The sequence below is a fragment of the Solea senegalensis genome, linkage group LG13 (genome assembly GCF_019176455.1).
Source record: "Solea senegalensis isolate Sse05_10M linkage group LG13, IFAPA_SoseM_1, whole genome shotgun sequence".
NCBI classification, from domain to species: domain Eukaryota; kingdom Metazoa; phylum Chordata; class Actinopteri; order Pleuronectiformes; family Soleidae; genus Solea; species Solea senegalensis.
Window position 1 is genome coordinate 8,899,493 of NC_058033.1, and position 113,208 is coordinate 9,012,700.

Consider the following 113,208-nt stretch of genomic DNA (forward strand, 5'->3'; position numbering starts at 1 on the left):
TCATCAGAGAACGTTACTTTGGACCACTCAGCAGCAGTCCAGTCCTTTTTGTCTTTATCCCAGGCGAGATGCTTCTGACGCTGTCTCTTGTTCAAGAGTGGTTTGACACAAGGAATGCGACAGCCCATGTCTTTCATACGTCTGTGCGTGGTGGTTCTTGAAGCACTGACTCCTGCTGCAGTCCACTCTTTGTGAATCTCCGCCACATTTTTGAATGGGTTTTGTTTCACAATCCTCTCCAGGGTGTGGTTATCCCTATTGCTTGTACACTTTTTTCTACCACATCTTTCCCTTCCCTTCAACTCTCTATTAATTTGCTTGGACACAGAGCTCTGTGAACAGCCAGCCTCTTTAGCAATGACCTTTTGTGTCTTGCCCTCCTTGTGCAAGGTGTCAATGGTCTATCAAGTCAGCAGTCTTCTCCATGATTGTGTAGCCTACAGAACTAGACTGAGAGACCATTTACAGGCCTTTTTAGGTGTTTTGAGTTAATTAGCTGATTAGAGTGAGGCACCAGGTGTCTTCAATATTGAACCTTTTCACAATATTCTAATTTTCTGAGATACTGAATTTGGGGTTTTCATTAGTTGTCAGCTAAATCATCAAAATTAAAAGCAATAAACACTTGAGATATATCAGTCTGAGTGGAATGAATGTATACATTATGCAAGTTTCACTTTTTGAATGGAATTACTGACATAAATCAACTTTTTGATGATATTCTAATTATATGACCAGCACCTGTATAGTATTTTCAGGACTAAAATGTGTCAATTTAGGATTGAATGACAATGAACTTTTCTTTTTTTAAAGGGAATCAGTTTACAGTATGTGCCGTAATTGATGTATTTAGGTTTTGCAAAGATCGTGAAAAACCTCCCAGGATGTGAGAGGATATTGTGCTTGTGCTACTTGAGGACTCATGTCCAGGTAGTGTCTACAAAAAGTCTTATTATATGTAGTCTTATTCGCTCCTGAAAGGATTTCCTTTTACATTGTCTATTGTTTCTTCTGCCTTAAGGGACAGTGAAAGAAAAATGGAAGAGATGGTTCTGTTGTGAACCACACCCAGGTTACCTATAACCAGCACACCATCAAATACTGGTGATTTGACAAACAGCACGAGCAACATCTGTCCACCTTTAAAGAGCAGCCACAGTTAATCGTTACTTGTGACAAACATCATGCACGTGTAATTTGATCTGATAATCGGTGTCATCATACAACACAGAAGAAGGCCATCACAAATCCTGAACAAATAAAGAGAAAAACAGATACTGCCTTTGTGTAAAGTTTAAATTTTTTAAATTAGACTGACAGCAATCGAATGACTTTATTCGCAGCAGATGATTTATCCATAACTTTATGTCGAGTGCATGATCACATGACAACAAGCAAAACACCAAAGCAACATTCTCCAGGTAGTGCTGCAGCATAGTTTTAAGACTCCTTATTACACGTTTTAAAATTAAAGTACATTTAGACATTCTCCAGGGAGTCACGACTCTTGACTACAAACCCGGTCATGCCTCACAGCTCCACAGCAGGTGCTAAAAGCAGGCAAAACGCATTTGCTGCTAAATAAAATGACACACCACGCAGCGAAGGATGAGGACAGAGCCGGAAACGCCATTCCCACTCCGGTCGGATTCAGTAATCACGGGGGGGGAAGAGGTGTCTAGCTGTTCCTCTTGGTGTGGATGAGGAGGTCCTTCTGCAGGTTCACTTCAAGACCCCCGACTGTTTTATTTCCAGGCAGGTCAGTGACCAGAGTCAGTTTGTTAAACACGCCTCGACCAAAGTAGTCGGCCACCACGGAGAAACCGTCGTTGGAGCTGCGTAACTGGAAACCACAGAAAGTACAAAACACATTTGACATACTGTATAGCATCAAGGGAAAGATGAAGTGAAGAACATCAGGGCAAGAGCAACACCAGAAAATAATGGCTCTCTAGGGAGCGTCGAAGCATCGAATGCTTGTATCGCACATATATGTTAGTTACGGAGGTCTACTTACATATATTAACTTTTTTTTTATGGTTAAAAACCTACTAGTTGTCAAAATATCTCCTCACTGACACTCGTCAGCCGTGCTGTTTCAGACCAAAACCACACCTCCAGAACGTGGACTGTGTTGTGATTGGCCAGCCAACGAGAGCTTTCCCACTGTCCTGTGATTGGCCAGGTACCTGGAAGTGACGTAATAGATAGGCCAGCTCTCAGATACACAGCTCCCCCTCTGGTACGGTGGATGCTCTGCATCTCAGCAGCTACAACGAGAGTAGTTCTTCTTCTTCTGCGGTTGAATGTACGCAACCGGATGTGCCCGGACTAGTGCTTGCACCAGGAGGCGCTACGGTGGTGAGAGGAGTGGTGAGGTATACTGATGACAACATCAACATACGGAAGTGCCGATCTGAAGAGCCCAGGAAAACAATGAAACCCTATTTTCTCAGTAGTGGCTGAACTGTTTGTTCTGTTTGTTTCATAAATGAGGTAATGACGCAGATACACACACAAACACAGCGTTAATTGGAGCTTCTGGCCTATGTCGCCTTTAAACTAGAGCTGCAACTAACGTTGTCATTTTCATAATCAATTAATCTGTCGATTATTTTCTCAATTAATCGTTTGGTCCACAAAATATCAGAAAACCTTACAAAATGTTGATCGGTGTTAAACCGATTAACCGATTCTCAAAATAGTCGTCGTTCATCGTTTCAGCTCCAGTTTAAACTTCTTTCTCTACTCACAGTGGGATTATAGTTACCTGTCTGTTGAAGTGGTCGTGCAGGTCTCGTTTCTGGTCCTGCGCACGCAGCATGTCCATGACCTTCCTGTTGTCTGGCGTGCACGTCGGACATTCGGCCTCACTCTCTGCATAGCTTTCGAAGCAGTGCTGGTGGAAGGAGTGGCTGCACAGGAAATGAACCGAGGGTAGCTCCAGGGGACTGTTGCACATGTTGCACTTTGTCTTCTGGAAGATTTTGGCGCTGTGTGGGAAGATTTGGTCAAAGCGGTTACACTCAATCTGTGATATGATTTTTACAGACCTGTAGCTCTTCCACACAGACCCGTTCTTGGAGTAACCAACCTTGTTTTGAGCTCCTGGATCTCGGAGCGGAGGTGAGCCGTGTCCTCGCGGTACTGGCGGATTTTGCGTTCGTCGTCCTCTATCTGTTGACTCTCCCTCTGCAGCTTGTTAATGAGGTAGTCCTTGATGACGGAGAGCGTGGCCGTCGAGTTGTGTGCCAGTGTTTGCACCACTGTGGCAAAAAGAACATGTATTTTCAATCTTCAACTTCAATTCTAATATGACACAGAGAATGAAAACCCTGCACCGAGAATGAAGTCAAATGTTCTCCAGCTCACCGAGTAATGGGGGCATCAGGTTGTTTTGGTCGATATGATGTAGAACCTCACTGATGTAAGCCTTGCAGTCCTCTTCTTTTCTGGCAAAGTATCCCAGCGCCTGCTCCCACAGACAGCCCTCCTGGTCCCCATAGCGTTTGCAGGCCTCGACCACTTTTCCATACTCCTCATTCTGCATGTGGTAGTGCATAATCTGCTGATACCTGCACACAGACACACATAGTAGTAGTTTTGTCTTCCTTCCATTTAAACTTCAGATTACATGGTTAACGTGACTCTTGGATCTCTGTGTTCATCTGGTCAATTTAAAACCTACCTATTAGTTCAGTTTATTCAGATTATGGTAGATTTGAACGTGTGCTCAATTCAGTTTATAACGAAACAAATAAAGTTGTCTCGCTGCCAAAATGTCACGCTTTGAGCTACTCGATGTTGCAGTATGCCATCACTTACAGTTTGCCCTTCTCATAAAGGTAGAGAACGCCTTCTTTGAAGTTGTGCATCTGGCAGAGGACCAGGGCCTTGTCAAACACGGTGTTGTCACTCCTCAGCAGTGACACCGCTTCTCCCTGCAGGACCTTCTTCCTCTGTTGCAAAAGTCAAACAAATTCATCAACTGTTCATGTAAAAATTGTGCAAAGATATGAGTGTGTGTAAGATGAATGAAACCATGGTGACTGTGGATATTAGGAAAAACACTCATTGTTTAAAAGGGGCTATATGCAAATAAAATATGAAAAGCCAAAATGGGTACCGCACTCATCTAAGTTATTGTATGACTTCATACAATACATTACAACCACATTTCAAAAAACCTTGAACTATCTCTTTCATTTACAAGGATGAGTCTCGAGTTTGCAGCTTTCAAACTGACCTCTGGAGCCTGTTCGTGGGCCCAGTCTTGCAGCCGGAGCTCCAGCAGCGTGTCATACACTCCCTGAGGAGAACGGGGATCCACCTCAATCATGTGCTCCAGGAAGGCTTTCAGCTCCCGAGGGTTGTTTGCAAAGATTGGGATGAACTCCTCGGAGTTCGCCTTAAAACCCCCCCCAAAAAAATCAACAAACACTTACATGAATGATTATTAGGTTGTTAAATGTACACACAGAAAGAGGAAAAACATCACCACAAATGTACCTTATTGATCCGCCTCCTTTCCTCGCTCTCTTTGTCACCACCGTCTCCGCTTGATTGGTAGTTGGTGCACAGGCCCTTCAGGAGCAACGTGGTGCCCTCAGGGACATGGTGCATCAGTGTCTTGCCGTAATGCTTCATGGTGCTCTCAGCTTGTTCAAAAGGCAGACGTCCAATGTAGCGCAGTCCTTCCTGGTAGTTCTGGGTGTTGGGAGGGGACGACATAGTGAGATGACCGAGTGACGACGAAGCCATTTCCGCTTCTTAGATTGGTAACACAAAGCTTATATTTGTATAGTATTAAAACAGGGTGTGGACCTACAAGTGTTTTTAACAGCTTAATTTTATGTGTTAATCGGTTTACACTGCATTGAGTCAGAGCCTCAGCGAAAGGTACACAAACTAGAGTGTGGAGAGATAAGATCTCACCTGCCACACACACGTGGATACAGGTGCTTGGACGGTAATAAAAAGTGCAAAGATGCAACAGCGTAACAGCACACATGCAAATGAGCATGTAAAGGAAAATGCTGTACAAAAACCTACAACAATGCAACGCAGCAGGAAATATAAACTAATTAAGTGCTAACAGTGAAGCTATTCATGAATCAGGAGGTGTTGACAGTGGGATAAATTGCTCCAATCCATTCTGCACGGTGCCCTTTAAAATCTAGAGGCTGTGTATGTAAAGGCTGAAGAGGAGGCACAGACGAAATGTAAAGTGTCCAGGATAAAACGAAATAGAACTGGAAATGCTACAGCTCACTGGATCATAACGCATCAAGGAAAACTGCATTGCTGTAGGAGCAGGTTCAGCAAAATGTAATGTTGGTTTCAAGTTTTATGGGTAGACATGAAAAAAAGCTGATGGCAACAATCTGAAAAGGTCACTTTGCTCTTTTCTCTGCACTTTTGAGTCAGTCCCTTACTTTTACTAGATTTATACACGTCGGTCCTCAAAATATACAACAAATATCCAGATGTCCGTGCGGTCAGAAAAGTGTTTCATGCAGAACATGATGATCTTTTTGACAACCTGGCAATAAAAAGGTAATCACGTCATCAGTTTATCCTGTTAGACATTTGTGTGAAGAGTCATATTTGGCCTGATGAATTCTCAAGGCAAAATAAAAAAAGAACTGGGTAATATTGACAAAAATGTCAGTAAAAATGTCTATAGCAGTTGAGCGAGTGAATAAGAGTGAGTTAGTACTTAAATGATGTATCTGACTTCAATTTACCGTCCCATCTCTAAGCTTCACCTTTATTTCTGAAAAAGCGGTTCTGTCACAGCTGACTACCTTTCTGGCCACCCACAATATTCTAGAACCTGTCTGTCTTGAAGACATCAAAAGTTGGATGGCCAACAACTTCCTCCAGCTGAATAGTGACAAGACAGAAATCATAATTTTTGGTCCTCCCAAGGCAAGATGCACTGTAGAGCAAAACCTAGGTCATCTCACCCCATCTGTCAAATCCCATGCCAGGAACCTGGGGGTCATCCTTGATTCTGAACTCTGCCTTGACAAATAGATCAGCACTGTTGTCAAAAATAGTTTTTACCAGCTCAGAATGATCTCCCGCCTCAAATCCTTCCTATCTCATAATGACCTTGAGAATCCACGCCTTTATTACAGCACAGCTGGATTGCTGCAACTCCCTTTACCTTGGCCTCCCCAATCCTCACTCAGACGCCTGCAGTTGGTCCAAAATTCAGCTGCGCGCCTTCTAACTGGCACCAGGAGGCGTGAGCACATCATAGCCTCCTTACACTGGCTCCCAGTTCATTTTAGGGTCCAGTTTCAAGTTTTACTATTTGTTTTTAAGGCACTTAATGGGCTGGCCCCAGCATACATCACCAACCTTGTCCAGCTTCACTCTACCCAAAAGGTACTCCTACATGTGCCCCGCTCACGGCTCAAACAGCGGGGTGACAGAGCCTTTGCTGTTGCTGCTCCACGTCTGTGGAACCAGCTCCCCCTGGATATTAGATCCGCCCCATCCATTTCTGCCTTCAAATCCAGGCTAAAAACCCACCTGTACTACCTGGCCTTTCTTGTTCCCTTATCCTGTATTGCTTTTCTCCATATTTTCTGTGTTGTGTGCCCTGTCTTAAATGTTACTTATTTCACTATTCATGTTTTATTTAATGATGACTATTGGTCAAATGTTTTTTGTATTACTTTGTATTATTGCGTCTTTTTAGTCTTTCACTGTACAGCACATTGGTCAGCTTATGCTGTGTGTGCTTTATAAATTAAATTTACTTACTTACTTACTAATTTAATCCTAGGAAGATTCATTATTTACCACATTTATGTCACAAAACAAAAACCATCTCACGTCATTTCTCTTTTTAGTCACATGTCTCACGAAAAGTATGCGTTTTTGCTCTAGTGAATAGCTATAGACATTTTTATCAATATAACCCAGTTCTTTTTTATTTTGCCTTTGTACCAGCAAAGCTGAGGGGAGTGACCTTGTGTTTGGATCATCTGTCCATCTCTCACAGGTGCCCAGAGGCACCAATGTTCAGAATTTCACTGTGACCTTTGACCGCTCGTGAGCTATACATTGAGAATTCATCAGACCAAATATGACTCTTCACACAAATGTCTAACAGGATACACTGATGACGTGATTACCTTTTATTGCCAGGTTGTCAAAATATCATCATGTTCCGCATGAGACACTTTTCTGACCGCATGGACATCTGGATATTTGTTGTGTATTCTGAGGACCAACATGTATAAATCTGTGAAGTAAGGGACTGACTCAAAAGTGCAAAGAAATAAGCAAAGTCAGCTTTTTTTCATGTCTACCCATAAAACTTAAAACCAACATTACATTTCTCTGAACCTGCTTCTACAGCAATGCAATTAAAAACTGATCTGTAGTTGATGGTTTGTAATCCAGTTAGCTGTTATTGCCTGTTTAACGCCAAAGCATTTCTAGTTGTTTTTTAATCCTGGGCACTTTACTTAATTTAATTTTAAAGAGCATCATGCAGACTGGCTTGGAGCAATTTATCCCATCTCACATCATTTCTCTATTTAGTCACATGTCTCACGAAAAGCATGCGTTTTTGCTTTTTTTGAACCTTAAAGCCCACATAGACCGGAAGCTCCAATTAACACTGCGTTTGTGTGTGTATCTGTGTCATTACCCTAAAGTTTCAGAACAAACAGTTCAGCCACTGCTGAGAAAATAGTGTCGTATTGTTTTCCTGGGCTCTGCGAAGTGGATCGGCAGTTCCTTAATTTGATGTCGTCATCAAAAATCCTCACCACTCCTCTCACCACCGTAGCGCCTCCTGGTGCAGGCACTAGTCCGGGCACATCCGGTTGCGTACATTCAACCGCAGAAGAAGAAGAACTACTCTAGTTGTAGCTGCTGAGATGCAGAGCATCCACCGTGCCAGAAGGGGGAGCTGTGTATCTGAGAGCTGGCCTATCTATTTCGTCACTTCCAGGTACCTGGCCAATCACAGGACAGTGGGAAAGCTCTCCTTGGCTGGCCAGAGTATTTGATTATGAATTTTGATTTACTTTTGTTCCTTTTTAATTTTATTGATTTATTTGAATTTGCCCATGGACACTTAACGCCTGATTTTTTTTCCTCCCTCAAGCCTGAATAAAACTTTATGTCCATATTTTCACTCTGCCTCTGATTTTTCCTGGCCAAACCCACACCCACTCGATAGCGCACCCTTGGCTACCATCACACATACGTGCTTCTTGTTTTCTTTTTCTTTTTTTTTACCTTAAGGTCTTCCAGCTGGATCTTCAGGTACCATTCGTGGTGCATGTGTTTCTCAGCCAGGAAGACGGCGTAATTGTGGTAGCCAGCCTGCCTGAGAACCTTGATGGCGATCTCAACATCAAAGTGCACTTCACTTTCACTACTCTGTTGAAATACAGCAGAAGAATACAGTGAGGTCACCTCATAATAAATCGTTGCTTATTCATTTGCCATTAAAAAGCAACAAAATGATACAGAAATATATGGTCCTCCCTATTTGTGAGACACAATCGCGCCAAAGATTGATATATACACACATATATATATATATATATATATATATACATATATATATATACATATACATATATATATATATATACACATATACACACACATACATACATATATATACATACGTACATATATACACACATATATATATACATACATACATACATACATACATATATATACATATATACATATATACACATACATATATACACATATACATATACATATATACATATACACATATATATATCGACTTGTAACAAATTTGACTCAACAGCATCACTACTTCATGACTCCACTTGTCATGGAACTGAGGAATAATATAATGTGAACAGGAGGAAACGAGTTTGGGAAAAGGATAATGGTGGGTCATGTTTAGGGGTATTCTGTTGTTTTTCAGTAAGACGGTGACATGTTCACCATGATTTTCTAGTAATATACCGTATATCGATGTATCGTGATATTATCATTAACATCGTCCATATATTGCGTGGTTTTTGCACCATTTTCTGCGTTCACAGACACCAGACACGCACCTTAATAAACTCCTCCAGCTTGGAGCTGTCCTTCAGTTTAGTGTAACAGTTGAGGAGCAGTGTAGTATGGTCAGCATTAGCCAGCGACTGCCTGTGCAAGGCTTGCAGATATGCCGTCAGATTGTGGATCCTCTGCGCGTCCAGGAATTTCCTAATCACATATGATGGCTCCAATTTTCCAATGGTGCTGTGAGAAAACACAGCGATGTTTTTAACAGCGTTTTTTATCAATTTGAAGCCTGGTTGGCAGTTCATCCTTCACAAGCTGGGCGGTTAAGTGCATCTGTAAAATGTCTACATTTATGGTGGAGATTAGTCCAACACAGTCTAATCTATGAAAACAACAACACCCACAGCAGCTGGAAAATGTTTAGTGGTGCAGTTACCGAATGTACTGCTGTATGGCACCATCGTGGTCCCCTTTAAGGTAGAGGTGGTCACCATACTGCCTGAAGATCTCCGACAGTCCGTCACTGTCCAGGTGCTGGCTCTTAGCCAGGTTTATGGCCATCACAAATAGGTTCTTTTTAAAGAGCATCTTTAAAACAGAAACAAGGTGGAAACAAGCTTGAGGAAAAAGGGATTCAACTTTATTTATAACATTATTAAAAGGCCTCTGGACTCACCTCAAGTTTGGTCTGCGTGTCTTTCTCTTGCAGAATGAACATTTTTCCATCTCGGGTCAGGATGTAGAAGGAGCCCCACTCGGCCACAACATCAACGACATCATCAAAAGAGGCACTGTAGGCAATGAACTTGTTGTCCAGGTCATAGATGGTGAGAAGCTGTTTGTCAGATGGAGAGCTCTCTCTGCTACCAAACCCACTCCTGAGCAAAAACAATAGTCACAGGAAAGGAAGCATGTGTTACTTAAGTCATCTTTAGTCACAGCTGCAATGACTTCACTTGCATTTGGATAACTTCACACAAACAGACGTCCAGGCCATCCTGTCTATGTGCAGCTCACTGGCACAAACTTTAAGGAACAGTTCCGTTTTTGTGTGGTCGTAGGAGGTACTGACGCATAAGTAGCACAGAATGACTGCAGTAGCAGTTGACCAGCAGCTCCCTTGTCCCTGCAAGACTGTCTATGGACTTTGAATGAGTGCTTTACAAACTTAAGTTTTCAGTTGAAAAAGGCTGCATCAGAGCAAGATAAAGCAGAAAGCTTTATCTTGCGTCATTTGCTTCCGGACATGCCCACTGACAGTGAACCTGCCATTCTTGTGCTGCATGGAGCATGCAGGGTGCACACCCAGTGCAGGAAGTGCCATATAGAACCACAAGTTAGTAAACCTCAAATATCACATGGTGGCTAAGAGACTAAAATGAGGCTGCATATGCTTTTATATAACTTTAAACAAAAAAATCAGCTCAAAAAAAACAGTCAACGAACTCACTCAATCACCCTTTCACCACAACAATCAATACGCCAAAATATTTATTCAATATCGTCCTTACTTGTTGGGTGACTTTGCATCCCTGATGAGTAAAAAAAGATATCCACGGTGCCAGTGGGCAAAAAGCTTGTGTCCATCAAAGGCAAAGCAGGGACCTCGCTCATCAGGCTGATACAAGTAGACGCACTCATCACCAGCGACAATAAACTGGGAATCCTGGGAGGGATCTGCCAGGGAAGAGCAGCGCAGTGCACAGCCGTGTGTATCCAGCTCTACTTTAGGGTACTCTTTGATGGACAGCGTGTAGCACTGAGCAAGGTGAGACAAGAAGGGAGATGACAAGAGGTCAGAATGGAGTCTGTAAATTCTGTTTCAAACTTACAATAATAAACAGATAGACTGAGCTGAAAGTAGAGCTCTCGGGAAGCTGCAAGAAGCTAAGTAGGTTCTCCAAGTTCTAGTGCAGCCTAATATCCTGAGAGTGACCAGACTTACATGGACCTTCTCCAGAGTGGCTACAAACAGATGTGTGACCTTTGCCATTTGGCGGAAGGCGAGGCCAGTGACTGGGCTGCTTCCCTCATGCAGAGTCAAAGTTTTACTGTGACGATCCCTGGTGATGTCACCTTTGGTCAGAACCACACTGCCATCTGTGAAGCCTATCGGGAAAAAACACAACAGCCATTATAATGTGAGAAGAGGAGAAAAATGGATGCGACTAGGACAGAACTTTTCTTTGTGTCTTACCAATTGCCATGAAGTTGAGATTCTCGTGCACACTGAGGCAAGACACTTCAGTAGGTTTGTTACCGGGAATTGCAGGAAAAATCCTTGTGCAGGGAGGATTTCCACTGTCTCTTTTATCAAGGTTCCAGACTTTTACCTGAGAAATGCAAACACTTTACATTAAATCACTGGTGCAGTACAGCTCTAACATTTGAGCCTCTCTGCAAAACTGCAAACTTACTAAAGGATTTATTCCTTGTTCATCCTGCCCCACTGTCACAAGGATGCTATGCTGCTTCAGCTGGTAAAGGTGTGTAACACGCAACTTATAAGCCTGGAAAAACGTCAGCTGCAGGGAGCGTGTCATGAGCCAGATCTTGCCATCCATATGTAACGTCAAGAATGTTAAGGACAATCATACAGAGCTGTTGCAAGAGATGCAGTAAGCCGGGCAAGCAAATGTTTACAAACGCTATGCAGGCACAACTGGAATCAACCCCAAATACCTGCACCAAGGAGGTTATGTATCTGCTGTGTTTGTTCGTCTGTGAGAAGCATAATTTCAGAAAGTTCTGCAGCCTCACTTAAGTCATTCTGAGGGGCTATTGACACTTGATATTATTTAACAACAGAAGTTACACACTGGAGCTTAATGTTGGCTTCCCAAGAGTCACTTTTGAAAAACTCAGCATGAAGACCATCCAAAAACGTCTCATATTAAACTGGGCCATTCTGTTCACCCGACTGAATAGCAGTGAGCTTTATAAGACAATGTTATTCAAGAGGAAAATGTTTGTTGTTGTCATCATTTGCCCAGCATTCTGTTGACTAATGACTCGACAGTATATGTGAAGCCATTTCCAAACGCGTGTGTTACAACATGTCTAGGTTAAACAGTTGAGTCTTTAACTCAGCGCTCCTGTGTGTTCTTAGCACGTACGTTATTTTTTTGACAGTAATAAACAACCAGTTTATCAAATGCAGCCTCAGCTGTCAAGTAAGCTAGCATAACATTAGCCGAGTTAGCTGCTCGGTGCTTTTAAAAGGATATCACCGAGGACAATGTGTCCGCGGCCGGAGTCGCAGGCCGAGATTCCGTTTGGAAGAACAAAGTTTTTCCCATTATCCACCGGGTCCTTGGCCGTGTCCTTGTCAAAAAATACGAATTTCCTCCACTGTAGGAAGGCTGCCATTGTGTTAGCGTTAGCCAAGTAGCTCGACAGGGCGTTGTCATGTGACACAAAAGTCACGTGAGCAAGTAGACTTCTTATTTTTTGCTGTTGATGCTCATTGGTCGATCCACACATAAGTTAAAATGGTATAATTTAATGATTTTTAAAGGTACGTCAACATTTTTGAAAAAGGTGTTCAAAAACTCTAATTTTAATACTTTTGTTAATAAATATTGCTGGTTGTATAATCACAATCATGGGCAAAACACTTAAGAATGTTTTTTAAAATAAAATACCAAAAATCCTAACTATATACTGAATACTGTATTTTGATACATTAGCTTACCCATTAGTTGAGCACAGCACACAGAACCTTTGTACTACTAGGATATATACATGCATACATATATATATGTATATATATATATATATATATACATATATCTTTTTTAATATTTATTATTTTTCTGTATCTTTATATACTTTTTTTAAATACTATTTCTTGTTTACTTTTTGCTGGTATTTTTGAGTGGACACTGGGCAGCAAAGTAAGAATTTCATTGTACAAGTCAACGTGTTTCTTTACTGTGCATATGACAATAAACACTTTGAATCTTGAATCTTGAACCGAACCCTTCCCCTCGATGGCGGTTTACATGGCTCATCCACTGTGGCACCCCCTAGAGAGGGAGAAGCAGAAAGCAACCCCCAAAAAAGTGTTGTACGATAACAACTTTGAGAAACTATTGAGCTAACAAGAAGCTAACAGTGAGAGTCAGCAGCTAACATTCATGGGTTAAACAACCTAGCTTCTACAAAGAATAGCTAACATTAAATGTGTTACTAGAAGAAACATTAGACAATGTAAAAGGAAATCCTTCCAGGAGTAAATAAGACTGCATATAATAATAAAAAAACGTTTTTTAGACACTACCTGGACAAGTGACTACAATATCCACTTAGATCCTGAGAAGCGTTTCACTATCTCTGCAAAAACTAATCTCACCTGGGCCATACATTACAGTAAATAAATGGACAAGTACTCTACAACACTGTCACATCTACTTAACAGAGCAAATTTACCAAGTAAAAAGGTCCAGTGTAGGGTTGAACGATTTCAATAAATATCCAATTGTGATTATTTTGAGTTGCGATTGTGGTATAATTTGCGATATCAAAGGGAAGGGTTTTTACATCATTCTTCAAATGAAAAAATTAGTGAAATCTAATGGTGAGTCTGCAGATTGTAACAAAGGAACGACCCTCTCTTCTCACCCATCCATTTGCCAAGTGCATACGGAAGATACTGTGTGTAGTGTGCCATTGTTTGTGTAATAAGCCCCACTAGAATACATGAAAGTAGTACTCTGGCTGGTTTGTCAGTTCGGGCTGCCGTAGAATCATTTAAGCCCAAAATGGAGGCCTCTGTAAAGCAAGACCCTTTCCTTAATTTCTTGCAAGGCTACAAAAACCAAACTATTACTTCAAAACAGTTATCAGTTATGCTATCATACTAATTCAGTAAATCCTCCTAAATGTTACACACTAAAGACTACAATAATGTGACAGTGAAATGTTACATCATCTCTAGACAAAGCGAGTGAATGCACAACTAAACCCACTAACCCATTCAGCTCATTTTAAACAGGCACATGTTTTACTGAGACTTTACCTGGAAATGTCGTCATTCCAATCAACGCCCACTCTCTTGACGTGGACCAATTGGGTGAAGCCAGAAAAGGTTTTCCGACGCCACTCACCTCACGTGGACCAATCGCAGAGCAGTGCGTGGAGCGAGGTGGGCAGGCTCTGGGACGCTGGGTCAGTGTTTGCTGTTGCAGCCTGGTTGCGGCGCGCTCGTAAAAAATTCCACAGTGAATTACCGGAAGCAAACGACGACTCCTTTTAAAATAAAAGCACAAACGGCGGAGTATTTTTTTTATTTACAGCAATTGCCTGAGACTGTATGATAGGTTATTTCTCACTAGTGTTTATATGTGACATTAAGTAGTATTTTATCGGTCGGACTTTTTTTTTTTCACTTTCAATGCCTGCTATTTCAGCACTTCTTAGCGGCGCCCCGTTCCACTAGGTGTTTTATTATGAGGTGTAAACCGGATGCAGTATGTTTGGTTATAGTTCGCTTGATGTCAATTTCTTTCTCTACCGGCAGCAGCTCGAGTGGATCCAATGAGGTGACGCCGCGTTCCGGGCCCGACTGCTGAGAGCGAGCCGGCGGCGATAAGGGGGAAGTAAAAAAAACTACCACAGCGTGAAAACAAAGAGGCTGTGAATCAAAGGCAAACACAGGAACAGTAATCCGCGAGTCCGTACGGTCCTGCTGTTTGCCCCGTCACTCTTTGGTCTGTCTGTGCCGCCTGAGGGTAGGTGAGTTCCGGCTTCCTTAGCACTGTATCAGTCATGCTTTCTTATTATTTGCGGCATTGACAGTGCAGTGTGCTAGCTAGCAGTAACTGTCAACTTCTCCCAGTGCAGTGTGTGTGTGTTCTACCGGCATTTAAGTGCTGCTAGCTTCGTGTGTGTGGAAACCTCTCATTGATGCTGCTCCTTCCCCCCGTTTATGGAGGAACGGAGTTGTTACTAGTGAACATTGAGCCGCTAAGCAGTGCTTGGTTTTTACCTAATAGCACAGCAGTAACTCACCCTGTGAGTAGCCCACTTCAATCCTTGGATGTCTAGAACACGCTCGGTTTAAATCGTGGTTTGACTTAAGCGTCAGTGTTACATCCATGCGTCACTGCCTGGAAGTTTCTATGCAAACTCCTCTCTTCCTGAACTTGAGACACTTACAGTGTTGGTCGCATTTTAAGATCTGGCCCCAGTTTGCTTCTGCACTCATGTTGAGAATCGTGTACATTGAGCGCACTAGCATAATTGTACATACTTATTCATCTGTAAGTCAGCAGCAAGAGCTTGACATCGGTTAATGCCACGTGTTTAGAAAAATGTCCTCACCTGTGTGGCTGGGATCAGGTGCATTCGATGCTCTTGCTAATGACATGGCGACACTTGGCAAAAGTTTATCACAGTAGATCCGTGAGGAAACCACGAGGACCCAAATGTTAAGTGACTGGACTGTTTTTTCAGCAGACTGGAGTAAGATGATGACGATGCTGCTGCTGTGGTTAATATGCTCAGCAACCAGTCACTTGATAATAATACTCGGTATTTTTATGGAACTGACCCGAATTATGTTGCTACCACAGAGTTACAATCAGGTGTCAAATGTCGGTACCTGAATGCCTGGTGGGTCTAAATAATACTTTGTATAAATGTGTATTTATTGTTCACAATGTAAAGGTGAGACTGCTAATTGTAGGTAGGGTTGCAACAATTACTCCATTACTAAATTAATCGTCAACTATTTTTTATTTTTTTCCTCCAATAATTAAAACAGGCTTTCTGGCTCTTTTTTTTCCAGCTTCTTAAATGTGAACATTTTCTGGTTTCTTTGCTCAATATAACAAGTAAAGTAATTGGACTGAATGATTTAGGTTTGTGGACAAACCAAAGACATTCAAGAACATCATCACTTTCAATATTTTCTGACATTTTATGGACCAAACGAGTGTTCGATTAATCAAGAAAATAATCGACAGACTCACGCCCACCACTACCCCTATGCCCATGCAGATCAGGGAACTAAGGTGCTGTAGAAACATGGTGGCGCAAGATAGCAGCTTCAGAAAAGTACATGCCTAAAGTACATGTAAAAAGTTTATTTCATTTAGTGTACTTAATTGCACTTTTTATATTACATTTTTGTTATTATAGAGATATTAAAAAAATGTACTATGCAACGTACTGTGCAAGTGTGTGTCTGCAGGTGGGTGATCATTTTGCACTTCCCACCACAATAGTGAGAAAAGCCATCAGTGCAGAGCAGATGGATTACAAGTAATAAGTAATGTAATTCAGCAGGAAGTGTCTCACCAATCTACATAGAAAAAACATTTAAAAAATGACCTGAATTAATTCAAAATGATGATGCTTCTCAATATCAATCAGTTCTAACCAATAATGAAAATTCTAAATTGTATATTTTTCTCCATAGTGTGCAATCAGTCAACTCAACTCGGCATGCACTACACAGAATTTGCACCCTGAACCAAACAATACACAACACAAACGCTGTAATTTGAGACTCATGTTTCGTAGCACAGCTAATAATGGCAGTATTTTAAAAAAGTAACTTGTTGAAACCCAATAAGAGAGATGTTTTATGACGTTTGTATAAATTTTTCTTTAGGTTTACGCAGCCCATCATGGGGGTGAGGAAGCTCCCTCTGGTCGCTCTCTTCTGCCTTGTTTTGGCAATGTTGCCCTCTTACACAGGTAAAAACAACCCATCAACATACACCATGCACATACAATTCTACCTGGTGATAGTGGCGACTCGTTTGAACACGTGCGTATTTACTATTATGACATAGTCTCACTCGCTTCATGTAACGTGTGTTTGTGTTTGCAGTGTCTGTAGCTGTAATGTCGGTGGACCTGGGCAGTGAATGGATGAAAGTGGCGATAGTAAAACCTGGCGTGCCAATGGAGATTGTTCTCAACAAGTGAGTATAACTCCTAATGGCACAGTGTGTGTGTACTTTCCAGGTACAGAGGGGAATGCCAAAGAAAAACAAAAATGTTGTTGTTCACTGTGTTTATTGTCTTTGTTTTTAAGGGAGTCACGGAGGAAAACACCCATAGCTGTATGTCTAAAAGAAAATGAAAGACTCTTTGGAGACAATGCACTTGGAGTGGTATGAAACTCTTGAATGCACAAAATGCAAATAAAATAAAATAAAAAATAAAAGTTGACACTCTTATCATCATTTATGAATAGAGATCTGTTCCTTGTATGCTATTTATGTGCATGTCATGTGCTGTGTACATTTCAGTCCGTGAAGAACCCCAAAACCGTTTATCGACACCTCCAAAGCCTGCTGGGCAAAAAGCATGAGAACCTACAGGTGGCGCTCTACCAGAAACGCTTTCCCGAGCACCAGCTACAGAAAGACCCAGTCAGAGGCACGACTTACTTTAAAAACTCAGAGTGAGTCTTCGTGTGTTCCCTGCCGCACATTCATCATATCATCATACAAGACATGCATCCATGAGTTTCTTTTACCCATGCATTTATAAATGCAGACTCACGAGTACGGAGATATTCAGCAGAGCAGTGTCTGTCTGTCATACATGACTGTAGTCGCTGTCTGATATGGCCGACTCTGCTAGAGTTGCTGATTTTGCTGAATCAAAAGAGATGTGATGTCCCAGTTGTTCTTTAATTTATGCTTTGTACAAACAATGCATAAAAAAACAAAATTTACTTTACAAAATTTGAGGTAACACTTGTTACCAAAAGTTTCACCACAGATGTAAAATATCTCAGTGATTAACAGACGTGTCCATTAAAAACATTTAAAACGATCTGCTGGTGCCTGTGTTGTACTCAGGTTGTGTGATATTAGCAGACTCCATTCCTGTGCAAAATGCCAACAACTTGCATGCAACTCACTGATTTTAACCTGAGACATTAACAGTGGAGCACATAACGTCACATTCTTTGGATTTTATTCAAAGTCAATCTACAGGCCATTGTAGCCAACTGCAGAGGTTACTGAAGGTCTCGTTTTCACCGTTATGATCTGTTCTTTGACTGGCATTGAAAACAATCCTTGCATGATAAATCTTCTGATTAGCCCCGTTCAACCTGAATGAGCGGTGTTTCAGTTGATGTCTCCGCCGTGCATGTGTGAGTCGGCCTAAAATAGATTGCATGTGTTCCTCTCCTGTATCAGGCTGTGCTGTGCCACAGTTTGGGTATTTTGATGAGATGCTTTTCATTACTGTCCATCCAGAGTGTTTCCTAATAACATGATTAATGATGTACACACCGACACACATTCTTTTTTTTCCCCCCCATTAGAGAGATACAGTTCTCCCCAGAGGAGCTCCTCGGAATGGTGCTCAATTATTCTTGTGGCCTTGCTCAAGATTTTGCAGGTCAGTTGGCTCAAGGAAGCGGACGTATCATTGTATGACATTTCTGAATTTCAAATTTTTAATTTAACTTTAATTTTTTAATCCTAATCTCGATTTTCAGAACAACCAATCAAAGATGCAGTGATCACCGTCCCGGCCTTTTTCAATCAGGCCGAGCGCAGGGCAGTCTTGCAGGCTGCACAGATGGCAGGTCTAAAGGTCCTTCAGCTCATCAATGACAACACAGCCGTGGCCTTGAACTACGGGGTCTTTAGGAGGAAAGATATAAATAACACAGCTAAGGTGCACATTCAGCGTTTCTCTTCAGTGCATGTCTAAGATTCAGTCTGGTGATCATTGTGTTTCTTGCGTTATTGTGTTATTCTATTCTATAGTCAACAAATCTCATATAAATTCATCCTTGTTTTTTTGTTTTATTTGAAATCGACTAATCACAGCCATAAATGGTCAACGTGAAGATCAAGAGCACATGCTTTTACATCTGTGTTTAAAAAACCTATAGTAAGAGTGTAAGAGTAAAAAATACACTATGAACACATAGTACACAGTAGGGCAGCAACTAATGATTCTTTTTTAGTATGTAGTAATCTGATTAATCGAGTATTCCTTTGTCCATAAAATGTAGGAAAATGTTGAAAAATGCCAATCAGTGTTAACCAAACCTGGAAATAATGATGTTCTCTAATGTCTTTTCAGTTTTAATGATTTTTTTTGTCAAATGGAGCAAAAAAAAAACCCAGAAAATATTCACATTTAGGAGGCTGGAAAAATGAGAACGCTTGTATTAATTGTTAAAAAAACAAAACAAACAAAAAAATCCCTCTGAAACCGATTATCTAAATATTTGACGATTGATTTAGTCATCAATTAACAATCAAATAATCGCTGCAGCCCTTCTCTGTATATTGTAATCCAGTCCCATTAACACCAAAATAATGCCCTCACTTTGACCGACTGTCTGATCTTGCTTCTTTCAGAATGTGATGTTTTATGACATGGGCTCAGGCAGCACCACAGCCACCATTGTCACCTATCAGACGGTCAAAACCAAGGATTCTGGCACCCAGCCCCAGCTACAGATCCGAGGTGTCGGGTAAGTCTGCTACTCACATATGTGGCAGCATCTGCATTAATATGATTTTGTTTACTTTGCTTTATTCACACCTGGAATCCACAATACTCTGGGGTTTTTAAGGACAGAATTGAGTGAAATCTACAAATTTAAGTTCCTACGATTGTTGATGTTTGTCCATAAAGGCAAAGCTCTCCTTGTTTCTGGCTTTAGGTTTGACCGTGGGTTGGGTGGATTTGAAATGGACCTGCGTCTCCGGGACCATCTGGCCAAACTGTTTAATGCCCAGAAGAAGAGCAAGAAAGACGTGATGGAGAATCACAGGGCCATGGCTAAACTCCTCAAGGAAGCCCAGAGGCTCAAGACTGTCCTCAGTGCAAATATGGAGTTCATGGCTCAGGTGAGTCTGTCTCTAATTCTGACGTGAATGCAGTAATTAAGTTTATAATGGGGGTGTAGTAAGGCCAGATGGAATCAAGCGATGCATTCGTGCGCACAGTGCATTTTGTGTGTCCAATGAAGCTAAACATGTTAAAACACAAGCTGCTTTCAGACATGCACTGAAGTGAAGACATTGGCATACTGTAGATAAGGAAATGTTACTTATTTGTGGTGTAAATGGCGGTTGACTTCTTTCCTGCTGCCAGTGAAGGCATTTACTTTTGTTCCTTCCAGTGAGTCGTGTGTGATTAAAACAAAAGAGTCATAAACTAGTGTTTTTTTTTCCAGGTGGAAGGTTTGATGGATGACATTGACTTCAAATCGAAGGTGACCAGGTCTGACTTTGAGGAGCTGTGTTCTGATCTTTTTGAAAGAGTGCCTCGTCCTGTGCAGGATGCGCTCGCTGTTGCAGAGATGAACCTGGTTAGTAATCTAATTGCTTTTTCCTGTTAAGTCTTTATCAATATCAGCCTGCTCATGTGTTCAAGGCATCACCTAGCTACGACACCGTGTTAGTGCTGTATGATGGAAGTCTGTCCTGTTTCCTGTGAGCTTGAGTTCTTGATACTTGTGTCAACAGGATGAAATAGAGCAGGTGATTTTAGTCGGCGGTGCCACCCGCGTCCCCAAAGTTCAGGAAGTGCTGCTCAAAGCTGTCGGGAAGTACGTGTAAAACCACACACACTGCACTGCTTTTCATTTAAATAACTTTTCATTTCAAAAACCGCTGCTACAGGTGTGATTGTGTGTATTCCTTCCTCGCAGAGAAGAGCTGGGGAAGAACATTAATGCTGATGAAGCTGCAGCCATGGGCGCTGTGTACCAGGCTGCTGCTCTCAGCAAGGCCTTCAAGGTCAAACCTTTCATTGTCCGAGATGCGGCTGTCTTCCCCATTCAGGTCAGTGCAGCTCATTCACAAGGCCGCTGATTGCAGACAAGTTGCCAGAAAAAAACAATTGTTTGACTATATTATTGTTTACCTGCCATACTTTGTTGCATACCCCCCTCTACTTTTTATGGGATTTTCCCCTCCTCAACTAAAAATAAAGTAAAGCCAAGTCACCTGCATTTGTTCCTTTAGATCGGTGTCATTTTTGCTCACACCCAAGTAGGGAAACTCACGGTCATCTGTTTATTATAGTGTTCCAAACCTCTAACCGGCATAAACATAAAATGATTTGACTCCATCAGGTGGAGTTCACCCGTGAGATGGAGGAGGACGGGGTCAAATCGTTGAAGCACAACAAACGTATCCTCTTCCAGAGGATGGCACCCTACCCCCAGCGCAAGGTCATAACATTCAACCGCTACAGTGATGACTTTTCTTTCTACATCAACTACGGCGACCTCAGCTTCCTGAGTCAGGAGGATCTCAGGTTTGATATGCACATGCTTTAGCACTTTTTTTTTACTTCCTGTAGCTCTTGAAGAACAGTTTTTCAGAACTGTTTCAGGCCTGATTTGTAGTAAAATGTCAAAGGAAACAAAATAAATTTAATTTATTTGAGGGAAATGTACTGTACTGTGGTGGCTTCTAAAGAAGGTTACATTCGTTTTCATTTGTGTCAGAGCTGTTCTCAACTGACCTTGTTGTTGTTGTCGTCATGTTCTGCAGTGTGTTTGGCTCTCCGAACCTGACCACGGTCAAACTGTCTGGAGTGGGCAGCAGCTTTCAGAAACATGTGGACGCCGAGTCCAAGGGCATCAAAGCGCATTTCAACATGGATGAAAGTGGTGTACTCCTGCTGGACCGGGTCAGTTCCGCCATTCTGTTGGTTCAATGACAGTTATTTTCTTATTTGGCCATTTTCTAATCCAAGCCCACTTATAGTATGGTTCATGTCACATGCCAATTATATAAAACTAATATAAAACTAATATCTAACACTGTTGATGCTAAATTGTAACTGTGTTTTACAGGTGGAGTCTGTCTTTGAAACAGTTGTGGAGGAGAAGGAGGAGGAATCAACTTTAACGAGTAGGTTTTTGCAAACGCATTTGGCTGTCGTTCCCCCAAAAACGTAGTTGTTGATGCAGCATTTTTGTTGATGCAGCATTTAAACCGAGGTTGTTTTGGTGGAACATACTGCAGATTACTGACTGACTGAAGTGAATGTTGATATAGTGCAACACCATGCTGCTGCTTCCTCTTAACCATATACACATTTCCCTGTGCACTGCTTCATTAGAACTTCAAATTCAGCCAGGAGGCATCAGATCACTTGTTGACGGAGCCAACGCTTTATCTTATCTTATTTGATCTTGTCTTTCAGAACTGGGTAACACAATTTCCACCTTGTTTGGAGGAGGATCCTCAGAACCAGCGCCAAATGTGACTGAACCTGTGCAGGTAAATGCAGCTTTAATCTTATTTTGGACTACTATGTAGACAAGTGACTTCAGAAACTGATTGTACATGCAAAAGAGTCGGGTGGTGTTGCCTCCTTATGCCTGACTTTGTTCCCTGATGCGACTCGCCTAGGACGAGGAGGAAGTGCCTCCAGAGTCGGGAAAGGACGACAAGAGCGAGGCCGATAAGGAGAAGCAGGGCGAGGAGGAGAAAACTGAAAAGACTGAAGAGAAAAGCAAGGAGCAGACGGATGAAGCAGACGCCAAGACTGATGCCAAAGTAAGCGATCCGGCACAAACCCGTCTCTGAGAAACTTTGTACAGGATTTAAGAAAGACAAGCCTCGACAAACTTGGCACTGAAAGTAAATGCATCCTTTTAATTTAAAGGAGGAAAAGGATGGAGAGAAATCTGAAAACACCGAGCCGGAAAAGGATGCAGAGAAGACGGAAAAGCCTCAGAAAAAATCTAAGATTTCCGAAGACATCACAGTGGACCTGATCATCAACGACATCTTCAATCCCACTCCAGATGACATCTCTTCCTCTAAAAAGAAGTAAAGCAGCGACTTCCACTTTTTCACCATTTGTGTTATTTGCTTCCCGTCTCTGTCGGCTGAACACGTCTCTTATCTTTTCAGGCTGCAGGATTTGACAGACAGAGACTTGGCCAAGCACGAAAGAGAAAAGGCGCTCAACACCCTGGAAGCTTTCATCTTCGAGACGCAGGTAAGCAACAAATCCCTTCTCTCACTTTTCCCTTTTTTTTATCGCATGTAATATCAAGACTTTAGTCACCAAAGCTTCTACCAAAACTTAGTTTCACAAAATCACCCCCCCAGGACAAGCTGTACCAGGACGATTACCAGGTTGTGGTGTCGGAGGAGGAGAAGGAGAAGATCTCGGATACGCTGAGGGAGGCGTCGGAGTGGATGGACGAGGAGGGTTACACGGCCACCACCAAGCAGCTGAGAGAGAGGCTGTCTCAGCTGAGGAGCCTGTGCAAGGACATGTTCTTCAGGGTGGAGGAGCGGGCTAAGTGGCCGGAGCGCCTGGCCGCTCTGGAGAGCATGCTCAACACCTCCAGCTTCTTCCTGAGGTGAGTGTTTTTTAAAGGAAAGAGTGATGAAGCAAGAAATGTGAGGACTTTCTGTTGACTGAGTGCACGTGTTCATTCAGCTGGTTAAATCTGTAAATGCATCGTATTTCATGGTCAATTCAGCGTCCAATTAACAAAATTAATAGTAAGTCGGACTTTATTCAATAATTACTAACACCTGTACATCTGTAGGTTTGATGAGCTCTTATCGGGGGAAAAAATATAAATCACTGTAATAAAACGACTGAAAAATGTGAATCAGTTTTTGGAAATAGGATACAGATTTTAATTCTCAATTTAAATATTTTCCTTAGTCATTTGAGGAATGTTGGCTGTGCTACGGAGTGAGGAAAAACAGACTTGTAGAGAAATTTCTTCACAACCGATGTTGACGCAACTTGGGGTCGCTGTCGTTGTTTTTGAAGGAGTGCGAAGCTGATTCCAGAGGATGACCAGATCTTCACGGAAGTTGAGCTGAATATGTTGGAGAAAGTCATCAATGAAACAATGGTAGGTGGTGAAAGGGATAATGCACTTGGACACAGTGCATTACAGTACACACTTCTTGTTGTTTCCTTTGCATTACACCCAATTCCATTCTCGGAGAGACTCAATACACCTGCTGAGCATAACCTGTACAGCTTGTTGTTAATGGTTTGTTTGAGAAATCGACTCAACCATGTATTTGTAGGTTTGATAGATACCAAAAAGGACTGACAGGAATATTTAAAACAAACATAGTGGCATAATTTATTTCTGTTTTGAAAGTTTCAATTAATCCTTCAAAAATTCTGTAAAAGAAAATACTTGTTTCAAATGGCTGTAAAGTAAACAGTGGGAGTTAGTTCGCAGAGATGAGCTGTAGGTGGCGCCAAAGTCTGTGCCACCACAGAAGGATAATGAGGCACAATTTGATGACATAAACAAAGCTCCAATATCTGAAGAGGATTGTTGTGGTTTCCCATAAGTCCACAAACTGATGCTGATACAAGTGTTTAAATATGTAATAGTACAGAGTTCAACAATACTTTTAGACCTTTGCTTGAGGAACATGTTCTCTATTTGGACCGTCTGAGTGTTTATCTACTACCTCTGCTTTAGAGCCTCCAAAATGTCTCCGATACATCTGTATTTTTTCAAGTTCAAGCTGAAATAAACTTGACGACATTAACGTCTGTTTGCTCCAGACGTGGAAGAACGAGACAGTCGCTGTGCAGGGGAAACGCTCTCCCAAGGAGCGACCGGTTTTGCTGTCCAAGGACATCGAGTCCAAGCTGGCGCTGCTGGACCGGGAGGTCAACTACTTGCTCAACAAGGCCAAGTTTGCAAAGCCCAAGGTTAAACCTAAGCCTAAGAACAGCACGAGCTCCGAGAAGAGCGGCAAGACCAACGACACCAAAGAAGAGAAAGTCATTCCTCCCACTGAGGAGAGCACGGACGCCAAGAGCGGTGGGTCAAACTGAGACAAAGACACCCACATGAATGTTTTATCTATTTCACATAGAATTTTAAATAAATAATATTTTTTTTCATGCAGAAACTGCAGAAGAGGTGCACCCAGGCGAGGCCCCGCCCACTGATGAGAGCGCAGCAGACGCAGACGCCGACAGCCAATCACAGCCCACAGAAGAAACCACAACCACAGGTCGGTCTGCAAAACCTGTCCCTGATAATGGCGGAGAACTTTAGGGGTGTGGACAAAAACAAACAAACAGACATTGAATATGGTCCAGTACAACTACAAGCTCAGAAGACTTTAACTGCACTGAATAACACTCAGTCACACACACTCAACACAAGTGGGACATTATTATCATCATCATTATTATTATTATTATAATAATAATACTGCAGGACTCTTGCAGTTGGTTTCATACTTTCAATACATAATTGTCACTCGGTCCAGTCATAGCAAGACAAGTCCATGTCTTGGTAAGGGTTGTGTTTTTCTATTTAAGATTAAAAAAAATTGAACAAACTAAGTTAATTATTATTAGTGTATGAACTCTCTCTCGGTGTGCACATGGAAGAAGTATTTTTTTAATATAAAGAATTGGTGTTGTAAAGAATTAAAATGTGGTCATAGAAGGTGAAATCTGTTGCCTTTTTTTGCTGAATAAACCCATAATATCTTGAAACTGAAATGTGACAATGTGGTAAGTTTGTTTCTTGATTTGATTCCTGCTGTTAAAACTCAAGTTGACGCAGTAAAGCTGATTATTTTCTTACTGAGTTTTTTTCAGTGAGAAAACTCTCCAGATTTATTCCAATTTCAGTTGAGTGCTTTTTTAGTAAATGGCCGTAGGGAGAATTTAATAGAGTGGGATGTAAACAGGATATAGCAGAATATTGACATGAGCAAAGCTGGCGTAGTTGACAATGAACCAGACAAGCAGATCTAGTAATAACGTCTGTCCTGAGTGATTTGATTACAAGTGTTTTTTCCTTCACATTTGAAAGCAAATGCGTCCTCGAGACATCCTGTGACTCGCTGCAGTTTCAGAGTGAACTCAAAGCTTCATTTCATGTCTGTCATTCATTCATGTCACTCTCGACTTCAGCTGCATCTCTAAAGTCGGACATTTTGTCATCATGAACACGATTGTGGGTCTGTGTGTATGTACATACAGTACATGGGACGTGGGATGTGATCAGATCACACAGGACAGATGGTCCTTTACCTCCAACTGAGGCTTATTTTTAAATCTCCCGCTCATTCCAGGCTTGTTGTGTTGGTGTTGTACTCTGCACTTGTAGTTGTGGACTGTACAGTGGTAGCTGATGTGATGTCACATACTTTCAGTATTCACTTTTCCCCTCTGTCCTCATTTTTACAGGAGAAGCACAGGAGAAGGCCCAACCAGAGAAACACATAGAGGATGAATTATAACAGCTGGAAACTGGGGGGAAAATCACTATATTTATTGACGGTGTATAAATGTTCAACTTCAAGATCATGTTGTTTTTCCTAATTTTTTTTTGTGTCCCTTTTTTTTTTTTTGTTTGAACTAAATGGATGATTACTGGAGACCGCGCTCATCTCTTTATCTCCTTCATCTCCTCGGTCTTTTAATGGATTCTGTACAGTGGATTCTTTACAGTGTAAAATAAAAATGAAACCCGCGGTTTGTGCATCCTGTGATGATGCACAGTCCTGACAGAGCTCCCCCTCACGGCCCGTGAAATGCTCTCCTCCCTCTTTGTGCAGAAGAGATGTCGGAGGATGAGTGCGCGGCTGTAACACATTTCACTTCCTGTCCCTGTACTGTATCCCCCTCCATTTTTTTGCGAGGTTAGCATTTTGTCCTGTCCTTACCCTTCACCCACTCTTACAGGCAACTGATAAAGTGCACTCGTGTCCTTTTGGAAACTCTCTCTCTCTTTTATTCAACCCCCCCCCCCAAAAAAAAATATTTTGACATAAATTATTTGGAAATTTGTAGAAAACGGACATAGTGGACACAAAAAATTTTTCAACACTGTATTGTAAGTAGAGTAGAAGTGGTTAATTTCAACGGAAAGTGTCGTTAATCAGATTAATCATGGCTCGATTCAGTATCCTTGGACTATCTCCTGACACAATAACGGTAATGTTACAGTCAGTTTATGCCTTTTATAAACAAAAACTGAGCCTTTAATAACCCACCTGGGTTGATCCATCACAATTTCAAAAACGTTGCGCTCTAATTTTCTAGCCCACAACTTGACTCTGTTAAAATGCTGCTGCTGCTTTTGTTTAGATGTTTTACAAATCAATTATAGCTGCTATTCTCGATCCAGCTGACAACATTTGCATCATAGTTAGGGTTTACATATTGTGTCAGATTACGATTATGACCAGTATCATCCTGATCCTGTCAAGCAATTCCTGGTAAAGCCCTGGTAAATCTAAGTAATAATTGAGGAGGCAGCATTGTAGTAAAATATAAGAATTGTAATTACTCAGTGGGCTGTTTGTGTCTGCAAAATTAGACTGAATTCTACTCAAACATGTTAACTGGAGAAGTGGGAGCTCTCGACATTGTATCTATAAAGCGAACAGAAGGTAGAATTACCTGGTTTATAAAGAGAAATACTGACTTTTTTGCCCTTCATAAAGAAGTCACTTTCATTTATTTCACTTGAGCTTAACTGGTGGGGGTTGCGTAACCTTTTCTTTTTTTTCCACTAATTATTGACTGTGGTGTCTCAAAAATAATGAAATACAATGCAGAAATGCCAAATAAGAATGATGTAGAAATTTAAAATTCACTTGGACAAACCAAAATAAGTTTTCCTCATAATGCCCGTTCAAATTTCTTGATAATGTCTTTCAATGACAGCAAACTTCTTTCATTCAAATGTCACTGACAACCAAACTTGACAGAAAAGGTGACGTCTCATTTACAGCTCTTTACCTCAACACACTCTGCACTTCGGGATCTCGCACCAGACGTTGGCGCCACGTTCTCCATCAGAACGGGACGTGTGGGTGGAGTGAGTGCGTCCGTTGTTTGCAGCACTCTGTATTGTTGAAATGGAAGACACACGGTGTGTTTCTCAACTGTTCATAATAATAAAAGAAAACTGTTTTTAATTCGATTGCCTTTTTGTTTCGTATAATAACATAAATACTTGGCAACAGAACACATTGATACTGCTTTGGTTGTTGCCTGACCTCATTGTCAGGAGGCTTAGCAGATATAAAGTGACTAGTGTTGAGTCTTGATATTTAAGTGAAGTTGTTCTTTCCTTTTTTTCCTCATTTCGGCGGCGAATAAGCGGAGACTCGACATTCGGCGGGACAGGGATGTGAATGAAGCACTCAGCCACTTTGATGCCAGTGTGTCTTCAAGTCTTGAGTGTCCTGCAGTAAGTGAGTCCCCCACAGAACATGTTGGACATCCCATACACACTGCCAGGAATGTAGTGCAGACTCATTCTCAAGAATTACTCCCAATCAGAATATTTTTGGAAAATGAAAGATAGTTTTAAAAGACTTAAAAGTGGAATAAAATATTAATATATATATATTATTTTTACAGCACTTTTTGGGAAGGTGACATTTTCTGCCACTAGGAACAAATTAAGTTTTTTTTTTTTTTAAATCTTGATACTGCAAAATTATGTAATTGTAAAAACTTGTGTGTAGACTGAACAAATGTACTTTTTCCAACGAGTCACCAAATGTCCCAATGATAGTGTTTGAAACAGCTGTGAGTGAAAAGGAAGCCAAAACATGCTTTTATTAGCATTATTCAAGTACAAAAGTACAGTTCCTGAGCAACTTATAGCTGTTTATTCATACAAAATACCAAACTAGCCAATCATTTTATAATAATACAGTTAAAATCCTGACTACACAGTAAGAGGTTTTTATACTCAAATGTTAATTTTAGGTTTAGAAACCACTTTAGGGGACTTTCATGTGTTCGGAAAACCCGCTCATTAAGTGCTTCTACATCCAGGAGGTTGGCTTTCTTCGCCCGTTCATACACAATTCCATTAAAATTCCGTGACCACCTCCAGTCAGCAGATGTGAACTGATTAGAGACGTACAAAGGGGTCAGCAGCATGAATAAAAAAAATCACAGAGGAAAGTCTCTTGAGTTTAACATCTACTCCTAAGATAATGACTGAGGCTCTTTGTGTTGTTCCTCACATGGTGCTCACTACACCAGCTTCTACCGGGATTGTGAGGAACATCCATGAAATCTTATCAAACATCTTTATTGGACAAGTACAAAACTAAAATCTGATGTAAAAAGTTAGAAAATACCCTGACTCGCAGTACCTTGCTTTTAGTAAGACAGTGGCGGCCCACAACCCCATTGTCCAAAACCAGAGATTTAAATAAAAGGTGAAGGCCTAAGGCAGTGTGCATGGTTGTGAATGCAGGACAGGTACTGTTGCTTCTTGGGAACTAGACTTCCTCCATTTAATAACAGAGTAAACCAACACGACTCCGGCTACTGTTTCACAAAGTTTACTTACAATATGTTTTTCACACAGGCTGAATGAAAGCATTAAGGTCAAAGAGACATGGAACCTTTTTCCCTTTTGTTCACTTATTTTAATATGGGAATAGAGCTGCTATGTATATATATATTCTTTCTTTTCTTTTTTTATTGGCGGGGTTTTTTAATTGATTAACTACCACAACCAAATTTAAAGATCAGTCATGAAAAATGCCATTGAGGGCACAATATAACATTTCTGACTATCTTTACTTTCATACCAAGTGCTATTTAATAAATCTTAAGTAAGAGGGGCAGGAAAACAAAATACAGCAAACATATTTGTGGTGATCCAGTCTTGAATGATGGTGTTATTCATTTAGTATGACGGATCATACCAAATGGACATGTGTCATTCTGGTGGGTACAGAATAGTCTTGCCTACGGCACTTTTTGCATTGTACGTCTTGAGAACGATGACGACAATGAGAGTGAGGCAAATGAGGCCGATGATGCCCGCTATGATTGAGACCACCACCACTGTATGATGACTTTCCTGAGGGTCTGGGGAGTAAAGGAACACCAAACAATTAGACCAAAGAGGAGCTGGTTCACCTGACCTTTCTAAACACTTAAAGTAATTGACAAATACAGATCCATCTATAGTTGGCAGCCTAACCTAAGTTATCCTATGTTCTCATATGACGGATCTCGTCTTTTAAAGGGTTAAGGAAAGGGTTATTTCAGGAATATTAATATTTGATGTGTATATTTCAGGCTGAAGTAGACTAACTCATTTAAAGTGGGGGAAAAATATTAATATATAATTTGACAGCAGTTTTTGGGAAGGTGACATTTTCTGCCTCTAGGAACAAATTAGTAAGTTTTTTTTAAAGGAACTCTTAAGGTTTAACACATTTTTGGCTCCTGTCCTTTGCTTCCAGCATTCCCCTCCCTACTCTCTATGTCACATCATGAAGGTGTTTGGTGAATATTCATATGATTATTCACTGACAATAAAACACAAAGCCTATCGAGCGGAGAGGTCCTTCTTTGTGGCGTTCTGACTCCTGATTGGATAAAGTGTGGGACCTAAAGTCATTTTCCAACATGAACATCAGCTAATATCCAGAGATACAACTATGCATTTTGTCAGTAGGTGAGAGCTACTTCTACTATGTGCTTCTACTACACCAATTTAATACAAATGGTATTAAATTGTTGGGAAAACCAAAGTGCCATTGTTGCCCGAAGTTCATTTGTTTTACTTGATGAAACAACAGCTATGTGTACAATACATACCTTCAGATCCCGACATATGTCCTGTGAAATGAACAAATGAAAAACCTGGTAAATTCAGACTGATGTGATGCAGCAAAATAAAACCACACCTTTATTGTTGTAGTACACATACAGGTTCTCACCTTTCTCTAACTTGGTATAAATGGGGCTTGAAGTGATGGTGGCCGAGTCGCTCACTGTAGTATCTTGGTTGTCGCCGACGCTGCGACGCCTCCTAGAGCTGGTGCAGTTCTGCTAATAAACAGTGATTGTCATTTTAGTTGCAAGACAGATTTTTAAATACAAATGAATCACAGTTCCCGGTTTCCCAAGTAGAGCATTGTGTGAATATACACAACCCGTGAGAGCATGGCTCACAATGTCTAGAAACGTTGTTGATTCAATCCTTAGCTTCTACTTGGTTTTTATGTGTGTGTGTAAAAGTTGGTGACACTTCAACAAATGGAGAACTACCTCCAGTCCTTTCCCAAGCACATCAGGGAACTACGGTGACCTTTGCATACCGGAAAGGGTATAGACACTCTTTCAAAACTCTCTACTTCTGCTCCACTAACATAGTCTTGAGATTCGCCTGCAACCAGGCACCGGATCACAGTGTGGCCACTGCTTTATTGCTTTATTGTCTATTTACCTCACATTGTTCACAGAATTGACATCATGTGCTATTGAAGAAGACCTGAAACTAGCGAAAGAAACAATTAATTCCTCAGGAAAATGTTGACTGAGTCATAAATCAAGTGTTATTTTGATTCAACCAGCAGAATGGTCATATTAAGTAGTAGTTGTGATGTGTGCTTTTTCTGACCTGGACGAGGGCAGGGCAGATGGAGTTCACACAGAGTCTGGTGGCACAGTGGACGTAGTAGGTGGAGATGATGTCATCTGAGCTTTGAATAAAGCGGAAAGCCTCAAAGGAGAAGCGGGCCTCCTGCTGATCTCCGTTAGTCATGACAATTGTCTGGATGTCCCGGTCACACCTTGAAGAGGAGGAGAGATGATGAAAGTCAGAAAAACATTAAAAAAATTGAATTTACCTTGTCAAATTTCATGTTTTTATGTACAGTATAGTCAGAGCTCCAAATGTAAACAAAGACATTGATGTCGCTGGATTCTCAAACCCTTTATCTCTTGTCTCTGGTCACTCACCCAACGAAGAGGTCGTGGAAGCTGGTGTCGATGATAAAAGGTGAGGCTGTAACATAACATCGATCCAGGAGCACGTTGAATCTGAAAAAGAATTCAACAGTTGTGGTATTGGCACATTTAAATATGACTCTTTTTGAAAATGACAGACATAACCTGCTAAAACACTACCTGTTGCTGAGGTTCGAGGCCCTCACTTCTACAAAGATCCTGGTCTTCAGCTCTAGACCTTCTTGAGGCATCAGCAGTGAGGAGGAGTAGCTGTTGTCCTTTACGCCCAACAAGACAACAAGACAAAAGAGGGAAGGATGGTTGTTTAGACTAATGATATGATCTTCCTTTCAAGATGAAACCATTCAAATAAATAGAAATGTTTTGGCTTCACTCTCCCTCCAGACCCAGCGGAGACGATGTCCAATGTTCACACTCCTCCCCCTATACGATCTAAGGTAAGCGGAGCAGTTTTGTTTTTCTAGTTCCTTGATTTAAAGAAGTGAGTTGTACATGGAAAGACATCTTGATGGCTGATGTGATGTGGTAGTTTGATTGTGATCTCAATGATCTCCACTCCACTGTGTTTATTTGATAAGTTAAAGTGCCAGTGATAGATAGATAGGTACTTTATTTATCTCACAGAGAAATTCACAAAAGTGCGTTACTAGTGGTGATTTTTGTTGTAGACCGTGTTATTATTCTGCCTCTGTTTGGTCTTTGTGAACCGAATCATCTGAAAATGGGCGCTGTCAAGCAAAGGGTGCCAAAAATTGGAACAGTTGGGGCCGGTTATTTTGGTACTATTCCTAATAAAAGGCCATTCCACTCAAGCATAATGTTGCTGTTGCCTCCAGCTGTCTAGACCTAAAACTAACCACTTCCTGTGTGACGCTAGATAAGAACACCCTGTATTGTGAGAAACGCAGAGCCAGTCGTGTTCACATAACATGTGACGATGGTTTGAATTTAAAAAGTTATAAAGAAGTATGTTGTACCAGAATCAGAAATACTTTGTTAATCTGAGATCGGGGAAATCAGGACGTCTGACAATTGATGAGAAATTGACCGAACAAGAGATGTGAAACAACACAATTTAACATCGTGTCTTAGTGTCGGTGGCACCGGTGGTGACGCCGTACTCACCGAGTACAGTCCCATGCTCAGTGTACTGATGAAACTTCCGTTGTTGTCTTTAATGACCAGATTGGCCCCAGATCTATTGGAGGAGGGGGAGAAAAGAAAGTTCTGTCAACAGCTGGAATTCATTACTTGAGACGTCGACAACCAGGTCATCATTCACTTGATACTTAAAAGAACAACACAGTGAGGTGAGAATCACGCCTGCCTGAAACTTAACACACAGGTAACACACACCTGAGAACACTGCTGCCCCATGAAGACTATAACTAAATAAGGTTATGTGATACTTTTTTATGTATAGACAGCGTATGTCATTCATCATTTGTTTCCTGGGAAGGTTTTAATAAAACCTTAAAAAAAAAAGAAAAACGATCCCACTCAATTCTCACAATCTAGAATTACATACATGTCCAATGTATTCGTATATTTATATATATAAAAAAGCTTTTCGATATGTGCCACAAGATTGCTGGTGTTAATATTAATATTCTTTATCGAGACAGTTATTTGACGTCACAGACAATTGTTTTGGAACTGTGGCGCCATCAGGGCTGAGATGTAGTTCTTTGAGATTTTATGCTCTTTACTGTCAAATCACCTCTTTGCCCACACCTGTTGATTGAACCGATGACTCAAAAACAGAGGAAGAAGCAGAAGTTTGAGTGTTCGTGAGGATGATACAACGCTTGATTGTTAAGCTTAACCTGCAGGTTATTAATGTCCTAACCTTTTGGGATGCCACTCTCTGCTCCTCTCATGAGATGAGCACAGACAAATGTACTTTGCATTAGCAATAATGTTTGTAGCAATCGTTACTCTCAAACTCTCTTTTAGACTCTTGTTTTTGACGTTTCTCTTTTTAGAGGTGGTGTAGTGGGACAAATGAAGGCCCATTTTTGTACTCTACGAAAAAAGGCAGAGACGGATGGAGCCTTTCGTACGTACTTTGCGTTATCGTCATGCGTCTGGCTGGGGAGCTTATGATGATGGAGGAAATACCACTGGAAATTGTGGGGGCAGTATGGAGTCAATAGTCCAATCAGTTAGGGAAACGATAAAGAAGCACCTTTACGCCATGCTGTGGTTTTATTTGAGGGGCTATCTGGCGAAGCAAGTTAGTAAGTCAAACGTTGCAGCTAGGGTTAGGGTTTTGAAAATAGGGTTAGGGTTTTGGAAATATTGAATAGTAACGTTCCCCATTAATGGGATGACTTACATTTAGTGGTCTTCACATTCCACCGCCACGGAATCCGTTTGTGTTTCAGTCTATTTCGAATGAAGCACAATAAAAATAACCCCTTTAATGGATCCTATGTTGACGCCAGTGACGGAGATATGTAGTGTAGTGCAGTGACGGAGATAACATTTGGGACGGATGGACGTAAAACGGACAAATGGAGTATAAATGGGCCTTAATAGGAGTACTCGCTGATCTGCTCTGTGATTGGTCAAAGTCTCCTGTGAGGTGCTAGGATCAACAAAGTCTGTAAACTGAAGTTAGAGGAAGTGTCACTCTCTCAAATCACTTTATTTACGTTAAGTCAAAAAGTTGACATTATAGTAAGTACTTACACGCTCATCTGAGTATTGTTGATGAAGTACTGCAGAGGGTAGCGGCAGGAGAACTTGTACATCACTTCTTGGTGATAGGTAATGGGATTTTTGGACGGGTCCTTGGAGCAGACCATGCCTGAGATGTTGATGTACTCAACGTGGGAGAATTCGGAGAACACTCCCGTTCCCACCTCCTGGGTGACCTTCAAGGAGGAAGAATAGTTGATGTTTGTTGAGTTTGTGAGCAAGATCATTAGTGGCAATGTGCTGAGAGAGTCGAGGCTTTAGGTCACTTACTGCCAGCGAGTTGTCACACTCGCTGATGCCCGTCTCTGTGATGGAGAAGTTGAACTTAACAATTGGCGGGTCCACGGCCCAGTCGGCCGTCCCTTTACATGCCTGTTTGGAGTGCTGCGAGTTGAGGGACATCAGGGACTCATTGTACCCTCTGAAGTAGATGGGGCACAGCAGGATGTGAAGCTTCAATGTCTGAGCGCCACAGAAGACCTCAATGTCCGAGTTTGCTGAACAGAGCCGGGATGAGACCGGAATCAGTTTTCAGGACTCTCCCTGAGAGACTAATGTAATAGCTTTTGTTGTAGCCTTTTAGTGACATCGTCCAGTTTAGTGTCTGTGGTATAACTGTGAGTGTGTTTATTTCATCGTGTGTCATGACTATTCATTGCAGTTTGCTCTCTCGTCATTAAGTGTAAATGCACAGGGGAACCAAATGAGGCGACAACAGCGACTTTGTCACTTCCCAACTTGCCCGTGGACTTTTTGTTTTTAAATTGAGTTTTAATTCGTTTTTAGAGCAGGTTTGCTGGTTTTATTAGTTTTAATTTTTTCTAAATTCTTAGTTTTAGTTCAGTTTTTAATATCTTGCTAGAAGCAAAAATGTCATAATAAGTATTGTGTGTCATTAAAACCCAACAACGACACATGAAAGAAGAAAGAAGCCTGAAGTGCAATATGTGCATAATACAGTTGGTATTATTAAATAGCCAACAAGACTAAAGACACACATGAACATAACATAGATAATAATAAATAACCCTCATGAGACACGTTTACGAACAACATAATGATCGTTATGTTGAACTTGCACAGCCTTATTTATGTCCCACATTGTAAACACAAACACATTGAAAACATTTTATGAGGAATGAAAACACAGCCTTTCAAAAATAAGTACACTTTGGTGGTACTTGGAGGACAATCAGAAATACTACTGTATAAACACCAGGGTATGTGATCAGAGTGGAGCTGAGGGGTTTTTGACCAGAGTGGTTAGGGTTAATCATATTTATAATTAATTATTTAATCCAATTTCACTATATTAGTGTGTGAAGTATATGTGAGGAAGAGGAGAGCAAATGATTGTATCTGCCTCGTGTGAAAAGTCTGTCACTGATTTTACTCAGCCTATTTACACCACTGTATTTTAACATAATAGTGTCAATATTTTCTCAGGTGGTCCTTGGAATTAAAAGGTTTGAGAACTTCTGATCGAAACAATTGATTTAAAGAGAGACTGAAGTAAAAGATGCAAAATAGTAACCACTGGCTTTGGTGATAGTGTAGCATTATTTTGGCTCCATGATGGGATAGTGTGACGTCAGCCACCAGAGCTCTGTAGGAATGTGTTAATCTCCCCTGATTAGTGGCTTGACTTGGGTATAATAATCCTGTTGCTTATTTTAGAGTGAATGAAACATTCCTGCTGGACCTTCAGGTTGTTGTTTTTTTTAACCATGTCTTGAAACGTTATATTATTCTGTACATATCTGTCACTCTTCCAGTGCTGTAACACAACTCACCTCACATATATAAAAAAAACACACTCCTCATATAGCCACTTTTCCACTGTGCCGACACTGATTAGGTTGCAGCAGAAATAAAAGGTGTGAAAGGGAGAGGCACGTGGGGAGGTGGGGGTGGAGTGATTGTGTGAGCACTGACCTGGACTTCTGAAGGTGGAGTGTCTATAGCAGGGGTTTTCAGCTCGGATGAGGAGGAGCGTGGCAAGTTGATACGTAAGAAGGACCAGCCACATTGTCCTTGAACTGCAAGGATACAAAATTACAGAAATGGACACCATCTCCTCCGTATATAAGCTAATGTAAAACAGTTGTATGCACTGGCCGACGTTATTTATTTATCTTTTGTGTCGCTAATAAATAAATTGGTGTATTTATTTATTTATTCGGTTTGAAGCTTTTTTCATAATTAAAACAAGATTTCTGGTTGTTTTAGCTTTTTAAGGGTGAATATTTTCTTTGTTTCTTTGCGCCACATAACAAAGAAATCATTAAAAGTGAATATTTTGGTTTGTGGAGAAAAATTAGACATTTTTTAACGTTTTCTGACATTTTATGAACTAAACGAGTACTTGATTAATCGTAAAAGCTGTAGTTGTCAGATAAATAATCATAATAAATAACTTGTTTACATGTGCTTTTTATCATCCGTGATCAAAAGCCAAATTGGAAGCAGTCACACTGTTTTTTTTATATTTTTATAGTGTGCGTATGAGATACTTTTCAGTATCAGTGATAATCTGAAAAATAGCCCAAGAGTAGAGTTGCCAGATAAATGTGAAGTAAAATATATATTAAATATTGATTGTGGAATGCTGTGAAATGTGAAATGGACGTTTGTAGTCCAGTATTTGTGGAAACACAAAATAGCATCAAACAGATATAATAAATAAGAAAAAATTAGCACACATGTTGATGTTGAAGTTTGGAAATGTGAACACGTTATTTCACATACAAAATTAAAACAGCAGAGTGTGTATGAGACAGAGAAATAGCAGCAGTGCAGATGTTTGAGAGGCCGACTGAGTCATAAATGAAATTATTAATAATAATTAAATCATTATAATCCATTCTCTGGTGACAAAAATGTAATATGTTAATTTTTATTATTATTAAAACACAAACTACTCTACACAATGTGGGATTAAGAGTTGTTGTCTTACCTTGTGTGGATGTTTTCCTTCCACTTTCTCTCAGTATGACGAGTGTGTGTGGTGTGTGTGTGTGTGTGCGCTCACTCCTCCATGGCCCACATTTATACTGGCCTCCTTTCAAGGAGATGATGGGAGAAGCCCACAGAGAAGACGGGGAAGGAACATCAAGAGCAATACAAGCTACAAGCAGATCATCTATCACTCATGCAACAATAAGAGGGACTGTTTTTTTTGGTCTTGTGGAAGGAAAACAATGTTAAGTGTCTATAAATTTAACATGTAATTTTTAGTAATAATGACCTCAGCTGCAGTCAATAACTGTATGTGCCTTAAATCACATCCCACCATCTAGTCAGGAAAATAATAATGGACTATAAACTGTGGTTATGTGTCACGTGTACATTAAAACAGAACGTACACAGCAGAGAAAAAAACTAAAAGAAGAAACCCCAAAAAACAAAAGAGACAGAAGACGTTAATATCACACTATGAATACCTTGTTTTTATCCAATAATGGCACCTAAAATGGGCCATTTTGTGAATTCTTTTCACTCTTATACTGTGTTTTGATAATAATTTTGCCAGGGGCGGCCAGTCTTTGTTGGGAAACGAGGGCTCCTGCCCGTCATCTCGGAGAAGGAGAGGAGGACACACCCTGCCACACAAAACCTCAACTACCACTGTCACCTGAACCACAAAACCCCCCATTAGATCCCCTGCAGGAACCCTGAAGCCAGCCCGGACAACAATGGACGGGAGATGATCTTACGCAGAGCTTAGCATTGAGTAGGTGTTGTAGTCATGCTTTTTCCCATTCAGCAGCCGTTGGTGTATCTGAGTGGGTCATTCACTTGACATTTGCATTTCCTTAATCCTGTTTACGAACACTAAAGGGGGCATGATGTTCACTCAGGGCTGTGGGTTCTCCAATGAGGTTCTCTGGCCACGTTAGGTCCATGGAAAGTTTCTAGAAGTAAGGGTGTGTACACTCACCGGCCACTTAATTAAGTACACCTGTTCCACTACTGCATGTTTTAGATGTTCTCCTGCTACACCACACACCTTTAATTATTATTTATAATATTTAAAGGTGAGGTGGGAGATGCTCAGAAGACAACACCAGAGCTTATGCTATGCTAGCTTGCTAAATCTAACGAGACAGTGGCAGCAACGTCATGTGGCAGGAAAGGTGACAACAACAGACTGTGTTTGGGGAAGCTATTGCCATGAAAAAGGCTGATGCAGAGCGATCCAAGACCAGCGTGAACATCGGCGCTGCTGCGGTTTGAACGGTGGCGACCACTGAAAGCCCAGAAAGTGCTGCAAAGTGCTGTTTCTACTGGACAGGTAGGTTTACTTTATGTTTAAGTATTTGTTGTTTTCCATCATCATGTTGAACTAACTAAGGGAAGTCTGAAGAAAGGGGTTTGGACTTTTGAATTCAAAACGTAGCCTGGTCAAACTTTTCTTCCAGGATCTCCAACCCTACTTCAAATAAGCCAAACACATGACAGCAATGCAGTGCATTTAGGCATGTACAGTCGACATGCAGTAGTTAATACAACCTGCTCAAGTTCAACCTGTTCAGCATTAAAAAAAGGGAGACAAGTCACTTAAGAGACTTTGAATGCGGCTTCTTCGTACCAGATCAGCAGAAGTATGAAGTACAGACTCTTTAGGGTTTATGGAGAATAGTCTGAGCTGCAGTGCTTTGGGCAAAGATGCTTTTGTTTATGTCAGAGGTCAGAGGAGAATAACAAGTCTGGTCGCACACGATAGAAAGTAACGCAAATAACCACTCGTTACAGCCAAGGTTTGCAGGAAACCGTCTCTGAACATGCAACCTGTTGAACCTTGAAGTGGCAGAAGACCACGCTTAATGCTAGTGACCAGAGAGTGTATATATAGACTTATATTTATTTCATATATACATGTCTCATCAAGGGAACTTTCTCCAGGTTCTCCAGTTTCCTCCCAGAGTCCAAAAACATGCAGAAGTTAAGTGGAAATGGACACTAAATTGGCCGTAGGTGTGAACGTGAGAGTGAGTGGTTGTCTATGTTTCACTGTATGTCAGCTGGGTTTGGCTCCAGCTCCATGTGACCCTTAGGTCACATGGAGAGGATAAAGCAGTAGAGAATACAATATATACTATATCCTCTCATGAATGAGTGCATACAAGCTTGCTGTATTCAGATCTATGTATTTCTGTCACATACTGACAATTTAATTGTTCCTGGAAAGCGACGTTATTGCCACCAGACATGAACTTGAACCTGGCTCCGTTTGTCTCCCGCACATCGGCTTCATGGATGTTCTATTTACCAGTGAACTCCTTTGATTCCTGTGTCCTCATTACCTCGGGGCACGGTTCACAGTAACTGGACCCGTCCATGTGTCACATGGATCCTCTTCTGCTTTTTGTCGTCTATTATATGCCAAAAAAATATCAATTAAAGTCACCCACGTGCTTGCTCACACGGCCAAGATGTACTGAATGCAATTAATACTTGAAATTGAACTCCGTCACATCATGCATCATCTAAAATGTGACATTACACTGATTGTACCTAAAAGTCACATGATTTTTATGAATGGCACACTTATCATTTTAAAAAACCACCATGTACAGACACACATAAAAAAAAAAAAAAGACATGAGTGAGTGATTTCAGTGCAGTATTTTTGTGTCAAGATAATAGTTTAAGTTCAAGGGTTTAATTATATTTAAGAGTGCAGGGTGGCCCCATCTAAAGAGCTTCATGTGCTCACTTTATTAGGTACACCTGTTATACTGCTGGTTATGGATCAAATATCTAATCAATCACTACATTGACAACAATTCAATGCATTTCCTAATGTGAATATGTCCCATGAGACCTGCTGGAGTTCACACCAAGCATCATCAGTACAAGAGTGACAATTAGACCCACATCACTCAATAGTAGTTAAGTTTATTTCCAATGTTTGTCAGAGTGACATCAGGTCATCTAGTAAGGTGCATTATACGGTGCAAAAACAAATCAAACGTCGATTCCAGTTTAAAAGCACCGATTGGTTTACATTCATTCTTAAAAATTGTTGACACAGCTCAGAAAAAAACACAGACACTGGGTTTTTAAAACAAAATGGCAGACTACAGTCCCAGTATATTCGGCGCAAGGCCTGGGTTCATTTGGCATTCGCTCTCTCTGAAGCAAAACATCACAGACGGAGCTTTGAAGACCATCTCAGCGGCAGACCATGTCGACACACTCTTATTTAGAGCTCGTATACTTGGTCACGGCCTTGGTGCCCTCGGACACGGCGTGCTTGGCCAGCTCGCCGGGCAGCAGCAGGCGCACGGCGGTCTGGATCTCCCTGGAGGTGATGGTGGAGCGCTTGTTGTAGTGCGCCAGGCGCGACGCTTCCCCAGCGATGCGCTCGAAGATGTCGTTGACAAACGAGTTCATGATGCCCATGGCCTTGGAGGAGATCCCCGTGTCTGGGTGCACCTGCTTCAGCACTTTGTACACATAGATGGCGTAGCTCTCCTTCCTGGTCTTGCGGCGCTTCTTGTCTCCCTTCTTCTGGGTTTTGGTCACAGCCTTTTTGGATCCCTTTTTGGGCGCAGGAGCTGATTTTGCAGGATCAGGCATTTCTCTTTCCCCCGTGCAGGTGTCAGTAACAGTGAAGGCAGGGAAACAGCTGAGGACGCCGCCTCATTCACACTTGCCGTATTTATAACATGGCTCTGCAAATAAGTGTGCGCCATTACTTCCTCGTGATTGGTGCGTCCTCCGCCGGAGGATACGCATTAAAGCACGACGCGCCGTGCCATTGGCTCGTGTGTCTCAGATTCGATCGACCAACCAGAGATGCGCAGGCGGTTTATATAGTTTCACCCTCCATTTTCATTACGTAGACGTCCACCTCTGCGTCATCTTTGTTGTTCACAACCAGCGACTTGTGCGCGCTAATCACACATACACACCATCATGTCTGGCCGAGGGAAAACCGGAGGCAAAGCGAGAGCGAAGGCCAAGTCTCGCTCTTCTCGTGCCGGACTCCAGTTTCCGGTGGGTCGAGTCCACAGGCTACTGCGCAAGGGCAATTATGCGGAGCGCGTCGGTGCCGGGGCTCCCGTCTACCTGGCGGCTGTGCTGGAGTATCTAACCGCTGAGATCCTGGAGCTGGCTGGCAACGCTGCCAGGGACAACAAGAAGACCAGGATCATCCCTCGGCATCTCCAGTTGGCCGTGCGTAACGACGAGGAGCTCAACAAGCTGCTGGGAGGAGTGACCATCGCTCAGGGCGGCGTGTTGCCCAACATCCAGGCTGTCCTCCTGCCGAAGAAGACGGAGAAACCTGCAAAGAGCAAGTAACCGGTGGCCCGTGTTCACTCGGGACAAGCTCAGGCTCCGCTCGGTGCCACTTTTTTCATACCAGTGTTTTTTGTTTTTGGATAAACCTTTGTAAAAGTGGGAGCGGTGTCTGGTTGAAATCACACTTGCTGCCCATCGGGACTCTTCATAGACTCTGTCTCCTCTGTTGTTGTTGTTTTGTGTGGAAAATGGAGGCGCGCTCGCTCTCCGGAGGCTGGGGAGGAAGAAGAAGGCCGCGGAGAAAAACCTGTTAATATGGACCAATTCTGGAAGGGGGAGGGACGCGGGTGTTTTTATTTTCGCAATGCTGCTACAAAGAAAACGTGCAAAATTGTTGTGTTCATGTCATGTTTCAATAAATGTCCCCGCAGCCTTTTGGCACAGGGCGAATTCATGTAGTCTGGATTTTTTGTTGTCATCCGGGAACTTGCCTTTGTCAGATCGAATGGCACAGGGCGCATGAATGGTTCTGCAGCCGATCTGGCGTTTTGTGTTTTTACTGCTACAGTTAAACATCAAGGTCTTTATCTGGACATTTATGTAAACCGTGCGTTCACTTTGCGCCAGTTTTGAAACTGTTCTGGTTTATAATGTGTCACTCATCACTGCTGCAGCTGATGGGAGTGTAGTGGAGGCAAAATGCATAGTTTTTTACATCTTGTCCCTATCATAATAATGCTATATCAGATACTTTTAATGATTTGAAACCAAATGCCCCAACCTCTACCTGTCATAATAAGTGGATTAATATTATTGGCAGCTGTTTTCATATTTTCATCATGGCTAATGCCAGCAGCATTTGAGAGATTGGAATGAAAAGATGCAACTGCCAAAGATGTTAATACTTTTTAGAAAGGACTGTGTGCTTGTGGGGAGGTCAGAGTGCAGGGACAATGAGGGATCACTGCAGCTAAATAATTCACAAGTTGTGTCGCAGTACAGTTACACTTGGCTGATTTGTACTGCATAAAACTGTACTTTTATTGACTGATTTATCTTCAACTTAAAAACTTAACTTAAAGAAACACCACAGCTGTAACAGGACTCTTATTTTTTAGGTGATGCACTAAGACATTTGAACATGATTACTGCTGTCACTGTAATATAATATGACACACTGGCTACTGCTTTAGTCATATCCATAAAATCCGTTTAGGTTATTTAACATTTATTTAGATCGTTTGTCACATAAGTTTTCACACTTTAAGTCTGATTATTTGTAAGGTATAAAACGCATGGCCATTTATTAATAATTGCAACTTGTACACGGCATTTAATGACCCAACGCGATGGTGTCCTCTTTTCCTGATGGAGAGCCAATCACTGCAGCACATCAGTAACTGCTCTGCCTCCATAATGACAAATAATGTGTCAGAGTAAAGACAGCTACAACTTTAATGACTTTTTTACTTGGAAATTAAAATGTGACTGTTGCAAACGTACTAAATATCTGATCATCTTCAAATCCTAAGAGAAAGGTCTAATTGTCGAGCAGTAATAAGTAGATGACACTAATCTCAGTGTAGTATGATGATCTAATTTTGAGAGAATCGTGAACTTGCCCTTGATCGCTAAAACATGGTAATAAGGTCAGACATATAACACATTAAGCTGTTAAATCGAGCCTCATTGTTACCGATATTAAGGCAGTGATCCTCATTAGAAACTATCCACTGAAAAGATATAAGTAATCTCATAATGTGCATAATCCAATCAGGTTTATTCCTTAAGCACATTTAACCAAAGTGCTGTACGTTAATGATGCAATAAAACACTGAGACAACACATCTCACATTCAAAGAAACAGAACAAATAGCACAAGAGGCATGCATCAGTCATTATTTATTACTCTTCGGGAGTACAGACCTGACACAGAACGCACAAAAGTTAGTTTGCTTGAGGCTCAGTACAATCGCTAATGACAGTAATGATTTTACACTGGCAATATTCATGCTTTTTCTTGTTTGTTTTTTTAAACTCAGCAATATACAGTATGCAAAAATTACAGGCACTTGATTAATCGACTTCCTCAATGGTTGGACCAGTGGATCCTGCGCCGGTAGAAGCACCTCCTCCTCCTCCTCCGGGGAAGCCGCCTGGCATGCCACCGGGCATTCCACCAGGCATTCCTCCAGTACTCTGGTACAGCTTGGTGATGATGGGGTTGCACACCTTCTCCAACTCCTGTTGTTGATGTTCATATTCCTCCTTCTCTGCAGTCTAGTAAAAGAAAAACACATGTTATTGTCCCGTTCAGCAGGAAATCACATGCTCCTTTGTTTAAGCTCTCGTGTACGCATGAAAAACACCAGTAAACATCAGACATCACGTCCTAGACATATTTAATTATGGTCTGCAATATTTAACATGTTTCATATCCTTTCAGATCACAGGGGCCCTAAACCTCTGGCCTGGTTATGTTGGCTGGTGTCAGCTGAAAGATTTCAGGGAAAACATCACCTTAACTGGTCTGCATCAATCCTCACCTGGTTCTTATCAAGCCAGCTGATGACCTCATTGCACTTGTTTGAGATCGTCTGCTTGTCGTCGTCGCTGATCTTGCCAGCCAGCTTCTCGTCCTCCACCGTGGACTTCATGTTGAAGGCGTACGACTCCAGGCCGTTCTTCGCGGACACCTTGTCGCGCTGCAGGTCGTCCTCTGCCTTGTATTGCTCCGCTTCCTGGACCATGCGTTCGATGTCATCCTTGCTGAGGCGACCTGTCACAAAACAGGAAAGATTATTATTTGATAACCTGGGATGAAGCTGCAAGTATATGTGGGTTCTTTTTTCTTCTTTCTACCTTTGTCATTAGTGATGGTGATCTTGTTCTCCTTTCCAGTGCTCTTGTCGGCAGCAGAAACATTCATGATGCCGTTGGCATCGATATCGAATGTCACCTCAATCTGAGGAACACCACGGGGAGCAGGAGGGATTCCGGTCAGCTCAAACTTACCCAGCAAGTTGTTGTCTTTGGTCATCGCACGCTCACCCTCATACACCTGTTGGATGTGAGAAGTGTTAACAGGCAATTTTCAAATTATGCTTGTCTACCATCCTGTCTTTTGCTCAGACCAAGGTCTGGATCCCCCATCTATCGGCATCCTCACCTGGATGAGCACACCAGGCTGGTTGTCAGAGTAGGTGGTGAAGGTCTGGGTCTGCTTTGTGGGAATGGTTGTGTTACGTTTGATCAGGACAGTCATAACACCTCCAGCGGTCTCAATGCCCAGGGACAGAGGGGTGACGTCCAGGAGCAGCAGGTCCTGCACATTCTCAGACTTGTCACCGCACAAGATGGCAGCCTGGACAGCTGTAAGTAAGGTTGAACTGATTAGAGTCATAAGGTAAGGCATGTGCTTCATCGAAAAGCAAGATACTTACCAGCTCCATAGGCCACAGCTTCATCTGGATTGATGCTCTTGTTGAGTTCCTTTCCGTTGAAGAAGTCCTGGAGAAGCTTCTGGATCTTGGGGATACGAGTGGAGCCACCAACCAGCACAATGTCATGAATCTGCGCCTTATCCATCTTAGCGTCACGGAGGGACTTCTCTACAGGGTCCAAGGTGCCACGGAAGAGGTCTGCGTTGAGCTCCTCAAAGCGAGCCCTGGTGATGGAGGTGTAAAAGTCAACTCCCTCATACAGGGAGTCGATTTCAATGCTGGCCTGGGTGCTGGAAGACAGTGTGCGCTTTGCTCTTTCACAAGCTGTGCGCAGACGACGGACAGCTCTCTTGTTGTCACTAATGTCCTTCTTGTACTTGCGCTTGAACTCTGCAATGAAGTGGTTCACCATGCGGTTGTCAAAGTCTTCACCCCCAAGATGAGTATCTCCAGCCGTGGATTTGACCTCAAAGATGCCATCCTCGATGGTCAGGATGGACACATCGAAGGTTCCACCACCAAGATCAAAGATGAGGACGTTCCTCTCTGCGCCAACCTGGGGAAAAAGAGAGTGTGAGCCTGTAACTGTACAGGTATAGGTGGACATGAATAATTGTTCTATTATTTACTATCTTACTTTATTACCTTCTTGTCCAAACCATAAGCAATAGCAGCTGCAGTGGGCTCATTAATGATTCTCAAGACATTCAGACCCGAGATTGTTCCAGCGTCTTTGGTCGCTTGACGCTGAGAGTCATTAAAGTATGCAGGTACTGTAATAACGGCATTTGACACGGCCTGAAATCAAAAACAAATAAGTGTTTAAAGCAGCAGATGACTACAAGTCAAGAAAAGCTAAAGGCCAAGAGAAGGAGAACTGGAAAGAGCTTCAGTGATATCGACTATCATGTCTGAACAATATCTCTGTAAATCAACAGTAAGAAAGCACTTAACGACAGAAACGGACGCCACTTTAAAAGATTGTGTTTCAGTTTTTTTGTTCAACATTTTGTGGACTCACCTTCCCAAGGTAGGCTTCAGCGATCTCCTTCATCTTCGTCAGCACCATGGAAGAGACCTCCTCTGGGTAGAAGGTTTTGGTTTCACCTTTGTATTCAACCTCCACTTTGGGCCGTCCGCTATCACTGATGATGTTGAATGGCCAGTGCTTCATGTCGGACTGAACCACCGGATCCTCAAATCGTCTGCCAATCAAACGCTTGGCATCTGTAAAAAAAAGTTTTTTCACAAATCTGTCAGTGGCAGCAGAAGAGGTTTGGAATAAACTGTTGTTTTCATCATCTCACCAAAGACTGTGTTGGTGGGGTTCATGGCAACCTGGTTCTTGGCTGCATCCCCAATTAGCCTCTCTGTGTCCGTGAAGGCCACGTAGCTGGGTGTGGTCCTGTTGCCCTGGTCGTTGGCAATGATTTCAACTTTGCCATGCTGGAACACTCCAACACAGGAGTAGGTGGTTCCAAGATCAATACCAACGGCTAATCCTTTGGACATGGCTGCTCTGAAAGAGTGGAAACAAGTCACTTTATATCTTATTGCAGGAGGGGGCAGTAACACTCAATTTAACTACCTTATGTCAGCGGGTGTCTTCTCCTTCTAATAATAAAAATATGTCTGACATGCTGTACACTGAGAGGTGAAATGCTGCCCTCTGCAGTTCAAAGTCACTTCGCAGTAGAAATCAGAATCAGGAATGTTTCACTCCTTACATTTTCTTTGGTCAAAACCATCAAAGGACTCTTGACACATCAAGTTTCCATGGCATCAAAGAAACCCGGATACAGACAGACATTCCTTGAATATATACAGACTTAATATCCAATCCATAGCAATTACAAATTTGGCGCATTTTCCAATCAACTAATTCATTACATTCCAACAGGACATTAGTTGGTTTCTGTACAGTGTGATTTAGTAATGACCCTTATTGTTCTTTTTCTGTAACATAATAACTACATTTGTATCAGATCTATACATGTTTCCCCATATTTAGAGGCAGTAGGTGATGTACGGAGCAACATAGCAATATAGAGATTTAATCTTGTATAGTATTGATTTTCATTGCATAATTTGATATAGTTTATGAGTAATTTCCAACACAATTTCTATCCATTTGTAGTGCATGGAAATACAATATATTCTGAATCGAGAACAAAGAGACTATAGTTAAAAGTTGTGTAGTTTACACTGGTTTGTATTTTCTATGTCTGTCTCCACACCACAGTGGATTCTGCAGCATCATAATAGAGTTCGAGTCAAACTGCTGATCCATGAAACCATGAGAGGGCGACACTTCCCCTTACAGCTGAGACAGTAGGTTGAAGTTTCTCTAATGCATTATCCACATCCATCCATTCATGCACCAATCGTTTTGATTGATAAGTGTTCTCGGAGTCATTTCATCACAGTTTATAAACACCTCTCATAGCTGCCGACATGTCATATATGTCATTAAAAGCAAGTTACTGTGGCATAAATTAAATGAAAATAAACATGAATGATGTCAATTGTGTAGGTCTGTGACATATGGCTGTAACACAACCACACATACAACGCTTCAGGGGTAGAAAAACATTCATGTCCTACCTGGATGGAGCTGTGGTTGCAGACTGTTGCAGTGACTCTCCTCCACCAGATCAACACAGGCAGAAGATTACAGCATCACTTGTGTATAAATCCTTCCCCGAGCCAATCAGCTTGCAGAACAGTCAGCTTCCAGTACATTCTGGCTCGTTCCATTTGAGCCTTCTGTCCTCTGATTGGCTAAAAAAAACCCAGAGATGCTGTTGAATAAAAAAAAAAAAAAAAGAGAGAGAGAAATAACAGGAATGTTCCAGGGATTTTCCTCAGAGGTTTCAGTGAATAAGTAGAGACAACAACTCAGTAAGTAACTGATTGTGATGAACAGTAATGTAGCTTAAATTCTCATCATCAGACAAACTCACAAGCAGGTCTCAAACTCATGGTTTGAGGGCCAGATGTGGCCACCCCTAATGGCCAGACCTGCTCTAGAGCAACAAGATATCACAAAATCATCATCATATTTATCATGGTGTGTTATAGATCACATCACAGTATAATCATCATATCAACACGCATTAGCTGTCAACACCTGTTCCACAAATAAATCATTCTACAAAATAATCAAGGTGGTTTTCTTCAGTAACTCTTCAAACCACAATGTGACCTATTTATGATCATTGTCAGTACAAGGTCACAGCTGCAGTACTGCATCATCATCATCATCATCATCATCATATTTCAGTCTTAACTCCTACCACTCCTATCATGCTCGTGAGTATTAAATGTATCTTAAAACCCATTTTTATTCTTTGTTTTTACTGGACAACTTGGTTATTTATTGTGTTCTCAATATGGTCTCTACTGTATTTTATTGTTTTGTTGTTTGTTTTAAGGTCGTATTTTTCTACATTTTATGTATCTTTTGTTCCAGCTGTTGTTGTTTTTAAAGTGCTTTATAAATCCATAAGATTTGATTGGAGTCAGAGATAAAGTGTATCGTGTAAGGTCTGTTTGTGGAAGTTTAGCAAAACTCAGGGGGGTCTTCATTAAATCGCTTTTTACTTACTATCCAATCCAGTCCAACTTTCTTGTGAAGCACTTTAAAGCAACCACAGTGGATCAAAGTGCTGTACGAATGATACATAAAAGACATAATTAATAAAAGGCACAAAAGCCAATAAATTAAAAAATGTGGATAAAAGTAGCCGCCAAAAATAAACCACAAACAAAAAACAACTGCGTGTGCCAGACAAATTCAGTGTGAGTTAAATACTTCTAGTGCATTTATGTCCACAACTAACTGATAATATACTGTCACTTTCCCTTCACTACTCTCACCCAGACAGTTCTCTATCTATACTCAGGAAACCAAAGACTTGTGCAGAGCATGTTTACCTCAGTGATGTGTGGTGCCGGTGAGAAAATCAAACAAATATTATGTTTAAAGGCAGTGAAATAAAACCAGAGAATGAAAATAACAACATAGAAATTGTTACTGCAATCAAAAATACTGACATATTTTTCATTAAATCTCTTAAACTATTGGTAAAATGATCAGTGGGATAAAGTTTCAGAAAGAGGAGAGTATACAATATATACTTATATAATATATACATGTATGACATGCAGTTTAACCTTTTACTTTCACTGTAAGGGTTTTGCCTGAGAATCCCTAAATAAAATAAAATGAGTGGAAACCACACAGCAGTGATGTCACGGAAGGTCCCTCCACACAGTACAAATACAATCAAGTGTTGAGGAAGCGCATCAGTGTGACCGTTAGTGAGTTAGAGTGTGAGATGGAAGTGAAGCTGCTTCTCACTGTTTTCATGCTCCTCGTACGGGGTGAGTAACTTACTTTCACTTTAATATTTTTGTGATAAAAAGCAGATGAAACTTAAACATGACTTGTTCATATGTCTAATTACAGCAGTCGTCTTGCGTCTGAGCGTCATACAAACACTTGTCTGGACAAATATTCATAAGAAACCTGCATGAAAATTTCAGTTTGCACAGCTGGATTAGTTGTCGGTGTTTTTTTTCGACCTATTTTTTGTCTGTGTGAGACCTACACGCTATTATCATAATCTAGCTGTGAACAACATTACAATATTGTCTTCTAACACAAAATGTTACATGTTTTCACTTATTTGGTTTTTGTTATGGCTCAATAACACATCTTTTGCTCTGCCAACATATAAGAAACAATGTAAAATGTCATTGAAACTCTGTTTTATGGATTTAGCACAAAGTGTTATTGATGTTAGCACATGTGTTGTCTTTTTTAAAATCCATTTAGTTGTGGTTTTGAGGGCAGGCTTATCACAGTTTCATGTTTCATGTGGAGGAGTTGTTCTCAGACTTTTTTATACAAAGTACCCGCTGAGAAAATATCGCCAACATTAAAATACAGTGGTGTAAATAGGCCGAGCAAAGTCAGCCACAGACTTTTCACACGAGGCAGATTTATTCTCAATAACATAATTTGCTCTCTTCTCATCCTCCTCTTCCTCACATATACTTTACACACTGTTATAGTGCCATTAGATTAAAAATGGCGCGAGCAATGTGGTGACTCTAATTATGATTATTTCATTTACTGTAATTTCTTTAGTTATATGTTTCATTTTCTACGCAATTCAGTCAAAATTACCACCAGCGGAAGTCTTCCGTACCGCTATTTGAGAACCAAGGATGTAAATTAATTTTTTGGATTTTTAAAATGTAAAAATCAACATTTTCTGATCACATAGGGCACTAAATGATTATGTTTTATCGATAAAGATGTACATATACATACAAGTATACATATATGACTTCCTTTTACATCTTAAAACTTAAAATCAGACATTCAGCAACTACTATGTATCCATTTAATTTAGTTGAATTTGTTACAGTCATTAGTTCTAACACAACCCACGCCTGAGAAAGGTCCTGACCCTTAGAGCCCACTGTCTTCTCCACTGGTGTCACCTTGTGCCCACAGATAATGTTTTCCAGACACTTCGTCATAGGAAACAAACAAAACAACAAGCCCCTATTTGAGCAACAGCCCACAGCCCAACTTAATATTTTCTCTCACTGTGACGGGTGACATTACTTCCCGTAGAAATGCATTAGATGTGGTACAAGGTTAGAGGGGGGCTGCTCTAACTTTTTTTCCACACCCCCTTTTACACTCATGTACTTTCACACTTGGTCACAGGCCTGTAGGAGTAGATGAGTCAAACATTGTGAAAAGCTGTGTTCGGACCTCAGACACCTCTTTGTCATGATACCTTATTTATTTCTGCTTAATCACAATCAGTTTCAAATATTAATTTCTGCTTTCTTGGTAAATTGCTGTGGGAATAACAATATATAATAAATAATATATGGACTTGGGTGTGTGTGTTTATAGGTCACATATTCAGGCTTTAAAAACATGCAGGTTTCTTGTTGTTTTATGTGTTGTTTTAAAGTTATGACTCACTTTATGACTTTTTTAGTTGTGATTTAAAATAGCAATAATTGTGCAGAAGTCACAAAATTAGACCCTTTCTCTTTGCTTCTTGTTCATAAAAATGAGCCAAGTGAACTTTGATTTCACAAATTCAATCCGATTTCAAACATTTTCAGTACTTTTGCTCAGGTGTGTTTAAATATTTGGTAAAATTTTTCTCTCAGAGTGTGGGTTGCAACTGTGATAACCTTCTCACCTCCTGTTTATCCGATTGCAGCTTCACTCTCAGTGTGGCAGCGTGTGACCGTGATGAAAGGTCATACTCTCCACTTGAGCTGCCCCATCACTAACCACAAGACCATGACGGAGTGGAGGAACCCAAAAGAAAACATTATGTTCTTTAATGGCCATAGAGGTGACGAAATCCTCTTCACAACATCTACTTAAATGAACTTTATTCTTCAGAATGACAAGAATGAAAAAACTCATAATTTCTCCTGCTCTTGTTCTCCAGTTTTAAAGAACAAGCGCTACAGGATCGACAGACTGTCCATGTCAGAGTTCTCCATCAGTATTTCCAACGTCACCTTCAAAGATGGAGGCATCTACACATGTTCCCACTACGGCGACAACACAATAGAGAAGAAAGTGGAGGTGACCGTGTTAGGTAATGTTGTCGCAGTTACATTATTACTTATTTCCAAGACGTTAACGTTACAAACTGGAGCTGTCAGCCGGATTCAGATTTCCTTAATGACGTCCTTGCTTTGGTGATTTATTTTTTTAAAGGTCTTCCTAAAATTAGCGTAACAAACCACGAGGGACAGTTGGTCGTGAAATGCACCGCTGAGGGGAACCACCATCCTCCACAGATCTCCTGGACACTGGACCATGGGCCTGAATTTCAGAGTGAGTTTTTCTTCCCTCCTCCTACATCATGACTGCTAAGGACTGAGCCACTTGACATTTAAATATGTACATGCAGTGAATGATCAGGACAGGTGAATGACGAGGACAGGTGAATGACGAGGACAGGTGAAAGATGAGGAGGGGAAAGATGAGGACAGGTGAATGATGAGGACAGGTGAAAGATGAGGACAGGTGAATGATGAGGACAGGTGAAAGATGAGGACAGGTGAATGACGAGGATAGGTGAATGATGAGGACAGGTGAATTGGCATTAATTAAGGTCCCTGAGTGAGTGAGATAGTATTCAAGCATTTGTGACATTTGACCCATTTTGACTGATACATTATGTGTTTAAATATTTTATTTTGTCAGCACTTTAATTTGTAAAGGTTTGCCTATTAACAAGCTTCTTTTTTACTTTAACTTGAGTACATTTTCAGATCAGTAAAATAGTGGTAGTTTAACTTAAGTAGAATATTGAAGTACTCTTTCCACCTCTGGAAACAAGTAGGGTCACTTTTCCAATCGACAAACATGAGGGATGAAACCATGGATGTGATCAATACAGTTCACTCTACAAATATTATATTGTTATTTTTTGAACATACACTGCTCTTCTGTAGGTGTCTTAAAGACAACTCAGCAACCATGTTATTTTTTGAACATACACTGCTCTTCTGTGGGTGTCTTAAAGACAATTCAGCAACCACACCAACTGTATTCACTGCCCACATTTGCTTTGTTGGTGGATGTTATTTCCAGGCCTGAAGTCTTAATCATAGTTTTCCTTTTTCAAACTTTAAAAATATAACTCTGTTGCTTTTCATGATTTTTGTGAGTCAGTGGGAAACATGTTTAAATTATAAATATAGAGTTCAATGACAGCTCTCAGACACGTATGACGATCGATCTTTTTTATTTGAGGCGGACAAAGTGTTAAAATCAGTCAATAAAAATTTAGTTGACCATATTCAAAATTAGCAATCACGACACTTTCTGTCCTTGAACTGCATTGAAAAGTGAAGCTCCTACTTTTGATGCACCTCAAACCTGGCTTCTCTCCATTGGAGTGAGACAAGTTAAAACCTCTGCCTCTAAGCTACATGCTGAATCTTTTATGGCCCTGCATGAAGCTCTTTGCTCAACTTTGGCTCAGAATCAGTTTAAAACCCAAATGACAGACATTCTCCTCATATGATGTCCATCTTTTTTATTTATCTTTGAATGTTTTGGTGCTTTTACACAATGCTGTCCTTCTTATCTTGACATGTGAATGGTTTGTATTTTGTGACTTTTGGTTTCATCTTCCTCTTTTTTCCCTGTCCATTTATATCTAAAATGTCAAAATTCCTATAGCAGCATAACTAATCACGTCTGTGTCGTCCCACAGCTCATGCCCAAGTCCATGTTGAAGAGGACAAATTTGTCTCCACGGGTTTGATTCATGTTCAGCCCGCGAGGAACGGAGTGACTGTGAAATGCCTCGCTCGTCATCCAGCCCTGCACTCGCCACCTCTGATGGACTTCAAAATTGTCAGACTTGGACGACAGCGTGAGTACAAAATGAAGTATTCTACTCACTGATATTGTAAAATTAGTGTAAACTTCATCATAGCCGACACTTGACAAAGGGAGATTTTTGAGGAACAGTGTGTCATGTCGTCACCAAACAGGGAATTTTTTTTTTTTGGACTCATGACTTTCTCCATGACACTGTGTTTTATTTCCTCTTTCTGTGTGTAGTAAATAATTTGGCTTCCTGCAATCTGATAAAAAAAACAAGGCCAATACTAATGTAAACCCCTCCCCATTCTCTGTGACAGCAACGAAACTCAACACCACAACTGTGTCCATCACTCATCCTCAAGGGTCAGCAGAGGTGCCGAGGACGACGAATGGTCACGGGTCCAGACATGAAGACACGACAACAGTGTCCCTCACAATCACAGACACGAATGAGCCTCCGTCGGCGGTCCCTGAGGCGTTATCGGCCACCCCCTCCACTAAGACGATCACAGCACCCACAAGGTTTCATGTGACCCCGGTGACATCGACAGGCTCGCATCTCAGCACGACGAGTGAGTGAAACTTACTTTCACTTGCATGTGATTTCCTTTTTGCGTGGGCTTTACGTACATATTGACATAGCAATGTACAGGATACAATACCTCACAGAAAATAACCTCACACTGTGTATAAATAATCATTAACTACTTTTAACTTTAACTCCTATTTATTGCCCCAAAAATACACAATATAATCTATTTTAATCCAATCAGTGCCAAAGGTGCACCCTTGGTAAATTGCTGTGGGAATAATACACTCCTTATATGGACATCCTGGGCATGTGTGTTTATAGGTCAAATATTCAGGCATTTTTATTAGTGGTTTAAAATAGCAATAATTGTGCAGAAGTGTCAAAATTAGACTTTTTAGAATTTTATTTTTTACGTGTAAAAACTAGCCAAGCGTCTTTCCAAGTTTCACAAATTCCATCCGATTTGAAACATTTGCAGTACTTTTTGCTCGGGCGTGTTTATATAGATGGTGAAAATTAAAACAATTTTGTGGTTGTGCTGAAAAAAGGATATATATATAAGACACTGCACGTTTTCACATAGTAGTGGGGAAAAGCAGGCTAAATACTCTGTGTTGAATATGTACTGTATATATTATCCATGACAAACTGTCGTCTTACTGGATGGAATTTTCTGATCACAAGTTTCACAGTGGGTTTTTTTCGACTGGTTGCTTAACCCACACTGTAGTTGTGTTTCCTGTGACGGAAAGTCTCTCACACTGTAGTGTGTGTGCATTCATACACTTCGAGGAGGAGGGAACAACTAAGCTTCATGACGGTTTATACAGAGTGATATGCAGAGTAGACAACTCCATTCAATCCAAACGTCAGTCGATCAGAAGTGAAGCAACGTTGAGTTGAAACTTATACTTTCTCTGAATAATATTAGGACACAGTGTACATGTGTTTTAAAACCGAAACTCTAAAAAATCTACCTTTTCTGCTGTTGGCTGAATTCCCCTCTTCGGCTTTGAAAAGCAAACAATGATTTGTGACTTTCTTAAATTATCTTCTTAAATAATGGATTAGTTTTTTGGTCAATAGCGTTTCAGACAACACCCTCACACTGTCCTTCTTGTTCACAAACCAAAGAAACCAGAACATATTCACATTGAAGAAGCTAAGAAATTAAATAATTTAACATTTTAAATCATGTTTAAAGACCCACATCTTTCCCTTGACTTTCACTTCAGGAGATAAGAATAGTCAACCCAAACATTACCACCTATATTTTTGCCCTTTTATTATTTAACTGTTTTACTTTTATGATTTTATTGATTTTATGTTTTATACCGTGTTGCTGTGCCTTTAATTCTGTAAAGCCTTGAATAGTAAATTATGAAAATAAGCTGGAAATCCATTTCGCTGTTTGATTAATAATAGTGTGTGTGTGTGTGTGTGTGTGTGTGCACTTGGCAAACGTCTCACTAATGCCATCTAGTGGTAATTCTGAACACCTACAATGCCCTTTGGAGGCCCAAAATGACTTGCAGCAGCTCAGTAGAGTCTGTGTTAATAACTGTATTTTCCTTCTTTATGATTCCTTGAAGACCGCACGTCTGTGTCTGAGACAACAGAGGAGATTGTGTCCTACAACGGCACAGAGAAAAACACAACAGGTAAAAGCTGATCTCGTATACACACGTAGTAAAAAATAAAAAGTGTGATGAGCTTTAATAACGATCAAGTTTTTTTTTAACCTTTCCCAGGAAGCATCGATGATCCACGTACACGAAGAGGAAATAGGGGAAATTCATCGTTGCTGATCTTCCTGGTGACGTGCCTGATTTTCTTTCTTCTGGTGGTGGTCATATTCTTTGCCATCAAGCTGAGGAGAGCACACAACGTCTGGAGGAAAGGTGAGCAGATCATTCACATCATTTTTTTCCTTATCACTGATACTGAAGCTGACGTCAGTCTGACCTTTAGTCAAGGCCTGGGCCATAAATGTGCGCAGCAAATCTTAAGTGCTTAATGTATGTTCAAAAATGTCATTTTTTTAATATGATGTTGTTAAAACAGTTTATATTGTTACAGAGAATGAGGAGTCTGATCCTTCAGAAGACAGCAGTAAATCCAAATCGAGTAATGAGGACAAGAACGGCAAAGGACAAAGACAAAGAGGTACATTTATGATTTTTTTTGGCTTGTTTTTACGATACACAGAAACACATTTTGTGACTTCTGACAATTATTGCTGCTTTATATCACTACTAAAAATGTGATATAAAATGAATCATAACTGTGACTCAACAACACATAAGAAGACGAAAAAACCCTGATTTTTTTTAAAGCCTGACTATATGACCTGTAAACACACACACCCAGGATGTCCATATAAGGAGTTCATACTACAATTTACCAAGGGTGCGCCTGCGCCACTGATCCGTGCCGTGTGAGCACTAAGGGTTAATTCTAGGCCACTTATGAGATTTTACTGCCCTCTACATTCAAGAAAATGAACAAGAGGGACACTGGTTTGGTAAATAACACAACTATAATTAATGCAATTTATATTGTTACATTTGAATTAAGAATAATCCAGCACAGGCTACCGGAGTTTAGAGCCTTATAAAAGCTTAGTTAAAACTCAAACCCAGAATTCCTCCCTTGATTAAAACACAGAATATGTACCAAAACGTTGTGCTACGGCTTGGAATTCTAGGTGTGAATTTTATTGATTGCAACATTTAACCCCAGGGAATAAAGTTCATAAAACATGGAGAGTGGAGAGTGTTTGTTTTTACTGGCAGCAGCCATGGGAAAATATGAGGAAGCAGAATATTTGAGGCCGATGAGAGATCCTGACTTTTCTTGCAACATTGCATTCTTTGAAAACAGGGAACTACTTTAACTATGCAGACATAGTTGGCTCACACGCCATCTCAAGCACTCTGTGGTGAATGGGAGGGAAGATGAGCTCTTTACTAAATTAATATTTAAAGAGGTAACAGACAATGTTGGTGTCCTTATGTTTGGTCTTTCCAGTTTTTCAACTGGACATTTGTTTCTCTTTCAGTACATGAAGTGAACACAACCAAGTCCTCCTGTTAATTCACAGATTCACCGTTTCACATGACAAACTTCCTGTTTCTGCAACCATTTCCAGACCATCTTTGTCTGACTCTCTTTTTTTTGTCTTCTCTCACAGGACTCTTCAACATAACACAAGCATTTACACAGTACGTCACTGAGGAACCAGTAGTGACACCGAACCCAGACACTATGACACAAACACACATTGTCGACATGGAGCAGACGTTACAGCCTCAGATTTCCAACAACATAAAGGAGACGGAGTTATGAATCCTGTAGAATAAATCGTCTATAAAATGTTTATAATTGAAGATCTGTTGTGTCCTGTATAAATGCTACTGTTTGTTTAGGTGTAAGAATAAATTATATTTTTTATAACTTCTGTAGAAAGATCAATGGTATTTTTTGCACATTATCTGTAGCTTTTTTGACTTTTTGCTGCTATTATCTTTTCTTAACCCTCAGGCGTCATTATTTCTTCTTGATCTGGCTTCATTTTGGCTGTGTAAGTGCATTTGGAACAATATTTTCAAAAACTGCTAAAAATAAATAGTAGATTCATTTTTCTTTCAGCTTTTTTGGGTTAATTTGCTGGATCAACTTCAGTCCTGAAAGTTCAAGTTATTGAATGATCTGAAGTTGTTCAATGCAGAAAAAATGATTAATCTGTAAAGATTTTATAGCCATTTTTTGTCCTTAATGACTTTGGAGGGTGGTAAATTAAACTGAAGCCTGAGGGTTAATCCAATTCATTAGACCCTTTGACACATTTATCTTAAATTAAGATAATATCGATTCTGTCAGTATAACCTTTCACATGTTTGTTGTAGTTTTTATGAAACAGAAAATTAGTGAAATACATGTTTAGAGCTATAGTCAGAGGGCATGTATAGACATGTTTATAACTGACGTAGTGAACTTTTGTTCATGCGTAAGAATAAATTATATTTTTCTCGAACATTCTTTTTTGACTGTGTAGTATTTTAACACTCACTAGTTCCAGGAACTAGGGACATGACCAAGAAGTAAAAGCCTGTACCTCTTGTGACCTTTTGTGTGGCCTCACATGGTTCGCCTTACAAATATTTCTAAGAGCCTTTGAAATATGTTCATTTTATTTTTAATCGAAAATAATAACATTGATTCTATCAGTACAATCAGTACTATCTCTCCAGATGCTTCCATTATTGTCACGTTTTGTTGGCTGGGTTTCTTAGAAACAGAAAGTGAATGAAATAACATGACAATGTGTCATTCAGTTCCAAGAATGAAACACAGGTTAAATATGGTAAAACCGGAAATTGACGATACTGACGTCATTCAGGTTTCATTGGTTGACCGTTGGAGAAAGAACAGAAGACTCGGCCTGTGATTGGCTGTCATCTCAGTCTTATATAAGGTTGTGTTTCCTTTTTTCCTTCCCTTTCCTTCTCATACCGGCAAGGACAAGCCAGCTCCACCACGTCGCTGTCCATCACCACACATTCAAATCATCCGCGGTCCAATTAATTTGGTAAGTTTCTCGTTGATGTGTTTTTGAATGAAGTACGTAGTTACGTTAAATACGCGCAAAAAAAGATTTTTCACTCTGTTGCCGCAGTGTCCTTTTGGCGTTTTGCTCTTTAATTGAAGATGGTCTCTGATAGGAAATGGTCACAATATAGTATGTTTGAGTTCAATTTAGTGTTTTGTCCGTCATTCGAACGCCAAGATTGCAAAACAAAGGATGCGGATTCTCTAGGCCCGGCGATGCTGAGCGCGTGCGTCAGCTGGCTATAGCGGCTTAGCAGAGGGGGAGGGGATGAGGCAAGATGTTCGAGAACGTTCTCGAACAAGGCAAGGCAGCAAAAGCCAACTGACTTCCGGTTACATTTAAGATTAAGAGTGGCGTTTAGAAAAATAATTTGTTAATTCGCGAAACGTTTCGACGTGTTTGTAGTATAGTAAAGCTGTGAAATCAATCGGCATCTTGTACTTATTGTGTAGTTCTCCTTTTTCTTAATTTTTGGCCAACTTCCGGTTTGGACGCTGTGAAAACTTGATGCCTCATTGTCACATGGGACTGACGAGGCGCCATGTTTCTGCAGTGCCCATTTTCCCAGACTCGCCGCAGTTAACTCCTGATAGCACAATAGAGGCTCATGTCGTGTTGGAATAAATTTAGATAACGCAGACAATTATTGAGGGTGAATGTTTTTCATCGTACTCGTTGTTACTGGAGTGGGTTAAAATGTAATTTAAATTGATTGTTCCTCTGCGACAAGATTTTTATTGATTTTTGCGCTGCCGACAATTTATCTGCAGTATCTTAAATTTTCTGTTGCTTATGTTGGCTGTTCACTATTTCAATTAAAATAATATCCTTAAGTTGTGTTAGTTTTGATTAATTAAATGCAGAATGGTTTTTTGTAGTTTCTCATTGTTGACAATTTCACATGCAGACAAGAATCTGCTGCATTATCTTTTGGAACAGGCATTTCTAGAAACTAATGCATAACTTCATGTGTAGTAATGTGTATTGTTTTTAAAAACATTTTTAAGGAATCATGTCTAAGGGACCAGCCGTTGGTATCGACCTTGGGACCACCTACTCCTGTGTTGGAGTGTTCCAGCATGGCAAAGTTGAAATCATCGCCAACGACCAGGGCAACAGGACCACACCCAGCTATGTGGCCTTCACAGACACAGAGAGGCTGATCGGAGATGCAGCCAAAAATCAGGTTGCCATGAACCCCACCAACACAGTCTTCGGTAAGATCCTAGTTAACTTATTGAACAGTGCTACGCTTATTTTTCAAGTCACTCTGAACCCGATGACATTATTTGAAGTGTCAATATGTGATTATGAAAAATTCACGGCAAGAATAAATAATTGAAATTGTCTAGTGGTTTTGAGTGACTCAATGAAAGAAATCACTGTGATGATGGTTTTTCCTGCCATTCGTAGTTTCCACCAGAGGTCGAAAGACCAAAGATGGCCCAAATCCTTCCTTGGATGTCTGAGTGGTTTCTTTCATTGAAGTCACATTCTGTCCCGTCTGTCTTGATGTTTATATTTAAAGAAACTATTTTCCTCTTAAGATGCCAAGAGACTGATTGGCCGCAGGTTTGATGACGCAGTCGTGCAGTCAGACATGAAGCACTGGCCATTTAACGTTGTCAATGACAGCACTCGCCCCAAGGTTGAAGTTGAGTACAAGGGTGAGACAAAGACCTTCTACCCAGAGGAGATCTCCTCCATGGTGCTGACCAAGATGAAGGAAATTGCTGAAGCCTACCTCGGAAAAGTAAGTTATCTGGCATGGCTCTGTAAGGAAAGTCCATGCTCTGTGTGCAATGTTCTGAAATGTGTTTTATTTCCTTTCAGACTGTCAATAATGCTGTAGTTACGGTGCCCGCCTACTTCAACGACTCCCAGCGACAAGCCACTAAGGATGCCGGCACGATCTCTGGTCTCAATGTTTTGCGTATCATCAACGAACCAACTGCTGCTGCCATTGCCTACGGTTTAGACAAGAAGGTAATGCAGCATCAGATTATTTTGCTTGAATAATAGTGGTGGATTTAAATGGTTGTGTTTTTGATTAGCTCACATTGATGTTTTTATTAGGTTGGTGCAGAGAGGAACGTCCTCATCTTCGATCTTGGTGGTGGAACCTTCGATGTGTCCATCCTGACCATCGAGGATGGCATCTTTGAGGTCAAATCCACGGCTGGAGATACTCATCTTGGGGGTGAAGACTTTGACAACCGCATGGTGAACCACTTCATCGCAGAGTTCAAGCGCAAGTTCAAGAAGGACATCAGCGACAACAAGAGAGCTGTCCGTCGTCTGCGCACAGCTTGTGAACGAGCAAAGCGCACACTGTCTTCCAGCACCCAGGCCAGCATTGAAATCGACTCCCTGTATGAGGGAGTTGACTTCTACACCTCCATCACCAGGGCTCGCTTTGAGGAGCTCAACGCAGACCTCTTCCGTGGCACCTTGGACCCTGTAGAGAAGTCCCTCCGTGACGCTAAGATGGATAAGGCACAGATTCATGACATTGTGCTGGTCGGTGGCTCCACTCGTATCCCCAAGATCCAGAAGCTTCTCCAGGACTTCTTCAACGGAAAGGAACTCAACAAGAGCATCAATCCAGATGAAGCTGTGGCCTATGGAGCTGGTAAGTGTCTTTAGCGTAATGAGCACTTTTATCTCCCGTACTGATCAAATGATTACGTCATTAGCAGCCGCCCATCACCTGGAGCCTAACATTGCTTTTGTTTCTGTAGCTGTCCAGGCTGCCATTCTGGCCGGAGACAAGTCTGAGAATGTGCAGGACCTTCTGCTTCTGGACGTCACCCCTCTGTCCCTGGGTATTGAGACCGCTGGAGGTGTCATGACTGTCCTGATCAAACGTAACACAACCATTCCCACTAAGCAGACCCAGACCTTCACCACCTACTCCGACAACCAGCCTGGTGTGCTCATCCAGGTAAGCACAATTAACTTTGTTCTAGCTACTTTTGATGCCATGTTTAACACAAGAAGTGGTTTTTAACGTTTCATGCTAACTCTTCCAACAGGTGTATGAGGGTGAGCGTGCTATGACCAAAGATAACAACTTGCTGGGCAAGTTTGAGCTGACTGGAATCCCTCCTGCTCCTCGTGGTGTTCCCCAGATTGAGGTGACGTTCGATATCGATGCCAACGGCATCATGAATGTTACTGCGGTCGACAAGAGCACTGGAAAGGAGAACAAAATCACCATCACCAATGACAAAGGTATAAAAATGAGAATTACCCAATTATAGCCGCAGTGTTCTTTCCCACAAAAATCAAATGTTAACATTCCTATTTCATGACAGGTCGTCTCAGCAAGGAGGACATTGAACGCATGGTCCATGAAGCAGAGAAATACAAGGAGGATGATGAGGTCCAGCGCGACAAGGTGTCTGCGAAGAACGGCCTGGAGTCGTATGCTTTCAACATGAAGTCCACTGTGGAGGACGAGAAACTGGCTGGCAAGATCAGTGACGACGACAAGCAGACCATCTTGACCAAGTGTAATGAGGTCATCAGCTGGCTTGACAAGAACCAGGTACTTTTTATTATTTTCTCTTCCTGCCTTACATTTCACAATTTCCTCAAAACTAAAGTATCTTTTTTGTTATTCAGACTGCCGAGAAGGATGAATATGAGCATCAACAGAAGGAGCTGGAAAAGGTGTGCAACCCCATCATCACAAAGCTTTACCAGAGCGCCGGTATGCCAGGTGGTATGCCCGAGGGCATGCCTGGTGGCTTCTCCGGTGCTGGTGGTGCTGCCCCTGGTGGCGGTGGATCCTCCGGGCCTACCATTGAGGAGGTCGACTAAAGATCCAACCGACGCTTAACATTTGCCACCTTAGCAGCTACCTCTTGGATGTTTTAAGAAAGTAACCCTCTTACAGCACACATTCCAACAGGCTTAAGAGTGTAATTTAAAATTGTAAAATCAGGGTTTGGGGAACATGTTGCATCATTTTCGGCACAAATAGGAACAACTTGCAGTTGGTTGAATGAGTGTTGATTCACATGTGTGTTAATGTTCTTAATGGTGGCACTGAAAATAAACTTGAAAACCCTCCTATTTGTCCTTTCTGCTCTGTGGTGTTTAACTTAGTAGCTGTTACAATCTGATCTACTGCAGAGGTTTAGTTCTCAGTCTTGGCTTTTATCATATGTACTGATGAACCCTGCTGTAAGGATAAATATAAGATTCTTGATTAGTGTCCATGACTTAATTATTCATTGATTTGGAGAGTCTTGTGGCATATGCTGTTCAACAGGTAACAGAAGGTGTCATTACAAATGTATGGGTCTTATGTCCCTGGTTGCCACCATGGCTCAGCTTAGGTTCATCCTCTAGTGTTGGTTTCACTTCTTTCAGTGTAAATCTGATAACTCATGTCTTTCAGGGATTACTTGCAAGAGAAGTGACTACTGTTCTGTCATGTTCATCTAATTCTAAACTCTGACTTGCCACAGAACTTTTGAGTTTTCTGGTATCCTTAATTGGTGGCTGTAGAGCAATATTTATGAAAACATTTTCTTTCAGTGAGTTTTGCTGATCCAGATCATGTAAAAAGTATAATTCCATACAAATATGTCACAATATATATTGCAATTATATCAATTTTTTTTACTAGGGCTGAACAATTTTGGGAAATAAACATTTTAGTTCCTTGTTCACTGTAATAAATCTAAATGGTGATGGAGCTTTACCACAAGGGATACCAGCATCCATTCTCAATCCCTGAGTCTATGGAGACTGAAAATGTCAAGATGGCCACACAAAACTGGGCTTTAAAGTGTAGGAGCCTGAAAGCAATGGAAAAGGTCCTTTCAGGAAATGCATGTCATTTCCACACATTACAGCATGTAACTGCTCTTAATTTACGTGTTGTTAAACCTAAGACTGGATAATTGAATGCTTGAAAGCTGATACGATTTATTTATTTCAAATGTGTGATTATGACTTTTCAAAACTCCATAAAAGGACTCAGAACGTCATGAACAAATACGGCAGTATTACGGCTACACCTTGTGGGAGAACACTGCAACTACAGGTACTGGGGAAAAAACCTTTATTCACACTGGGGATCACAAAATCAAGTCACAAATAAGCACATTTATTTTCTCTGCAGTGTATTTGAGACTAAACAGAAATGTTAATTAGAGTTTCTCCTTTTGTTCAAACTTAATAAGAGTAACAACAGTAACAGTGCGAACCAGGCCTGAGGAGTAAAGGGGAAGATGTATCTTGAAGAACTCAGAAATGTGACATAACTGCCATGTTCTTCTGGATTATTCCATCCACTGTATTCTTCTTCTTGTCAGACTGTACACTGAGAGGGGTGTAATGCAGTTCCGGATTCTTCCGTCACCAAACACAAGGTAAAGAGCTTCCCTTTCATGTGCAACAAGAAAGGAAAGTGTTGCTTTTATCGATCTTTATAATATCACTCCACAAAGGCAACATTGCCAGGGCTGTAAAACACCAAAGACGAAGGACACTGGCATGTGTAGCTCCTAAATAGTCAGTTTAATTCCTGTTTGGGTGCTTATGTTCTTAACTTTACAGCTATAATCTTATCAACAGAAATCATGCCTAGGGAACTAGCTATTGGTATTGATCTTGGGACCACCTACTCCTGTGTTGGAGTGTTCCAGCATGGCAAAGTTGAAATCATCGCCAATGACCAGGGCAACAGGACCACACCCAGCTATGTGGCCTTCACGGACACAGAGAGGCTGATCGGAGATGCAGCCAAGAATCAGGTTGCCATGAACCCCACCAACACAGTCTTTGGTGAGATAAGTTTAATTATGGAACAATAGCGAGCTTGTGTTCTTGCTGAAAGTCAGCACTTGATTATCACTGACAATAGATAATCTTAGCTGATGTATTGAGATGTTTAAAATCAAACTTCTTTCAGATGCCAAGAGGCTGATTGGCCGCAGGTTTGATGACGCAGTCGTGCAGTCAGACATGAAACACTGGCCATTTAACGTCGTCAATGACAGCGGTCGCCCCAAGGTTCAAGTTGAGCACATGGGTGAGACAAAGTCCTTCTATCCAGAGGAGATCTCCTCCATGGTGCTGACCAAGATGAAGGAGATTGCTGAAGCCTACCTCGGAAAAGTAATTTATCTGGCATGGCTCTGTAAGCAAACAACAAAAAAGTGCATGCTGTTTGAAATGTTCTGAAATGTGTTTTATTTCCTTTCAGACTGTCAACAGTGCTGTAGTTACGGTGCCCGCCTACTTCAACGACTCCCAGCGCCAGGCTACTAAGGATGCTGGCACGATCTCTGGCCTCAATGTTTTGCGTATCATCAATGAACCAACTGCTGCCGCGATTGCTTATGGTTTAGACAAGAAGGTAAATGCAGCATCAGATTATTTTACTTGAATAATAGTGGTGATTAAAATTGTGTTTTTTTTTTTTGATTAACTAACATTGATGTTTTTATTAGGTTGGCGCAGAGAGGAACGTCCTCATCTTTGATCTTGGTGGTGGAACCTTTGATGTGTCTATCCTGACGATCGACGATGGCATCTTTGAGGTCAAATCCACGGCTGGAGATACTCATCTTGGGGGTGAAGACTTTGACAACCGCATGGTGAACCACTTCATCACAGAGTTCAAGCGCAAGTACAAGAAGGACATCAGCGACAATAAGAGAGCTGTCCGTCGTCTGCGCACAGCTTGTGAAAGAGCAAAGCGCACACTGTCTTCCAGCACCCAGGCCAGCATTGAAATCGACTCCCTGTATGAGGGAGTTGACTTCTACACCTCCATCACCAGGGCTCGCTTTGAGGAGCTCAACGCTGACCTCTTCCGTGGCACCTTGGACCCTGTGGAAAAATCTCTCTGCGATGCTAAGATGGATAAGGCTCGGATTCATGACATAGTGCTGGTCGGTGGCTCCACTCGTATCCCCAAGATCCAGAAGCTTCTCCAGGACTTCTTCAATGGAAAGGAACTCAACAAGAGCATCAATCCAGATGAAGCTGTGGCCTATGGAGCAGGTAAGTGTCTTTAGCTGAACGAGAAGCAGAGTATCTTCTTTCCTGCTCAAATAATCAGATCTAATCATTTTTAAGTGCAAGTGCAAGGACAACTTGTGTCTCTGCAGCTGTCCAGGCCGCCATCCTGACTGGAGACAAGTCTGAGAATGTGCGGGACCTGCTGCTTCTGGACGTCACCCCTCTGTCCTTGGGTATTGAGACTGCTGGAGGTGTCATGACTGTCCTGATCAAACGTAACACCACCATTCCAACCAAGCAGACACAGATCTTCACCACCTACTCTGACAACCAGCCTGACGTGTTCATCCAGGTAAGCAGAATCATTTTTTTTTTAATCTAGCTACTTTTTCCCCCCTCATTTTAGTGTCCAAAGTAACTACTCCAATAGTTTCCCCCTTTGTCTTTCTCTTGGCAAAATATGTAGGTCTCTTTTTCAAAAAGTATGTATATAATTAACAATTCATATGGAAAGACCCAGAGTAGGGGGACCTCTCTTGCAGGCCACCAAAAATGATTATTAAGAGACAGGTATCTCCTTCGCATAGACTATCAGGAAGTGCCTGCTCACACTTCACACTTCCAACAGGTGTATGAGGGTGAGCGTGCTATGACCAGAGACAACAACTTGCTGGGTAAGTTTGAGCTGACCGGGATCCCTCCTGCTCCCCGCGGTGTTCCCCAGATTGAGGTGACATACGACATCGATGCCAATGGCATCATGAATGTTTCTGCTGCTGACAAGAGCACTGGAAAGGAGAACAAGATCACCATCACCAATGACAGTGGTATGAAAGAGAGAAAATTACCCAAATATAGCTGCAGTGTTCTCCCCACAAAGAATAATCAGATACTAATCTTTCTCAGGCCGTCTCAGCAAGAACGACATTGAACGCATGGTCCAGGAAGCTGAGCAATACAAGGCAGAGGACGACCTCCAGCGTGAGAAAGTGTCTGCTAAGAACAGTCTAGAGTCGTACGCTTTCAACATGAAATCCACGGTGGAGGATGAGAAGCTTGCTGGCAAGATCAGTGTTGGCGAAAAGCAGACGATCTTGAACAGGTGTAATGATGTCATCAGCTGGTTAGACCAGAACCAGGTGAATACAGTTTTGTCTTTTTTCTGTCCTGATGACATGACATTTGCCTGAAAACTAGAAAAAGTGTTCTTGTTTTGCAGACTGCCGAGAAGGACGAATATGAGCATAAGCAGAAGGAGCTGGAGAAGACGTGCAACCCAGTTATCAGAAAGCTGTACCAGAGCGCTGGCATGCCCACTGGCATGCCTGGTGGTACGCCTGGTGGTGATTGCTCTGAACCAAGCATTGAGGAGGTTGATTAAAACTGTGTTGGCTTTCACAAAGGTTTTTGTGAAAGCCAAACTGAATGAGTCAGATTTCCAAGCTCACATTTTACAACTACGGCTGCCCCTGTCCCATAAATATGTTTTGTCTAGTTTTGGCTTATTTAAATGTATGCATGAATATAAAGGAAATGGCTTAATATTGTGGTGAGTGTTTTGTGTCTGGTACACGCAGCATGCTTTAGGAAAATAACATTTACACTATGTCAGAGTTAACAATAAACAAACAACAATTAAAAAATGTAGCAAATGAATGTGAAGATGAAGCAAAAACGCGGTTCAGGGACATCATTTTTGACACAACTGGACATATAATTGGTTAAATGAGTGATGTTTCACATTTCTTCTTCTCTTTCTGCACCCTGACCCTGACTGCTTTTTTTTTTTACCCTACTTTGGAGTTGAACATTTGAGTTCTCCTTGTTGAGTTTAAAGCCCCAACAATCTGAGGTAAACTAAATGTGTGTTTTCACAGTTACCACACTTTCCATAGTGTTTTTGAGCTTATCTTACTGTATGTAGCAGTTTACCAGCCTTTTGTTTTCCCCTTGGCAATAATATTGGTACTGACTGATCACATAAAAACATAGGGCAGCATGTGTAACAGGGTAATATGATGTAAATTTGCCCTGAGAATCATCCATCATCCCCACAACTGAGTGAAAAGAAGTGTTAAAGTGTAAAAAGAGAAAGAAAAAAAGGGAAAACTATACATATAGAATCTTATGTCAGGTGAGATTTTAATGTCACATGACAGGAGGACGCTTTGCACTGCAACACCTGTGTTGTGTCAGAATCTGTTCCCTCGTCGAAATGTACTTCCCTTATTCAACATTTATTTATCACAGGCTCTGATTAATCCCCGATTTAAATAATAATACTAAAGGTAATAATAATAATAATAATCTAGTTATGACCGCTTACACGGTGTCACTGCAATGTATTCACCATGGCTGTGAGAAAACGTGTTTGTGATTAGCATGTGTGGTTTAACGTCGGAGCTTTTACGAGGAGCACCTGAAGGCAACATGGCTTAAAGACTCGTGTTCTACCGTGTTTTACCGAGCTAAATACCGGGCACCTGAACCTAGCTCACTTCTACACATTAATCAGTCGTCATTTCACGTGAACCAAGTCAAACCATAACCATAACCACAGGCTTCCTGCCTGCTCCCGGGTCTGCCCTCCCCACATTTATGTTTACGACTGCGTCACGTTTCCATGGTAACCGAGCTGTGCAGCGTAGACAGAGGGAAGAAGGTGAGTCTCTGAGCTTCGTCACCCACTTAAATTATAGTAACGTTTTGTTAATACGACACACATACGGATGTATTTTACTATACGAATCGATGGGACGCATCGTTGTGTGTGTTTGGCGCAAAATATTATGCTTAACGACACTAGCTTCGTGTCCATCGTGGCTATACGATACAGAGAACACAGTTCTTAGTTACAAACAACGCTTCTGATGCTTTCCTCTATAATTCGGGATCTTCTCTTGCTTTGAGGTCAGGCTGAGGTCAGCGAAGTGTCCATGCACTTCAAGAATACTGAAAGAAGATAGTCTCCAATTCAGGTTTACTGTTACAAACTAGGAGAAATTAGTGACATCTATATCTATTTCTTTAATGGATATTTATCAACACATGTTTATGTTTTTTTAAATATGAAGCATAACTCTATGGTTTTGTCAAGCGTCTGGAAACAAAACAAACACCATTGCAGTAACAAAATAACTAAAGATCAACTCCCAACCAACAGATCTGAGGGAAAACATTCACAGCAGTTACAACATTATATCAATATACACTGACCCTTTGTAACTGATATTAAGTAAAATTATATTGGGATATATATTATTATTGAATTATTGCCCAGGCTTTGAGGTTTCATCTCAACATGAAATCATATCAAATCAATTCTTCAGATTAGGACTGAAAGGTTTTGGTGATTTATCTGACAATGGCAGTTTGCGATGCGTTCGATTCGTGCACATCATTTGATCTGGAAATGGGTCACTGCGACATGGGAATTCCATCTGTCTTTGGTCTGTGCTCTCCATTCATTTCCTATGAGACATTTTTTTTCATTGGTTAGCATTTCTGGTCATTTCAGTGCACATTTGACATATCTAAATCTGGCTGAAGAGGAAAAATAAGATGAATAAACCCAGTTAATTTGTGATGGGTGACTGCTTTGATCTTCAATGTCAGCAGACACTAAGGAGACAATTCCACAGCTGATGTTTGACATAAAAGGAAATTGTCCATTTATATCGACCTTTCATACATAATTCCTGATCCTCACTCACTCAGACTAATGGACGATTAAATACACAACAGCATGGATGCAAACTGCCATCAATCACCAAATAAGAAGTTTAGCCTGCTGTTCATTTTTGCAATGAAAATATGCTTTCAATATATTTACAATGTTGGGTAAACAGGTCTCCATGCATCTATGACCTAACTTAACCATGGAGGAAACACATGGACAGATGGATCCAGAGGTGAAGGATGAGCAGAGGAGACCGGTCACTCAGGCCAAGCAGTGGGAGTCTGTGGAGTCTAACACAGAGAGCTTGGCCCAGGAGAGTGCCTACCAACAGCAGCTTCCCACGTGTGCTGACAGGGAGAACACTGAGGTTTCACAACAAGATGACGGCGAAGATGAAAATCAGGGTTACGACAGCCTAGAGGAGTCGTCGGACCCCTATGAGAGGAACTCCTGGCCCGTACAGACTGAATATCTGGACACACAGATGGATGAAAAAGAAAGAAGGTACGTTACTCTCTTTCAGTTTTGTCCATTACTGCAGTTCAACCACAAGATGGCCACGTTGGGTGGCCAAGATGGATGCCAGGTTCAAAGTGGCCCGACTTCCTGTTGAGTTAAGGCCATTGTCCCAATGGACTTTTTGGTAGTCTTGGGCGATAACATGTTCCCACCAAGTTTCATGAAATTTGGTGCAACTTAGTTTTGGCTTGCTCCATCTGCATCTATAGAGCCCTGGTGCAACAGCCAGGTCTGAGGACTATGAGAATATTGCTTTTTTGCCAGACCTGACCCCCATGCAACGTTTTAAAGCACTCAAACCCCTCAACGGTGATAATAATTGTAATAATAATAATAATAATAATAATAATAATAATGATAATAATCATAATATTCTGATGGAAAACATTAGCTTTTCTTTGACACTTTTATGCTCGAGCCTTAAATATAACATCAGGCTGGACAGCAGGCTACAATATTCAAACTTCCCACCATGCTAGCTGTGGCTCAAAATATCTATTTGGTGATCTATCGTCTCCCTTCCTCGTGCAAATACAATAGTTGATGTTTTAATTGATTTTTAACTTTCAGTGTTTGTTTTGGTCCATAAAATGTCAGAAAATGCTGGAAAATGTTGATTTGGTGTTTCCCAAACCTGGAAATGATGACATATTCAAATGTCTGGTTTTGTCCACAAACCAAAATGAATTGTTTTAATTTTCTTTCATAAATGGAGAAAACAAAAACTTATAGACACACACATTATATTCTGATTATGTCGTTCTGCAGTTTGGTCAGTTGGTGGCAGTAATTGCTGTTCGCTGTTCGGCTGAACCCACTCTATTTCAAAGTTTATCGTCACATCAAAAACATGCATTTATTATCATTTTGTGATTGAAAAGCTTATTTCACTTCATCATAATTGCACAGATTAGTCAGGTGTGATGACAAAATAGCTGGCCGCGTTAATGGATCTGTGTATCACATAAAATCCCGCGGTATAATACAATATAAGCTGTTCACCATAATGTCTTTCTTTCTTTCTTTCTGTGTGACAAATTAATTACAATTAAGCAGATAATAGTGCTGCTCCGATTGAATACAACAAGCAGGGCACGGCAGCAATCAAATCTTTTACTTTTAAACAACACATGCATGATAAAAGATAAAAAAAAGAAAAGAAAAAGCCTTCATTCATTCACTCAACAATGATACTGTGTCGGCCATTTAATGAGAAGCAGGCGCTGATTGTGCGCCACAGAGAGAATAGCCTAATTCAGGTGCTTTCATGGTAACAGCTTTCATTTGAGGGAAATTAGATTTTTGTTTTGTTTGGGTGGATCACAATAAGTGGTCACTCGTGGTCCATTAGCGGGGATCATTGTTGCCGTGTAGGAGATCTCCTTTTACTCCTGTGATGGAGCAGAGCAGAGCAGAGCAAGGTCTCTGTGGGGCGAGGACAACACCTCATCTGTTCCTGCGATCCCATCGACTCGCACCGCCCGTCTCCTCTCCTCCTTCAGACCCTGCCTGACAGTCATCTCCCCCGCAACACAGAGTAAGGGGCATTCTCCATTTTCCCGTCATTAACCTGTACAGATTGATGCCCACCAAGAGTGCGTGTGCTTCCCCCCCAAACGACATTGTTTCAAAAATAAAATGAACGTGACATTTTCCTCACAAAGGACTCCATTACGTTGCATTGAGGCGGCGGACGCGGTCCCATTCCCATTATCATGTTCTCATAGTCCTCTCTACTGCCTCCTCAAAGCGGGTAAGCCCTTTTTTCTCACAATGCCAGTGCATAGTTTACAAACCCAATGGGGCATTCCTCATTCAGGCAAAAGGTTCCTATTTAAGCAACTCCATTCTTGCCTATTCTGCACGCTTTTCTGATAGTATAGGCCACTTTTGTATCTCCTAATTCAGTGTGTGTCACTCAGTTTCACTGGATTCTATATTGTATGCATGCGCCTGTGTCTTCTACGAGAAACCACTGGCCGCGTGGTATCATGTTTATTGCTGTGTGTGTTGTTTATAATGCATTCTCCAACTTGTTTGAGTCTGAGATATCCCTTACCCTTTTGGCCTCATCGATGTCAAGGGCCCTACACCTAAACCCCCCCACCACCCCCACCCTCTATATCCACCCACCCACCCACATCACAGCAGGAGAATTAGGCTCCCCTCATCCTCCCCAGTAAGCACAACAAAGAGGCTCTCTGCTATTTATTTTAATGAGATCTTTTCATCACCATCAGAAAGAGCATTTTAGCCTGCAATTTTCGGGCCATTTCATAAGCTGAAAATTGCCGTTTGTGAGCCATTCCCCTGCTAGTAGCTCTCAAATACGCTCTCATTAGTGAGCCTGGAGGTGAAAATACGAAAATTATCTGTAAATACAGGCTCGTAATCCCCCTCATCTGTTTCAATTTCAGAAGTCTGTAATAAGGCCTCGTACTTTGTTTGAGGACATCATCATTCTAATAACGGTGTAATGCCTCTTGTTCCTTTGACCTCTCTCAGTACAGGACTATGTGGCGTTCAGGTGTCTGTGACACTTCCTTTGGATGTGGAATTTTCCATAACATTAAATTAATGACGCAAAATATTATAGATACTGTACGGGCAGTTCTATTTAGGGTTTTATAGGGTTGAACGACGTGGTAAAAGATTATTATAAATGATAATTGCTTGTCCCTGTGGTCGTACCTGTTGTGCCATTAGAACATGGTGTTGTCATTAAACATCCATGTGTCAAGTTTTGGATTTGGAATAAGCCAAAATCACGTTCACTCATCTTCTACTGCATTATCTTCCACATGAGGGTTGCAGGGTGCACTGGTGCCAATCCCAGCTGACCTAGGGCGAAAGGCGGGGTCACACCCTGGACAGGTCGCCAGTCCATCACAGGGCCACATAGAGACAAACAACCATTCACTCTCGCACTCACACCAACGGTCAATTTAGAGTGTCCAATTTGCCCCACATCTGCATGATTTTGGACTGTGGGAGGAAACAGAACCCAGAGAACTTGGAGAAAACAGTGGGCAAGAACAAAACAGTGAAAGCAGTGACCAAAAACAAGTCAACACATGAGAGCAATCCTAATTGAGAGGGGAAGAAAAGGGAAAACAAACAACAGCAATCCTCCGACAGTTATAATTCTTTCAGTTTGGTTTGTTGTAAGGCCCTACAGGTCCTGTTCTCCCACGGTTCATGAACCATCCTGACTATAACTTACTAATGCAAAACTCTGCTGTTTGTTGTTTATTCTGTTGTCTGTCTTTAATCCAACAGTCAGCTGCTCACCTCCTCTGACCTGTGCCACGACCCGAACCTGAGGGCCAACGTGAAGCAAAATGGCCTCGTCTTTGAGAGCCTGCAGATTCCTGCCGGGGAAAACAATCAAGTCCCCAAAGAGGACGTTTCTGAGGCAGTGGAAATAAAAGGGGGATACAGGTATATTGTGGTCACAAGTCCGACTGATGTGGCGACGCCGCATATAGCTGCTGGCAAGTCCAGTCAACCGTATCACCTCCATCCAGAAGACGACCAGACGAGCACGTCGACGTCTTCCCACTGTGACAGCAGTGTGGCACAAGACAGTTCAGTGGAGAACAGTAGCACGTCGTACACGACGTCAGAAGAATCTCAGACAGGAGACGTCCAGGAGACGTCCTCCGAGGTTTCATCCAACAAAAAGCAACACAGGCGGGACATAGTGGACCGCAACAAAAAGACCCTGGGGCGCATTATGCCCAAACGTGGCTCCTATGTGAGAAAGCACGCGTTCAAGGAGGCGATGACAGACGACATGACGGAGGTATGTCGTTTTCTCAACCATCAACATGTGCTTTCTGTAACAACACACAGGCAAGGAACAGACTGCAGTTACAGAAACAGACAGCAGGAGCTGCACTAGTACAGATAATACATTGTGGAGGACTCAGCTATTGTTCTGCTCAGATGGTTTAGGATTAGGTTTGACTGGGAACAAGCTACAGAAAATACGAGACGGGAATATTTCAGGTCTCTTTAAATCCCCAGTGGGTAATGTGACAGTTAGAATTTGCCTCTATCTGATCAGTGTGTTGACAGCCTCGGGCTTTACAACTTAGAGTTTTCAGATGAACTTATATCTATTCTGGCATCACTGAACATCTACCTTTTTAATTTATTGATTTATTCATGGATGAAACAAAAGACAGAGACATAGAGAGTTTGACTTTAAATGAGACGGGCGTGTGATATTGTGTGATGACAGTTTTGTTAATATCAGGATAGTGTGGTATGTTGTGTTTCTGGTTGTATTCATGATTTAAAGACACAGGTGACTATTGTTACTTTAAAATTTAAAGTAACAAATGGCAAAAGGTGCAGTTTAGGATATAATATAGTTGTGAATCCATCGCTAAATATTGTTGTCTCTGCATCAGCCTTGTGTGTGCTTATCTAGTCATATTATTGGTGGAGAATATACGTATAATCTTCGCTCGGACTCGCTCTGTGAAATTAATTTGGCTACACAGCATAGCTGTTTTCATCTGCCCCTCTCCTCGCCCATATGAAAAGAGCCATGTCTGGCTATGCGGTGCATATTATGAGTTGATGTGTACGAGAACATCAGAGACGCACGGTTACCAATAGGCTCTTAGACGTCCCTGCACCTGGCACAGTGGCATAATTGGCCCGGGATGGCCCGCATTTCCCATTTGTTGGGTCACAAGACTGTTTTGCTGGCTATAATACCCCCCAACCTTGTTCACCCATCTGAGCCCCAGCCCTCTACAATGTCTCATATCATCACCATTTACATAGTCAAGAGCCGTTAGCTTTGTGCAATGGTAAACAGAGCCGGAGCCTTTCCCTCTCCTGAACCCTTGTGTTTTGTCATTTTCCTTCTGAATTTGCTTGTTAGTTTTCCATCGCTCTGTCTCCCCTAAGACGTCTTACTTAATGAGGGACACAAGGCATAAAAGACGGGGCCACCAATTTGCATGTAGCCTGTGTTTTTTTTTTTGGTTTCATTACAGGATTAATCTATGAATGGGATGTGCTACAGCGACAGTGTAACATATCAACAAAGCTAATCAGAAATAGGGGAAGAAGTAATGCTTAAACCGTATGTTAAAATAAAATGAGTTCTCTGTAATAACCGTGGCTCTGTGGTGAGTCCACTGTGTATTCTTGGATGAAATATGGCCGTGTATTTTTCCCGTGTTCTGAACTGAAGATCAAAGAAATCATACATGGGATTATGTTAAAATAAAAAATATCATATTTAGGAGCTGGGGAAAGAGAGAAAGAGAGAGAGATGTAAAAACCAAAAACAACATTTAAGTAATTAGCATCACAAGACATCACAAGGCTCACTCTGTCCCCCCCCCACCTCCACCCTCCCTTGTCTTTTGCATCTAGCAAAAGATAGCAACACTCCATGCACACATCGCATCAGTTTCACAAATCAATATGAGTCCAGACAAGCCAGTTGTTACTGAGCCCTTTTAAAATGAAATTACCCATTTGGTCTTTTGGAGGGAGCATCCATGTGAGGGCAGCTTGTTACAATTAGACGTGTTATTAAATGTACACAATTTTCTAATGCAGCAAATGTTTAGCCCGGCCAAGTGGCAGAGTGGCCGCAGCAGTGATTGGCTTCATCGAGGCTCGGGGCCTCCTTTGATAAAGACAGAAGTAGGAGATCAATCTTGTGCTATTGCACTCAGCCCTCAGAGTCCCTTCTCCTCTCGCGGGCCCTCACTTCAAAGCCAGGGGAACATAATGTACAATCTTTTAATAGCTTTAGACCAAAGCTCTGGGGAGCTCTCTGCCACTGTATACCCGGCCTCAGTCTAAACACCTAATCAAGATTACCTGGGCTGGCCACAATAGCAGCTAAATGCAATTCAAGATCCACAGCCCCTTTGAAGTCATCATTGCGAAAAGCAGATGTTTCCTGGGTACAGGAGGTAATACAGCTCGCCGCAATTGCCAGACTTTGTTGTGACATCGTCTCGCAGAGAGGCAATTACGGGCCCAATTTAGTAGAAAAGATATTACACAGCTTACCGTGCTCAACATGCAATACTGGCTAGATCATTTGCTGCAACTGATTGGGATTTTTATAATGGGCGACAAAAGGCAACGGCAGGGGGAATGGATAAAGTCAAGACGTGCGAGTGTTGGCGTGTGCACGCCGGTGGATGTGCAGTAGACACTGACACCTGCTCGCGAACTTCAAACAACTGCTCTGCCCTCGTTACGACGGCAGCCAAAACATCCCGGCGTCTCTCGGCCATTTGAAAAGAATCTCCCGTAAATATTCAGTTAAGTACCGAAAGCTTCAACGTGACAAAAGCGCACAAGTTGTCCGTCTCCTCTCGGTACATAATAGTAGTATTTCAGCCGGTTAGACGCGGTCAAACAAAAACACATCCGCTCATTCCCGTTGACCTTCATCTATTCAACCTCATAGAAATTACTGTGGACAAGTCTTCAGTCCGTCAATAGCATTGATCCACTCAAATGGTCTTCCGCCAGTGGGGGGAGTCCTGAAGTTAACTAAATGATTTTCATTACAGCACAAACAGGACATATTTCCATGCCACACACACAAAAATACATTAGCGCCTCAAACAGTAAATCAATGTAGTACGACGTAGCTGAAGTACTCGGCCCTTCATAGTAATGGATGTAGGTTTCACCAGACAGGCACAGGTCGGCTCTCATGTAGAAAGAAAAAACATGTCTCAATCCCATTGAGATTAAGAAGCTCTTTTTCAATTTACACAGTTAAAACACGAGCAGAAAACAAAAAAAACAAATTAAATTTACAAGTGCACTATGAAAAACAAGTGCATGTTGTGAATCATGTCGTCAATCCAGTACGAACATATGGAACACAAAGCAACAAATGAGCTTGTGAACATAAGAGTATAGATCAGCACAGAGTACATTACAAATGTAGGTAGGCAGCAGTCTAAGCATTGCCTTATATATGAAAGTATACCACTGACTGATCCTTTGAGTGGCAATGTTGCATCTGATGTTGCTTTTCCTTGTGCTCTGCTTCAAGGTGCTTGAAGCTCTCGAAGACGCCACAGTGGCCCAAGACCGAAAACACGGCTCTGAGTCAGAGCACAACACACCTCCGTTACCGGTAAGACCTCTACACACACTGTACTGTACGCTGCTTTTGGTCAACATTTGACCTCAAATACTGATTCATTCAAACGTTCTTTTTCCTTTCCTGAAAGTACAAATGTAACATTTCCCAAGATCAACATTGTTTTGGGAGACCAGACTGTTCTTTTGTTTTGCATTATTGTGTGTGTGTTAAGTGTTCTAACAATGGCAGAGCCATTTGTTAATGGCACTGTTTTACAGAGATGATTACCGCTTTAATGAAAAACAGAAAGGAGGAGTGGTTGTGAAATAAAGAGATTATTGTTTTCGAGCACTCGAGCAGCCAGCGCAAAACTGCCAAGCGGGGCAGGAGTAGAGATATGCTCCCACTGGAACGGTTTCCCGTCAAATCAGGAGCATTAGATGCATGAGACGTACACTCGTGGTGCTCTCGCTTAATAATTTGTCGCAGCCATGTAAAGAAGAGCGCCGGCTCTTATGCCGGGTAAAGTGTTGCCTCTCACTCGGAGCTCATGCTTGTCTGTTGTTTTTTTTGTTTGTTGCAATGCATAGATTACAGTTGGTGCTTTGTGTGTCGAGCCACATTTTGATGCATATCTCAGTGGACATGTTGAGGTGTTAAAGGTGTAAACATCCACAGCAACAGCCTTTTATTGTAATGGTGGCTGAATGTGATTGAAGAGGTCATTTCTGAGGCATTGAAGGGGTAGTTTGACCAAGTCCGAGGAGAATTCATCCCCTTTTGGAACTGGATGTGTGCTCATAGTTGTCCACATAGGGACCTCTGCAGATATGTGGCCCTTCAGGTTTTTCTGATGTGTGGTTGTATGAGGTACTTAGTCCGATTACTCCTGCATGTTTTCGCTCAGTCCGACTGGAGTCGGACTCTTGTGTTTTGCTCATACGCTAAAATTTCCTCCCCGGTCTTTGACCCGGAAGCTTTCCCAGATCAGCGGTGGCGTCTTTCTTCAGACGGAAAACACAGCAACCACAAGAGCCGTGCTCGATCTTAATTTGTATCAGGATTAACATACAGAAGCACGGCGCGATCCGTCTCACCTTCTATCTCGCCGCTCACTGTGTTTTTCTGTGGCGTAAAGGTCAACAGGAAACTGACTCAATACGCACTGGTTTGTAGAGAGTCCGTAGAGTCAGATGTACACGGCCAATAAATCCATTTTCTCCTCTGCATGTGTACTCAGCAAATTGCCCAGCTTAATTAAATTGTGCATGTAAACATGTGTGAGTCTGTACCTCATACAACCATACCTCATACAAACCTTAATTGGGTATGGACATATACTAATGAAACTCTACCTTTGGCTCACCTAGATAAGTGAGAGTAAGGAATACCACAGCCCGTCTGGACAGCAGCAGCAGCAGCGGCCTCCTGTCATGGTCAAAGCCAAGAGAGGTTCCTTAATACCACGGTCCACTGCTGTCTCTCAGCGTAAACCTCAGAAGAAACTGCCTTTACCCACTACCATCAACGTCAACATCAGCCTTAACAATACGTCCCAACTTCTGCCACTGTTCCAGCCGACCGACCAGGACGCCATAGTCAACTTAGCGTCTCCTCACGGTGGTCCTCACTTGAGCCCCGTGTCTGAACTTTCCACAGAGTATCAGCAGAAAGCAAGCCCGGGGAAGTCCTCCCATGTGTCGCGGGAAAAGCTAAACATGGAGCGTAGCCCCGAACAATGCCACAGGTGAGCCCTCTGAACTGTATTCAAGGGATAAAATACATCATTTATCGTAGAAATTATGACTTTATTATCATTGGACACATTTGTGTTGCAGTGTGTTGCAGTGGCCATTATCCTACGTAAAAGAGGTGCAGACTGAGCAGTTTACACAGAGTCTCCCCGAGACGCCGACCACTGCCGCCTCATCGCAGAGCCGAGGCTCCTACATGGTTCTTCCACCCATAGGAAAGCAACTGACGGGCGGCGAGTCCAAGCTGTACTTCCACCAGAGTCTGAACACAGCCTACCTTATCGACAGCCACAGCTCTGAGAGCTACCTGCTTCGGATGGAGAAGGAGAGGATGTTGAGAGCGTCTTACAAGGTTGGTGTTTTTATAAATCTGGTATAGGGCTATTTGTTTCATGATCAATTCATCTGTTTTCTCAACTAGTCATTGGGTACGAATCTCAAATCTTAAAAATGATGATCTTCAAATTACCTTGTTTTGTCCACAAACCAAAGATTATTTGTTATAGCAGGGAAATTAAACCAGATAATATTCTTATTTTAAGGCCAAGTGTGTATGAATTAGTGACGCCTAATGGTGAGACTGCAAACTAGAGGACTCCTGCATTCACCCCTCCGCTTCCTAAGCTCATTAGATAACTACTGTGGCCCTCCCATGCAAGATTGGATATTGCTCTTCTTCCTTTGCTTTCTAAGCTTCCATCAGGCTGTTTAGTAGAAACACAGCAAGGCAAGGCAAGGCCCTTGCAGAAAGTGCACATGAAGGGCTTATTCCAAAGCATATCGTTTGACTTGTTTGTAGTTGTTTTTGTTTCAATTATCCTTGGGGTTTTTAGTTCTTTGTGTCTGCGTTTCTGTCCCTCGTTTGCCTGTTGTATTTTCTACTTTTTCCTTGTCAAGTTTTACTGTCTTCCCTCTTGATTGTCTGCCCCGCCCCTAATTAGTTTCACCTGTGTCTAATTAGTTTCACCTGCATCTGATTTCACCTCCTGTATTTATTAGTGTCTGTGCTCAGTTTCCTGCTTCTTCTGTTCCCATGTGGTCGCTGTGTCCCTGTGTTGTGAGTTTTTTTCCTTTCTCTCCTTTTTATCTGATTGTGTGTCCATCCTGCCTTAGTTTTTTTTGCATTTTTGGTTCATTAATGACTCTGCACTAGTCACTCTGCACAATAAACTCCCCCCCTATACATCACACCCTGCACCTTAAGCAACTGATTAATGCAGCATAAATGGATTGATTCTAGGTGAACAAAACGGAAAAGATGACAAAACATCAAGCTGTCGCTTGACCATTATCATCCGAATAAGACGTGCATTGTTATCTTATTATATGGACGTTTTATCCAACAAAAGTGACACATGAATTCTTCAGTTGAGTGGCATCCCCCCCTTTAATCCTCGCATACAAGAGAGGTTACACAAATAAATGCCCCTTTTGAAGTCCCGAATAATCCCCTCAGCTGTGTTCATGGAGGGACTGCTTAATCCAGCAGGAGTGTTCCAGTGACAGAGGGCATACAACATGAGGTTAATTGTCTAGCTCGGCAAAGATACACTTAATCGCTGTAAGATGATGACTGCGTAAAGAACGGAGCTGCCCAGGCTCTGAAAAGCCATTTGAAGATGTGTTAGAGGCTGTGGTGATTAGACGGGACAGAGTCTGAGGCAAAGGGGGGGCCACGAAACATGCCCCGTTTGCATTTAATGATGAGGCTGTAGCTGTTGACTGAGGCTGTATTCACGCATGACTCGTTTCATATCGATGAATATGCCGTCGATGAAAACTAAAGTTGATTGCCTGATTTAATCTAATCAAAATCATCGCTCGACAAAAACTTTTTAAGAGTCACGCTTCAACATCCTCAGGTCATGTTTTCGGTCGTCTCCGTGGCAACTGCTCCAGCCTGTTCTTTTAGGTAGGATTTTATCATTTTGAAGGCTGCATCCTTCTGTTGACTTTTTTTTTTGTATAGATATTGAATAGAGAGATATAGAATGGGGTTGTTTTGATAATGAATGGAATCATTGAAGTTGCTTAGTGAAGTGAAGAGGAAGATATTTCAAACTGACGCCTACTGAGAGGACAACGGGAGTGCAGGGAAAAAAGAAAAGAAAAGAAAGATATCAGAGTATCTATTTATAATTTAGTCCAATCACCTTGAGTGCAGGGTTTGTGACCCGATTGGACCGAGGGCCTTTCTGCTTATGGTTTCGTCTTGTTTTTTTACTAAAGGTTCTACAAGGTTTCCTCCCACTGTTCAAAAAACACATGCAGGGGTTAATTGACACTCTTAACTATCCGTAGGTGTGGATGTGAGGTCGTTTGTCTCTGTGTGGACACTGTCCTTCGCCCAATGTCAGCTGGGATTGCTGAAAGCTAGTTTTTTTTAGACTGTTTTCAGCATAGTTTTAGAAGGATTTTTGCCTTAAAAATCACACACATGCTCACACCCTAACTCAGGGTTGTCAAACATACAGCCCCAGGGCCAGAACCAGCACAACAGAGGGTCCGATCTGGCCCGCAGGATGAATTTGTGAATGTAATCGTAATGTGGCATACTATACTTTTCAGTTCCACATACCTGGCACAAAACATTTTGTGCCTTTGTAGATCCAATGGTAAACATGGGCATAATATTGTTGAAATTGCACTTATTATTCCATCGTATTTCCAGTTGTTCATCATTTGTTTTGTAAAAAGATGCTTCATTAAATGTAAAGTCATGGGAAACATTAGGAGATCTTGTTGTTTTCTATGTTATTATACTATTATTTTACTGGTCCGGCCCACTTGAGATCAAATTGAGCTGTCTTCACAACTAAATGCCTTACCCTAAACCTAAAACCAGGTCTTAACCCCCAAAAAGCCCTTTAAAGATGTAAGCGCCAGCCAAATTGTCCTCACTTCCTATGGTTTATACGTTTTTTGGTCCTCAAAATACACACACAGAAATGATACTATCGAACACAGTTTATTTTCTTTCTTTACTGCCATGCTATAATACAACGTGCATCTATATGTATGTGATCAGTGTTTTTGAGTGACCACTTTTCATACCAACAATTGCAATTTTGTGCAAACACAATTGTTTGGCGGATGCGAGCGAGGCTTGAAGGCATGATTAAATGCTTAGGGTTGTATTCACGCTGGAGCCTTCACGTCGTCCTCCTGTGGTGCCCAACACTCCCCGCCCCTTGACCTGGTATCGCTCCCACCATGTTAGCCATCATGTCTGACAAGATTACAGGCTCAATTTGTAAAGCAGTCTGGCTGCAGTGGCCCGGGCATGAAAGCAGATGAGTGTGACTTAGGGGTTTTAGGTGGGGGTGGTGGGGTTGAAAGAAAGGTACCCTGTTGTGTCCAAGGCCTGTGGTTAAAGCAAACTGCAATCCTTCTCCTGAAAAGGAGCCAGTGCAATCTGGAATGATTAGCTGCTTTTTTTTGTCTGCAAGCAGCTTGGGCATTGTATGCGGCCACGTACACACGGTCACACACATACAAACCAACCGCAGCACCTGGGAGGTAGCGTCAAAGTCAGCTCACCAGGAAATAACCTCAGCATCATGTTGTGACGCTACTGAACCTTTGTCTTCCCCTTGAAAAAAATGCAGTGTATGCATGTAGAAAGCACGGCAGAGTATTAGGGCCAAACTGAAGAGTAAATATGGAATATGTCAGAATATGTATCCAGCGACAGCCTACTGTCGACCACTACCAGCCATTTCTTCCTCCAGTCCACAAAAGAGATGATTTTCTCTTTTCTTCCAAACAGACTTGCACAGTCCTGATGCTAAAGATAATTGTGGTGCAAAAAGATGAAGTGTTTATTTGTGAAGCCCCAATCAAAATGTAACTTCACTTAAATGCTCAGACTTTATTCTCATAGTATTACGACTAAAAAAAGAATTCTTCAGTTGGCTTCAGTATGCTGTCATAATAAAGCACTTATTGGTTTTAGTAATGACACAAATGTGGTAGTTAGTGGAGCAACTGTCCCCAAGAAGCTCCTCATTGCGACATGCTCCAAACAAAAATCCATGAGTCTGGATAAACTTTGTGACCTTTCCTTTAAGTTAAAATGTTGTGTGATGTTGTTTTTTCTAACCCTTATTAGGTAAAAAAAATATGAAATGTATTCTTTGTTTACTGTTAGCCCCAAGTACATTATGTATAAGTAAGTCATTCTTACACAAAACATAAGGAATGAAACAAATGTTTGTCAGAGAAAGCAAAGGAGACTAAAACTACCTTTTTCTTCAAGTGTACATAATAACACACATTACAAAATAATAAATGTCATTGTTGCATGTGGTCAGGTGTGTGAAGCAAAGGGAATTCAGGTGGCTGATAGTTAATGCAATTGTTTTGTTCAATATTCATGTTGCAATAGATCTAATGTGATGAACTATGACCACATGATGCCATTGAAATATTAATTACCATCATAACTACAAATTAGAGCCTTTTTGATTTGCCATCTGCGTCATCATTACGAAACTTACTGACCCACCGGTGACGGTTCATGAAAAGACAGATGATCGCTAAAGTCATGTGGGGCATCCGGATTATATTTCCTTTTCAAAATGAAAATCCACTCAGTTTTATTTTTGCAGATACTTCAGCGTGTACCAATGTTGTTGCTCCTCCTGGAGCCACATCACTATCATAGCTGCAAACATGAGTGTGTGTGTGTGTGTGTGTGTGTGTGTGTGCGTGGCTGAGCATGAAAGAAACCTCATGTAACTGTTGATGCACGTATAAGGTCACTGTGACACTTTCTGATCAGATTTTTGAATCATGTAACCCCCCCCCGAGATCAGATATTTCTTTCTCCAGGTTTCGTTAACTTACAGACACAGTATGCCAGCAGAAATATACATCTTCATATACTTTACCTCTTATAAGGTGCCGTTACCACTGTGACAAGCTCCCCAACAAACAGGAGTGATAAACCTCAACATTGTAATGTTGTAACCACATATTTTACACAGGCTCCCTGTGCATGCAGCCAAATGCCGCCGCAATAATGGTGGCTCCACTAGGTGGTGGAAATTGGTAGTGGCGACATGGTCAAACAAGGAGGGAGGAGAGTTAAGATGTTTGTCTATCATATTGTCAGTGAGTCATTTTTATTTTTGTATATATCCATCTATCTAGGAGGCACACGTGTGGCAGAAAGGAGACATAAACCAGCGAGACGTGCGCTCTGACTACACCAATGTTGACAACAAAGTAAGTACACTGGGAGACTTCCACAGATGGATAATGATGTTGTCGGATGATGCACAAAGCAGACGGCTGCATCTTTGGCCCACCTTTGGGTTCTTTTAAGCCTCGACTTTTGCATTTTGTCCTGAAATAAGCACATTTGGGAAAGGGTATGGGTCTGACTTAGAAATTGACACTACATTAGAAAAAAAGAATGGTGCTGATCAATGTTATTGCTGAAATGAATCAATGGTAAGGGCCCTGAGAAGTGTAGAAAACACTATCACTTTACTATGGAACCGCAGGGGGTCAGACAGTCAGCTCATTTGATAAAATATATGCCAGCTTTAGTGGACACTATTTTTTTGCAGTGGCTTGTTTAAGGCTCCTATGCAGTGTAGTAGTTGACAGTGTTCCGTCTGCTGCTCCTTTTTTTTTAAAGGGTGACAAAACTATAAAGAAAAAGTGTTGTAGAGGCCCAACTGAAAAAAAACCAATAACACCCTAATTTTCCATTTGAATAGACCGGGTCTACAATGATGGACTAACACAGGACAACTGTCATCGTCCCAGTGCACAACACAAAACAACAAGCGAGGAATCGATTCATTGAATAAAGTGTGTCCACTGTTGCTACAATAAGTGATGTCCACTGCCATTCAGACCATCCAAGGCCTTCAAAATATTGAATTCTGTGAGCTGACAGACCATAATCTCGGTCTGGATTGTGATGTTTCTCTTACGGTAATCTTCCTCTGTGTTTCTAGGTTAAAGCTCCTGGTGAAATTTCAGTTGGACGAACTCGTTAATGTGTGTTTTAACTCCGTCCGGTTTCAGTTGCACTACATTATTGACTGACAGCTGCCGGTGCAAAGCCTAGTTTTAGTCCAGTTCACACACACACACACACATGCAGCTCTATAAGTAATGTAGTGTAGAAAAGTTCAGGGTTGCGGTTGCGTGTGTGAAAGCAGCTTCCGCCGCATCCACTGTCCCTCTCCCAGCTGAGTTCATCAATGCGCCCATGCTTCCACAAATAGAACTAAATATACAAAGCAAATGAGAGTACCCCTAAGGAGTTAAGTGCTCGTTGTGCTTTGATATATCTTTTGTTAATCCCCAATACTAAAAAAGTGAGGCTGTTTGGCCAATTTGCACTAGATCGAGCCCTGTGCATCTCCAGACCGAGCCTATTAGTGAATGATATGTGTAAACGTTGATAGACCCCGTGAATAGCTGCCTATGTTTGGTTTTGTTTGGCCGCATGGAGAGGCTCTGCTGAGGGTAGACACAAAGAAAAGAGCCTTAAAGGAGAAATGGCTCAGTTAATTAAACCTCCATTTATAATCTGCTTCTGTCTTTCTCTCTCTCTCTCTCTCTGTCCCCTTTCCTCCCTCCCTCTCGCACTCTTTCATCATCATCATCATCAGGCTGAGAAAATGAAACGACAGAAGCTGTATTCAAACGTGATCCGCAACATGAACAAAAACATAAGTAGGATTCCTTTTCTACCAGCCAAGGACCAGGAAGGCAGTGGCAGGAAGGTTCCCAGGGCGAAGGTGTGTTTGTGTTTATCTCTTCAGTGTGTGTGAACCACAGCACATGGTTCCTTTGAAACAGGTTTGTGCTTGTGGCTGCTACAGAGAGAGATTTCTTCAATATTATTATTATTATTATTATTAGTGCATTTTCAACATGATTGCAGATTTTGGCCGTTTAACAAAAGGCTCACCTTATAAAGTCAGTGCTATCTTGGCTATATTTCATCAGTAGAAAGCACTGATTTAATTTATTAAGTAACATCCCATGTCCTTGGTCTGTACTTTGTAATATTCACCAAAGACATCGAGAATAAAGAGAATAAAGTCGAAATATTACGAGAATAAACTCGTAACGTTATGAGAATAAAGTCGCAGTGTTACAAGAATAGTCGTAACATAGCGAGAATTAATTCATGATTTTAAAGTTGTACCGCTACGAGAGTAAAGTCAAGAAATATAAAAAGAAGAAATATTAAGTAAGTTAAGTATTTTTTTATTTGTGAAGCTCCAATTAAAATGCAACTTCACAAAATGCTCTGCGTTTCTTGGTGCAGGTTGCAGCTCATCATCTGAGATGTTGCTTGAATAATAATTACGACTTTATTCTCGAATGATTACAACTTTATTCTCATAATATTACGACTTTATTCTCGAATGATTACAACTTTATTCTCATAATATTACGACTTTATTCTCAAGACATTTGAAAAAAAGATTTTCCTCAGTTTGGCCCCTAATACTCCACTTTTTTTTCCACTTGTAGGCCTTGGAATATGCCAAGACCATAGCCAAACCTCGTGTAAAGCCTCAACTCATCCAGAAGCAGGAGCACCAGCCTGAAGGCATCGCTCATCTCCTGCAGGGCTTAGACGTCTCCGAACTCAACAAGATGGAACTCCTTAGAAAACGGCACGAAGAAGAAAAGAAGGCGGTGGCATGCTTCAGAAAACATGCCGTCTGAGGCAAGGTGCAGTTCACTCAATTTTTACCCTAATCACTTTAACGCAATTTGCAATGAAATGGACTTTTAAAACACCTAAATTACTATGATGCAACTGAAAGAAATTGTTAAAGGTGTGTTTTGAAAATTGGATTGAGTAAGCTGACTAAGTTCTGAAGAACAAAGTAAGGGGTTGTGCAGACTGCATCCATACTTTTAACATTTATGTTTAATAATGCATCAGATCTACTGCGGATACACCTGCCGTCCAGTAGTACTAGTAGTACTAGTATGAAAACTCTGGGGCAGCGTTTTAGCCTGGATGGGTAGGAAACGTTCGGAAACGACGAGGATTGGTTCTTTTGATCCACAATTCTTTATGAGCTCAGTTAACAATTCCAGTTTCACCATTCACCTCATTCTCTGAGACTAAGCAAATCACTACAGCAGAGAGAGTCAGAGTCCTGTTTACATCTTCACTCACACACTCATTGTACCTCAATGATCGTTTTTAGGTGTTCTGTATCGTCTAATCACTTCAGTGCCTTCAGCAGGTTTACATGTTTTATTTTGCCACTTCTGTCTTCTGAAATCCTCCACATTTGCATACTTAAGTGTTAAGTAATACACTAATCAACCAAATACCCAAGTTTATTGTTCGAAAAAGATGAGCTAAAGTGTCAAACGTATACAAATTGGTGTAGAATCGCTGGTAATTGTGTTCATAAAACAACACACGCTCATAAAACTACACCTAAAAATCACCTGAACTATCTCTATGGGACCATAAGGACCCACCTTTTTCTATATATATGCAGATTTTTTTATGTTACATTTACATTGATTGAAGGGCGGTTTCACCCATTTTTTTGGTCAAACATGGTAAAGAGCAGTTCAGGGCTTTTTATTTTCTTTGAAGGAAGTGACTTTGACTCTGACTTTTTTTTTTGTCAATTTTATTGATATTTTTTTGTCAATCCCAACTTCCACTGTCTGATGATCAAATAACACATCCATCTCTGGAAATTGGTTAAAAACTGTGTATTTTTTGGGGTGAAGTAGCCCTTTAATAATGTGTGTAGTAATAATAATAATGATGATAATATGTCGTTGGACGTATGTAGAGGTATGTACAGGAAGTCATGTTACTGTGTGTTAGTGAATCCACACTGGGCTTTATGAAATTGTGCAATATTGCTGGCATCTGTAATGCTGCATCACTGCCGCCTTCCTTTTCTCAATGCACACCAATTTACACTGTTCTTCTACCCATTTTCCCTTCTTCTGCTACTACTGGCTAACTACACAATCAATCTAACAAAATTCAATTAGGGATGGCACAATACTACTTTTTCACGTCCGATACCGATATCTGAAACTCGAGTATCTGCCGATACCAATATCAGTCCGATACAGTCATTTTTACACCTTTCAAACCACACATTTTGCTGCAGTTTCAAACTATTCCGACGACGTAATTCTCCAAAATGTTTAACAAATGCTCTTTTTTTTATATATAAACAGCCCCACAACATGACTAATATTTACATATTTATGTATATATAGATGTAAAATACAGTAATGTTTAAAGAATGAATGTAAAGTGTCAGATGGGGTGTGTGGGCTGTGTGAGATGTGGCAGGCTCACAACAGTGACGACAGCTCTAATGTGTCAGATATGTGTCAGATTGTCTCGTCGTTGTCGTCACATTACTGTTTGACCTGGAATCTTCTCCACTCTGTCTTTCATGGACCCTGTGTGTCGCCCTGTTGTCTTTTTAGCCGCGCGCTCTCTAAGTAGCAGCAGCTCCTCCCCGACGCACACAGCACTCTCAAGCAGCTCATTTCACTAATTGAACCCTCAGATCATTATCAAAGCACTATTTACCTTTGTGCAATATTTTAATTAGATTATAGTCTCTATTTAACCCATCATGGACTCTTTGAAGCCCAGTGTTTTTAGTGTTAAGTCCTCAGATGTGTGGTTGAACAAATGACCAAGCCCTTTTTAATTTAATGAGAATCGCTGCCCAGCCACACTGAGTCTCTTTGCATCCTTTTTTTTTTTTTTACTCTGCTCCCACCTACTTTTTTTTTGCCATTGAAATCCAGTTAATTGAAGGAGTCTTTCACCGCCATACATGAAGGAGGCCAAATTAGCATCCCTTTCTGCCCATTGGAAAGCTAAGGCAGACGTGGCTGCTTTGATGTGAGAAGTGTGCTTTCAGTGGACGGCAAGCTTCCTGAAAATGAGCTGATGGCCCTGCTATTAGGGCTCAAATGCAGATGCGTCCATGTGTTGCAAAACGCTTAATCTTTTAATTGATCACCTTCTGCATGGCCTGCTTCCCTTTCGCCTGCAGCTGCCTGTTAATCACCATCACATTTTAAAGACCAATTGGTTCTGAGAAGGCAGCAGGAGAGAGGGACAGTGCCTGTGAATCCACGACAGAGGTGAAGATATACTGTGAGAAAAACATGTAATAATAAAGATATTTTAACAGTTTGAAAAGATGTTTGAAGTGTTTTATTCTTACTTTCAACCCCCCTGTGTCTCCAACTTTCTCCAATAATAGTAAAACCACAACACTGAGACATCTTTCCTTAGCTAATATTATCCAATTTGTCTGACATCTGATGATTTAAATAAGAGGCTGCACCATAAGCTCAAATTATTTTATCATTGAAATTAATAAAGGAATAGCACAGAAATTATTAAAGTTTTCTTTTAGATTCATTACACATTAACAAGACAATGTTCACGTTAAAGTAATCTGCAAATAATAATCTAATGAAAATATACAGGACAGACCCTTTCAGGAAGTGAAGTCTTTAGAATGTTCAAAATAAAATTTCCAAATGTTATGAATAAATCTGTTGGCTGGAAATATCTGGTTGTTTTTTTTATAATGTTATGTTTCAATCTTTCCAAAGCTAAAATGATAAAGGACATAATAACAGACATTATTTGTTATTAATGTGCAAAAATCAAAAATAACACTGCCTCTATAAGAACATTTTTGTAATATTAAAACATTAAATAAATCAATATTTGGATGTTGGGTGGGTAGAAATGATAAAACATAAGCCGTCATTTCTGTTTCTTTTATTAACAGTAAAGTCAGTTTAACACTCAAGTGTACAGGGGTTGTACAAAATAAAATAAAAACATCTGTTGACTGTCAACATACAAACGAACACATGTATATATGAATGAATGAGAACAGACACATGACATGACGTCCACACATCCACGCTGAGTGGGCACCTGCACGTGCGTCACAACGAGCGCGCGTTTGCTTTCACATGTAAAACAAAAAACACGACATTAACTCGCTTTGTCTCTCTATATATATATTTAAGTTCTCCTCTAACAAGGAGGAGGATGACAAAATAATATAAAAAGGTGTTAGTGAATCATTATTTATATAGTTTTTATATATACACACATATATATAAAGAGGAAAAACTGGTGAATGATTTGGAACGCTTTTTATAGAAGATATAAGTGCAAAGAGCGGTGGAGCATTATATATGCGTCTATATGTTGTACAGCAATAAAAAGCAATTGTATAATAATAATAATAATAATAACAATAGTAATTACAGTGTGGTCTGTACAGACAAAACATTAAACGCTTACAAAGAGGTCCATATAGGGGCGATATAGTTACACAAAAAAATAGATATAGGCCCGCTTTGCATGATCGAATATTTACATGACATTATTACAGCATTATTAATGTCAGAAATGTGATCGTGTGTGTGTTTTATTTTATCTACAGTTTGTATTTACAACGCGAGCGTCGCTGCATGTCTGCGTCAAAACAAACGCGCGGCCTACTGTACTATAGTAGATGATCCGGGGAGCAAACGTCGTCCTCGATGTCCACGTCGTCGTCGTCGTCGTCCTCGTCGTCGTCGCAGCGGTCCTCCTCGTCGTCGTCGTTCTCCCGCTGCAGCGCGTACGAGTCCACGTCGAGGTCGAGGCCGCGCTTCTTGAGGTCCTCGCGCGCGCCCTTGTCGTTGGCGTCGCTCTCGCCGGAGTTCTCCGCCGCCGTGCGCTCCAGCTGCGGCTCCCCGGGAGCCTTGCGCTCGTCCTGCGCCTTCCGCAGCTGCTTCTTGTGCTTCATGCGCCGGTTCTGGAACCACGTCTTCACCTGGACATGAAACATAAGAATTTAAGTACATATATAACCTAGATATATAATATAATACTGTTATTACTATTATTTTTTTAGGTTTTGATACATTGGCTATTCCAATATAATATAATAAAACTAGATATTTAAAATAAATATTGCACTTTTGACGCAGATGCAAATGAAAAAAACTAATATCTAATTGTATTATTACACTCATTGTGGGTTATTTGTTTAACTAAATGTCCTCTTATAATAATACTGACACTGTAATAAATAGATCATGTAAACGTCATAGTTGTGTGTGTACCTGTGTCTCGGACAGACTGAGCGCCGTGGCCAGCTCCACTCTCTCCGGCGTGGACAGATACCGCTGGATTTCGAACCTCTTCTCCAGACCGGACAGCTGTGAGTCGGAGAACACGGTCCTGGCCTTCCTGCGCCTGCAGTGTTTCCCCGGCAACTCCGCGTGATGCTGGAACAAGGCCGGCATCTGCATCCCTGAAAGGAAACGAAGGTTTATTGACATTTTATATTTATTCGTTTTTATTTTTGGGGGGACACTTATAGTCTTTGTTTTTTGTTGTTGTTGGTGGATGTTTGGTTATGCGTTCCATAAAATTTAAGCAGTATGTGGCACATGTCAAACTTCCTCTCTTTTTGTTTGTTTGTGTTTTAGCCGGTATTATTTAGTTCCATGTGCTGCAGAACAGACACCTGTTGTAAAAAAAAGAAAAATCAGTTCTAATTGAATCAGGCCGCTTTAAGAATTTAACTATTACTTTTAATATTTTTTATGTAAGCTATTATAATAAAATTGTAATGTGACTTTGCATTTTAAATTGTGTATGTTTAGAAGGAAAGGAGTTAAGAAAACCTAGGTCCATAAATTTAATAGGAATAAAACATTATTATTTAACAGTCATTTTAATGCATTCTATCCATTATTTATGGATATATTAATCCACATATTCCTCATTATTAAGAATTATTTTCCACGTTACACTTCTGTTTTCTATATCTGCTCCTCCTGACACCTGTGCGTCCCTCTGCGTCACCTCCCCCCAGTTGTGAACTCGCGTCTTACCAGAGGTGAAGAAGTGGTACTGATGCTCCGGCTTGTGCAGCGGGTGGTGCGGATGCGGCGCCAGGATCGGCGTGGGCATCAGCGGGTATCCGTACTCCAGGATGGGCATCCTGGCGGAGAGCGAGCTGCAGAACGGCGAGGGCATGACTTCTCGGAGCGGCTTGGGCTTGTGCAGTAAGATGTCCTCGATGAAAAACGACGTGGATCTCTGCGTGGGCGCCGCGGACGCGTAGCTCATGCTCATGATGTAAGTTTTTGTCTTTCTTTCTTACTCTACTTTTTGATGGTTGTTTTTAAACGCGCATCAGTTGAGTTTCCCAGGCTTTAAATGCAGCCCGAGTGTGTGTGACCGCTGACATAAATCAGTGGGAGGATGAGACTTCCAACAAGTAGGCTTTTCATTCAGAGAAACTCGCGGATTGGGGGAAATTGATTTGGGCATCGGCCAATTAGCGATGAGCATGTGAGGTGGAGGGGAGGCGGCGAAGGCCTGGTCCTGCTCTGTGATTGGCTGAGGCCCTTTAGAAACTGAGGGGGGGATCAAACAGATTACGGGTAAGCAGCGCACCTGTGACCATGGCACAGTTCATCTGAGCAGCCTACTGAGAATCACAGTTGTTGCGGGGTCCTAGCAACAACGCTGATGCTTCTCCCCATGCCGAAAATTCACTATTATTGTTATTATTATTATTATTGTTATTATTATTATAATAATTATTATTGTTAGTATCATTATTATAACATTAACTTGTAGAAAACTTTTAAGTTTGCCATGCTCTATTTGATCATTTGGTCAGTGGTGCATTCAAAGTCACTTTATCATGCAGTTTCATTGAATGGATTAATAAATGAAAGCTTTATTGCAGGGATGTCTATAGTCTGGTCAAGATGGGGCCGATGAGGGAATAAAAGTGGGGCGAGAAACAACTGTTCAGTCGTGGTAGGGGAATATGACCTTAAAAATGATGACGTAATAAAGATATCCATGACGATATTTCACTGAATTTTCAGTCAAAGTCAAAGTGCTCGTTTCGTTCTCAGTAACGACATATTTATGATGCTGAAACAGAGAAATAAATGTCAAATCCACTCAATAATAATGTGCACAACTGTAATTAAAACACCAAACAAGCTCACATATGTAATTCTATGTTGCAAATTACAAAATTACAAACTAATGTCTCATAACTTTTAAAGCAAATATCTTTAGTATTATAGTCTGTCTCTATTCTATCACCTCGCCGTGTTTAAAGGAAGATGGATGACATGTTTCTTACTTTTTTATAATAGATTTTTTATAATAGATATTAAGTGGTGGGCCGCATGTAATCGACTGGGGAGCCACATGTGGCCCACGGGCCACCAATTTGACACCTCCACTTTATTGCATTGACAGGGCTTTGTCAAAAAACAAAAACAAAACACACACTACAGAGTGTTTCTTTGACCTCTCTTTAATTACAGCCTATTCTTTTTTTAATTCCTACAGACTTTTATGTAAATGTATTATTGTGACTTCTTTTAAAAGTCATTTAATCCACTGATGACACCAAAGTTTCTGTCTCTGCTTCCTGTCAGCAGCAGGCAGGTGCACGGCAGGAGCCCCGCGCGTGTGCCACAGGAGAGCCGGGCTGCTCCAGGTCTGACTGGCGCGCTAATTTCCTCCCAAATTGGCTGTAATTGTTGGTATTAAAATCCGGGAGAGTACAAGTGCCGCTCCTGTGCCCATTTGTGACAGAAAGCGGTGCGCGGTAATTTGTTGATACGGTGTTGTCATCACATTTCCAATCAGGCCAGTTAATGCGAAAGTGTCTTAATGTAGGCAGAATTCACGCTGCAATGCTATTAGGCAATTAGGCCGAGGGAGATGTTCGAGCGGAAGTTGTAATCCTCGGGCTGAAAGGACAGGATTTCCATCTGACCAGACGCAGTGACGACTAAATTCATTACTGGACTTCCACTTTGTTCTCCTGCATTCGATTGTAAACTAGATTTTGTGAGCAGAGAACGTGAATGAGAGGCAGTGTGGCGACGACTCTCCATTTACGCAATTATTTAATGCTGCACCATCTTTTTAAAAGCTTTCATTAAATGTAACACACTGCTGCAACGCGTGTAGAATGAAAAAAAAGAAAAGAAAGAAAGAAGAAAAACTACATTGTAGATCACAAGACAAACGGAAGCGCACCAGGATAACAAGTTGCTTTCAGGGGAGGGGAGGGGGAAATTAGAAAGTAAATGAAACAAATGGCGGTGAAATCGTCTTAAGGAGCAGTTGTTGAGGCGCGGCGATAAGCTGATTTTCCTGTGGCCATTTCATTAAGTGAAAATTTGAGCCGCTCAGGTGGTGCGTCACTTGGTTAAGTGGCGCGTTTGGATAAGAGGGTTTTTCTTTTGTAGCAGCAGCACTGCGCCGACCTTTACGCACACATATATATACTGGAATAAATACGCGTAAACAGAATCTATGGGGTTTTCAATTGTACCTACATTATTTATGATGTTTCTGTGATGACCTTTGATGCATCATAGATTATGTCTATACGATTGTCAGATTATTTATTTAATTTCTTCTTTCAGTAATAATCCATGTCATTTGTAAGCACTTGTTTCCAGTTTATTTATAGAACGGATGACTAGATATATAAATAAATACATCAGTAAATACATAACTAAATAAACAACATCTTAACAGGTCAGAAGAAAAAAGAAGAAGTTTATTTTGCTATTGGAATAATTATAGTTTACCAGTTAAACTATAGATTTTTTTTTGGATGTTCAGCTTTTGGTTGGACATCTTCTTGCTGCTCATGCCTTTTTTTGTTAGCAATGATGGTTCCTCTGTGGAGCTATAGTATTTAGGTTATCCAGTTTGTTTGTTTGTTTTTTTCATAAAAAAATTGCAACGTTATACATCAAAATGGCTTAAATAATAATAAAAAAGATCTGATGGAGACTCAGCATTTGATTTGCTGCCATTATGTCATGAAGAGGCATGTGTGTGTGTGTGTGTGTGTGTGTTCAGCTGCAATTGCCTATAAACTATACCCAGATTCTCTTGCTAGACAGAATAATCTTCTTAGGGCAAATATACTTCCTCTTTCACTCCAACCTTTATAAATAAACACAATAATAATCCGTGTACAGTGAGTGTGTGTATATGGTAAAAATAATGACTCATGTTTCCTCCAGTTGTTTTTTTTATTAATTTAAAATCAATGAATCTTCTGATCCTTTATGTTCTACATGCAGGCAGGCAGCCTCCATGCAGCGCTCGGGATCATAATCCACTGCTTGCTCGGGGAGGATGGTAGAGAAGTGTTGTGTCTAATGAGAGTTAGTGCTCCTGGGGCATTCGTGCATCCTATAGGCACACATATAGAAGATACCTGGAAAGGAAAGAGAGGTCAGGGCTTTAGTGTCTGTCAGGACATTTACACTAGATACAGTTTAAAATGAATTATTTTATCATAAATTAAATGTTAATGAACAAACACATTGCGGAATGTACTGAAATTCAGTTCCCTAACATTCAAATTATGATGAATTGCAATTTTAGGACATAGACATGATACAGAGCTCTTCTTCTTCAGCATCTATGGAGCAGTTGCCATTATGGTCTGTTGGGAAATATTGGTGGTGCATAAAATCTATGCAGCAACATTACAGTCATATTTTGTGTCTATGACACCCAATTCATAATGGAAATATTGGATGTAATCAAAGTGACACCTCTATTTCTACATTAGTTTAGCCACTTGTGCAGTTTTTTCCTGATATCTTGGTTTAATGGCAAAGTACGGAGCACATATAGGCAGTGTAGCTTAATATCATGTATGAGTCGTATATGAATATATGTATTGTTTGAATGTTTGCAAAATACAACATACGCTCAGTTTTTCTTCTCTTCATGCGTACACATGTGTACAGATATTAGTTTAGCCCATCAAATTACACGGACATAGATATAGTATTCTATCTGCTATATTATTAAACCTTTAAACTTTTTTAAAAAGTGTTTTAATCCAGTGTATTTTCAGCCTATTGCTAACACGATACAACATATACCCGGAGTGACAAACCCTGAGATCTTTGACACTTTTGACGATAGCTAACAAGAGGAATCCTCAACTGTTTTTGTCTCCCGTTTACCTGAAAAGAACGTGAGCACCACTGACACCCAGCCAATTATATAGGACCAGGAGAACCTCCAGTTTCCATAGCGTTTCCCATAGTAGTTAATAGTCACACCAGTGTACACAGCCATCGCTAGAAACACTAAAAAGCCTGTGAAAGGGGGGGAAAATGCAAGAATATCAGCAAAATCATGTCACTGATACTTGTATGTGCATTGGCATTAAAAGCATCTTGAATCTCAATATTTGGAGGCTGAAATCAATTAAAAACAAATAATCCAAAGTACCAAAGTAGTGGTGGAGTTGCACTTACATGAGATGAAAAACAAAATGCCTGCAGCGAAGGTTTTGTCAAACCTGTCGAAGGACGAGTAATGAATGAAGGCCATGATGCCGATGATGATGCCGATGAAGCAGGCCAGGAGGGAGAGGATCATGAGGGCGCGGGTGGCGTCTAAGTGGGCTGTGGGCAAGGTCAGAGGTCAGTCACTGGCGGGGTCAGCAGCAAATCAACAGAGGTGAACGAGCTGACACGTCGTACCTGCTCACGGTCACCTTAACCAAATCAGTGGTGAAACACTGCACTCCAAAACTGAATAAAGATGCATCTAAACACCTTTGCTCACCTTCCTAGACGATAAACTACATGTTTTCTTCATCACTAACTACCTATAGCTTACCAAATTTTATGTAACGCAGCTGCAGAGTGGAAAAAAAGCACTATAATGCTGCTTACACGGCTCCCAGTTCAGCCTAAATGTGTCAGTTAATGAGCTCTGCTGCTCTTCCAGGCATAGACTCACGTGTGTTGCAACAGGGAAGGAAAAAGCAGTTGATTATATTTGTAATGTACAGCACAACACCGTGATTAAATGCATTCTAAAGAGGCTCAATGCTACTAACAGGCTTAGGTTTGTTCTATGTAGGGGCACTAAAGTTCTATGCTTTAGTGCCCCTAAAATTTTCTTTAAACACCCCTGCTGAAATTGTCCCTGCAATTACTTTGACGTTGACTTTTAGTCTCCACCCACTGAGCTTCAGATCAGCTTCATCAGTGATAGGATTCCTGCCTCGGGAACAGGTCGACCCTATGATGATGCTTTTTTAACCCTTTAACACAGAGGCCTCGAACTCGCGGCCCGTGGGCCATTTGCTGCCCGCCAATCAATTAAAAAAAACACGGCCTTTGTTGTTTTATTTACAGTTTTAGAGTTTTTTTATGGTAAACTATTTATTGTTCCATATCACTTTTATTTTGAAATTCTACAAAAATATGATCTCAAATATCTTTAGACGTTAGAAGGGTTAAAATGGTAAAAATGGACGTAGTCTTGTAAGGTTGCAAATTTAACCTCCCGTTGTGAAGTCCCTAGAGTCATGATTTGACCGGCACTAAAAAAGTTTTAGCGTCTAGAAATTCCCAGAATTCACAGTCACTTCCAACCAGGCAACTGCTGGACAACACAAGTTGTTAATCACACTCCTTATGTTCTGTGCCTCATTGACTTCTTTTCCTCTAAATTGGAAATATCATTTACAAAATCGAAATCAGTGTTCTCCAGTTTCCTCCCACAGTCCAAAAACATGCAAATTTGTGGAATTAAGCAAATTGGACACTCTAAATCAGAGTGATTCACTTGCGGCCCCCCCAGTTGATTTCATGTGGCCTGCCGCTTATTATCTAGTTATCCATGTGTTGTTTTTCCAATTTCTAGATTCATTTTGCATCATAATAAATAAGTTTTTTATTCTGAACTTGAACCGTTCCATAGCGAACACTTTTATTTTGAAATTCTGTGAAATATGGTCACCAGGATCATTTTCAATATCAATTTTAAGCTAATATTAAGGTGAATTTTCCTCAAGCAGTGGAATCGCTGTGACAGATAGCTCTTCCTTTAGCCATCAACGCTACTTGGCTACACACTCACCGATGCTGTCGCTGTGCGGGAAACACTTCCCCGGCATACAGTAGCGCCACAGGCCCTGGTGCATGTAGTTGCTCGACTGCCGATACTGCATCCAGTAATCGGTTGCTGTGGAAACAATCAAGAGGATGTTCCCCACGCCTGCACAGAACAGCCCTCCACCCATGAAGCTGTACATCCTGCACCTGCAGACACACACATACACAAAGAGAACATAAGGTTGCTTAGACTCAGTGGTCAATGGATGGGCCCCTACTCTCCACACACACGCACTTCAGGGAGAGAGGGTGTAAGTGTCAGTAATTGCGTTGTAATGAACATATTATTTCCACTGGATTGGGCTGTGGGGTCACACCGGCATGTCTGTGTATGCTCCACTTTGTTCTCTGGAAGATCAGTCCCTGAAGAAGGCTTTACATACACACACACACACTCGTCCAACTACTATCAAATGCAGTGATGCTTTGATACTTGATACATCTATCGCTCATTGTTCCACCTGGGTGCAATATCCTGCAGCCGTCCTCTCTTCTCTCATGGAGGGTTGTCATTTTTTTATTTATTTTTTTTGGGGGGGGGGAGAGATGATAGAACGATATATCTTGTTATATCTGGAACCTGAATGGGATGCTCACTGAAGAGCTCTGTACTTCCACATTTCCCACCCGAGCGTCCTCTATGGCGATGCTCCAGCAGCTGTCCCAATCTAAACCAAAGCACCCTTTAAATCAATTGGATCCCCATGTAAAAGAAAAATAAATAAATAAATAAATGGCCTCGGAGCACGATATCGTCTCATATGGACAATTTCAATAATAGGATTCAACGTTTGGTTGAGTCAGTTTATAATTTCTCAGTGTAATCAACGTGAAAGTTAATTCACGGCGATGGGTTTGTCTTCAGTGATAAAATCACGTCGTTTTAAACTCTCAACGGTGAGTTTTTTAACCGTCAAACGTCCACAGAGAAGAAAAAAAATGCACGGGTCAATATGCGATTTTATTTGCGATAAATAAAAGCACTCACGATAATCTGGATGCGGTGAATTAACGTTTTCGGCATAATTCGGAATAATGAAAATATGTCTTGTGAAAATGTCGTGTAGCTCGCCAACGTGCGTCGCGACTAGTTCATTTTGAAAAAGTCACAAGGGGTATAAAAAGGGGTGTGTCTTTTTGGTCAGTCATTTCGGGACCTCATGATTTAACCCTGAGTGCTCAAACGTGTGCACCCTTGGTAAATTGCAGGCGGGAACAATACACAACTCCTTATATGGACATCCTGGGCGGTGTGTGTTGTAAAAATGTGTAAGATGTAAAAATGCATTTTTACATCTTCTTATGTGTTGAGTCAAAAGAGTAGCAATCATTGTGCAAAGGTCACAAAATAGACTGTTTTTTCTTTTCTTTTTGTTCATAAAACCGAGCCAAGTGAACTTTGAAGTGTGACGTATTTCCAGATTTGACTAATTCAATTCGATTTTTCAATTCTTTTGCTCAGTTGTGTTTATATCGTTGTTGAAAGTGGAAAAACATTTTTTTTATCAGATTGCCTGTAGTTTGGGCTAAAAAAATTCTTATAGCCTCTGTATGTACGTTTTAACATAGAAATGGAAAAAAACTGCCTAAATGCTTCGTGTTCTAAGGGTTAAAATTGACAATTTTTACTACAATCAAGATATTTGTAACCTAACATTTTCTCCACTGCTGTACAAAATCTGCTAATCAGTTCAAAAATACAAAGGAAGGAAACTTCCAGAAGAGTCACATTGAAAAAGGTTCCATTTAAAACACAATAATGTAGACATTTTACAAGAAAACAAACCGAGACAGAATCATGACGCAGCCCTGACTGACGAGTGCAAAGTTATCTGTGGAACTTCTCAGAGCTCAATCTCCACCCGGGGAATAAAAGAGTCACAAGATGTAAGAAGAACATCATTAAAAGATCCAAATATCTATATGACCAACAGTCGACGGACAGGACAGAGTTCCTTCTTACCGTAGTTGACTCCGTCAGTGAAGACACGTGTGAAGACAGGGCTGCCGGACAAATTACAACAAGTAACGCCAACACAGGCAGTTTTACAGCGAGCAAACAGCTCTAGGATTTGACAGGGTGAACACAGGGGGGAAAGGGGGCCACGACAATCACAGCGCAGAGACAATGGCCCCGGGGCCGAGCGCGGGCCAATCAGCGGCCGCCGGTTTTTGTGGTTTGGGAATCTGCTGAAAAAACAGAAAGAAGCTTGGCAAGCTGAAGGGAGACTGATGACTGTGTGGTTTTAATTGAAAGTGGAGGGCTGAACTGGATTTAGAGAGGGGGGAGCAGTGGAGGCGTGAAATGCTGATTTTTGGCTTGTTTGAAAGCAAACACTGTCACTGTGTTTCAAAAGTAAACTTATGTTAAAAATGTTTTTATGTTATCCGTGTGTTTCTGCACTGGGATTACATTTAGCATTAAGTGCTGTCAATCCCTTTTATATTATGATGTGAAAAATATACTTTAATCTGCATTGAACACAAATAGTAAAGTAGTGTAATGTAAAGCTGGATTTCACTGTTTACAGACAATGTATTCACTGTTTTTCCACCATTAACTGGACAGCAACAGCATGGTTTTATCACTTATTTTCATCTGCCAACCAGATTTCATCACTTTTAGCAACGTCTCTCATGAAGAAGTAGAATATTTTAACCTCATTTAAACACAACAACATACAGTATTTATTTACAGGGTGCCCTACTGCATGCTTACATAGGAAATATTTACTACCTGACATCGTTTTAAGGCTAAATGTCACACATTTAAGCTTTAATGTTAAAATAAGTGACTTTCTAAGTACCTGTTTGCAGTGTTCCCACAAGCGCTGAAACAATTACTCGATTAGAAAATAATCAATGACACTGTATATGACACTGTATTTCCCTTCAACACTACTTAATCGTTTCCACTCCTATTACCCTGCTCTATTATCAGTCAAATAAACTCTTTAAAACTGCATCAAACAGCCATCAGACTATTTGTAGACTCCGGAAAATAAGATAAGATAAAATAGTCCTTTATTAGTCCCTCAGTGGGGAAATTTACATTGTCACAGCAGCAAAGACTGTAAAGATAAAAATAATAGACAATAATAAACATGCATTTCCAAGAAAGTACAATATAGAAAGATATTAACAATAAGAATGTTAAAATTGAACGTAGAATGTACATTATAGACACTTTTTCCGGAATACATACAGTATGAGCTTAATATTTACAGTATAAACAAAGATTGAACATGGGATATAATGTCTGGAAAAATGGGAAACTAATATGAAGAGACAAAAATTGTGTTAACTCTTGGGTTCAGATGTAAATATTTAATTGTTTGTGTTGTTTGTTGAAGGAAAGAAGTCACAAATGTCACAACTACCCACATGGACTCAAACTGTGGTCTGGATGTCTACAATTTTGCCTTAAATACTAACTAACTTTGAAAACTGAGAGCACTCATTTGTCCATAATATGTCCTATTTTCTCGAAATGTCGAAATTGGCTTTCACAATTGGTAGCAAACGAAGGTAAACAGGACTGGTTGGATGTTTGAGGGAGCGGCTCACACCAGTGCTGCTCCCCTTCGCCGTGCTCTAACCTGATGTTTCCTTCATTTGGACCATCATCTGGCTGTGTTTGCCCCTGTGCTGTGCCTCTTTCTCATATCCTGCCTGGCCTTTTCTTTGCTGTCGACACACACAGGCACAAACCCTGAAGATGAAAGGAGAAGAGTAGCTCCATTAACTGCATTACAGCAAGTTGCTCAGACCAATTGACAACAAAATGCCCCCAGAAAAAGCATTTTCCTCCCTGAGATTTGAGTGCTGTACTTACATCTAACTTCATTTTTATAGACTACAGCCTATTTTCTTCCATCTGGAGTGTGGCAGCCAGGAGGGCATTTGATATCCTCCCATGCACCATCAAAGTGGACAATATGCCTCTGTGACAGCACAGAGCAAATCCACATTTTCTTGAATCCATCCAGCTTTTGAGAGATTAATTTTGTTATGGAAAGTCTACATTTATGCAGTATCATCGGTGGGTAAGGAGCGCATGATGCAGCACTCGGGAAGGCAGTAATGCCACACACGGGTAATTACAAAGAGTGCACGTGTCTTGGCGCGTCTGCATTGTCGTGTGGGTGAAGTCACAGAGCTTAGGCACGTGGAAAAAAAAATCCTTCCTGCACACGGGGCTTGTTGTCGTGCACCCGCTGCTGCTGCTGCTGCTGCGTGATGAGACTTCATGTCGTCGTATTGTAAAGCTCTGTCTGTCGGAGCAGTTCTCCACTCCATTTTGTAGTTACGGGATTACACACCTCACTGCCCGATGAAGCGTATACTTCTTAAACGTAATATTAGCATAACTGTAAGAAGCTTGCAAAGCACAGTGCAACTCACAAATGGCTGCATTTTGGGGCAATTGGAATGAATTTAGAGATTCAAATCTTTAACCCTTAGAACACAGAGCAATAAAATATCGATTTAATCATTCAAAATGATTGTATTTTATTTTTTAAAAAAAAGAAGCTTGTTCTTTGCGCCATGGGCAGGCCTGAGGAAGCTGATTGGCTACTAAGTTTTGGGGCGACAACTCAATGGACCGACAAAATAATTGTAATTTTCAGTTTGTCAGATTATAAGCATTAGATACTTTACTATACATTTATTTTGTTCCAGACGTACAGCGACTCCAAGCCTGTGACTACTTCCAGCCCAAACTCAGTAGCCAATCAGCAGGCAGCTTCCTAAGGCCCGCCCATGGTCAGAATCGACAAGCGTATTTTCAAACAATTTAAATACATTATTTTCGATTTTTTAGATCATTTAGATCACTTTGCTTCTTAAAAAGTCTAGTTCCACAGAATCAATTCTGTGGACAAAAAAAAACAATTCCCCCCTGATTGTCTTTCTTTGAATAATTCTGTTTGCATCACCATGTCTGTGTCTCCACACGTTCAGTCTACTTTCTCCTCACATACAGAGATCCTATCAATGAGAGGCTTCCATCCGTCCATCGCTGAGCGTCAGATGACCTTTCATTATGGACAGAACCTCCAAATTACAGCAGCGACACGGCTGCTCGACAGCTATTTACCTACGTCTGTGCATGTATGAAGAGAACAGAGATGTGAAAAAGCAGCATGTGCTGTTCACCAAGACACAAGGCCAAAAAAAAAAGAAAAAAAGAAACTGTAATGGCCTCTGAAAGTTACGGACATTAGTGTGTAAAATGCTTTTAAATCTTTACGTCGCAGCCACGCTTTGCCTAAATGCCCGAATCAGCTGCTCTGAATGGAATTTTCAAGCCTTCAAATGGTTAATTTGTGCAAAAGTGCTTTCAGTGTTTGCACAGCAAATGAACGGCAGCTCTAATCATAAGAGCATGCGGATGGCTGTGCCTCTCTGCAGCCACCCATGAGACGGCCGTGTGGACGGGGGAGAAAAACCTTTCCACTTAACCACTTAAATGAATATATCAAGAAACTAATTTGCCATTTTAATTGCGTGATTTAGGAAGACGCTACTTCACTTGCCCCTCTTCCATCTTGGTTGATTTCCAATGTGAGCGCACATTAGATTGATCTATGAAAGACTGCAGAAATCACAACACTTAAGTCTTTTCATTTTCCCCCTCTAATTAAATAATTGAAATTCCTGTCAGTGTCTGCACTTAAGCCGCACACAAACATCGCCGGCATGCTGTGTAGCTGAGTGAGTCGTGAAAACAGGGGGCTCGTGTTTATCTTCCTTTTTTCTTTTTGTCTTCCAAGAGCCACAGATTCATTCCATCTGTCAAAGCCCAGAAATAGCACAGTACATCAATTTTGTTGAGATTTGCCCATCCCATTAAGTGATTGCTTGCAGAAATGGCAGGGGACATTTCTTCTGATACATTCCCTGAAACAGCGCTGGCAGACATTAAGGACACATTATTGAGTCCCATTTTCTCCCAGCTACAAGGATATCCATTAGAGTGGCACACAGCCCTAAATTTTTCCATTTTCTCCCTCACCAAGCTTGACTTTACACATTATTTCTGCCTCTGTTTTGTAATTTGCAGCCACAAATTATATCAGGGAATAGCCATCTCGCACCATGTAGCTCCTCTTCCCAGGGCTATTTGCCAAGACTTGATTTTGAAGTGTCAAAATGGGCCCATCGTTAGGACTAATCATGACTGACAGCGCAGTGTTTTAAAGTCCATACTAGTTGGTCCCACACTGGAAACTTTGTGTGTGAGTGTATTTTGTTGCAGTGCACTAGAGTGACATGCACTAAACACAGATACATTTATTTGCGTTTTCTCCAGTCTCCTAATAAAAATGTGAGTGTGAGGGAAAAAGTAACTGCATCGCAGTGGGAGCATGTGAATGAATAATGTGATCTAAGTCGGCGGAAAATGCAGCCGCAAGGCCACCGATGGAGGCGGTGACTGTGTGACGAGTTTGCGTCTGTGCAGGCTGAAGATCTGATTCTTGGGGTTTTATTGTCAGTGGCTGTAGGAGCCAGCATTGAGTTTGTTTAGTTTAAATGATTACTGCAGGATTATTTGTTACAGTGTTATTTGTTAAGTATTTAAAAGTTAAAGTCATTATGATGCTGCTGTGCTGTTTTTATTTACATTCTATTACTGAGTCGGATTAAATTTGACCAGGAAACACAGTAAGTAGGTGTAGGGCTTTTATTTTCTTTGAAGGAAGTGACTTTGACGTCAGTTTTATTTTATTTTTTTCAATCACAATGTCCTCTGTTGTTGTGGGAATGAGACATGTATCTCAGATCCACTGTCTGATGATCAAATAACAGCTCTGGAAATGAGTAAAAAAAAAAAAAAGAAAATATCCAGCAAATTGTGCCGTTACGTCACTGTTAAATCTATACTTCGTCATTCACAACCTGGAACATTAAGGGAATATCTATCTTTATTTGTTGTTGATCCGAGAAAGGCTTATGAGGATACATGTGGATGAAACACAGAAACCTGCCTACAGCTAACCACTTTGGATGGCTTTGGAATTAAGTTTACATTTGCCACTGCAGTGGCTTTATATTCCACTGTTGCAAACTGTAGTAATATTTTCAGACGGCATAATGTGGCCGGGTTTTTATTTTGGGCCACCACTTTTCACCAAGTGGTACAGTTCAGTGCAGTATATCATACAACTATTTGAGTTTGCTTAAAAGTCGTGAGTCCTGTTGCCACCAGGTGGTTCAGTTTATTGCATTGTGCAATTATTTCCTTTGTCAAATGTTGGGGAAAAAAAGGCAATAATATGACCAGTCTGTACAATCACAGGTTTTGACCCTTCCGTCGGGTCACCAAGCACAGGAGGGAGCTGGACGATATGGTTGATCGACAGAGATTTGTCACTTCACTGCAAGGAAGGGAATGTGGTGGAAACGCAGGCTAGAGCAGAGATTCATTTTTCGAAACTGTACCACGTTGAGCTGAACCGCACTGTGCTGTTTTGTTTTGTGGAAACGCAGCTTAGATTTGCTGCTGAAATGAAGGTTAATGCTCTGTTTCAAACACAACAAGATAATACCAGATAGTTAGATAGATAGATAGATATATAGATAGATAGAATTATGAAAATGAAAATTTAGTTCAGTTAAATTTTAGTTTCCCTCTCAAATTTGACTGAAAAAAATATGTTTATTTTATTTGGATGTAAAATGTTTCTTGCTTTGATTATTATTTGCACTAGCATTTGATAGTCCTTTATTTGTCCCACATTGGGGAAATTTACATTGTTACAGCAGCACATACAGTAAAGATAAAGATAATAAATAATAAACATGCATTACCAAAAAGAAATTACAATATAAGAAGATATTAACACTTAGACACTTAAATAATACTGTAACTCTAATAATACGCTACTATTTACTGAATACTGACATCCATCCTCCATCCATCCAACAAGGCTGTGCTACAACAACTACAGCTACTATTTAGACGAATAATACTGTATAATCATCATTAGGAGAAGAAGAGTATCAGTTACACTGACCTCAATGCAATGCTCACACATTCAGCGACAACTCCATCCCATTGTGCCATGATACACTACAATACCTTGGAGGAAAGGAAAAAAAAAAGAAGAAGAGAGAATGCATTCAAGACCAGATCCACCACCAACAAACAGGTCAAGCCTTTTCACCGTGTTGTGGAGAGCACAATCACAGAGGCATCAGAAGGCAGCTCAAAGGCCACAGGACCCCCCTGCCGCGCTGACATTCTCATCGTGCCTTGCCCATTAATTCTGTCATTGTTGCTGCCCCGGCCTCCCGGAGTCCTATCAAAGACTCAATAACCACTGCTTAACCAAAGTCCACTGCCAATTCTCCCCTCTCTTTCTGCACTCCCTCTCTCCCTCTCTCCCTCTCTCCATAAACCATGCAGCAGCATGCGGGTGTGCACGGGAGCGACTGCCTTTCACTCCCCGACATAGCTGAGTTGAAAAGACCATTATTACCCTGTAATTGTGGGAGTCAAACCCAATTAAGCAAATCTGTATGGGGGCAGATGCCGCCTTACCTCCTCCTCCCTTCCTCCTCCCCCCCCTCCAACACTTCGTTTACCCTTTTCTCCCCGCTTGCTGTCACTCCACTTAGGCCGACTTGATCTCTGGTGCAGGCTGAACAAGCGGCGACTCGGACCCCCTGGCCAGCGGGGACATGCTGCTAATTGAGTTCTTGCTGGTCATTTGCTACTTCCAAATGAGCAAGAAGAAAAACAGAGAACTGTGCGCTTCGTCTGCAGCCGAGGCCTTGGGAAGGAGAAGAAGGAGAAGGAGAAGGAGAAGTGGGAAGCAAGGGCAAAAAAGAGGCGAATGAAAGACATTTAATCCACAGGGGAAGGCGGTGAGAAAAGAAGGGCTTAGGCCTGTTCGGCTGCTCCAGCAGGGATCCACACGGCGGCGAGGGACTCCCAACGCCAACAGCAAATGCTCTCATTCACACGGCGTGTTACCCCCCGAGTCTGACACTTCCTGTCTGTGAGCAGCCCGGCTCTGAAATTAGGAAAGTAGAACTAAGGCAATGTTCACGCTCATGTGGATTACATCTGAAAACACATTTTGTTTCTTTGTGCTTCTTTTTTTCCCCCTGACCCACAAAGCAGGTGTGTCTGACACGTAGTGTTTATACCGTTTCTTGTGAGAAAATTGGACTGAATTTCCATAAATTTCCCTCCCTTTTTTGGTTCACACTTTATTTATTTAATATCATATTGTATTTATTTCACTGTGATATAACTCACCATGTCAGGGAAGACTTGCGTGTCACCGATTCTTCATAAACAGAAAATAATTCTTCGGACATGTATGTAAAGTATATATGTCTTTCCTTTATTGACAATACTTTAAATGGAAGACATTGAGTCACATGTAAAGCTACATGTTTTAATATGAAATAGACAAATACTTAAATTTGGTAAGTACATAATGCCTTCTGAAATTAAACATGTAATACGAGAGAGTAAAAAAGAGTTTAATTCTATATTTCTATCTTTACACACCACACTGAATACTGTATACCAAATTCTATGAACTTGATTTTATTTATACTTAATACTTCTACTTAATTCTAATTATGATCTGTTCAATCTGTTTAAAATTACGTGCTCTGTAAATAAAGTTTGTTATCGTGTTTTATATTTTTCTTTTGACAGTTGTTATCGTGTGTAATGTAGTTTTGCTTGTACTTGTTATGTATATGCATTTGTTATGTAATTTTAGCATGTGGTTCTGTTTTAGTGTAGTTTTTACATGTGGTTGAAGAGTAGCAAACTAGCAATTCTATTCTATTCTATTGTAATTTAAAGATAAATACACATACACATACAAGATCAAAGACAAGTCTGTAATTCCCCAACAATAATAAGCTAAAGTAAAGCTGGAACTAACGAAGTCTTGTTCATAAACCACTGACATTTGTAAGAATTAATAGCCGACACTGAAAAAAGCAGATCTTTAACCCCAACAATATGACATATTCTGTCAAAACTAATTCATTCTGGACATGAAAGAAGAGGTAAGAGTTCTATATCATGAGTTAAGTTTTAATAATTGCATTAATAATGTAACACAGTGTGTTTTTTGTTTTGTTTCATCTAACCCTAACATCACTTCATTTCACTTCCTGTTCGCAGTGCAATCAGCTCATTGCTTGCACCTGTTGTGCCACGCCCACTCTCCTCACCTGCAGCTTGTTAGTTTCCCTACATATAAACATAGCAGATTGGCTCACTTTTCATCTTATATCTACCATGTTGTCTTGTTTTGCCAAGCTCGCCAACATCTACTTGATCTAACCTGTTTTGTGTCCTGACGCTGGTTTCTCGCCTGCTGTTTATTAGATTTATTTGCCTTTTTGGAATGAATCGCTGGTATTTTTTGACCCCTGACAAGTAAGTTGTGAACTGAACACTCCTTTGAATTGACATTTGTCATTTTGGGTTAATTTTGGGTTCTTCTCTGCCACTACACTCCAGTGGCAACTTGAGTTGCAGTCTGATGTCCAAAATGACCGTCTGGACTTTGTTGTTTTTGCTTATTTAACCATAAAAGGCCCAGAAAATGTCCTGTGAGTAAGTGCTTTTGCCAAGTTTAACTTACAATATCTGCCAGTTATTTCCAATTTACTTCATGTTAAAATAGTGTATTAACAATTTAAAATGAAGAAAAACCATATACATGAACAGATTTTGTGTGTTAAATTTGAACAGTGTAAAACATTTAAAGTAAAAGTAGTTTGACTCTTTGAGGCAAAAAAATTTAATATTTGTTTATATTGTCAAATCCCTGGGAATAAGGAATAATATATATGTGGTGTTATACACAAAATACAAGATTTTAAATCCATCTAATGTAATATCATATTGATTAGGAACTTTGCACAAAATGGCTCATTTGCACAATATTATATTTGCCAATTCATTGTAATATAACATTTTATTTCACTCACATGTGTGGTTTGCTTTTATCTCACATTTTTCCTTCTATGCATTTGAACGCAAGCTACAAATATACGTCAAGTAACACACTATAGAAAATATGTACCGAAGTGGAGGACCAGGGCCATCAAACAGACCCAGCAATCAATCAGTCAATCTTCTCCGTCTATTCAACAGGTATTGAACTAATTACACAGCGAGAGTGGTTACAATGTGAGAAAAACAATGATTCATATTGAGCAGTTACTGCAGCCACTTAAGCCCTGTACTGCACTCATACGAAGCCACTGAACAAGCGGGACATTGTCCGGGGGTTCGGTCCCAGTGGGTATCACACCAAATAAGAGCACTCATCCAGTTGATTTGAATGTGTGTGATGTCACGCCTCCTTTCAGTGGGCGCTTCTTTGGCTTCAGAAAGAGCAGGTCATCATGGGTCAGCAGACGCACACACACACGCTAACAGGCTGCGTATGTGCGCGTCGCTGTGTGGTTGTTCACTGGGCGGGTTTGTTGTTTTATGAGTTCCAGCAGGGTCTTTTGGGGGGTTAAGATATACAGGCCCAATACTGGACCTCATGTGGTTCTGCACAACCCCAGTTCCCCCCCACAGTACGCAGACACTCTTAAACCTGAGAGTTCTCCTCCCCGACTGTGACACGGCTTAATCCCCTTTAACCCCTACAAGTCTAACTATTTGTCCTCTATAACAATAATAATCATAGTAATAATAACAGCTGATGATCAAATACATTATTTAATTGTTGAGTCAAGTTGAGCAGTAAAATATTGCATAATAACAACAAATTTTTCCCTTTGTCTTACCTTAAATGAAGTACCTTCTTACAAAACATATTATGAACTACCTGAAACTTCTTGTTCCTAAATTTAACATTTACAGATCACACTGGATCTACAAAGGCACAACACATTTAGTCGCAGGTATCTGGAACCAAAATATTTGGTATTGGTCCTAACAAATATCATCCTGTGGGCCGCTATTGAACTCTGGTGGGCCTGTTCTGGCCCTTGGGCTATATGTTTGACACCCCTGGCCTAACCCTAAACTTAATCCAACCACATTTTAAATCTGTAAACTGTAACAGTTCCTCAGAAATTAGGTTTTGCCTTTACCAGGTTCTGGTTTTCATGAGGACAACTGGTTTATGCCAGTAAAGGTCCAAAGAGGTAACAGAGTAACAAAGTACATACCACTGAAGGTGCTAAATCAAACTTTAAATCCTAATTCAGCATGTACAGTGTATATATAGATTTTAGTGATGACATTTTATTTTCTCTCACTAGAGTTTTTGTTCTACAGAAGGGGATTAGGGACACATTTCTTTTTGGAAACAAAATGAAAAAAACTTTTTAAGTTTTTCATCAGAATTCTAAATTTTATCTCATAATTCATGCTGTTTTATTTGCCCTAATACTCTTCCCTAAGATTCTGACTTTAAAAAAAAAAGTCAGATTCTGATTATAATCTCACAATTCTGAGAAAAAAAGTCAGATTCTGATCATAATCTCAGAAATCAGGCTGCTTTACAAAACAACATTTACATTTGGCCCTAATCTTCTTAAATGTTTTCACTTTTCACTTCCAAAAGTGATTGCAATGTTTTAAATTCTCAATTAACCTCATGTTTTGCAAAATGTTTACCTCTGGACATGTCACAGATTTAATCAGTCGCATTCCTCAGGAAATATCTAATCTCTTGTCAATAGATCAATAAATTGACCACCTGCACATTATGCGGCAGGGCTTTACTCACGGCAGCCCGACCTCACGTCTTCAGACGTATTAATCACTGCACTCAGTAATTGTCAGCGTGGTTTCCATGTGTAAACAGCCAATTAATATAATATCCCCTCAGATGTCTTGATGCTGTTGCCACCTCCGTCAATCAGGGCTAATGGCAGCGAGGGAACAAATGCAGCACTTGCAGAGACAATTAAAGAGGCCAACAGTCAGTAATTAAGCAGTTCATAAGGCAACCTCATTAATTATCCCCTTCACTGGCTGCTGCATTCTCCGGACATCCTGATTACATGCTTATTGTCTGTGAATCCTATGACGGGAAATGTTCCTTGCCGCACTTCCTAATGGACTCTAAAGGAGGAGTCGTTTACAAATGGCTTTATTAGGCAAAGTGCCCACGTGGACCTTTAAAATGTTACTTGAAAATGCAATTTCACCTGCCGTTTATAGGAGGCTTTCATGCACTTAAGAAGAGGTCATACTAACAGCAATATAATTAGAAGTCCGCCTTTTACAGAGTCGGTCTGATTTGAAAAGCGTTACACACCTTTTCTCCTCCATTCAGCATTAATCAGTCACTTTCAGGGGAGATTGCCAGGCTTGTGAAAGACAAAATGTCATTCTGACTGGCCGCTGCATGAGGCTCCTTCTGGGAGTGGATTTGTTAGACATATGTATGGGGAGAGTTGAAAAGCTTTGTGGCGTGTGTTAACCTACTGTAGGTGAGGGCAGACTTTTGATTTTCCTGTACTGGGGAGAACTGAGGGGGTCAAGCAGCACTTAAAAATCACAGGTGTCACTTCAGAACAAATCTGAAAGAAACTTGATTTATACAGAAAATCACCTGCCTATAAAAAAGAATTAATTTCCGAGCTTGAAAGCATATCCAGAAAGAAAGCGAGGGAGGGAAACGCTGTTCTTTGTCCCCCCCTTTTTTTTTCTCTGAAAATTCATGCACATGTATGGAGAGAGAAATCCATAATCACGATTTGCAACGCTAAAACAATCACCCACAAGCCCGCGACAAAGCCAACACAAACTATTAGCACATTTCTCGTGCTATCAAAGAACCTCTTAAACACAAGCAAATGCTGAAATCTACCAAACCTCCTCAAAGCACCGGCCCGGCTCACGTCGAGCCTGTCAGCAGGACTCCAAATGCAGATAAGGGAGAAATGGAAAATGGAGGCCAAATTGACCCTCTCACAGCGTGTTAAGTCCGTTTGTATGGGCACCTGGAGTGGCTGTCCCCCTCCCATCAATAAAATAATTTAAGAACACATTATACTCCTTTAAAAGGGCCCATTTGTCAGACCAGGTGATTCTTAAAAGACCCTGCGGATTAGAGACGCCCTGTGTCAGGTACTTTTAATTCAGCCACAATCGATATGACTTAGGCGACTGTTGTGTTGGGAGTGAATATTAAAAAAGGGTATTGCGGTTAAAATGTCTCTTGTGCATGAAGTCAATAAAAAAGGTTGGAGGTAGAAGCCATATACTATACAAACTACTGTTCTACGTGTACATTTTCTTGGAGACCGAGATAATAATGCTGAAAATGTAGTATGAATAGTGTTTGCCATTGTACGATGAGATACTGTCACTATGACCTAAACTAGGAAAACTAGTCTTCAGATAAAGTCTTTTAGCATGTTTGACCAATCTCATGCATGTCGGTGTTAACGCAGCTTTCTTGTTCACAGCTGATGGTTAAGCTGTTAACGTCGGTTGTGTGAAAATGCAGGCCCTAATTTGTCACACTTAAAAATGAGTCAGCAGCTTTTCAAACTACTTTCTTTATATAGGGGATTCATAAATGTCAGTGTACGGTGTAGACCAGTAGTTCTCAAACTGAGAAAATACTGAGCTCTCAAAGTAGTGGTGTACAGCATATAGCTTCTTTAGAGTGTTTTTCTACAGAAGAGGATTAAGGGACACATATGTTTGTTTTTTTTCCTGCAGAAACTAAATGAAAAAAGCTGAAATTATGAGGAAAAAAAAAGTCAGATTCTAACATTTATCAGTCGGACTGTTTTTATTTGTTTTATTTTCTACTCTATGTACTGGTCATAATTCCTCAGCTCCACTCTGATCACATACCCTGGTATATACAGTAGAACAGTATTTCTGATTTTCCTCCAGGTACCACGAGAGGAAGCTTGCGTACCACTAATGGTACATGTACTATAGTTTGAGAACCATGTGTGTAGACAGCAGAGCTGATTTTTGTTTTTTTGTTTTTGCCTTCTTACGTGAAAGTAGTAGGGTATGAATGTATCTTCAGTTAGCCCAGAATAATGATGAACTGATGAGCTGGAAACTCATCGACTTGCATTATTTTCACATATTATGTCAGCTGAATGTCTCTCCATGGAATTTAAAAGACAGGACCATGAAAGTTAAAAGCAGCAGCTGTTTTGACTCCATGAATAACAATAATAAATAACTATTAATATGTTGCTCCATGCACACGCTGATAATTGGATCTCAAACGTGTCTGATATTTTGTTGTCATCGGCCCTGGAGCACAACAACAATAACAACAACAACAGCAACAACATCATCGTTTTGCCGTCTGCATGGAAGTGAGCACATTTGTTATCCACACCGCTGGCTCTCTGCCTCGGAGCTGTCGTTTTCTGTCTGTTTGTCAGAGAGTGGAGGTTCATAGCAGCTGAGTGAGCCAGTGATTTGGCATCTTAGTGAGTGTGTTGGGGCTAATCAGACAGAGGGGCCGCTGTAAT

At 41.0% G+C, this 113,208-nt stretch overlaps 12 protein-coding genes, 1 long non-coding RNA gene and 1 other non-coding gene across 17 annotated transcripts; 7 read left to right on the forward strand and 7 right to left on the reverse strand.

Annotated features, from left to right (window-relative positions):
* Nucleotides 1-1,278: 1,278 nt before the first annotated feature.
* vps11 (VPS11 core subunit of CORVET and HOPS complexes) lies at nt 1,279-12,464 on the reverse strand. The gene is made up of 16 exons (XM_044042848.1): nt 12,258-12,464; nt 11,448-11,596; nt 11,228-11,363; nt 10,976-11,139; nt 10,542-10,789; nt 9,707-9,908; nt 9,467-9,618; nt 9,081-9,267; nt 8,269-8,412; nt 4,510-4,707; nt 4,247-4,408; nt 3,826-3,959; nt 3,373-3,575; nt 3,095-3,266; nt 2,771-2,993; nt 1,279-1,843 (listed from the first exon to the last, which is right to left on the reverse strand). The coding sequence occupies exons 1-16, from the start codon at nt 12,397-12,399 to the stop codon at nt 1,679-1,681; spliced, it is 2,781 nt and encodes a 926-aa protein (XP_043898783.1). The 5' UTR covers nt 12,400-12,464; the 3' UTR covers nt 1,279-1,678.
* Nucleotides 12,465-12,964: 500 nt separating this feature from the next.
* LOC122779890 lies at nt 12,965-15,479 on the reverse strand. 2 transcript variants are annotated; one of them, XR_006361624.1, is made up of 3 exons: nt 15,355-15,479; nt 14,051-14,280; nt 12,965-13,058 (listed from the first exon to the last, which is right to left on the reverse strand). It is a non-coding gene; the product is annotated as an uncharacterized LOC122779890 (long non-coding RNA). The 2 variants fall into 2 exon arrangements; XR_006361625.1 differs by lacking the exon at nt 15,355-15,479 and adding an exon at nt 15,043-15,201.
* On the forward strand, nt 14,525-27,938 carry hyou1 (hypoxia up-regulated 1). Its single transcript, XM_044042552.1, has 24 exons — nt 14,525-14,766; nt 16,649-16,734; nt 16,871-16,964; nt 17,078-17,156; nt 17,295-17,449; nt 18,326-18,402; nt 18,503-18,684; nt 19,380-19,495; nt 19,688-19,874; nt 20,204-20,338; nt 20,496-20,578; nt 20,681-20,813; nt 21,107-21,291; nt 21,531-21,669; nt 21,836-21,893; nt 22,189-22,265; nt 22,398-22,544; nt 22,654-22,820; nt 22,905-22,992; nt 23,106-23,362; nt 23,788-23,872; nt 24,550-24,811; nt 24,900-25,007; nt 26,200-27,938. The coding sequence occupies exons 2-24, from the start codon at nt 16,665-16,667 to the stop codon at nt 26,250-26,252; spliced, it is 2,937 nt and encodes a 978-aa protein (XP_043898487.1). The 5' UTR covers nt 14,525-14,766; nt 16,649-16,664; the 3' UTR covers nt 26,253-27,938.
* A 620-nt stretch (nt 27,939-28,558) lies between these two features.
* si:ch73-261i21.5 (zona pellucida-like domain-containing protein 1) lies at nt 28,559-37,457 on the reverse strand. Its single transcript, XM_044041333.1, has 11 exons — nt 37,415-37,457; nt 36,394-36,497; nt 34,729-34,955; nt 34,450-34,634; nt 32,881-32,953; nt 31,915-32,012; nt 31,747-31,827; nt 31,406-31,577; nt 30,723-30,831; nt 30,601-30,621; nt 28,559-29,862 (listed from the first exon to the last, which is right to left on the reverse strand). The coding sequence occupies exons 2-11, from the start codon at nt 36,485-36,487 to the stop codon at nt 29,711-29,713; spliced, it is 1,212 nt and encodes a 403-aa protein (XP_043897268.1). The 5' UTR covers nt 36,488-36,497; nt 37,415-37,457; the 3' UTR covers nt 28,559-29,710.
* A 2,882-nt stretch (nt 37,458-40,339) lies between these two features.
* LOC122779199 (histone H2B 3) lies at nt 40,340-41,163 on the reverse strand. The gene has a single exon (XM_044041335.1). It carries the CDS (start codon nt 41,041-41,043, stop codon nt 40,663-40,665), a length of 381 nt encoding a protein of 126 aa, XP_043897270.1. The 5' UTR covers nt 41,044-41,163; the 3' UTR covers nt 40,340-40,662.
* Nucleotides 41,164-41,291: 128 nt separating this feature from the next.
* LOC122779198 (histone H2A) lies at nt 41,292-42,163 on the forward strand. The gene has a single exon (XM_044041334.1). It carries the CDS (start codon nt 41,383-41,385, stop codon nt 41,767-41,769), a length of 387 nt encoding a protein of 128 aa, XP_043897269.1. The 5' UTR covers nt 41,292-41,382; the 3' UTR covers nt 41,770-42,163.
* Nucleotides 42,164-43,596: 1,433 nt separating this feature from the next.
* LOC122779196 (heat shock cognate 71 kDa protein-like) lies at nt 43,597-46,671 on the reverse strand. Its single transcript, XM_044041332.1, has 8 exons — nt 46,460-46,671; nt 46,174-46,379; nt 45,798-45,950; nt 45,153-45,708; nt 44,879-45,081; nt 44,572-44,770; nt 44,256-44,488; nt 43,597-43,989 (listed from the first exon to the last, which is right to left on the reverse strand). The coding sequence occupies exons 1-8, from the start codon at nt 46,662-46,664 to the stop codon at nt 43,786-43,788; spliced, it is 1,959 nt and encodes a 652-aa protein (XP_043897267.1). The 5' UTR covers nt 46,665-46,671; the 3' UTR covers nt 43,597-43,785.
* Nucleotides 46,672-49,454: 2,783 nt separating this feature from the next.
* On the forward strand, nt 49,455-57,774 carry LOC122779206 (cytotoxic and regulatory T-cell molecule). 3 transcript variants are annotated; one of them, XM_044041345.1, is made up of 10 exons: nt 49,455-49,538; nt 51,413-51,550; nt 51,650-51,802; nt 51,925-52,044; nt 53,435-53,596; nt 53,868-54,122; nt 55,675-55,743; nt 55,834-55,983; nt 56,147-56,248; nt 57,276-57,774. In XM_044041345.1, exons 1-10 carry the CDS (start codon nt 49,493-49,495, stop codon nt 57,428-57,430), a joined length of 1,350 nt encoding a protein of 449 aa, XP_043897280.1. In that variant the 5' UTR covers nt 49,455-49,492; the 3' UTR covers nt 57,431-57,774. The 3 variants fall into 3 exon arrangements, with proteins under 3 accessions (XP_043897280.1, XP_043897281.1, XP_043897282.1); XM_044041346.1 differs by having other exon boundaries at nt 56,162-56,248; XM_044041347.1 differs by having other exon boundaries at nt 53,913-54,122.
* A 799-nt stretch (nt 57,775-58,573) lies between these two features.
* Nucleotides 58,574-62,774, forward strand: LOC122779205 (heat shock cognate 70 kDa protein). Its single transcript, XM_044041344.1, has 9 exons — nt 58,574-58,673; nt 59,702-59,911; nt 60,242-60,447; nt 60,528-60,680; nt 60,771-61,326; nt 61,436-61,638; nt 61,730-61,928; nt 62,012-62,244; nt 62,322-62,774. Exons 2-9 carry the CDS (start codon nt 59,707-59,709, stop codon nt 62,517-62,519), a joined length of 1,953 nt encoding a protein of 650 aa, XP_043897279.1. The 5' UTR covers nt 58,574-58,673; nt 59,702-59,706; the 3' UTR covers nt 62,520-62,774.
* Nucleotides 60,074-60,167, forward strand: LOC122780255. The gene has a single exon (XR_006361676.1). It is a non-coding gene; the product is annotated as a small nucleolar RNA SNORD14 (small nucleolar RNA).
* Nucleotides 62,775-64,291: 1,517 nt separating the features above from the next.
* On the forward strand, nt 64,292-67,059 carry LOC122779708 (heat shock cognate 71 kDa protein-like). Its single transcript, XM_044042294.1, has 8 exons — nt 64,292-64,496; nt 64,624-64,829; nt 64,918-65,070; nt 65,165-65,720; nt 65,828-66,030; nt 66,307-66,505; nt 66,585-66,817; nt 66,898-67,059. Exons 1-8 carry the CDS (start codon nt 64,292-64,294, stop codon nt 67,057-67,059), a joined length of 1,917 nt encoding a protein of 638 aa, XP_043898229.1.
* Nucleotides 67,060-68,290: 1,231 nt separating this feature from the next.
* Nucleotides 68,291-87,350, forward strand: jhy (junctional cadherin complex regulator). The gene is made up of 9 exons (XM_044042021.1): nt 68,291-68,340; nt 69,527-69,861; nt 73,156-73,681; nt 76,934-77,017; nt 78,337-78,713; nt 78,805-79,072; nt 83,875-83,949; nt 85,356-85,484; nt 86,230-87,350. Exons 2-9 carry the CDS (start codon nt 69,557-69,559, stop codon nt 86,425-86,427), a joined length of 1,962 nt encoding a protein of 653 aa, XP_043897956.1. The 5' UTR covers nt 68,291-68,340; nt 69,527-69,556; the 3' UTR covers nt 86,428-87,350.
* A 2,466-nt stretch (nt 87,351-89,816) lies between these two features.
* Nucleotides 89,817-92,049, reverse strand: bsx (brain-specific homeobox). The gene is made up of 3 exons (XM_044041412.1): nt 91,636-92,049; nt 90,859-91,049; nt 89,817-90,566 (listed from the first exon to the last, which is right to left on the reverse strand). The coding sequence occupies exons 1-3, from the start codon at nt 91,877-91,879 to the stop codon at nt 90,255-90,257; spliced, it is 747 nt and encodes a 248-aa protein (XP_043897347.1). The 5' UTR covers nt 91,880-92,049; the 3' UTR covers nt 89,817-90,254.
* A 2,768-nt stretch (nt 92,050-94,817) lies between these two features.
* On the reverse strand, nt 94,818-99,899 carry lim2.1 (lens intrinsic membrane protein 2.1). Its single transcript, XM_044041413.1, has 5 exons — nt 99,701-99,899; nt 97,703-97,884; nt 96,085-96,234; nt 95,788-95,922; nt 94,818-95,024 (listed from the first exon to the last, which is right to left on the reverse strand). The coding sequence occupies exons 2-5, from the start codon at nt 97,875-97,877 to the stop codon at nt 94,963-94,965; spliced, it is 522 nt and encodes a 173-aa protein (XP_043897348.1). The 5' UTR covers nt 97,878-97,884; nt 99,701-99,899; the 3' UTR covers nt 94,818-94,962.
* Nucleotides 99,900-113,208: the final 13,309 nt, after the last annotated feature.

Bases quoted from the DNA above. Each gene is read 5' to 3' on its own strand.
- bsx (XM_044041412.1), bottom strand. From the start codon at position 91,879: ATGAGCATGAGCTACGCGTCCGCGGCGCCCACGCAGAGATCCACGTCG. The intron at 91,050-91,635 runs GTAAGACGCGAG...GTTTCCTTTCAG, and splicing joins GTACCACTTCTTCACCTCTG to GGATGCAGATGCCGGCCTTG. The intron at 90,567-90,858 runs GTACACACACAA...TTTCATGTCCAG, and splicing joins TCAGTCTGTCCGAGACACAG to GTGAAGACGTGGTTCCAGAA.
- LOC122779199 (XM_044041335.1), bottom strand. From the start codon at position 41,043: ATGCCTGATCCTGCAAAATCAGCTCCTGCGCCCAAAAAGGGATCCAAA.
- LOC122779206 (XM_044041345.1), top strand. From the start codon at position 49,493: ATGGAAGTGAAGCTGCTTCTCACTGTTTTCATGCTCCTCGTACGGG. The intron at 51,551-51,649 runs GTGACGAAATCC...CTTGTTCTCCAG, and splicing joins GTTCTTTAATGGCCATAGAG to TTTTAAAGAACAAGCGCTAC. The intron at 54,123-55,674 runs GTGAGTGAAACT...GATTCCTTGAAG, and splicing joins CTCGCATCTCAGCACGACGA to ACCGCACGTCTGTGTCTGAG.
- si:ch73-261i21.5 (XM_044041333.1), bottom strand. From the start codon at position 36,487: ATGTGGCTGGTCCTTCTTACGTATCAACTTGCCACGCTCCTCCTCATC. The intron at 32,954-34,449 runs GTAAGTACTTAC...CTCCTCCAATAG, and splicing joins AACAATACTCAGATGAGCGT to ATCTGGGGCCAATCTGGTCA. The intron at 31,828-31,914 runs GTAGTGTTTTAG...ATTCTTTTTCAG, and splicing joins GCCTCGAACCTCAGCAACAG to ATTCAACGTGCTCCTGGATC.
- vps11 (XM_044042848.1), bottom strand. From the start codon at position 12,399: ATGGCAGCCTTCCTACAGTGGAGGAAATTCGTATTTTTTGACAAGGAC. The intron at 4,708-8,268 runs GTAAAAAAAAAG...CCCAACACCCAG, and splicing joins TCCAGCTGGAAGACCTTAAG to AACTACCAGGAAGGACTGCG. The intron at 4,409-4,509 runs GTACATTTGTGG...GGGGGTTTTAAG, and splicing joins AAAGGAGGCGGATCAATAAG to GCGAACTCCGAGGAGTTCAT.
- lim2.1 (XM_044041413.1), bottom strand. From the start codon at position 97,877: ATGTACAGCTTCATGGGTGGAGGGCTGTTCTGTGCAGGCGTGGGGAAC. The intron at 96,235-97,702 runs GTGAGTGTGTAG...CCTTGCCCACAG, and splicing joins CCCGCACAGCGACAGCATCG to CCCACTTAGACGCCACCCGC. The intron at 95,923-96,084 runs GTAAGTGCAACT...CCCCTTTCACAG, and splicing joins CATTTTGTTTTTCATCTCAT to GCTTTTTAGTGTTTCTAGCG.
- LOC122779205 (XM_044041344.1), top strand. From the start codon at position 59,707: ATGTCTAAGGGACCAGCCGTTGGTATCGACCTTGGGACCACCTACTCC. The intron at 60,681-60,770 runs GTAATGCAGCAT...TGTTTTTATTAG, and splicing joins CCTACGGTTTAGACAAGAAG to GTTGGTGCAGAGAGGAACGT. The intron at 62,245-62,321 runs GTACTTTTTATT...TTTGTTATTCAG, and splicing joins GCTGGCTTGACAAGAACCAG to ACTGCCGAGAAGGATGAATA.
- LOC122779198 (XM_044041334.1), top strand. From the start codon at position 41,383: ATGTCTGGCCGAGGGAAAACCGGAGGCAAAGCGAGAGCGAAGGCCAAG.
- hyou1 (XM_044042552.1), top strand. From the start codon at position 16,665: ATGGGGGTGAGGAAGCTCCCTCTGGTCGCTCTCTTCTGCCTTGTTTTG. The intron at 20,579-20,680 runs GTACGTGTAAAA...CCTTCCTCGCAG, and splicing joins CTGCTCAAAGCTGTCGGGAA to AGAAGAGCTGGGGAAGAACA. The intron at 21,670-21,835 runs GTCAGTTCCGCC...TGTGTTTTACAG, and splicing joins GTGTACTCCTGCTGGACCGG to GTGGAGTCTGTCTTTGAAAC.
- jhy (XM_044042021.1), top strand. From the start codon at position 69,557: ATGGAGGAAACACATGGACAGATGGATCCAGAGGTGAAGGATGAGCAG. The intron at 78,714-78,804 runs GTGAGCCCTCTG...TTTGTGTTGCAG, and splicing joins AGCCCCGAACAATGCCACAG to TGTGTTGCAGTGGCCATTAT. The intron at 85,485-86,229 runs GTGTGTTTGTGT...TTCCACTTGTAG, and splicing joins GGAAGGTTCCCAGGGCGAAG to GCCTTGGAATATGCCAAGAC.
- LOC122779196 (XM_044041332.1), bottom strand. From the start codon at position 46,664: ATGTCCAAAGGATTAGCCGTTGGTATTGATCTTGGAACCACCTACTCC. The intron at 46,380-46,459 runs GTGAGATGATGA...TTTTTTTTACAG, and splicing joins CCCCACCAACACAGTCTTTG to ATGCCAAGCGTTTGATTGGC. The intron at 43,990-44,255 runs GTGAGGATTGAT...TTCTTTTACTAG, and splicing joins GCTGGCTTGATAAGAACCAG to ACTGCAGAGAAGGAGGAATA.
- LOC122779708 (XM_044042294.1), top strand. From the start codon at position 64,292: ATGCCTAGGGAACTAGCTATTGGTATTGATCTTGGGACCACCTACTCC. The intron at 65,071-65,164 runs GTAAATGCAGCA...TGTTTTTATTAG, and splicing joins CTTATGGTTTAGACAAGAAG to GTTGGCGCAGAGAGGAACGT. The intron at 65,721-65,827 runs GTAAGTGTCTTT...GTGTCTCTGCAG, and splicing joins AGCTGTGGCCTATGGAGCAG to CTGTCCAGGCCGCCATCCTG.